This window comes from Spodoptera frugiperda, chromosome 29 (genome assembly GCF_023101765.2).
Source record: "Spodoptera frugiperda isolate SF20-4 chromosome 29, AGI-APGP_CSIRO_Sfru_2.0, whole genome shotgun sequence".
NCBI classification, from domain to species: Eukaryota; Metazoa; Arthropoda; class Insecta; order Lepidoptera; family Noctuidae; genus Spodoptera; species Spodoptera frugiperda.
This window is the reverse complement of record NC_064240.1, coordinates 4,217,014-4,361,192: the sequence shown is the minus strand read 5'-3', so window position 1 is coordinate 4,361,192 and position 144,179 is coordinate 4,217,014. Positions and strand designations below refer to the sequence as shown.

The 144,179-nt window shown below is 35.3% G+C and overlaps 6 protein-coding genes and 1 long non-coding RNA gene across 16 annotated transcripts; 6 read left to right on the top strand and 1 right to left on the bottom strand.

Annotated features, from left to right (window-relative positions):
- Positions 1-33,173: 33,173 nt before the first annotated feature.
- LOC118268523 (fatty-acid amide hydrolase 2-B) lies at positions 33,174-60,581 on the top strand. Of its 3 annotated transcripts, none has more exons than XM_050706271.1 (9): positions 33,174-33,290; positions 53,948-54,130; positions 55,322-55,541; positions 56,122-56,339; positions 58,153-58,282; positions 58,569-58,708; positions 58,879-59,019; positions 59,156-59,425; positions 59,538-60,581. In XM_050706271.1, the coding sequence occupies exons 2-9, from the start codon at positions 53,954-53,956 to the stop codon at positions 59,838-59,840; spliced, it is 1,599 nt and encodes a 532-aa protein (XP_050562228.1). In that variant the 5' UTR covers positions 33,174-33,290; positions 53,948-53,953; the 3' UTR covers positions 59,841-60,581. The 3 variants fall into 3 exon arrangements, with proteins under 3 accessions (XP_050562228.1, XP_050562227.1, XP_050562226.1); XM_050706270.1 differs by lacking the exon at positions 33,174-33,290 and adding an exon at positions 39,373-39,526; XM_050706269.1 differs by lacking the exon at positions 33,174-33,290 and adding an exon at positions 51,299-51,666.
- A 1,891-nt stretch (positions 60,582-62,472) lies between these two features.
- LOC118268154 (guanine nucleotide-binding protein G(q) subunit alpha) lies at positions 62,473-80,980 on the top strand. Of its 7 annotated transcripts, XM_050706279.1 has the most exons (10): positions 62,475-62,778; positions 63,247-63,453; positions 69,631-69,815; positions 70,312-70,466; positions 71,116-71,244; positions 71,421-71,549; positions 73,223-73,352; positions 74,729-74,882; positions 76,298-76,405; positions 78,618-80,980. In XM_050706279.1, the coding sequence occupies exons 2-10, from the start codon at positions 63,336-63,338 to the stop codon at positions 78,698-78,700; spliced, it is 1,191 nt and encodes a 396-aa protein (XP_050562236.1). In that variant the 5' UTR covers positions 62,475-62,778; positions 63,247-63,335; the 3' UTR covers positions 78,701-80,980. The 7 variants fall into 7 exon arrangements, with proteins under 7 accessions (XP_035438368.1, XP_050562236.1, XP_035438371.1 ...); XM_035582475.2 differs by lacking the exon at positions 71,421-71,549 and having other exon boundaries at positions 62,473-62,778; XM_035582478.2 differs by lacking the exons at positions 71,116-71,244; positions 76,298-76,405; positions 78,618-80,980 and adding exons at positions 75,729-75,836; positions 77,975-78,129.
- An 81-nt stretch (positions 80,981-81,061) lies between these two features.
- LOC118268705 (uncharacterized) lies at positions 81,062-83,041 on the top strand. The gene has a single exon (XM_035583301.2). It carries the CDS (start codon positions 81,248-81,250, stop codon positions 83,039-83,041), a length of 1,794 nt encoding a protein of 597 aa, XP_035439194.2. The 5' UTR covers positions 81,062-81,247.
- Positions 83,042-83,334: 293 nt separating this feature from the next.
- LOC118268704 (uncharacterized) lies at positions 83,335-85,233 on the top strand. The gene has a single exon (XM_035583300.2). It carries the CDS (start codon positions 83,347-83,349, stop codon positions 85,144-85,146), a length of 1,800 nt encoding a protein of 599 aa, XP_035439193.2. The 5' UTR covers positions 83,335-83,346; the 3' UTR covers positions 85,147-85,233.
- A 3,722-nt stretch (positions 85,234-88,955) lies between these two features.
- Positions 88,956-121,325, top strand: LOC118268579 (lachesin-like). Its single transcript, XM_050706276.1, has 10 exons — positions 88,956-89,150; positions 97,526-97,623; positions 101,874-102,078; positions 104,356-104,511; positions 104,858-104,986; positions 106,473-106,610; positions 108,330-108,479; positions 109,881-109,955; positions 111,697-111,795; positions 119,558-121,325. Exons 1-10 carry the CDS (start codon positions 89,093-89,095, stop codon positions 119,575-119,577), a joined length of 1,128 nt encoding a protein of 375 aa, XP_050562233.1. The 5' UTR covers positions 88,956-89,092; the 3' UTR covers positions 119,578-121,325.
- A 2,027-nt stretch (positions 121,326-123,352) lies between these two features.
- LOC118278804 (uncharacterized) lies at positions 123,353-124,693 on the top strand. The gene is made up of 2 exons (XR_004783924.2): positions 123,353-123,548; positions 123,837-124,693. It is a non-coding gene; the product is annotated as an uncharacterized LOC118278804 (long non-coding RNA).
- An 8,607-nt stretch (positions 124,694-133,300) lies between these two features.
- Positions 133,301-139,490, bottom strand: LOC118268443 (uncharacterized). 2 transcript variants are annotated; one of them, XM_035582938.2, is made up of 3 exons: positions 139,363-139,490; positions 134,600-134,774; positions 133,301-133,659 (listed from the first exon to the last, which is right to left on the bottom strand). In XM_035582938.2, exons 1-3 carry the CDS (start codon positions 139,405-139,407, stop codon positions 133,469-133,471), a joined length of 411 nt encoding a protein of 136 aa, XP_035438831.2. In that variant the 5' UTR covers positions 139,408-139,490; the 3' UTR covers positions 133,301-133,468. The 2 variants fall into 2 exon arrangements, with proteins under 2 accessions (XP_035438831.2, XP_035438832.2); XM_035582939.2 differs by lacking the exon at positions 139,363-139,490 and adding an exon at positions 136,062-136,152.
- Between the last annotated feature and the right edge of the window lie 4,689 nt (positions 139,491-144,179).

Below are 144,179 nucleotides of genomic sequence, written 5' to 3'. Positions count from 1 at the left end.
TTTTTGTATTTTGATCATATTCTGCTGTTGAAAATGTTCTTTATTGCTTGTTTAAATCTGTTTGCTTTTTTTAGTTTAACTGTTTTATTTTGAACTAAGACGTTATAACGCTACAATATTAAAGACAAAAATGTATTAGGTACCTACCATCATAAATTAAATTATAAACAACTCTCCAAATAATTTGAAAACACTCCGATTCAATTTAATAAATAATTCCGCAACGAACAATGACTATCATATTTTGTAATTGAAATATTTTGCGTAACGGACCACTAACGCCATCTAGTAGCACAAGAGTGAGCTACCGGGACTTGCAGGACGCGGTAAAGCAAAGCTTTCTTTCTTTATTATTGTGTTCAATGTTGTTTAAAGCTCATTTTTTAATATTAAACCTTAATTAAATGCAATAAAATACTTTATTGTTTACTAAGTACCTAAATCATTTACATTCGTAAATGAAACTTGGTGATCCCTTTGTCTTTCTATCTCACTCTGGGTTTAGCAACTGGAATATGTAAAGGGTAATATATGCATGGCCCTTTACAACATTTAATTATACGTATAACAAGTAAATAAATCAACGATATCCAGTTTGCTTAGAAACGTAATGTAGGTACCTTTCTGTTTCATTTCTACATAGAATTACGAAAGTCCGACATCTATGTGAATAATTAATTGTAAAACAACGTTACACCTATTTATGGGCCCACTCTAAACACAAACTAATTGCTCATACAAAAATAAAACTTGAGATAACAATCAGTAAAGTCAACTATTATTTCGTAACGTAAACTGGTGTCGTACATGGCGTGAATACTCCATGGCATCGCATTAAACTTTCAGGGTGTTTACCTACAACGCTATACCTACGTGACAGCCGAAATTGGGTCCGAAATTACTCGACAGTAGAATAATGGCGTCTGTAACTAATATACGGTTATCCGGAAGTGGTCTGAGCGGCGGAATTCGTACCACAATATGTATGTAATTTATTCAGGACAATAGCATCGAATGTTGCCGCCACTCGTCGATAGATGGCGCTGAACTCAATTGCGCCGCGTAGTATTAATCCAGTGCAATCCAGTACGTTTATGTACAAATGCATTAGTGATTCCACTGCAGCTATGTTATTGTGTGCGATGATGTATTCATTAATGTTCTAGTAACGATATAGGGGTGTAAAATAATTAATGACGCGTATGAAGCGCTGCCACTATAGTTAATTGAGGTTATATTAATCATTCTTTACTAGGTTTGTTTATCAATTCATTACCTACTTAATGCTTAGAACTTATATTAACGAGTCATATATTAAGAATGTACTAACAAACTGTCTCATTAACAATTAAACATGTTTATAGTTATAGGTTATGTCATTTGGCGCCAAAACGTTTTCCCGCTTCAAAAACATAGCAAGTATACAATATCGTAGGAAAAGCTATTGATTTTACTGCATGTTACTGTGTGCCAGTTTTCCGCTTCCTAGATTTCTGCATAAAACCTATTGTGAGTATTTCCCGCGAAATACAGCGACCGTACCTTTCTCTCTAACAAAGTTGAAATCTAAAGTTAGTTTTGCTTCATGATTCCTGGGTAGGAGTCCTACACAGTTTTAATAAGTCGTCCCTATTGTGTAACTAACATTAATTTAACATCACATTACTTAAAAACAAAACCTAGTTGTTACACTTTATTTAGAAAACATAGTTGTTATTATTCGTACCGATTTATTTTGGTCATGAAATACCTATATTTTTTAATACCGGGCCTTATTAGCAGTCCGACATGCGTGACGGCAGTCTCGTGATCGGCTAAATTTAAGAAGATACGAAAGCATCACTAAATAAACAGTACATATTAACAAAATGTACCTAAGCAGAAGCACTATTACCTAATTAATACCTTATTATGAATCGATTACCGGTGATATGAGATTACTAGTTACGTACGAAACAAGGCCACAACTAAAAAGCTCTATACTTAGCCTAACAGCTAGGGCTGATGCCGACTCGGAGCTGCGGACTGTCTAGCGGGTTACCGGGGCTCCGGCTCGAAAAGCAGGAGTAGAAACGGGTGGTTAGTCAGTAAGAGTCTGACACTCCCTCTCGCCTCGCCTAAGGCGGGAGAAGTCAATGGATGATTTTCTCCCTTAAAAAAACCTTGATAGACGATACGTGATTGCGAGTCATGTACGAAACAAAGCCACAACTAAAAAACCCAATAATACTTTAACCAACACAAACCAAACCAGTGAACTAGATAAACAAGACACCGAAAATATCACCGAGACATCTAGTTAAGGTGAAGATGTCGTAATTTATAAGGCACTTAACCTCTTTGTTTATGACGAAGCTAATTCCGTATTGAGACAACGTGGTCGGAATTGGGATGTTGAAAATAAACACCAGAACACAGGAGAGGAAATTTTAATTATCCTAATGTTACTATAACAAACATTGTAACAGGAATCTTTGATAGTATTCGGATAACAGATGAAGACCATGCTGATTTTGAGGTGATGTGGGATGTAAAGATTAAAATTTGAAATTGTATCAAATAATGGTCTACGATTGTATTTTTTTACTCCTGGATGCAAAAAGGTAGTAGGCTGATATCCTTAGTCTGATAATTTTAATTTTCAAGAGTAGCCCTTTTGACCTCGATAACAGCAGAGATAAACAACAGGAACAACAATTAATAGACACTAGATTTTTGGCTGATTAATATAAGAAAAATCAAATTATACATATCTGTTTCACTAGATGTCTCGGATCTCAATAAAAGCAAACCATTTTCTATTTTCTTTCGCCTATTTAACAATACAATAAAATATCCACACTTACAATATTTACCGAAACAGTCCCTTTAATTTTCGAGCCAGGAGGGGCTTGCAAAACTGTTTGCCAAAGAACTCAATTAAAAAAGGCAACGCGAAAATGAATCTATAGGCAGAATGTGTCGCTTAGGAGTGGCGTGTAAACGTCAGCTTAGCCCTAACTGTTCGGTGGGCGTAGAAATTTACATATTATTAATTTACATGGTAACCCCGACGGTGCACAATCTGTGTAATTTGGGTGTTTAGCTATTGTCTCCCCGTTCCTCGTATCGTAATCACTCTATTTGGTGACACGGTTATGTAGACGGTCAACGACATAGGGATCAATAGTAAACGTGACGCATTATGAGTAATGTATTAAATGTAGGAAGTCACCTTGATTTGCTAATGTTCTTACATCGATCCACTTCATGGATAGCACATGACCAAAACTTATGAAGAGTATTAAATTGAATAAATATATTAAAACAGTAGATACTATTTACAAATCACAAAAACTACAGATTCTAACACCTCCCAAATAGCCATAATAGCATTACAATTTAAATTCCCTATCCACAGTTAACTACAGGTGTCTATATAAGTGATAACATAAACAAAAGTCTCGGCGCTGGCCCTATGGGAGTGTTGTTCAATCCATATTTTTTGACATCGTCATCACAGCTAGGGTCGCCCGGCACCCCATTGATACCTACTCCATCGAACCGGAATGAAAAGTAGTGGGTAATATCTTCCATTTGCATATTTTAATTGTTAAAAGACCAGACGCCCCTGCAGTGTGAATGTGGCATAAGCAACCGATTTGCATACATAGACTGTGCCGGGAACAAATTGTTATATAACTATAAATAAAGTTGAAGCACTTAATTGAAATGACTTGTGCAAGGGTACTGTAGCTTTATTAAATTAAATAGGTAATCTGATGATAATGATGAAGGTTTCAAGTTTGATCCAGTTTTGCTTCCAAAGTACACCTGTGTGTAAAACTTCTAAAAGTTTAGAAGTACAGTTGCAGTCACACATCCCAATAAGCTGGAGTAAAGCCAAGTACAAGAAAAATATTATTTTGTTTCTCTTTTGTCGTTTTATTAAGTTCATAGAGTTTTTGGAAGATATAAATCTTAGCGATTGTTTCACCACCTTTTTATACACATAAGTACTCGATAAACTTATGTGACAGATAGTTTAAATAAATTATGTTCTTAATTCTATTTTTCTGGCACATAACAGCTATCCAGACATTGTGAAATTAGCCCTTATTAGTTTTCCAGGTGGAAAAGTAATTAGGGCCTTCAAGAAAAGAGCATAACTACTCCTTTTTACATGACCGGCAATGCACCTGTAACTCCTCTAGTGTTGCGGGTATCCATGGGCGGCGCTAATCGCTTACCATCAGGTGACTCGTCTGCTCGTTTGCCACCTTTTCCATAAAAATAAAGGTAGAAATAATAATTGAGGACAAAAGTAATGAAGAATATTTCGAGCTACCGTCCACAGATCATCCCAAATCAATTATCATGTTATCGGCTTACTCACTTAACTGTTTGACGAGGAACTCGACTAGTTTCAAGCCATGCTAGAGGCTCATATTCATGAGCAGCATTCCGCGCGAAAAAAAAAACGAAAGTTACAATAAAATCATCCCAAATCATTGTTAAAAGAGGATGGTAATATGGTATGATCCAAACAGTGCGTCTATAGATAGACAATCGGTAATTTGCTCCGCTCCATACATTTCCAGACTCTGACGGGGATATAAATAAAGAATAGTTACTGAACAGTATTTTCGATTAGAGAGATGACGCGAGGGTGCGGGCCGGCGCAGCGTGGTACCGATGACGTCATTTCACTAGATACGTCGCTCTTTGTATACCTTGTTTGTATACTAATTGATTTTAACCCTTCGGAACGTAGAAAAAGTATTGCTAAAGAAGTGTTTTCTTACATTGTTTTTTTTTTAATTAGGTACATAATCATGTAGGTGTTAATTTCGCATGCATCACCCGGTGCTATGCACCAAAACAGATATTACATTATATTACAGGTACCTTGGGCGGCAAAAATTAGTTGCATCGCATTTTAATACATATGGACAATGTAAGGTTTCTTACAAAACAATAGAAAACTTAAAAACTAATAAAACAATTACTTGTGGGTTTACTTTAACAGAGAATGTAACATAACCAAAGGAATAGGCTTAGTGACAAATTGAATTGTGTAAACTCCCTACACTCAATACTAGGTAATACGAATATCAAAGGAACAAGAAAGAAATAAAATCCTCTATATTCTAAACTCTTCTCAACTTCATTAGAATTAAGTAATAGAGATTGCATAAAAAAATTTCATGTTTCACACTAAATTGTGTTTGTTAATTTCTCATTTATTAACAATTAACAATAGACACGTTTGTTAATGTTAACAACGTACTCATTTATGTACATTAGACATCCAATTAATATTTAACTTAATGTCTGTTGTAATCAATACATAACGCTGTAGCCGTTCGCTTAAGTAGTTAACAGTGGACGCGATAGATGGCGTTACTTGTACTCAGGAAGAGAAACTTCAAAGTTGCGTTTGGAAATTGAACCATATTTACGTTTTTACTTTCTGCGGTGTTAACAACAGTCAGTAATATATTTCTACATAGTATTTAATTTATTAATGATTTATATTATTGTTTTAAACGCATTTTTCTGTTTATTTTAGTGTATAGTGACCTCTTTATTGACCATGTTAGGTTTATGAATATTTTGAAACGGTATAATATGTAGTAAGTGTTGCTAAAAGTCCGTCGGTTTTCATGGGATTGTTTGTCAAGGAAACAATAAATGAAAGCTTCCAATTAATACGAAATTAAAACATTACAACATTTTCAATTAATTACAAAAATCAACGTTCAAAAAGTGATGATATCCGTTTATTTAAATAATCGTTTAATCCAAACGCAGTACTCGTGACGTCGACGCACCCCGAGGCGATCAATTACTGCAAATCAACTGCGAATCAACTTTCATGCGCCTCCCCTAGCAATGACATTGCGCACTTGGATGAGAATCGGAACACCCCACTTGCTAACTGCATGTAAATCTAGTGTAAATTATTCCGAATCGTGTTATGGAAACTTTTATGTTTTGACGAGTTTAATGGTCGTTTTGTTTTGAATAATGAATTGTAGTAAAAGTGATGTAGAACTAGAATTTACTTCAAAGTAAATTACAAAAAGAAATGAAAATATTACACACTCAAGCAAATAATATTGCAATTGAAGTTTTTTTATGGAATAAACCGGTAAACAAGCAGACAGATAACCAGCATAGATAATTTTAACGTAGCTATTAAAATATTCCCATAGATCTCATTATTTCTTTTTTGAACTCCAAAAATGTAGTAAAAATACCAAAATCAAAGTAACAGGAGTCAGCAACCTCCAGAAGGATCAACGTAACAAATTCTATAAACAAAACGAGCGGCTTCCCAATTTGGCAGGAGACAACGCTTAATTACTTTTGCCTGATACAGACAGGAAAGGGTAAGCTGTTATTATAAATAATTTAGCAAATAGGCCACCCGGGTAGCGGCCATGATTACACGACAAATCTATGTATTATAACACTTCATTTTTGGCTCTCGTAATGTGTTTTGCCTGGCAAGTTCGGACCTGTTGCCATGCGAATCTGTGTTGATTATTCATTGGATAGGGCTTCTAAGTTTTTTTTATTTTGTGCCTTATTAATAACAAAATATAGTTTAGTTTACAAACTGTACTATTTTCTTGGAAATTTTGATATCGTTCAGTTTTTTTATGGTATAGGAGGCAAACGAGCAGACAGGTCACCTGCTTGCCCATGGACATCCGCAACACCTAAGAAGGCACAGGTGAACTTTAAAAAGGAGTATCAGTTCAGTTGCTTCAATTTCAATTTCAGCCATGATCGTCCCACTGCAGGGCAAAGGCCTCCCTACCCTCCTTCCACTCTTCTCTGTTCAAAGTTCAGCTTAATTATTAAGAAAATAATCTGTCAATTGTGGCCGCCCATGGACTGAACAACACCAGAAAATTCACAGGTGCGATGCGGGCCTTTTAAAAAAAGAGCACAGATCAGTTGCTCCATCATTAAAAAAAGAATCTGTCAATTATAGTATTGATGTTGTTTATAGTCTATCTGACTTTGATGACTTCAATTACTTGGTAATGTTTAAAATTGGACCTTGTTGTATGTATAAACTGGTGTCAGAGTCCCGTCAGTAGCGTGCAAGTGTACCAAGGTCGCGTTATTTTCGAATAAAACGTTCCATGTTGCTATTGTGTGTGTTTACTGAACTGTCCTTGGTTTTAAATAGATTATACCCCTAAAGGTGACACTACCATTTTATGCTGTTACATTATTGTTTACGTATGGCAATTTTAAAGCTATAATTAGGAATCATTGTCCATTTCTTTCCATGCTAACTATGCTAGATAAGTATAGTTAAATATGGATGATGACGGGGTATGAAAATTAAGAATAAGCTACCTTACTAATATTATAAATGCAAATATTTGTGAGTTTGTGTATATTTTTGTTACTCAATCACGTCAAAACGGCTTTGAATGAAATTTGGGACAGGTATAGTCTAGGTCTAAAATAATACACAGAAGACTTTTTATCCCATAGGCGAAGCCGAAGACAAAGCTAGTATCTAAAACATTGAGACAAAAATACTTCACAATGCAAGGCTTTCAAAGATGCGTTGGGTGTTCATAAATTGATCCATAGTGAGGTCACTACACTGAGGGTTGGATGCAATATGTCTGGGGACGCGGCTCACGTGTCGAAGGGTCATAATCCGACGGAAAATATAGTGTGTCGTGTGTCCGTTTTAATTGAAAAAGTTAAACACATTGCGATATAATACCAAGTAAGTGTATTGCTTAGATTAATGACACTTGGCGCGCTTTAGTTCGATTGTGGGGGCGCTGGTGTAGAATTTGGTCTACTGTTATGATCGATTTTTTTCTATTATGAAGTAAGTGTTTGGAGAGCTTTGAAATGTATTTTTATGTTAAGTAATACTAGTATGATATTCCGTGAAAGGAAAGTACTTTTCAATCCATTTCCAGAACTTTGGAATGTAACTGATTAAAATCTAACTTAAATTTAAAGAGATCTATGAAGACTGTTTGCTTTTATATTAATTTTGCCTTTGCATTTATTAGTTTAGATTATGAAATAGATGCAAAATTTCAATTTCTCTTATTCTAAGTCAAATAAACTGATACATTTAAAATAGAAAACGCATTATCTTCCAGTTAATTAGAAAGCTCTTATAAATATCCTGGCTGCAAGATTTACTTCACAAGGGTTCCCTTTCGAAGTCAGAATAACATGAGGAAAGGATAAATGCAATTAGTATGTTAATATGCTAAGTGCGTCGTGCGATCTGCGTCTAGACGCTTGAGCCCTAACTGAGAGTCCAGAAAGGGGGAGATGTGGTCTTACAATACGTAAACTTAGGTATACACAATATTTATTGGAGTGTATGATACATATATTATGTTAGAAAATATATTCTTGGTGCATGTAGGCATTTAAGAAAAATTTAATATAATACTTGAACCCAAACCTATGAATCGACAGCAGAACAGAGTACATACAGAAATTACTTTGCGGCGGTGCATCTTCATAGCACAGCTACATAACTACGTATCAGTGGAAATGGACACATAGTTTTACAGCTTAGCTATTGTATCATAGCTATCGTAGCATAGCTTTTTTGAGAGGGCGAAAATCATCCAATGACTTCTCCCGCCTTGGGCGAGGCGAGATGGAGTGTCAGACTCTTACTGACTAAAAACCACCCCGTTCCTTCTCCTGCTTTTAGAGCCGGAGCCCCGGTAAACCTGCTAGGTAGTCCGCACACAGTTTCATCACTTATCTATTACATCTTCGCAGCATAGCTACGTTGCATATCTCTGGTAGAAAAGCACCATAACCATTGCTTTTTTAACATTTACACATACTCGTGCTTTACAGTTACATACGAAAATCTAGTACATTTTCTTAAAGAAAAACCAATCACGTTGTCCTATAAAAATACCACCACCCAAACCGCCATTCAACCACCAATAATCCATTAACGAACACACGCACGCGTAAAATGCCTGCATTAACCCAATGAGGTTCGATTGCAAGCATTAATTACCATTATTAATAACTGTAATTCACATTCCTATGGACGTTGCTACCATTTAGTAGTAAATGCAAAACAAACGCACAATCGATCTGCATGAATTGCTTTTTTATATTCAATTTTGATGTGTAAGAATACGTATTATGTTTACTGGAGACAAATCTAAGGAAGTTTAAAACAGTAGAGTTTTCGAGCCCCATTTGTTTCTACTCATCATTCATCACCATCAGCCTATAAGTGGCCACTGCTGGCTAAAGAAAAGAGTCGTTTGGTCACACGGAGAAGGTTTGAGCATTAATCACCACACTTGCTCAATGCGGATTTGTGTCTACTACTCCAATATAACTTAAGTCTATCCATTTTTGACAGTCCTTTCTTTTCTTTTTTTTTTTCTTCTTCTGATTTCCCGCTTGTGAAGTTGCTTACTGGAACTCATAATAGTTAATTAGACAAGGTCTCATAATTACTGACTAAAAACCACCCCATTCCTACTCCTGCTTTTCGAGCTGGAGCTCCGGTAACCTGCTAGGCTGTCCGCAGCTCCGGATAAGTATCAGGATATCAAGCCTATATTGCTATTCCCTGACGACGAAAATAAAGGAATTTTCTAAATCGGTTTAGTAGTTTTAGAGATTATTCGATACAAACGAAAAAACAAACAAGATTGTACTCTCGAATGGCTCTTTAAACCTTAAAGTATGGAAAAAAAGACAGTATAGCCAAAGTCATAGGGTCGGAAATCTATTACCAGAATAGTATATCATGATCTGCTGTTGCTATATTATGTACTAACGGTAGACTACTTGGGTAATCCGCAAACAATATTAGGGAAATCAGTATCGACCTGTGACGTATGCATGGTAATGGTCGCATGCCATTGGACAGACACTATGTTAGCTACGTGATCAAGGTAGTAATGGTTCGGTTTACTAAACTAAGTTATGATGATCGTCAATTAAGAATGAACTTTATTGTCTTGATTATTAGGTGTTGTATAGAGTTGATATTAATGTGCATAGAGTATGTTCTTTCTAGTGTTCTTGGATTTTGTTTGATGACTTTGAAATTTTTTGATTCCGTATGAGGAAGAGTCCCAAATTAATTTTCTGTGACCCGAAACTAGTAGAGCTTTTTCCAGCACAATTAAAATACGTGAGTAAATCGTACGTTTTATTTAATTTAGTAAGTTTTACGATAATTATTATAAAAAAAAACTATTTTCATATAGATTATTATCTTTCAATTCGTCGTACACTTTTCATGTCCCAATATAATTAGTGTGTAATGTTATTACCAATACCTATGTGCAACAATATAGTAGATAACAGATATTAGCAACAAAGATCCAATGAGTTGACACCGTAACAAATATAGATTAGTACTTCGTTTAACTATTTATCGAAGTTCCGTATTCCTAAATGGATATTACTATCAATTTATCTATACATAGCTAGTATCTAATCTGGTTGAATTGAAATATGGATGTCTGAAGATGTAAGTTAAATGGAAGTGCCTCTTTAGCCGTTTAAAAATTAACGTGGATCGTTGATTTGCTGTAATTAATAAAAAATACTGATTAAATAGAAATTAATAAAAGAAAGTAAGTAATGACAAAAATCTTCGAAATTGAGTCATATAACTCACGAACTACACCGCCAGTGATAAAAACTTTCAGGCACGATACTTAACTGAATTTCATCAGATGCACCGTAAGTGTGTTTTTCACGCAAACAATTTGTTGCCTAAACAAAGAATGGCCTGACCTTGACAAAAACATCTAGCAAGACTCATAGTGCACGGAAAAGTAGATGGTAAAAGGCCTCGATACGTTAGCAGCCAGATCCGCACCACACTGGATTCCAGTATCCACAACCCTCTGCACACCGCCAGAGATAGAATTGGATGAAAAAAGATCATACGTTAGAAGTTTATGCAGAAGAGTGGTCACAACCCTCACTCAGCATTTAGGAAACCGAAACAAGGAAGAGGAGGACCAAAGGATGACAAACTATACAAAAAATATGTACGAACAACGAAACACAACCCAAACTCAAACTAAGCTTTAGCTGTATCGTTGTTATTATTAATGCAACAATTAATGAAACCAGCCTGTGTCCTGCTTTCGAGCCGGAGTCCCGGTAAACCCGCTAAATAGTCCGCAGCTAGCCGTCCAGACCAGCCACATCTAGTTTCCCCACATCAACGTATCTTTCAATCCGCCGACAGACGGGGGCCAATCGAATTATGTTCCCATTATTATTTGGGGACGCTTTGCAACGTCATAACAGGGGTGACATGTGTAGTCAAATCTGCGAACAGTTTGTGTATTAATTAGGAAACCAATTTATACATTGGATACGTATTTTGGTACCTGCATAGGCCAGGATTGAACGTGTAGTTTGGAGTCCTAAGTAGTGTAGGTAATGTAGGGGTTAAATGTTCGTGTTTGTAGTTATAAAATGTCCATAGTTTGTTAATTGTTATTTATTGTTTGTTAAGACTAATTATATTTAAAAAGTAACTACATAAATAAAAAGTAAGATTTGCGTATGAATGTCCTCTGACTACAATGTCGTGTATAATTTCTAACGTGCTGATTATTTGACAATAATCAATCGATCAATAATGATTAAACATCAAGTGAAATTACTCGCGATTTAAAAACGCTACGAGAGAAACCGCGGGCGAATGCTATAGGGTATCAAGATAAATTCTACCTGTCCAAACTTGATAAACATTACTATTTACAGCATACCAGAAGAGTAGAATAAGCTATGATACCTTCTTACCAAAAAGTCATTCAAATAAATTTGATTTCACGTTAAAAATGTAAAAGTAATAAAATAAAACATAATGAAAATTTACTTATTATACTTTCATTACAAATAGATGGATTAACACAATATAAAGTTGTTTACCACTTCAACATTGTAACTAATACCTTAAGTCACCATGTAATACTAGCGAATTGGTGATTAAAGCAAAATGTCGCTAGAAACCAACTGGAGCCCACTACGCAATGTTTTTGCCACCCGACTGCCGCGCCAAAGAAGGGGGTAGCTTCCTCGGAACCGACCATACGCCCCCGTAAATAGGGACAGACCATGAGACATTTAATGCGTCATATTCTTTCCCTAACTTTGTTTTATTTGCCTTTGTTCGGTCAAGACTTTCGCAAATTCGCAAAGAAATCGATAAAATTTAATCAACATTTTATTATGCTTAACTCAATGAATAAGTAAACACCAAACCATCAAACATACCCACATAAGTCAGAACAAGTACGCAAGTGACATAAATCACCGTTCTACATAACTAAAACTCGCCCAAAGCGCCCTCAATTAGATTAGTCAATCGAGTAACGCGCAGTTGCGCGACTCTCACCGAAGTAATGAAGAAGTATACCCCGCATCGCGTGCCTACGAACACCACCGATACCGACGTCAATAAAAACAAATATATCACTAAACACAGCAGAAACACCCCCCACCACCCCCCACATATCGCCACTATACGCCCTAAATACCTTATATAATTACATATCACGCTTCATTGTCGTGATAAATACTTTCTCACAGTTATCATTTACCAAATCTACGCCACTGTCCATTTTAGATAATGGTGCGAGAGGGACGCAGCATACGCAGCGGCCGGGAGCAAGAATGGAGTGGATATAAAATAACATATATTATTATAGTGTCCACAAGCCAAGCGGATATTGATTATCTGCCACAGCTGAGAGCCACGGAGCCCCCCGCCTGCCCCTGCCGGCTTGGGCGCCCACAAAACTTATGTTCCCGCCGCCTAGACTACATTTTCCACCCTAAACCGGTGCGCAGATGGTGCATTTTCCTTCTGATCCTCTCCAGAACATACCTCGTTTTGGCAATCTGCGCGATATTCAATATTTGATCTCTGTCTAACCGACTGAACTGCGTGTGACTGCAATATCCCCGTCTCGTTCGAACACATTCCATAATAATTTTCGATGCATTCCCTCGCCATGATTTTCCAGCGAAACTCGGAATGCGATTTTACTAGTGAGTTCGGTTGAATTTATAAGAAATCGGTAAATACATACGCGATCGCTACACATTCGTAAGTAAATTATTGAGCTATGCTAGCTTTATGTGTAATTTTGTGACTTTTATTAATGTCTATCTATTTATTAGAGTTCTTGTTTGAAAGAACTTACTCGATAGCAAAATAAACAAACGATAACAAGGCAAACAGCACCTGAAACGCAATTTAGGTAATTGTTGTTTTTAGGCTCAATTTATGAATTTGTTTTTAACGGAAATAAGGTTTAATTTTATAATTTCTTAAAAACAAATATTTCTATTAGTTTCAAAATTATTAATAGTATTATGTAAAAGTATAATTACCACAAAAATAGCTTTTAAATTAATTTGCAAAGTAAATATTATTTGCATTAAGTTCGCCAAAGTCTGAAAAGATTCACCTTTGAGTTAAAAGCATGGCATGTCTAGACACTACTAGTGAACAAATTCTGTACTACAAAACTTTTCGTGGGGCAAGGGACTCCCTACATTCGTCTTACTGCGCCTGTGTGCGTCGGCGTAACCTGTGAAAAATTGCTTTTAACTATGTGTGCGCGTCACACAGATGGAGAAGTGGGTGAAAGGGGAGGGGGCTGTGTGTGTGTGTGCGGTGGGGGCAGGCGAGAAAGGGGTCCGAGTCGTGAACTAAATAGCTTAGTGTTAACACATATTGACATCAAATTTACCGCGATGTTATCATTTATTCAGGTAGCAATGCTCTCGTTGTTCTTTTTGTTAACTTTTCAATACTTTCACTTAGCTACGCAACATTTTTTTTATACTAATTTACCCCTTTTTTTGGAAGCATGTCAACGATTAATTATTTTTTCGGCGTTTGTTTAACTTTCGTTGACTTTTGTGTTTTATGAATTTAAATTGCTCATTCAAGCTTACGTATATTTTTCGCTGTCATTTTTATGGCCCGAAAAATGAGAACGACTGGCTGAGGTACTTGCTTTATTTTCTGTTTTGTTATACGTTTGGTAAATCAGTAAAATAATTTCTCATCAAAATTCAATTTATATATATTTCTTTGTATAAATTACATAATTTAGACAGCCTAAGTACCATTTTCTGGTATTATAAAACTAGACAAACTATTTTAACTACCTAACTGCATAACATTGCATTTTAATCAAATTGCCGCTTTTTTACCCTCACATCACATATGGACGATTAATGAATTCACTGTCCCCCTCTACAGTGGACAGTTAGTAATCAAAACTACGAAACTGCAGCACGTGACACGTCGCCCATTGACAGATTTTTCCTTTTTTCCACCACGCGTCACTAGTTGGCGCCACTGAGTTTATTTGCAACAACTGAACACTCTTAGTAAACTATTTTACTTTATTACTCCGGGAAATTGAATGGCTATTTTCTAAATGTTTATCAATTGGCTTCAAATCTAAATATTTTGCAGCCAAACTCAAACAAATCTGACTTTTATTGACAAATCGATTAATAATCACGTGAATTCCAATACTGTTAAAAATGTTTATAAAATAAATAGCAACCGAAGTTTTGTTCTAACATTTTTCTATTACATTAAGCAACAATATTTGCATAATGCAATGAAAATAAATAAAAGAACAATGACGTAATTTTGCAAATACTCCACCCATTACGAACTTCTCAACTGTGGCTGCAAACTTGCTGTCATAATCTCCCCTAAAATGCCATCGAGTAACTTGAATAGCAGCCACACAACGAAATTTATACCTTGCACTATCATAATAAAGTTGGTTTTCAATCATGGTTAGGATACACGGAAATGTATCGGTTCAGTCTGACATAAATATGAGTAAAGTAGTGACAAGAAAAGTTTTGATATGAGAGATTTGTTTAAAGTTGTGTTTGGATGACTTTGATACAATAATCTATTGGTTTTAAGTGAAAAATGTGGTTACATGGCATTTGTTTTCACGTAGGTAGCAGTATAAGTAAAGTTAGGTGAGGAGGCAAGTTAGTGCATCTGCATTTTAACAAAGTTGTGTGGAACGATGGTGGTGCAAGTACGTAATGTTAGTGGCGCGGTGTTTGTTCCAACGCTCGCCAGACTGGAAGTGTGCGAGTACATGATACATTTTATACCTTGTACAGATTCATAAAGACAATGGTGCTTACATCATTGTATATTTTTGGTTTAGATTGGAGATACATTACATCAATATATTATCTTCGTGTGTTAAAGACCTTACATGTAGCTGATCATAATTTCAAAAAAATTATAAAAAGTTTATTGCATACATAAAAATTACATTGTAATAGTAATCTGAGTTGAATGGGCGGTCTTATCACACAAGCGATTTCTTCCAGATAACCTTTGGATGGAATTTTTAAAATGAACTGGGAAATTGTTTTATTTGTTTAAAAATAGCCTTATAAATACTACTGATTATATCAGCCATATAAACATATAATTTTATTGGTACACCTGTGGTATCAATAAAACAAAAAGCTTTCAAAATATTCATCTGTCAATAGGATAAGTAGATGGCGCTACGATCTTTTTTTTCAACTCATAAGATTTGGCATCATAAAAAAGTGTGAAAGCTTTACAAATCGACTCGAATTCTATTTACATTTCAAGGTAAAAAATCAAAGTATCACATTTTGCTGTCATGTTGCTTCGTTTGTATATTGACCTAAATAGGTCGAGAACCAACTAGGGCGGCTGACTAAATTGTTTTGATGTATCGATGACGCAATAGCCCTTTCAGGTAGAACAGTGACAGCGTAGAGTGGACCTTCAGTTGTTATGAAGCAAAAAAATGGAGAAAATCCAATTAAGTCGAAGAAAATCAGGTCATGTGATGATTTTTTACGTAGTATTTTACCTTTCTGTTTTTCAAAACATCGTGAGGAAACCTGGGCTTATAATTTCTAATTATAAGTTTGAAATCGCAACCCGCATTGAGCAAGCGTGGTGATTAATGCTCAAACCTTTTCCGTGCGAGAAGAGGCTTTTGGTCAGCAGTGGCCACTTATGGGCTGTTGATGTGATTTGTTGTACCTTTTCTGTTCTGTTAAACACATTGTTCTAAATATTCTTTAATCAATGTTTTACGGCTTATAGATAAACGGATATCGTTGCCATAAAACTTTACTGAAGGCTAATAGTAATAGTTTTACAATACTTGGAGCACCGTTTGAGCTCTTTAGCATATTTTTGATTGAAAGATTCACTTCAACTAATAAAGTAAATAGGGAATGTTGAGTTGACGGCCGCAACGGGGTCTTAATGAACTTGTAATAAAATTATTGGCCACACACAGGGCAGCTCAGGCAACGCCCCAGGACGAGTTAACCTGTTTAGTGATGTGACACTCGCACGCCGATAGCTGATGCGGTATCGATGTTGCTGTATTTTTATCGAGACATTTTTTTAAAGTAGTCATGCTTAATTTCTATTCCATAATGAGCGGTATTATTAAGGTTTTGGTAAAATAATTTACCATGGAAGCTACGAAATACTCGTAATAAAGCTTTGAACGTAAAATTGATGATGCATAAAAGTCGAATTTGTTATCGATGGTGATAAAAATACCATCTTCAAAAGAACGTTTAACCCCATTTCGAGCACGAGTTTAACAACAATTTATAGTCGCCTTAAAATCAGTATTTACATTAAAAGTGTTCGATTTCAAAGCTAAACTTGAACTGTAAACATTCACTATTAAAACCAGCTATCCAATCCGTGCGTAGTACACACAACAGGAAAAATAACAGCGTCATTTACTGGCTTTATATCGACATCGATAAACCGACTCCACTCACAGTCAGTAGTATCTAGAGAGGCAAGCTACAATAAAATGTACCGAGCTAGCTACAAGCCTGAGCAGTTACTCGGGTCTCTCCCACCACCCCCCTGTGCCTCACACCATCACGCCATATGCGCAGTTCACTCACACATACACAACGCACTCAAACACATCACCTGCAAATCGTGTCCACACATTTGATTATCAATAGTGACGTATGCAACTGTCACTCTGTCGATAGATGCTAGTATTGCCCTGAGATTATTGGAATAATTATTTATTTTTTACGTCGTAATATTTTTTTTTATTGTGAAACAAAATAATAACATGTTTTTTTATATAGGCATCTATTTTTATTCATGATTTATTTCTCAATCCATGCTTAGGTGCTATATCATTAATTTAGTTAGCGAAATCCTATTGTGATTAAAATCAAGACGAAGTGCATTGACCTTGAAAATAAAAGGGATAGAAAAAATATCAGACTAAATAAAGACAGTGATAGTCCAGTCGATATTTCAACTCATCCATAATGAGCTTTGGGTACAAAGTTATATTTCTACAAGATTTTATTTCATGATATCCATTTTGACATTTCTGTATAAATGTGTTAAAATGAACACGTTAATCAGAGAGTTACACAGAAATTTATTTCAACAAAATAAAATTCCGAAATTCTCAAGCCTCAAATCCCGAACCCCCAAAGGGCCCGCAACGCACTTGTAATTCTTTTGGTGTGGCGGGTGTCCATGGGCGGCGCCGACCGCTTACCATCACGTGAATGTTCTGCTCGTCTGCCGCTCTATGCCATAAAAAAACTAAGTTTTTTTTGCAATGACATTGTCAATTACCCTTTCACAAGTCACGGAGTGTTATTAACGAAATACTTAGTAATGAGGCAAAACCTATAAGTACTTATTATTACAAAACTTTACAGTTCGTTTATTTGTTTATTTAAAAGCATTAATCTACGGAACTACTGGTTCAATTTAAATAATATATTGGATAGTCCAGTCCAGAAGACTATGGCCTTCATAGCCTATAAAACATTACACTACGATCAATAGAAGCCGAGCAGTAACTAGTATAGTACAAACACTCCAGTATAGAGCTGAACCTTTAAAGGAAAATGAGCAGCAGATAACTAAGTAAGCCCAAGTTTAAACGGAACCACGTAATGTTGTTGGAAACTACGAACAACAGTAACGTATTGAGTTTGGAATCGCGGCAGAACAGAGACAGGATGTCGGCCAATTACTTGGAGACTAACTAATTAATTTGTTTGCTTCTTTATTGTATACTTCTGAGATGAAATGAAAGTGATATGTTTCTTCTTGTCTTGTAATTAATACTAGATCTAAGCCCAATATCAAGAGGGGATCATTAAATGCTATCTCAGGGCGATCTTTCCGAGGCAGTGTCAGACTCCTACTGAATAAAAACCACCCCATTCCTACTCCTGCTTCAAGCCAGAGCCTGTAGGGCTACTCCGGTTCTTGAATGCGAAGTTTCGTTTAATCTTCGGCCGTAGGTTTTATTGATTTACTAATAAAATTACTTAAAATAACGTTTTATTTTTAATTTAATATCAAAACCTATTTATTTATCTTTCATTTTTGTTCACGAAATTTCGTAAGAAATGGAATTTTAGTAAGAAATCTGCGAAGTTTCGGACGAAACTTCGTTTTTCGTTGAATTGGAGTAGACTCCCTGATAACCCGCAAGGTCGTCCGCAGTCCCAGCATTAATACCTGGCCTGGAGTATCAAAAATATTTTTTTAGACAAAGAAGCTGTTTGCCTCCCCTTCTGAGCTTTAAATTAGTAGTCTGACATCATCATCAAGCAACCGACGTATCCACCTTAAGCAACAACAAAGAATATTTTGACGGCCCCGTCTAATCAAGGTTCATGGTAAATCGATACGAGATAGCTGAATTTACGAGCACTTACATCTTTTCTTATTAAGATTGAATGGATGTCAATAATCCCAAGTAAAGAAATTGCGACAATTTATTGACCACTTATTACCAACAAAAGAAAGGTCGCGCCTTCAGTTTATTTTCTACACCGAGTGGGTGGTACTCGATGACGTCACCGTTACGTGTCTGTACGGCTTATTGGGGAAGGTAGAAATGTTATTTTAATTGACTATAGGAGTTCTGTGTTCCGTCATCATCATTTTAAACGTCAATACTACATTGGTGAAACCACAAGCAAGCCAAATAGCAATAAGAATCCTAATGTTAGAAAGTAACTTCTAATGACCCCAACACACTCCAATCCAAAAGCACAGATTTCTGTAGTGAGGCATATTTACAGTTACAGTCAGTATTTACACCCACGTTTCCACAATTAAATGTTATGAGCCTCGTATAATAGGGGGCGAGCCAATTGCCGTTTACTAAACCTACTTCCAGACCGCTACTACTGAGACTGGAGAAATCTTAAAAGCTAATAATACATATTTTACTTAACCTGGAGATAGAGCCTAGGAACTCATTACTAAATACTTACGGTTATATAGGAAGGCTAGTCAATGCATAAAAGAAGTGAAAAGTCAATAGTATTTAGTGTGGGAGAGCCATGACGAATGGTCCGGCTCGACTGGAGTAATGCCACGGCCTAACAGAAAACCGATGTGAAACAACGCTGGCGTTATGTTTTGTTGTATGATTAAGGTTACAGAGCCCCAATTCCCCCCTTCGCAGTTTTTCCAATCCCCGATTTCCCAACAACCCTTAAATTCCTAACCACCAAAAGGCCGGCAACGCACTTGTAATGCCCCTGGTGTTTGAAGTGTCCATAGGCGGCGGCAATTGCTTACCATCAGGTGATCCGTCTTCTCGTTTACCGGTTTATTTCATAAAAAAAACAACCAATTTAAAGTAAAAAAAATATAATCCAACATCAGCTTCCAAATACATATATCTCCCTTCATAAAAACTCCGAACTGAGTATTCGGCAAATGAAGTTTCTCTACTTAATATTATTTGTTCGCGCTGTCTGCAAGCACCTCTCGTTCTGACTTTAATCCTGCAGCAAATAATATACAATGACATTGGTTGCTCGTCGCATTCTTTCTGTCTCGGGGTACCGAGGGTACACCCACCCCTAGTAGACGGTTCGCCGGCCGTCCGACGACTGCCATTCAACGATAAATCGATGGAGGTGACGAAGAACTGAATACTGTTTTGAACTTTCAGATCAATTAATGAAGTGGCTTTTAAATTTGATTTTATTCGATATCAGATTAAAGTTTAATTTTAGTACGGTACAGCTACAATTTTGGAAATTGATGCCTAAACATTTGGGTCAATATCTCCAAAATTGTTAACAGTGCAACGATGCCGATGTCGTCCAAAATCTTGAAATAAAAAAAAACTTGTCCAATAATATCCCGAAAGCTAAATCATACTATAATCTAAATACACCAGAGCCCTTTAAAATAATCCGTTCATCTTAATCATATCGCTTGTCTGCCACATCCATAATTTCAGCGTTCTTCAACAAAAGCTATTCGCGAGTCTGTAAGTGGTCAGCCCAAGGTGACATTATTATAATACAAGATGTTATTCACATAGAGGTGAACGTATACATCCATTCATTCACGATTGAAGATTCAAATTTTGGAAGAATTTAAAATCCCTTTTATCCAAGTCTGTTTAGTAATCGATTTCATGTTAAAAGGTGTTTTTATATTCCCAATATATATCTTTTTATTTTCATTATCAAGCGATAGATTTTTCTCCCGACCTTTCCCAACTTAGCGTCAGCGTTTTAGGCTGAAGGTTAGTATTTTATCTCCAGACGCCGTTTTTTGTCTCATCATCCACTAAAAATAGTAAAATTACTGCCAGTAATTTTTAAACATGGGCTTAAGGCGTTCAATTTATTTATTGTATTGTGGCTTTGACGGGAAATTGGTAAGAAATCTATTAGAAACAGGAGTATGTCTGTAAAAACCGGTACACTAGAGCTACGTAAGAGCTGTGGTAGAGAGTATTTTTAAATTTACAAAATAATTTACAAAATACTTTACTCTAATCAATAAATTTGAACATGTATCAACACTACAAAGTCAATCTTTACTCTAGTATTCTATGCATAATATTGTTCTCGTGAATTTAGCAACTCAGCAAAAGGGCCTCACCATTTTATGATGACGACAACAACGCCTTCGTCTCTCAGAGACCGAGAGCCTCGAAGTAGGTCAAATGAAAAATTAGGGAAACATTAAAATAAGGTGGATCCATTTCAAGGAAATTCTATGACATTGATTTTGTTAACTGGATCAGAGTATTTTTAAAAACATTTGGAAAGAGTACCTCGTCCATTTATTTTCCTCTGTCGTCATACATGCTGGTTTACAGCAACTATAAAGGGTTACACACAGCTTTGCAAGCGCGGCAGTTAACAACAACGCGAGCATCGCTTTCCACGCTACTGGTCTCCGAGTGTCTTCAATCAAACCACGTATTTTTGTCACAAGGTCTTCCATCTTCAGCTCCTTTCATCGTACGTCCTACCCATCATTTTGCGTTTTGCATCATTCCAAGTACCAAAGATGAAAGAAGTTGAAGCACTCTCGTAGAGGCCGCGTCCTTGGGGAGGAACGAAAGGGAAAGGGGAATCATCGGATTCCGTCCCGGAAAAATAACTTGAAACTGAGCGGGTGGGGCGGCCGCTTAATGATCAAAACGCCTTCAATATTGCGAAGGCAGGAGACTTATCATTATAATTTATTCACGGCAAGCAGCCGAGAAACGTCTTCCGTCGCACCTCCCCAAAGGACTGAAAATTTTCAGAGTCGAATTAATTTACTCTGAAAAAGTTTGATGTAAATAACAGATTATGCTTAAACACTTCTATCCACAGATTTTCGGTGCCATCTTGTTTCTCGAACATTTTTATTATGATTAAATCGTAGCGCCCTTTTCTTACTACATTCTCATGTACGGAATTAAGCTGATACATTGAGCAACACAACTCACAATCTACTCTTTACAACACAGATTCGACTTTGTTCATATCATAATATTGTCAAACTCGAAGGCATCTGACTATCTGTACCTATACTACGTCTGTGTGACAACCAGGGCCGACGGGTTTACGTGCTCCAAGGCTCGGAGACGTCTCGAGATGTTTAAGAATGGTCGCGCCTCTTTTTCGCACAGTCTTTCCCTTTCTTCAGATAAAGTAGTAAGACTTGGCTACAAATTGCTTCAAGCAGCCGTCGCAGTTGGGCTTATAAGGTGTGTTTTTTTAATATTGCTGCATACGATAATGATATTAATTACTATGCTGCGTTAGATTGAAAATCGATTGCAAGGTGTTGTTCTTGTTCCCCATACATTACAAAGTTAGCGTCAATAAATCAGTTGACTAGCACACACTCCTGGGAGGCTCTTCTCTAATAAAGGCTGTCCCGGTCTATAGATAGCCGCTTTGTCTACAGTGCCTCATCGGTCGAAACTTTCCTTTCCGCAGTCAAACTTAGATCAAGCCTGGAATCTTGGTTGAAAATTGTTGAAGTTACATCAAGTATGACAGCTATCATTTTGGTGTGTCACATTTTTAAAGAATTTTATTTCAGTGGAATACTACCTTTTTATTTTCCTACTTTATGTAGTTTTGAGTATTAATACAACATTTTTGTAAGGAAGCAACATTTCGTGACACTTTACAGACTTTTAAGAAGAAATCATCGCCTACTAAACTAAGCAAATAACAACACATTTCAACAGTTAATCCATTCAAAAATAATCCAACTATATCCATTGTATTTACGTAACAAAATCTAAATTACACTAAATTATTCCATTCTCATAAACAATGCAAGCTAAGAGAACAGAGAGGCGTCTTAATTAAACTTGCTCTATATATTTACGTACTCAATCTCACTCGTGGAAGTTAAGAAAGGTTAAAGGGGGGGTCCACCCACCCCCAAACATTCCCGAATTTTCCAAAGTATCGTTTAATGCAAGTTTATTATCTACCATCTTGGGGCGTTAATTAATTCTTATTTTTTTTTAGCTATGTTTTATTTCTCTGATTTTATTATGAAGGGTGTTTCAGTTTTTTGCTTTGTTTTTATTTTAATTTTTAAGTAAGGGGTGTTAAAATAGATCGTGCTATTAAAATTCCTATTTATGACTAAGTATGTCTGCCTAAAAATAAATCTAAAGAGAATGTTAAGTTGAAAATCAGCATATTTTTCAAACGGCCTAAGTGATAACATCTGAGCTTAATTCCTACATACAGTTAAGTCAAACAGAGAACAAGAGGTTGACCTTCATAATATTTTTTCTTTTTTAAAAACGTTGCCCACTCTTATATATTCTCCTGTGTCATGGTTGCATTTACAAACATATAAGTTCACATGCACATTGCACATGACACCCAGACCTGAAACAACAATTAGTGAATCAATAAAGAGTTTATCTGTTTGGAAAGCGAAACGCGCTACGCGTTGCACAGCAGTGCAGATTCTTAATGTTGCTTAGCCTCAATGGACAAATCTGTCATCTTCATAGCAGGCCCTAAATAGCATGACAATACAATCAACAAAATCAATGGCTAAGTTTAGAACTCAGTTTCAAGACCACTTAACATTAGATTATAAACTAGATAACAACAAATTAACAGCCCTTGGCCAACCAAACCCAATAACACACTAGACCGTAATAATTCAACATTCTATTTCGACAATAGTAATTTAATTTATTCACTTCACTCTAAACCGTTCGGCTAAACATTTGCCTATTAATGTTAATTACATAATATTCGACTGTATTGTCCCGAAAGATAAACATTAATGCATGAGTAAGTGGCGGTATACGATAATCTTGAATAACTAGTTAAGAACCAAGTTTTATGCAGCTTGGCTCCTTTTGATTGCAGTGTGATCTTTAAAAGAACGTCATCGTGATGGTCTGGCTTTGGTTGAAATTCCCGTTTCTAATGAATAAGAGTGTGGATCGAACAAGTACTAATGTGACTTTTCCGAATTATATGTACTTACTTTCTAAGATTATTTAGACACAACTTGCAAAAGGTGAAGGAAAACATCTGGAAGAAATATATTCATACGCCCATGTTATTTCTAATTGTAAATTTGAAATCGCCAAACCGCTGTGAACAAGCGCGGTGATTAATACTCAAACCTACTCCGTACGAAAGAGGACTTATGAGCTATATCTGCCACAGAAATAACTCTGTATCTCATTGCATTTTAAAGAAATACGAGGAAGCTTTACTTCTAATAAGAAAAGTAATTCACCTCTAGCTGACCATCGTCATCGACGTCTACGTAATTGTCATCTAAATTATTATAAGTCGCCCTTCTAATCTGAAATCGCGACCTCTTATGCCTCAAACCGCTACATAACCGACCTCTATTAATAACGGACGCCGGTCCTAATTATTATTAATACATCTATTGATGTCTACGATCGTCGATCAGGTCAATTTGTTTACTAATATCGCCATTCGGGGAAACCTGTAAACTGCAATGTTTGTAAACAGAGTTTATTTACAGTTTTAATTACTTTTCATTGATGGAATCTTTCTTGTTCCGATTTTTCTTGTTTAAATTGTCCAAATGAATTTAATTTGGGACTCGATTTTATAATAAGACATTTATCATCTTTATCAACATCGTACGGTGAAAGTCAGAAAAATAAATTGATCAAAACAATCGGATCCATTTCATTTAATTCTGGTACTTTTAATACCTTGCACACTAGATGCCACACAGAACCACTGATATTAGGTACCAAACTAGGTGTTTTAAGTCATTTAAATATTAGGCACATAACCAACGCACCTGTGACTCATCTGGTGTTACGGATTTCCACGGGCGGCGCTGATCGCTTACCATCAGGTAACCTGTCTGCACGTTTGCCCCTATTCCATAAAAATACCATTGAATGATATCAAAAAATAACCCTGGAAGGCTATAAAGATCTTGTGGAAGAAACTGAAATAACTCTCTCACAAAGACTAAAAATAAAGACTATAATTGTATACGAATGTTAAGCGAATAATTTATTAATAAGGATATATTTGTATTAAAAGAGATAACAAAAAGGTTCCACGTGAGAGCACCACACGTGTTACTTGTAGCACGTGTAATATCTACTGTCAGGATAAATTAGTCAACTTTAGAAATACTTTTATGTCTACTTTATTCATGTGAATTACAAATTCATGTTTTCCGAATAAAAGTGTATGAGAGAAAGCCTTTTAAAATGCGAGCAACGTACCTATGACTTCTCTGGTGTTGCGGGTGTCCATGATCGGTGCTGATCGTTTACGATCAGGTGATCCATCTGCCCTTTTGCCTACTATTCCATAGAAAAGAATTAGTTTAAAAATCTCCACAGCAGATTTATTACCATTTACTTGTTGTCGAAAAATGAAAATTACTTTTAAACGCTTAGCCAAAATCTATGCCTTGCAACTTCATCATCGACCGTTCCATTCCATCTTGCAAGAACGGGTCTTGCCTAAGGGGTCTCCAATGTCCGTCATATTGATCATAAATGCCCTCCAAGTTCCCCACTGCTCGCTACCACGAGTGTCCCCCAGGGAATCTGTAAACCCCACTTCACTAGAGGTTCGGGTTCTAATATTATTAGTAAGTATAAGTTTTGATTCCATTGCCCCTTGATATTTATCCTTTGTTAGTGTTATTTCGTGTTACGGTCAGCCATGATCATATTACATTTTAATAGTATTAGGTTGTGGCTACGGTCAGGGTAACGTGTGCTTTCAGCCTATACTTATATTCTTTTAGTAACTGTAAAGTAATATATAAACAAATGGACTGCCTCGTTGGTCGAATGGTCGCAAGTGCGATTGCCAGACAAGGGGTCTCGAATTCGATTCCCGGGTCGGGCAAAGTATTACTGGGCTTTTTTCAGTTTTTCGTAGTAACACGGAGTTTGCGAATTATACCCAGTATATGGCAATAGGCTCTACCCCTTTTACATGGGACTATTAACACAATATTATATAGCAGCATAACGTGCGGTAATGTGCATCTCTGCCTTCCCCTTCGGGGATAAATGACGTTGCATAAATTATTGATAAAAATATCCATTAATCGGACTAAATACATAATTATATACAATTAGAACTAGCTATAGCCTCGAAATAAATCAAACAAAAAAAAACTATGAATATAAAATAGGTTCTAAAATAAAATACTTTTCCAAAAAACTGCCTACCCAAAAGATTTCCAACCAATTCCAACCAGATTATTCACCAATCTCTTTAACATCAACATCATCTTTAATATCATTACCTTCAAGTTACAAAAAGGTATAAACACCGTAACATTCATCCCCAAACACAAATCACAACTAATCAAATTAATCGGAAGGTGGACCGATATCAACATTATTAATGCAAAACTCTCCAGCTACCTCCCGGCCCCTCCCACCGTCCTCAGCCATTCGCCATCTTTTAAGAAAGCCGACTACCTCTAAAACCCTTGTGTGAGAGACTAGGATTAACATTACAGCTTATTTACTTTTAGATTTGCTATGTGACATACGTTATGTATGTATCTACATCTCTGACCCGCATTACATGGGACTTATACCACAAATGGTGAAAAGTGGGTGTACATTGTATAGCGGCATTAGCCGTAATGTGCACCTCTGCCTACCCCTTCGGGGATAAAAGGCGTCACGTTGCACGTATGTGGCATACTACCGTACTCAGAGACATTTAATGATTACTTAAACCTATTCCTTTGTAACGATTTTGTTCCAAAAACAATTGCTCCGGTCTGGATTAAGTAACCACTAAATGACTCTGTCATAATATTGTGGATGTAATAACCGTTTTCAAGATTATCTGCTGAGGTTTTATTTATTTATTTACACTTTATGTACAATCCAAATCAAATACAATGGTGGACTTAATACCAATTTGACATTCTCTAACAGTCAATTACCCTTGGCAGGCCCAATTACCCGCCTTCCCAATCCCCGATTCCCCAACAACCCTTAAATTCCTAACCCCCAAAAGCCTCTGGTGTTTCAAGTGTCCATGGGTGGCGGCGATTGCTTACCATCAGGTGATCCGTCTGCTCGTTTACCGCCTTATTCCATAAAAATGTCTACTTTAGGGTGATTCAGAAAGACAAAGTAGGCGTAAAAGTTTAAGCTTTATATAATAATAATTTATACCCATACTTAACACAATACATACAATAAATATTATTATATAATAATAATTTACTTAAAAAATTTCTTTACAAAATTACATATAGTCTTAAATATTAAACTTAAATCCGTGTTTCAAAAAGCTAAAATAATTTAAAATTAACAAATAATCAAAACACAAATCTGTGGTGGTTAAAATTCTTAGCTATACTTATACTTCATGGTCACTCTCTTCGTGAGAGAGAGACAAAAAATATTGCTTTGATCCTTGCATAATTAGTTCAATGACTTCTCCCTTATTCATCAGTCCACTTGGTGGTTCTATCCATAGTGTGCCCAACGCTCTATATAAGTATTCCTTCTCCAAATAAATACGAAAATTTCCCAATATTATATTATTATGACATAAAAAGGTCAGACAACGAAAATAGATACAATGTTCACACTCCCGTATCTAATAATACCAGCTTCATTCAATCATGGAGATTTCCTAACATTACGTTACGTAACACTACGTTTATTCTTCTCCGAACTTGTAGACAGGGTTTCGGTTCACCCACCTTTTTTACTAGTTACATTATTAGTTTGTTTTAACAGGGTTGCTTCTAGCAAAAGCTAGAAATTTCCTTTGTACTGCTCAGAATTTCACCAAATAATTCTTTGATCCTAGTCCGCAATCGATGAAGAGCTAGGGTAGGCAAGCTATACTGCCACGCTTATCAATATAAAACGAAAGCAGTAAAAGATTTCCTTACCGCAAAAATGTCATCCTGACAATATTAATTATATGGAGCGAAAGTAACATAATAATTAACTACGACAAATCATCTAAAAACTTAAACATTAAGATTAACAAACCGTGACAAAAGTTTACTCTACTCCTGTTGCGTGAGCGACGAAATCCATTCCTTCTTCATTGCAGTTCTTCTCTTTACCAATTAACTTCATCTGCCCTTCTTCCAACATATTAAGGGTGTTTATTGTAGAGAAATGTGTTTCCAAACAGCAAATCTAACGTTGGCTGCATGCCACGGTCCTCTGTGCCAATTTTATCGTCCGTGTCTATTGTGATGTCCTTATTGTCAAGTAGGAAGGTTGATTCTTCAATGTCTTTTGTTTCTTTGGTGGCATGTAGTCGTGGTTTCCCAGGCGGGGACTGGCCGCCCGCGCCCCTTACCCCAAACTCCACATGTTATTTACGTGTGAACACAACGCCGTGGAGGGTTCAATTTATCTGACCTACTGGGCCTCCCACTAATATAACGCTCGGAATTGCTTGTACCCCTTTTCGCCTATTTTTTATTTTATTTTACGTTCTTTATTTACTTCACAAGATTTGCCTTTGTTTTACCCTCAGCATATTTTCAAGATTTATTAAAATTACCAATCTGTTTGTAAAGTGAAGTTTAAGAAAATAGCAAAAATTATAAAGAAACCTTTTTGTAGAATCTTCTAGATCTTCGATTAACTTATATGTAATAATGATACCTAAAGTTAACAATAATTACAAATTAAAAAAAATATGAAAATTCACATACGGTATTTTTCCGCAGCTCCATTAATATCACAGAACAAAATAAAGTGAAAGTAGCGACAATGTAACGACAAAAATGAAAATTCCATTATGCATAACAAAGAAATAATCCCGACACAAAAATATTGAGTTGACATCGAAAGTGAAGGGGGCAACGCGACACTTCCATCCATAGTAGAGCGGCCAAGTGGCGGGGCAGATTCACGATTACAGCCATTTGAGGGGACGCGCCCCGAACTGTATGATGGACTGGAAATATTCCATAATATCTAAAGCGTCGTTACAATGCCTTAGCAGAATATTTTTCTTGGGCAGAAAGCCGATATTCCCCCAAGAGTTACGACATTTCAATTTGCCAAGGCGGGCGGAAAATGGAATTACGATTGAAGCGAGAACACCCGAATGTCGACGAGGGCGTCCCGCTCTTCACCGATCTCGCCCGAGTGGCCCCGAAGCGAAACGAGTGAACAACGCGCCCGTCGCGCCGCACCGCGCCGTGTATTGATTAGATGCGGGACGTCCGATGCCATATAAATTAGGCCGCACAGAAAAACAGACTTAGTAAGTACATATTTACTTAAATACTAATCTTAAGCAAAAAGTCCACTGCAACGTATTCCTGAAATAATAAATTCAATTTTCAATATGTCATTTAAAACTATTAAACTCCATTTTTAACGAACAAAAGATATTCATGCGTAGATGTTAGTTTCAAAAGTTTTGACGGAAGCTGTTTTCCGCTGTGCGCTGGAAAAAGCGCGGCAAAATCATTTTCAACCGAAATGAATCGCAATGAAGTTACTTAATGAAGTAATTGTGGTGAATATTTTATTTGTCTGTTAATTTAAGGAACCTCTTTTTGTATACAATGGAATTTATAAACTCATTACGAAGTGTCAGTTAAAAAGGACAATAATAATGGTTTCATTTTCAGCCGTAATTAATATAAAAGCGATCCTATTTGATGCAAGCCGACATCGGGGCCAAAATAATGTAGACGAATAAATATACATTACATTATTAACGAATGTTGGCCTCGTTTCTCGCTCTCTTTGTTCGTTTCACGATTTTCCGTGAGAATTAATTGAAAATAAGTTTTCCTCATTGCGGTTTCAAGGTTCAAAATAATTTGTTGGGTGGAACATTTTGTTCCCGGCGATCGAGCGTTGCTTGTTTACCTGATAATCGACCTTAGTGAACTGAACGTTGGGTACAGTATTGTCTGTAGCATATACGATGGCGCTTTTCATGATTTGTGAGTTTATAGCAACGGTGAAGTGTCGGTGGTTAATGGTGGCAGCGCGTGGCTCTCGCCAGCCGCCATATTGAAAAAGTTTGGCGCGAAAAAAGGGCGGTAAAAATATAAATCGATGATGACAATATGAATCGGATTCTTTGGATTGTTATCGCTTATTCACTTCCGTACGAGTGTGGTGATATGATTTCGTAATTTCCGCGTAAACAGAAGCTTTTTGTTCGTTTAATTTTATGATATGAAGTCTTAAAGTGTTGTTTATATTTGCAGCTGCTTACGAATAATAACAGAACAAATACATTTGGGAAAACATGGAAGAGTTTGTCTCGTCCCGAACATCTTTTCGGTAATTCACCTCAGAATCCCTCGTTCGGGAGATTTAGATGGAATACCGCCGCCCTCCTCTCCCCAGGGTGACCCAGAGGTAAACCCGTTGTTTCTTGGAGAAGTTCCACTTGAGCCAACGTTTTCTCTGGTTAGCAACATGTTGTGTTAATAAGAAACGAGACTTTATAGAGATGGCGTAAGGTTTATTTTGTAATGAGAAGTGAAGGCATTTAGTACCTTTTACGGTGTATTATTTATTGGCACCTTTTCAGGTACTTAAGGTCGGATCGCCACGTAGGGTTCGCTGAAGATTCGTTCTCGCATATTCGTCAACAGGACCTTTACTATGTGTTTGATACACTTGGGGACTTGTTAAAACCACTTTAATAAGAAATCTCGAGACGATATCATTGACTTCTCAATAAGCTGGGGTTGGTTTGGTTTTGCTACTGCTTCAAATAAGTAGATGACCTTGTAATATAATAAGGATATTTGGTTTAACTATTCATAGATAAAAAGCTATTGGATGAAGTAAAACACGTAAAATATAGTTTTAGTCTAATTTGAAAATATTTAAAGTCATGATTGATATTAGTACATCAGCAGCAGACAATAATATTTTTATAACCAACGTGATTTAAAATAAAATAAAAAGAAGGAGTCCTATTTTCTTACTAGCTTCTGCCAGCGGCTTCGCTCGCGTTTCCGTGTGATAAAAGTAACCTACTCTTGTTCCAAATTACAACCCGATTCTTTTAGACCATTTGATGTGATTGAGTAACAAATATTCACAGAAACTAAGCCGAGCAGACGGATCACATGACGGTAAGCAATCGCCACTCTTCATAGACCCCGGAACACCAAAGGCGTTACAAGAGAGTTGCCGGCTTTTTAAGGGTACGGTAAGGAATTTAAGGGTTGCTGGGGAATCTGGGATTGGGAAGATTGGGAAGGGCGGCAAGTAAAATAAGATACCAGATCAAAGATCAAAGTCACTAAAATAAAAATATTTCTACTACAGATTAATATTTAATATCTCAGTTTTACTCAATTAAAAATCTGAAACAAACCTCCCAGGGCCCAGGTAACTTAAACCAGAAAACAAAACAATTCCGCCTTTCATTGGCTTGTAAAAGTAAGAAGGAATCAATTTTCGTGATTTCTTCGAATTGGGCGGCGCAATCGTATTTCTCTGACTAGTACTCGCAAATCTCGAAGTATCGAGTCGGACTCATAGTAAGGGCAACGATAGTGTACCTACTAAAGACTTTTGTCTGTAATAAGTTAATGAAACCAACGGAAGGATCTTCTACAAGTCTGTTGGTAAACTTTTACTAACTTGATTTGGCTATATTTAGAATAGAATAGGATAATTAGAAAGGTTGTTGTTTGTACGTAGGTGTCTACTTTGTATTTGAATGTGAATAGTCTAGTCAGTCAATGAATATCTATTGTGGAAATAACTTTTAATGTCTTTTTTTATGACAGAAATTTTATTTCGTATTGTTCAAAATGTTAAGCTTAAAAAAACTAATAATTTATAAGACCATTTTCAACAGAAAACCAGATCATAAAATTCTTACACAACGAAAATTAATTACGACTTTTGGGGCTCTCAAATAAAAAATAATAAACTAAATCGAAAATACCTTCATTACAAGAGAATCTATTACATTTTTAAACAACAATATTGTACTAAATTGGCCTACATTCGGTGCTTTTTGCGGAGAATTAGTTCAGTGCGACGGTGCTGCCATCTGTGTGTTGACACCGGAGTTACATGTAATGGGCGGGCGGCGCCACGCAACAGCGTCGATAAAACGAACCAGCGTGTTTACTCTGTGCTAGTATTCAACGAAACTTAGGGTGCGTACACATGGGGAAGTTTTGGTCACACTTTTATTAGCGAAGCTTGAGTTGTGTGCGCACCCTTGGTCAAAATAAAATGTGTTTATAGATAAAGATTGTTGTAGTCAAAGTTTGTAGTATTTTAAATTAGAATGAAGACCACCAACGAGTTTTACGCGGCGATTCAAGACAAAGGATTGGAGTAAGTATGTTATTATAAGTAGTTTCTGTTTTATAATTTCATTTTATAAAATAATATATGACAAAATCTTTAAAGAATTCGCCATAAAATTTAGCATTAAAAACTTATTCCATTAAAGCCCTACTTCAACCAACTTTTCAAAATAAATCTTCGATGTCGTGGATAATTTTGTAAGAAATTACGAAACGCAACAACAACACACCTAAACACGGCAATATTGCGTCGAAAAAACACACGGATGTTGGTCGTTATAAAAATGTAGGATCTAGGGAAAGATCATCCTTACCGCCGTGTGGGAGAGGGTGGCGACCCCTTCTGATTTATGGTAACATGTCGCGGAGCAACCGCGCCCGTACGCGAAACCCGCTTTTTGTCATTAACTGATTTTTATTCTATTCCCACTCTTTTTTTAATCTACAAGTCCTCACAAAACTCGAAATAATAACTGGAAATCTAATTCCACACACGCCTGTGTAATATTAGTCTGTATTACGCAAGTCAATATGTATCTTTGTGTATTTTCATATACGCTAAACATACAGATAAGTTTGTGTAGTTATGTAAACTAGCGTAAAACTTTCAGTTAGTTGCGATAAACAAGACAAGCGACACGCAGCGCCATCTTGTAACGAGTAGCCAAAACCAAAAGTTGAAATAGTTTAAAATTATTATTGTAATCTTAAAATCAACCGATAGCACCTTATAATGAAACGTATTCTATTAAACAATATGTAAATTACTAACAATTTTAGTATATTCTTAAAACTCTTCAAAACTGTATTAGAAAAGAATACAAAGACAACAACTACTAACGCCATCTATCGACCAACAAAAAGACTACTGAGAGAAATGAATTACATAGATGTTGCTAACATCTACTAACAGATGTCACTAATAATAAAAAATAATAATTGTGGTTTTAAAATGAACATCAGAAAGCTACAAATTACAACAAGGTAATTAAAGGAAAAATAATTAAATCCACAGGTGCAAGTTAGAAGAAAGAACAAGTTAGCAGTGATCTATTTATATGTGCGTGTCTGTCCGAGAAATGTGTGAAGCTTGTTCGGGTCAATGAACTCGCGGCGTAATGGAGGTGAGCAATAAGTAAGTATCGAGTTGAAATTACTACTTATCCGGTACCAGCTGCCTATTTGATTGTATTAGAAATACCAAACCCGTAAAAACGGGTTTGTTCTAGGTATATACTCGTAAATATTTTGTTTCAGCTTCAATATATAAAAAAGAAAAGTTCATAGTTAATGATCTAATGAGTGTATGATTTATTTGTGTTTTACGTTATGTCTAAGAACTTATAAGTCATGCGCATTGCGACTAGGTTCGATTCTTGAGAAGCGCAAAATAAAATTATGGTTTTAATTTCAACCCTTTTCTTGGAGCAGATAGGTATATACCTAATAGTTTTTTTTAATTAATTTTATTTATTTTTATTTTATGTTTAGCCGTGACCGTCCCACTGGACGGCAAACGGGCTCCCTTCCCTCCTTCCATTCCTTTCTGTGCAGACCTTTCTGCGGCCAATCCTTATCGTGTCAATTTCGTCCCGCCATCTCCTTCTGGGCCTGCCGCGACGTCTGATGACGTTGAGTGACCTCCACTCAAATGAATAATGTAATTTTATTAGTTTCATAAATCAAAAGAACCCCTCGAAACATTCTGTAATTATGTACCTATTTTTTATAGTAAACAGAAGCATAGTCACGTACCTAACTGTTGGACGAGTGACTCTACTAGTTTCAAGCCATGCTAGAAGCTCATATTCATGAGCAGACATTCCTCGACACAAGATGCGGCGATTGTCGCGCTTCTACATAATAATAATTAATTTAATAACATAAGTTTATATAATATAATAATTAATCTACACTAATATTATAAAGAGGAAAACTTTGCTTGTTTGGTTGTAATGAATAGGCTCAAAAACTACTGGACCGATTTTAAAAATTCTTTCACCATTCGAAAGCTACATTATCCACGAGTAACATAGGCTATATTTCACACAACCACGCGGACGAAGTCGCGGGCAAAAGCTAGTTTTGTATATTTCACGAAAGTTATAATAAAAAGAATACAGAAGCATTTTTATTGAGTAGGTACACTATGATATTTGTAAAACATAAAACCCGTGGATATACCATAATATAATATTATACATACGTACCTATAACATGTAGGTAGAGCTATGTACGCGCGTACAGGGTTACACATCAACCTATACAAATCCAGTATAAACTGACCGTCATATATGCGGAAAGATCATACAAAGGGGGACCATGATAAACTGGTTTTTATAGCTTGTACTAGTGTGTACTGAGAAACCGTTTAACTGCCCAAGTTGGCCGGCATGCAATCACCGAGGCCGCTTGTGCAATTCAGGTACAGACAGTATTTAAACTCATTGCTGCAAGGATTCCAATCGACTGGCTCTAGTTATCCTACAATTAGATACTAGGTACACAGTAAGCTTTGTTTTAGAGCTATTTGAATGCTTAGGTATTACAACATCAAGGGCTTATAACAATGAGTTGACATGAGTCCTCTACACAAGGGGTTTTCCACTGTCTCTACACTGGGTTGAACTTGAAGATATGTAATTATAAGCCTCAGTTTCTAAATTTCTCTCAAATGTGTAGTCCCTTAGATAGTAGATCTAAGGGACTGCATACATTCATCAAAAATAATAGGTAGACACTTCATTGTTTGTAAGCATTTTTCATTTGTAGGCCGCCTATTTTGTGACGAATGCGTGCGTTCGTCAAATGTCGCAACATGGACAGTAGGCCTTAGTCGGCTCCGACGGTAAAAATATAATTCCTAGTAAAGGCATGGAAATAAAATAGGGAATCCCTTACAAGAGGTGCAGTTACTTTTTACTAATATTATTTGAACTTATTTCACCCATTGTACTGGAAGACAACATAATGTTAACATTGACTGCACGTTTAGCGTGGGGGCTAGGTTCTCGTACAACGTGTAGCGGGTTCGATTCCCGCACGGAGCAACACTTGTATGGTCCACAAATTGTTGTTTTGGATTTGGGGGACATGTGTATGTGAAATAGTAGAAATTAAATAATAATTAGTAAACGCAAACTACTACACAGGAGAAAATCCTAGTAAAAAAAGACATAAAATTTTTCATGCATATAATATATTTACATGCATAGAATTATTATTGATGCCATCCTCAATAAAATTAATGTTAGTAAGTTTAGTAAGCAGCCTATTCGAGTCTCAGAGAAAAGCACTAACGTACCACACTTGGCCTCATTCAAGAGTTTCGCCTAAGATGATTGCTTTACCTCGATATTAGAAAGACATATTCTACTGAGTTGTTTACATACATAAGTTGTTTACAAATATTTAAAGCTTAGAATATGGTTGATGTAATCAGAATAAAGTACCTATATGATATCGGTGCTGAAGATCAAGTCCATTTTTTGAGAGGAAAATCATCTAATAACTTCTCCCGCCTTGGGCGACGCCAGAAGGAGTGTCAGACTCTTACTGACTCAAAACCACCCGGTTCCTACTCCTGCTATTCGAGGCGGAGCCTCATTAAGTTGCCTTTGGCAGAAAGTATAATATTTTTTAGACTTTCAGGGATATTAAAAAATGGTGGTGAAAAAAATTAAAGGCGATTAGCTTCCTTGTTTTTTTTTTTTTTTTGAAGTAAAAATAAGTGGTTGTGATTCTAGTGTCGGTACTTTTGGCTATGATCTGCGTCCAAACTGGCGAGGGTGGACATACTGCATTATACCGTATGAATGAATACACTTCCAACTAATTCACAACATATGCTGCTCACTTGTATATTTTCCACTTTCCACTATTTTCTAGTTCGAGGAAATTACAATTACTTAGTACATACCTATGGGTGTTCCAGGGATTCAGGGAATATGAAAGGTTTACGGGAAAGTCACTAATTACATGGAAATGGATTGGTTGGTGCTAAATGTACCCTTCTATTTACTTCAACAATAAAACATCCATATATTTCTGTCATGCTTTGAATTCGATATTACCTGATGGGGGATCCGAGTCATTTCTTATGCAACGTCAAAAAATAAAGCACCACATACATTAAAATCTATAATAAGTAGTAATTTTGATTCTTCCATTATTTATCATATCCTATGCCCACGACGCCAATATCAGTCTCTAAGAATGTCTAAAAAACGTAATAAAACTTCTAATGGTCCTCAACCAAAATAATGGCACAAAACGATTACATTCTTAACAATTGCGTAAAAAAACTCAATACTTTTTTACACAAAACAGAAGTCTGAAGTCACCATCCGCTTGCTTAACTTTCACTAACAATTTGTCAAAGTAAGCATAACGTTCATTCCAAATTCACTATAGCAAGACTGGTACTGAAATGTCCCCTTTTGAGAATTAGTTTCGCTAACAATTCGCGTAGAAAAGGTTATAAATGAAGTGCTATAGATATTGGTATGGGTTAAGATGATCATGATGAATGTTTCTTTAAGGTAAGCGTCCACAGGCCCGCATCGTACGCATCGCATGTAGGCATTGCTGATGATGCAGTCCGTACGATGCGGATTAGTGGACGCAGTTGTATGAGTTTCTATACAAGACAAACTAAAATCCGTTGCGTGCGGTGCGTACGATGCGTACGATGCCGCTTGTGGACGCATACCTTTAGGGGCTAATGAGTCAGTTCAAAAATCTTCTAAGGAATTAGCGCCACCAACCCCACTCACACATCGTTATTTAATTCCAGTTTTCTGTGATATTTTTATAACAACTATCGTGAGACATATTAAATTAACTAAAAATCACGGTTTACTCACGTAAATTAATGGAAAAAGCTCTACTAATTTAGAGTCACAGAGGGACTTGTCATCATGAGCAGCGTGCACAGACGCGGCGACATCGCACACCTACTCTCAGGTCTCATGTCCCTCTGTGACTCTAAACTAGTAGAGTTTCTCCATTGATTTACGTGAATAAACCGTGATTTTTAGTAAAATTTTGATTGTCTGTGACTTCTGTGAGGCTTTTTTCTTTATAAAAATAATGTTATTTAAAATACATATCTACTTAAAAATTTTGGAACCTCGACTAGTACCTACGTCACCACTTCATCAATTATACGTAGAATAATTAGTTATGTATAATGACCAGCTTCATCCAATTTTGCACTCTATAATGATAAGGCTAGTGCCACGAGGAACTGACGCATGCGCAACAAGTGACGCTTCGCATGTTCTGCAACGCTGCACAAGATCGTGCAACGAAGAGGTTGTGGAGTAGTGATTCTGTAAACAGAAAAAAAAAAGGAATAATGTACTGCATCATGATACGTGTCTATTGTTGCCAACCGGAGATAAGGCTTCACTAGCTTCTGCCAGCGGCTTCAATCGCTTTCCTGTGAAGTAGGTAATAAGTATCCTATCACCCAAGTCAGCTCATACCCTATCTGTATACCAAACTTCATCCGAATCCGTCCAGTAGTTTCAGCGTGATTGACGAACAAACAAACTTTTGCATTTTTAATATTGGTGTGATGCTTACATCACACCAATATTAATCTGTGATAATATTTGATTAATTTTACTTTTTTTAGACAATCCTAAATGTAAAATATATGTAAAACTTAACTAATATTCTTTTGGTGAGGCATCAGTCATTGCTTGATTGGATCGGCTTCCTTCAGAAGAATGGACTGATGGAACGCTGGACACTGTCAGATTTTCTGATTAACTCAAGTCCCATTCACATATCACTCGTTTTTATAAACCTGTAAGGCATACCATGATATCTAAATCCTTATTCGTCCACCTTTTTTAAGGAGAGATAATCATCCATCATAACTTCTCCCGCCTAGGTCGAGGCGAGAGTGTCAGACTCTTGCTGGCTATAAACCACTCTATTCCTATTCCTGGTTCTCGATCTGGAGCCCCGATAAACAACTAGGTAGTCCGCACCTTCGGATACGTCCTTACCTAAACTTATAAATTCAAAAATTAACTTTATCTTACCAAAAAAAAGTAAAGACTATAGAGTAAACATAATGTGAAAGAATTAAATGCCCAATCTGACGAATTCCTAAAGGGTCAAGAGTAACAAAGGGCTTGGGGTCGAGAACATTCGACCAAATATGATGTTGGTGACCTCATAACTATACATCGACGTGCGGAACTCGGAACTACTTACAGTAAAGGTGAACCCTATCCGAGAAAGGCGAGAATCAATTATTTTGACAATTCTTTAGCATGCATTGTATTGGTGTAAATGGAGAAACATTTTATGTTCATAAATATTTATGCCGTTTAAAGATTTATTTATTAGTTCCGATGTGCCGAAATATGAGATAAAATATGGAACATAAGCCAAAGGGAAGGTTTTATGTGATTTGGATAAGAAAATATAATAACTAGCTTCATAAATCTATCATAATAGATAGACCTCAATGCACAGATCACATCAACAACCTATAAGCGGCCACTACTGACCAAAAGCTTCTTCTCACACGAAGAAGGTTTGAGCGTTAATCACCACGGTTGCCCAATGCGACTTGTCGAGTTCAAACTTTTTTTGGAAATTATAAGCCCAGGTTTCCTCAAGATATTTCCTTTCACTATTTGTCAGTGGTGTCTAAACAATCTTAGAAAATACTTAGGTACATATAACTCAGACAATGTCATATTGGTACTTACCGTTGGTAGGTTAAGAACACGCGTTCCCATGCGTCAGAAGCTGGCGTCTGAAACCTACGGGCCACCACGACCTCACTTATCTCATGCATAGATACTTGTTACAGATGCTTGTATGATCATATTTCATAGGAAATGCATAGAGACTATACCATATAGCCAATTATTTATATAAAATAGTACTAACTTAGAAAACTATGCTATCATCTAAAAAATCCCTTCCATTTAAAAATGCATACCTTTTTATATGATTGTCATTCTCAAAATCCCAACAACCTTAAAAATAACTGCAAATCAAAAATCAACCCTAATTATAAATTAATAAGGTTTTGTTAATCTTAACACAACTGTCAACCACCTGTTCGATGCACCACAAGGTCATAATAATCAAAATAACGGTCATTAATTGCATCGGAAGTATCGGAAGTAATGTTTTTGTCGTCCATAAATGTTATGGACAATAGCGAGAGGTCTACTTACAGACTTTCTGCGCGCACGCCGCAGTAGATCGTGAGTCGGTTGCGCGCGCCTAAACGGTGCGCACGCGAATACGATTCGAAAAAAAAAAGTTAACTTCAGTGTGCATACTATTCTACTGTTTTTACAGCTTGTATTAAAACTGACGTGATCTTTATAAATTGTAAGTATTTGTGGCGGTTTTTTTAAGTGTGTTTAAGTAATAATAGACCTTAAGTTGTATAGAGTATCATCAATAAATTGGCGCAGTTTTCTCTGGCAAACGGTTCTTAGATCTCACTATCGTTTAAATCTAACTGCACCTCACTTACTGATGGTAGTGAAACTTTATAAATAGACCTAGAAAATGTGAATTGATGTGAACCTACAATAATGTTACTAGAGTTAGTCCGTGTGCATTTTTTGGTCGACGTAATTAGAAAAATTAATGAAGTATTTAATGATTATATTAAATATAACAGGTATTTTTACGTGAAGAATTACTGTACTTAATTAATTCAGGAAAAAACTTAGTTAAAATATGTAGAACAGATCACCTGATACCGAATCACTGCTATGCATGCTTAATTTTATTGATTGGTTCAATATAATTTATAACCGTCCCACAACGCCTTTTAAGTGCGCAAGCGCATTTGATTGCTCCACTGGTGCATTCTCTTGCACATCATGTTCCATTAATTGTTATTACCCTTTAACTGCATCTATTTATTAGTTATTAATTATTGAGCAAAGAGTCTTGATGTAGGTAACCTTTTTTGCCTAATCATTACTTTTTTCTTGAAAAATAGTTTAGTGAAAATTAATTTCTGCGAATGACCTAGCGATACACTGGGCTCCAGCTCGAAGAAGTAGGAAGGGGGTGGTTTTTAGTCAGAAAGAGTCTGACACTCTCTCTCGTCTCACCCTAGATAGGAGAAGTCATTGGATGATGTTCCCAAGTGGAAATTACTCTAAAATGTCTTTCTGGCATTAGACTTAACTTTAGAGCCAAAGTGTTCAGCATACATTTTATCAAACACTGCTTTTGTTTCTTCAGCATCTTCATCAAGGTTGACATCATTATCAGTATTGTTTGTATTCTCTTTATTGTTTGCATTTAATAAATTCTCTAATTTTACTACACATTTCTACCTACTTCTTAATATACAATTTATTAATTTTAACTTTAGTCTTATTCTAAATGTGTTTCCTTATTACACATCTATTCTTTCCATCAAGCAAATATAAAGAGGAATTGTCATAAGTGGATTTTCCTTAAGGGAAGCATGGGACGTTATGAACTACACCCCTTTTTATTTTCCATCTAGGTGTCCCATGCTTCAAAAACGCTGCCAATTTATCTATATTTTAATGTGCCACTATCTGAGCGCTTCTAACTAATTATGAATAAATTCTACACCTTTTTACTTATAATATCATTGGACAGGACCCATCTGTTTTGTCACAGTGCACAATCACAATATGGCATCTCCTCTTTGTACTAGCTTCGTGATTCATTCTCATAATTTGACCTCTCTCGCTGCACTTTCTTTGGTTCAAACTTTCTTTGACAATGACTTGCCAGTGGATGTTTCTCAGCAATAGATTTCTCTGTTATAATCTTCACTAATCATCATGTTATCAAAAGCGTCAAAAATTACAATGTCACTCGTTTCTATTTCTGTTGTAAATCTTTAATTCGACTGCACGATTGGTGCACTGGCTGCCGTGCAACGTGTAGCCGGTTCGTTTCCTGCACGGAGCGGCTCTTCGTGTGATCCATAAATTGTTGTTTCGGGTCTGGGTGTCATGTGTATGTGAACTTGTATGTTTGTAAACGCACCCACGACACAGGAGAAAATCCTAATGTGGAGAGCGTTTTTTTAAAAGAGAACATTTTGGCAACTTTTGAAGTTATTAATACGGTGAAGATTAATTATTAACAAAATTATTTTAGAAAATCAAGTATCTGGTGATACTTGTTTTTCTAAAATAATTTTGAAAAACACGGTCTCTGTCATGTCTACTATTATTACCTTATTTTTATCAAAGTAGTCCATTACCGTGTCCTTGAGCGATCAATACTAGTGACGGGGAAGTGTTACGCATAGCACGCCGCAGTTTAGAAAGTCAAGTCGATACAGTGCACCGACTCATTGTTTTGTTCCTTCCGTCGGTTACTTCACTAGTTCGACGGTCCGTTCATAAAATTAGTATACTGAATGTAGGACAGACTGTAACAATGGCTATAGAAATATATGTAATACTAGATTTTAATGATTCGTCTCAGCTTTGCCCACAGCGGATGCAACTTCTATCAGTTTCATCCGCTGAGTTAATCTTAAGATGAACTGCATCAATTTTGCTCCAGTTATTTCAAAACTCATATAAAACTCACAATTACATTGGCATTCACGCAATAGATATTTCATAGGCATAATTGGAACCTAGAAAGCACACTTGGAACTGCGGACTACCTAGCGGGTTTACCGGGGCTCTGGTTCACAGGCAAAAGCAGGAGTAGGAACGGAGTGGTTGTTAGTCAGTAAGAGTCTGATACTCCCTCTCGTCTCGCCAAGGCCGGAGAAGTCATTGGATGATTTTCGCCACACAAAAAAAATGTAGGCATACTTACTTAATATCTACTAAAAATAATTAAAAACCACTTAACCAAAGTACTTATTTAGTTAATAACTCATAATTAATTAGCATTAAACCACAAAGGTTTGCTTTGATGACACAATCCTTGGCCAAAGATTGGTTTATAAATAGTTTCCACTCCTGTAAAATGCATCTCTTGTCAGACCTATATTTTAAAACTGTGTATAACACAATCATAGTCTTTAACAGCAACTTCTTTGGTGCTATTTTCATCATACAGATTTAACCATATAAAAATAGTACGTATTTAAATACATTATCATTTTTGTCCCATACATCATAATGCAATTGTACAATGACATATTTCTTACATACGAGTAGTTACATAGGATTTACATGTATAATTTAGTTGAGGAGCTGTCACAATCTTACAAAACATGGATAGTAAATACTGATGACGTTATATTGCAACGAAAATAAGTATTAATGATTACAAAATACGTGAAAATTTAGCACCTATAAGAGGGTTTCGGATAGCATCTAGAAAGACCTTCAGTGAGAGCCATGCTTCGGCACGAATGGGCCGGCTGAACAAAGAAAATAAGTATTAATGATTACAAAATACGTGAAAATTTAGCACCTATAAGAGGGTTTCGGATAGCATCTAGAAAGACCTACTCATGTAACACTACCAGCTGGATTGCATAGTCACCTTACTTAGTGTACCAGGGTAGACCATTTAAACAAATGCTGAATCCAGTAGAACCTTTTTGTTTTTGAAGGGGGGAAAATCCTTTAATGACTTCTTCCGCCATGGGCGAGGGAGTGACAGACTCTTACTGACTAAACAGCACCCCGTCCCTACTCCTGCCCTCCGAGCCGGAGCCCCGGTAAACCTGCTAGGTAGTCCGCAGCTCCGGAATCCAGTACAACCTAGTCTTGATCTAATTAATAAAACGCCTAAACCACTTAGTGAAGTATGGTTACTTGTTGTTTAATGACAACTATTATAATAATTATTTTTAAAACCTGTTTGCCAAGTATGCTCCCTGATCTTTTGTGACCGTAATAAAACTCACGTGGAATACTTCAACTTTGTCTGTAACAGAGCAAGTAAGCACGTATACATTTGTGTATAAGCCTGTACATACAATAATGCCTGTGACGGTCCAATGCAAGAGTAATTTCCAAGCCTCAGGCGGGTTGGTAATCGCAGTTCAGAAGATGCAGGTTATCAGAAAGCACTGCTAGCTACTTAGGCAAAAACGAAAACGGCAGATTTTTTAAATACCGGAAACGCACCTGTGACTTCTCTGGAGTTGCAGGTGTCCATTGGCGACGCTGATCGTTTACTATCAAGTGACCCGTCAGGTCGTTAGCTCCCTATACTATAAAAAAGAAAAATATAATAATGTGAAATCCACGAAACCTACAAAAAAAGTCAGATGCTGTTTTTATTAGAATTCTCTTATAATGTGAAATAAAATAAATGAAAAGTTTCTATTAAATATTTTGTGTTGTCATAGGCTCCTACTAAATCCACGAAAATAGTAGAGGATGTAACAAATGTATACTTTGTCAGCATTTGGCAAATCTGTGTACCTATTTGGTAGTCTATGGATTAGTTTATTATGTGTATTTTAAACCAGCTAAAATGTAGTAGAGATGACTTTCAATAAATATACGGAAACCAGCTCAGTGCTGACTTTGCAAAATTTTGTGTAAAATAACCTAAAAATAGACGACCTTGGAATAGAACTAGGTATCTAAACGACTTCGAGACCATTGTGAGACATACTAAATTAACTAAAAATCATGAGCAGCATGCGCAGACGCGGTGACGTCGCGCTAAAGCCCACTTCGATGAAAAGTCCCCCTGTGACTCGAACCTACCCATTAGAGCTTTCCTCTATTAATGTACGTGAGTAAACCGTGTTTTTTTAGTTAATTGACTTTAAGATCAATGAGGCAGTCTAAGAATTAGATCATTGAGCAAATATGCAAATAGGTAAATTCGAAAAGAACTCAAAAACAGCTTAGTTTAGTACAATGCAAATATTTGACAAACTCAAAGAAGAATACCTACCTAATTATAATTATTATAATTTTAATTTGCATTAGTGGGAAGCATAAAAACGGACAAGTATAAGCTGACCGTTGAGCGTACGACAAGAATATATAAAGCGAGACCACAATAAACTGATCTGTATAGTTTGATGTGTCGTCCTGTAATGTGACGAATATCCTTGAATTTTTGGTTTAATGTCTTTTTTGAGCGTTAAATAATATTTTTGGATATTATATTTCTATATAACTATAGTGGTATTATTCATCTCATCAAATAGTTTTATTATTATTTTAAACAATGCTCTTAAAAATAATGCAAAATTATGACTGATATGCACGTAGAGTTGAGCTATCCTTGCTTTGCAAATTAGTTTTTGTCGTAAAGATTTTTATATGTTCACATTCTCATAGCAAATATTATTATATTATTAATCACTTAGTCGCTTAATTAGTTTAAAGAGATAACTCAACTGGTTTCAAGCCTCGTTAGGGGCTCATATTCATGAGAAGCATTGGCGACATATGACGCAGTGAACTTCGTAGCGATTTCTTTATCTAAACGATTATACTTGGTACAGGTACTTGTCGTATGACTTGAAACCGATAATACATCTGTACCCTTAGTATGAGTTCAGCACTCTGATTGGCCGGCTCGTGTAAACCAACCAATCAGACCGCCGAACGCGCTCTCATTTCGATCACTTTAAACGTAAATCAAACTCATACTAAGGTTACTAATGCTACATTGAAAATGTTCACCTCTACCAATTTTCGGATTAAAAGGCATGATGATGATGATGATGATATCACACACTAATGTTCTCCACATGTCCACATACACTGTTGATCCAAATGACGCAAAAACGTCATCAACAAACAAACCCACTGTTGGTCTATCCAGTATGTAATTGAGAAAACACAGCCGTGTCGCAACGAGCCTAGCCTTACTTTAGCTTGACCAACTTGCTTAGCAATTCGATTGCTTCACAGACCCTACGATACTGCGTAACTTAGTTCGCCAAAGATTTATCTCCTGTGTTAGGATGTGTGAATTGGAACCTTGTCGGTTTAACGCTGTTTTTTACTTGATGAATGTGTATGTAATGAAGCTGTATATGATCTGATACTCAAGAAATGTGTTGATATTGTATGAATGTTCTCTCAAAAGATGGATTGATCTTTTAAGTCTTTGACTGTCAATAGAAAACTGTTGAAGGCAAATCCTCCGCTAACTTCGGTCACCTGTGAACACCCCGGCATTAAATGTGGCGTTGTGTAAGTTAGTAAAAATGTAAAAATCATAAATGGTGTATTCATTGTAGTTTTATTACATCCTGTGACTAAATTTTTTGGTTCCTATGCTACAATTTGAATGAGTTTTAGCAATTATTCTAGAACCAAAACAATGGATTTTAATATTACAGATTTAAATAGCCTTCGATTTAGTATTAATTTTTGTAAAATTCTAAGTTAAACTTTAGACATCATTGAAGAATTTACTAGGTATTAATAAATATTGCGTTAGAACTAAGGCCTTTGAACGGTAAATGCCAATAAGTAAATATCTTTGATTACAAATCTAAAAGCGGATTTATTTGTATACCTACTTCTGAATAAACAAGGCTTTTAAACTTAACTACTTAAGAAGACTTCGTTTAGTAAAAAGAAGACTTAAAATCTTCTTATTAAGTTTTAAAGTTGAGTTACCAGTTCATATTGTCCAAGAAGCCCAAAAAAGAGAGATCATCTTCCTCATCATTGAGATAAAATAAATCATTGAGTAAATACATAGGTACAGAAGAAAATCGTATTGGGCGACGTTTTTTCTTCTTTCTGTTTATTTAATAAACATCAATACATCGATAGGAACCGTGACGCTAACTACAGTTTTTTCAGTTGGTACTAGCTTTAACAAAAAGAAAGTAAACACGCAAATGCTACATATATTTCCCTTTTCTAACAATCACGTAAGAATACTAATTGAAAGGAAAAGTTAAATATCTCTTGGCAACGAGCCACATAATTTTCACTAATTTCTCAATACTGAAGAAAGACCTATGTATGTGACAATACCTAAGTATATACATAATTATTTATGTAAGATATTATAAAGGATTTGTTTTTGTATTTTAATATTTTCACCACATTTCTTGTTCTCCGTCGATGTTTAAATGTATTGATGTAAGATTATTTTTTTGTTATTAGGTATATAATAGCTTTTATTCATACACGTTTTTTAGGGTGAAATCTTCCAATCCCGTCTTGGGCTAGGCGAGAGGTAGTTTCAGACTGACTAAAAAACTACCTCGTTCCTACTCCTGCTTTTTGAGCCGGAGCCACCCGGAGCTCTGGTAACCCGCTAGGTAGTCCGCAGCTCCAGATATCCATATCCTATGCATTTTTTGAAAATTTAACAATTTTGAAAATCTATACACCCCGTGAATTGCACTTGAAGCCAATAGACAAAACTGGACATATTTCATGTCTCTAGTCTACGCGAACCATAGTGAAAGTACCTAACATCACTTTCCCAAGTAGGTAACTTACTTCAATAACTGCGATTATTTTAATGTTCATAGTTGTCTTCTCGTGTTTTCTAATGACTTTAAACTTGACACTGTGGCTGATCAGCTGTAAGTAGCACTTTCAAAGACTAGACTAAAACAGTTTATATGTGTAGTTTAGTATAGGTACATATTTTTTGTTAAAAAACTAGGATTTTCTCCTGTGTCGTAGATACGTTTTCAAACATACAATGGTATGTAACATTGTATTGTACATTGTACAAGACACCCAGACCCGAAACAACAATTTGTGGATCATACAAAGTGTTGCTCCGTGCAGGAACCGAACCCGTTACACGTTGCTCGGTAGCTAGCTGGCTGGTTGGTGTTATGGCTGACCAACTGGTCAGCCATAACACCAACCGTGCAGTCGAATTACTTTAATACTATAAACTACCAAAAAATATTAAGTTAATTATTATTTTAATACCTATAATATTGCTTGTTGAAGAAAGTGGTTGCAATATGCGACTTGTAGTATCAATGTCCTAGACTTGATCAGTTCAGGTGTAGTACCTGAACTGACTGAACTAGTAAATATGCTAAAGAATCCGTTATGTGCCCAAATGCCCCAGCCGCATTTCAGCGGAACCGCGGCGGTTTCTAACCGCGTGATATTTCCTTGTATTAAAACCAAATGGAAAAACATTTTCTGCCCTTGAACACATAGCGAGCTCTACGTTTCACCTAAGTAAGGTCACAATACTCATGCAATAATGTCCTTGGAAATATGTAGTCACTTAATTACCACTTATATGTACTTATTGATAACTATAGTTACTATTGCGTAACTGCGGTTATCTTATGGTTACGGATCATGAGCATCTTGTACATAACTTCCCTTTAATGTCGTAAGCAGTTTAATTACTAGTTAGGGACTTGGTGGAAAACGTGAAATTAGTTGTTAAAAACAAACTGTGTTGTGACCAGAGATTATACCTACATATGTATGCAACGCTACTCTTTTCGCGGGTATTGTATGAGCTGACGATGGAACTACTTACATAACTCCAAACTACAATATCTAACACACATGTCAAGCCTGGTGATTAGATATTTGGAAACCGATACGACCTCCAAACCTTTAAGAAAAGGGCATACATCTTTTTAAAAGGCCTGCACGCACCTGTTACTTCACTGGTGATGCGGGTGTCCATGGACGGCGCTGATTGCTTACCATCAGGTAACCCAAGGAAAATAAATATAACAAGCCCTCAGAAGACGGTCATAATCAGGCAGTAAATTGTTACTGGCAGTTGGTATTCATATATCCTATTATTTATTCTATTGTATTGGTCGAATGACTGCAAGTCCCTATCACTGAAAAATATGTATAACGATTCGGTTCTCGAGTCAGAATAAAAAACACGAAAAAACGTCTGCAGCTTCGACTTATTTGGTATTTTTAGTTTTGTGACTTTTAAAAATTACAATTTTAGTTGTATTCAGTTTCATTTGAATATAAAAATTGTGTGCATAACTGGTTGGTATTATTCTAGACTTCTAGGTAGGTATGTAGGTACAGTAGTTAATATCATAAGTGCCTGATTTAGTATTCATATATATATCACGCAACGTAGGTACATAATAATATATCATACTATCGCGTGGCTCCCGCAATTAAAATGCATGAATAGTAAAACAAGATTATCTTAATCTGCTATTGTATATTACCTACACAGTACACAGTTCAAGTTCCTATTGAATAACATAACAACCGATGCCGCAAGTGTCGCCCATAATGCTAATGATTACGGCCCCCTGTTGTGGTCTGAAACTAATCGAGCAATCTGGTCACACACGAACTTGTAGGACTTATAAATACGAAAAGGGCATTAAATGTACAATGTTCAGATTTTTATGGGTATTATTACTTGTACTTACTTAAACATTAAGATAACGCTAAATACCCACAGCAGTACCCCTAGTACGAGTTTGATTTACGTTGAAAGTAATTGAAACGAGAGCGCGTTCGGCGGTCCGAGTGGTTGGTTTATTCGATACGGCCAATCAAAACGGCAAGCGCGCTGTCGTTTTGTTTTCATTCAATGTAAAGCAAACTTATGAATCAGTATATTACAAAGTATATAATGTTTATGTTTACATACAATCTGCACGTGCACCGAAATCTCTTTGTTCAAAATTAGATATCGTTCAAAATCGATTTATTTTGACCTTCATGATTGCATTTTGTCGAACACAATAATCGGTATATTACAATTGTCACATTCTTCTTGAAAGGCCATTCACCCTTACAACAATACTCAAATTAGTATAAGATTTTAATCCGTTTTATCTTTATTATAATTAGGTACTTACACATGCCTGATAAATTACCTAGTAACAAAACTAATTATTAATTAATTATCTTCTCACGTCTAGTGGGTACTTAATGCAATCTTCAGTATTGAATAAAATTAATATCCGTAATACTTTAATATAAACCACTTATGTTCATTATGACTTTTGTAGTGACCTACCTATAATACTAAATATATGAAGGTGAAATGTAAAAACGGAAAGTAAGGCAGGTGCTACTAGATTTATTAATATATAAAAATTATTATTTATGTTAGACGATTGTAATGAGCTTATATTGTATGTTCATCAAGATTAAGACTGTGGGTTACCAAATATCAGATCAATCGGACAACAAGAAGGCGATTAAACGCCTATTATTAAATTGGACCAAAAAAACAGGTCAAGCTAAACAAAACCGTTTAACAACAAAATTTAACTAGACCAAGAAGGCACATTTGAATGTCAAACAAAATAAAAGGTATCAATGTCCTCTACTACATAGGTAGTAGTAGTAGATTTCTATGGAAAAGAACGAGCAAGCAACTCCATGGTTATGCACACATGATGCAAGTTAAAGCCACTGTTACCCTTAATACATAAATGGCTGACTATACAGGACACGACTAAGTACTTAGTGACGTAACACGATAATCACAAGCTAATCGTAAGGAAATCAAACCTTGAGGTTCATCGTCCGCTGTGGAAGCGATTGCTTCACTAGATATAACGAATTTCTTACCTATACTGTAAAGAAAAGTTAGTATAAAAAAGAATCAAGTAAACATTCTTTCTGGTTAAGCGCAATAAAGTTACCGTTGGCCTTACTCGGAACAGGAGTTGGAAAGGGGTTGTTTTTAGTCAGTAAGAGTATGTTACCCTATCGCCTCAGCGAGGGTGTGAAAATTCATTCGATTATTTTCCCATCTCAAAAAATAAAGACTTAAATAGGCTGATAGATAACAAAGGTGTAAAGAAATTGTGTTCCACTGGCATAGGTATCTAGGTAAGTAGGTAGTAGCCCTTTGAATTATTACTACGTAAGCTAGTTGCATACCTATTTAAATTATATACTTTAATGATACAATGTTAAATAAATATTTATTGCAATATAAAATAGAGTACCGTTTCCCGTCAATTTCATAAGAGGTGATAAGGTGAATTTGGCTTTCATCCGGCACTTGATTGCACTATGATAATTATGTCAAAAGTACCTACCAGTACCAGTTTGCTTTTCGGTTAAAATAACCGAAACGAATGCGCGATCGACGCTCTGATTGGTTAGTTGAATCGAGCCGGCCAATCAGAGCGCCGAATGCGTACTAAGAGTAAGTCTTTTTAAAGCACACAGCCTATTAGACATCACTTTTTTTCATTTAAGTAGGTACATCACTTTACAAAACATACTTTTATAATAAAGTAACCATGCTTACCATAAATATGTATAAACAATATTAACCAACATGGTTTCCGTTCAAATGTTTGATAGTTAGAAAGATAAGTATAGAAATGAAATACACCATACAAATATTACAATATTGCCCACAATAATCAGTGCATATTATTGTATTTATTAATAGTAAATATGTTTTACAAAAGGAGAAAAATTAACTATCTGCAGAAGTACCTACAGATAATTGCAACAAAATTTTTTGGTAGTTTAGGTATTTATTTTTGTAAAGTTTACCCCTCTTCCCAATCTCCTTAATCCCGATTCTTAAGCAATTCCTTACCATCGGATCACGTAACGGTGAGCAATCGCCGTCTGCTCGTTTACCGGCTTATACTATAAAAAAAGTGGCACCCACCCTTGAATTTTCCAGAACCGGATCAATGTATTAATCACACAAAGAAATAATTTATAAGTGCGAGAAATGAACCTGTTACATGTTGCACAGCCAGTTCTCTAATCACTGCACTAACTGCACAAACCGCGTACTCAGTCTTTGTTTACAAACTAATGATATAACATTGTCTAGTTTATCAGTCCGAGATTTATCATCACGCGTATTGCACAAGGACGTAAAGAATATATTTTTTAAACATTACATCCAATTACTTGATAATTAATAATGCAATAATTGTAAACTATTCCGTTAGATAACGAAACTACTGATAGTAGTTTACTTCCTATAGTAAACTATTGATAAAAAATATAAATCGAAAAATAAAAAATTAAAATCTACAGTTAAGCATAAAAAAAAAAAAAATATATCTAAAATGACTATGGTTTTACGCGCGAAAAGAGCTGTCAATGCACATCGAAATTCTATTTTCGAAAATCGAACATGGCAGATACGTTTATTTTGCGGAAAAGAAGAAAATAATCGAATAGAAACTTCAATGCATCAACAGACTGTAGAGCGCACATGTTTATAGAGAAAGTTATCATACATTTTCAATACTCAATAGCCAATCAGTTGAACTTTGAACACACTCACAGACGGTAGTTCGTTAGATTTATAATAAGACGCGTGTAATATCTTTTAAATGATAAAATATATCGTAATATTAACGTAACTCAGTATATTATCGTTTGCACGTAGAGTGACAATATAAAATGATAGCGTCAATTATTTCTCTTTACATTTCGTCTTTTAATGCAGCCGTAAATTTCTTTACGCGTCTTGTGTTGATATTGTTGACTGCGTGTGTTTATCATGGTTTTGTATTGGCTGAAGTTTTTTTAAACCACTATTCAGTGTTTTCGCCGTACTTGGCTAAGCCCGCTGGTGGTGTTTTGTGTGTAGTTACGGATGTGTTAAGTTATTTTGTGAGGATCTGTGCAGTGCAGGTAATTTGATTAGATATCTATCTACCCATAGCATGCAAGAAGAAAACATTATGCCTAATTTTGCTATTCATTTCTCCTGTCGTATTAAAAATCCCTGCCACGATCAAACTGTGATGGAATAATTAAAAATCACAAAACCGATTCGAGAATCGGATCCAGCGTCTTCTGTTCGATATAAACACTTTAAAAAAAAAAAAGATTAAATACTTATGAGATACTATAGAGTACATGAACAAATACATCCAGTACGCGGTCAACACATCTAGTACGCATTCACTTTATATGTTATTGTTTGTTCCATTGTTTAAAACAAAACAAATGACGTAACGTCAACAGCTGATCGACGTAGACAGTACCGTACCAAACTAATAAAGTTCCAAAGTGCATTACCGGAATTATGACCGATTATATTATTAAGCGATTCCAAAATCTCTAGATCGATCTAAATTTTGACAGAAATTTTGACAAAAGTCGATCTGTATCAAACATTTTGAGCTACGGACTACCTAATGGTTTAACGGGGCTCCGACTCGAAGAGCAAGAGTAGGAACGGGGTGGTTTTTAGTCAGTAAGAGTCTGACGACCCCTCTCACCTCAGCGGGAGAAGTTATTGGATGATTTGCCCCCATATTGATTGAGATCATTTAATTTCGACCAGTAGTTAAAATTAATTGAAGCATTGCAGTTATTAAAGAACTTAAATTAAATATTATTCATTTTTAAGTAAGTATATGTATTATTGTAAGTGCTAGTTTTTTAGTTGGTTGAATTCGAAGTAATATTTACATAAGTGCCTAATCTTGGTATCTTAATTTTGTTTTTTCTTAAAAATACTTTTAATAGGTGCAAATCTCTTTGCTAAAACACTAAACTAAACCTGTTAGTGTTTTATAAAGATTCCCACAAAACTATAAAAATTCTCGTCGAGATGTTACAAGGTTTTATTCAAGACTCAATTACACATGGTGTTACAATATTTGGCAAACCGTTTTTTGTTCTGAAACCAGTGATCCGCGCATCCGTGACGAAACTTGCACTTAGGTATAGCACTAAGTAACGTTACCGCTGTGGTAGCTTCAATATCAATGTTGGTCAATCTATAGTCAATTAAAATGTGCATTTATGTAAGTAGTTTCTTTTATGCAATTTGCAGTAAACTCGTTAAACGCGACTTTTGGAAATGTTGCCATTAGATCCGACGAAGAATTAGGGAATAACATTAGAACTTAAGACTGAATATTTAGGTACCATGTTTATTTATGTCTATGAGTTTCCGATATTTCGGCACTGTTGCAAGTGCCATAATCACGGATGAATCGTCTGAATAGACATAAATAAACATGGTAAATATCCCGTCTTAACTTCTTATATTAGTGTTAGTGACCATGTCAGTTTAATAAAAAGAATTAGGTACTGTTATTATGCTTTCAACTGTACTTTTTTCATTATAATATTAAAATACAGAATTAAAATAAATACCCTTAAAAACTATTGACGAGAAGTACCTACTGCCAACCCCTTTGTGATCTAACAGACGTGATTATGTAACATAACATTATGTTATATATTTTAAATGCACCTTATTCAACATCATGCAGTGAAGCACGTGCAATAACGACATCAACTCGGATTGCAAAACTGAGATAAAAATTGTAGATCTTTGAGATAAGTGCAAGCACTCGTGGTTTGAAATAAACAGTCAGTCGTCAGAGTTGCAATAAGACAAAATATGTTATGTACAAAATGTTGTTATGTAGGTAATTTTAACATGTTTGCCTAACTACTGGTATAGCAATAACGATGCTTTAAAATAGTAGATACACGTTTATCACGTTTTAATTAGAAACTGTCTATTACTAAGTTCATTATTAAGTTCCAAGTAACAGACACTAGCTTTTTTGCAAATACGTACAATGTAGGTACTTACTACAACTGCAGACCTTGTTGTAACTGGTACAATATATAACCATACTGTAAAACTACCATTGTGAAACTGTGTGTTGTGATATGATGATTGTCTTCACAAAAAAGAAAGAAATAAATAGATACCTTCTTCGAATTATGTAACTAATGCATTAAATAAAATTCAAACTGAGACGTCATTACTTAATATATCTAAATACATAGACATAACTAAAAATAGTGTATAACAAAACATAAGTACCCGTTCCGCCGCTTTATTCTGAATAATACCCTCAAAAGTAAAGCCGTTTTATTCACAAAAATCCCTTAAAAGAAGTTAATATTCAAGCACTGATCTCCCTTAACCTCCTTTTTCCAGACAATCATGATGAACGCGTTCATGCGAAGGTTCCTCCGCTTCATGGTGTCACTGCTGGCGATTATAGTCGTGCCTCTGACATTCCTGCTGAACCTGAGGAGGAACAAGAAATGTCCGCCACCCATGAACCCTCTGCTCTTCAAGTCCGCTACTCAGTTAGCAGAAATGATAAGGACTAGACAGGTAATATTTTACTCTATTTACGTCGTTAATAGTGAAAATTCGCGCGTCTAGCTTTGAATAAATTAAAAATTGTTTGTCAGCAGTTTTATAGAAACTATATAATTATGTTTGTAACTTTATGTTTTCCTGGTAGTACAAAAACAACGTCACGCCTTTTTATCCATGAATGGGTAGGCACTTTTCACCATTGGTGTATTAAATCCCTTGTAATTGGGGGTGAGCCTATGGCCATATACAGGAATTTTCGAAAAACAGATAAAAGCCTAGTAATACTTTGCCCGACCCGGGGTTCGAACCCGAGCCCCCTTATCCGGTAGTCGCGCTTGCGACATCTCGACCTCGTAAGAATGTTCTCTTCACATGACAAGGCTTTTACATTCTGTTAGTAATTCACAAAGTCCTAGCATCAATATTCAATTTGAATAATCTCATTATCTGAACCGATTAAACAACTTTCAATCAACTGGCAATTAACTTTAAAGTTCAAATTAAAACGAATAACAACAATCCTATAACTTCCGAATACATTACTTACATATCAGGAAACTATAACATTCATATTAAATATCATTTAATTGTTCTGAATGTCACACAATAACTATAGTTAAAAGAAAGGTGAAACTTGCACCAAAAAGGTTGCACTGTTGCACTAACCTTTAGAACAGCCGTGACCCAGTCATCTTGTACCATGCCTATGAAGTCAATGACCGAAGGCATGGGACTTGGAGCTCATGGAAGCAGGTTGCAATGCCGTCCGCATTCCAGCATCGCATAATGATGTTATTTAGTGTGAAGATTAAGGTGACATCTAACTTGGTATTGTTTGATCCACTTTCTGAACCAGTTGGCAATGTTTATAGAGCGACAAAATGTTTCGGTTAAGCACATGTGCTTTTACAAAAAATATTGCTCAATGGTCTACCCAACGGTCCTTAATAAAACTATTTTTAAAAGTAAGAAGACAACGCCTTAACTAAATATCACGGTTTACTCACGTTTAGGAATTAATTAAATCACGGTTTACTAGTTTATTAACAGAGAAACTCTATTTATCATGAGTAAACCGTGATTTTTAGTTAATTTAGTATATCTCACGATAGTTATAATAAAAATAAAGACAAGGTCTGATACTTGCCAAACCAAAAGAAATAATAATAACAAAAACCTAAAGTTCAAAATTACTTCTTTCAGGTCACGTCAGAGCAAGTTGTAGAAGCTTACATAGAGAGATGCAAGGAAGCCAATCCCTATTTGAATGCTATCGTCGAACCAAGATACGATGCCGCGCTGCGAGAAGCTAGGGGCATTGATAAGATGATAACGTCGACGGATAGGACGCCTGAAGATCTGGAGAAAGAATACCCGCTGTTAGGCGTTCCTATGACTGTGAAGGAAAGCATAGCTGTAGAAGGTAAGCATTCGTGTAGTATTTGGTTGAGTTATCGGTATTGTATTACTACTGGTTAGTGGTGTATAAGTAAAATCAATGATAGTCATCGTTACTTATTATACTAACTGATGCCCGAGGCGCGGATATGGGCTTAGTGGCTAATAAAACTAAAGCCTCAGTTACACTTTAGTAAATCAGCTACCTCCCAATAAAAGTTTCGTCAAAAACGATCCAACCATTCCAGAGATTAGCCAGAACAAAGACAGGCAGACAAATACGTATCGTATTCATAGACATGTAGCAAAAAGCGGTTATATCAATATTACATAAAAATACTCCAATTTTATTTATTAGTCATTAGGTATTATAATCATAAATGTTTTTGTAAACAAATCACTGAAATCGTATTTTTCCCAGTTAATTTCTTGTATTCCACTCCTGTTTTTGCAAAGCTTCCCTTAAATAATTCATTTTACTCACACATTACTACGACACCCAATTCATTCACAACTCCCAATACATAAATAGGCACGAGAAAAGCCACACACATTAAGAATGCTAATTAAACATGGCCCTAATAAATTAACTATTAAAATTCCAGGCATGAGCAACGATTGTGGTACAGTGTACCCATATAGGAACCCAGCGAAGAGAGACGCGGCTGTTATAAGGTTAGCAAGAGCTGCTGGGGCTATTCCCATCGCTGTCACCAACACACCACAACTCTGCATGAATTGGGAAACCTATAACAACGTGATTGGTATCACCACGAACCCGTATGATCAGAAGAGGACCACTGGTGGATCTTCGGGTGGAGAAGTAAGTTTGGTTTGATATAGAAGATAGGGAATATATGGCTCAGTTTGAGGAAGATAGAAATTTCACTGTCTATGAACTGGAAAAGAGCTGATAGAAAGTCGTACGTTTTACTAATATCTATTGTGGTCTAATTAATTTTCAAGACAGGCGTTTGGTACCATGGTGTACTACAAATATATTATGATTAAGTACATTTACTTAGATACATAAAACATTTGCCAATGTACACTTTCTTCAAAAAATGGAAACTACTTTTCTGGTACTCGTAAATAGGCTTCTACCTAATGTTCTTTTTGTGTCCTTTCATCACAACAATCCACAACAGCATCAAGCAAGTCAGTAGCACTGCTATTGTTACCTGGTTACCAGTAACAAGCATTACCCATTAGATTGAGCAACAGCTTAGCTCTGCAAACTGCTGGTCAAAACCAACTTAACGCAATGGTCACAACTTTTACGTAATAAACTCACTCAAGTGTGCAGTTTAATTTAGGTAATATTTCATAAGAGGTAAGGTAGTAATTTCAATGACATCTAAGTGTTTTAAACACCAAAAAGTGTAATAAAAGTACAATGCATGTGTATTACGTGACTTGCATTAAGCTTAAGAAATATAATAAAATAAAAAATCTGTTATGAGATAACACGAATTATTTCAAGTGGTTTTCAGACTGCGGTCATGATACAGTAAAAATAGACTTATTTTTACTAGTAGACTTACTAAACATATCGCAAAAACTGCAGCTCACAATGCTTAATTACATTAATAGAATAAAAAGAGACCAGAAAGTTGAGATAAGTGCAAATAATCAGCTACAATAGCGATGATGACCAATTTTTATTTTTATGTCCGTCTTGTAGAAAAATATTAGACACGTATTTTTAATTTTTTTACGGAAACAAATACTTTCGAAAATATATCGATTTGAAATATCGCGTGACGTCACTTTTGAGTACATTTTATACTCAATAGTGACCTAGTTAGCTCCCACTCCCAAACGTTGATTTTTTTATCTAAGTATTGTTATCTTATATGACAAAATTTTAAAAATACGTGTCTAATATTTTTTCATTACCCAACTGACGGACTAGATTAAAATTTTATATCCCGTCATCACCCCTATTATAATAAATACGTACCTGAGTTGGCCTAACTACACCCAATATAATGGTGACGATGTAATAATTCCAATTTAAACCACAATTAATAATTACTACAATGCAACCTACCTACTCAAATCTGGTAAAACCCATACCAGTCATAACGAACTAAATGTAGGTGCGAAGAATTAGAAGAAGCTTTTGACTACTTAACAATAATAACAACTGACTCATTTAAGATTACAACTGTGTCAAGGTTTTGGGTAGGTATATTTTATTCCAGTATATTTTGATCTGTCATTCTAAGGATATCTAGAAGAAATTGCAGTAGAAGGTGGATTTTGTGCGTATTCTGAACGAATAGTGCTTATTTACCATAGGACAGTTTGTTTTACGTTCATCAAGATCCAAGATCGAAACGAGAACACGTTCGGCGCTCCGATTGGTTGGTTAATTCGTAACGGCTAATCGGCGAACGCGCTCTCGTATCGTTTTGTTCAACGAAAAGCAAACTCGTACTAAGGATACAGACAATAAGTGAGATTGTTGATTTTCGAAATTTCTCTCCCATTTTCATAGCATTTCTAGTAACGTGCTCCGCTATTGATTAAAAGTGGGTACAAAAATTAAATCAAAATCTTACTAGGTCCATTTATCTGTCTATGACCATCTAGCTGCATCATTTACATCATCAATTTCTTCTTTTTTTCAGTCGGCGTTGATCTCAGCAGCAGGATCTGTGATCGGTGTTGGATCAGACATTGCTGGATCTCTCCGACTGCCGCCCATGTTCACTGGAATATTTGGACACAAACCTACCCCCAGACTCCTCTCCGTTGAAGGTAAATGATAACTTTCATATTAACTATAGGTAGCTACAAAATTCAAGATTCGAACTACGAAGGGAACTTATAATTCAGGTATTCAGTCGCAGACTTAATGATTGTGGCAAGCATACCTACTTATTAAGCTTATATCAGTCCAATTTCATTTAATCCTAATTTTCAAAGAGCCATTCTAAAATAACGCGTATGACACTTATTGTTAATATTTTATAATTTTCGCTAGCCGATTACCCTGTTGTTATTATTAGTAGATAATGGCTACCACCTGTTTCTTTAATTCCAGGTCACATACCAGACTGCTTAGATCCTGACTTCGAAGAATACTTTACACTTGGACCTATCGCGCGCTACGCAGAAGACCTAACTTTACTCTTAAAGGTGTTGAGGCAACCTGGTGGACCGGAGGTGCCCTTCGACAAACCGGTAAGTTTCGTATATTTTTAAGAAATATACTATCTAAAAAAAAGCAGTTGCAAAAGTAATAAATGCCATATACGGGTACTGCCGTGCATGCTCCTTTCACCTGAAACTCACAGTGAATGTTCCGTCATAATATAGTTTTTATAAAAAATCCAATTCCACTTTTTCCCCAGGTTGATATTTCAAAACTGAAGTTCTACTACATGGATGGTGATGGCAGCAATGTGACCGATCCCATCGGTCCTGATGTCAGACAAGCAATGGAGAAAGCCAAAGATCATATTAAGAAAACCTATAACATTGAAGTTAAACCGGTATGTATTGATAATCGAACCAAGTTGAATATTTAAAAAGTATATCCAAACCAGACTTACGACGATGTGGCTCAACAAACCATTTACTTATTTTAAGGTAGCTTTCAATTCTGATAACTTCTTATTGTACTTACAGCTGAAAATCAAACACATAGAACACATGTGGGAAACGAGCATCAGAATTCTATTGAACATCAAGCACGTTCGCAACATCTACACGGACCCAGAGAAACGCGACCAATGGGTCTCAGTATGGCCCGAAGTCCTGAAGACATTAATAGGCATGTCCAACCACAATTTCATATGCGTATGCTACGGACCACTAACAAAATTCTTCGACGCACTACCAAAGAGTTACTACAAGAAACTGCTCTCCATTTTTGACGAAATCAAGGCTGAGTTTGAGGTAAGTTGACACTCTAACATAAAACGAAAGAAGACTTACAAGTTTACCACCGTTAATGGTGAGGATTAACTTTTACTACCTGTTACTTACGTTTGAATTGATTTGATTACAGAAAGTACTATCCGATGACGTAGTACTCCTGCACCCGACGTTCCCAACTCCAGCACATCTGCACTACAGGATCTACTACAAATTCCTCAACTGTGGATATCTCACGATGTTCAATGCACTTGGGTTGCCTGTTACTCAGTGCCCGATTGGGCTTTCAAGGAAAGGTCTGCCCGTTGGCATTCAGATCGCCGCCAACAAATGCAATGATCATCTAACTATCGCTGTTGCTAAGGAATTTGAGAAGGCGTTTGGAGGCTGGGTACCCCCGAACAAAGAACTAGCCAACAGTATAAAGACTGCGTAAACATTAGCTTTTTAAGGATTATTCGGATTGAAATTTTCGCCTGTAGATACCAAAAAACATTTTTTTGTGAAACTTCTAATGGATGATCGTAGCACAGGGTTTTACAGGGTCAAAATGTTATGCCTTCAAGTTAGAGAGGTCTATTTGGTGAGAAGGGTCTTAACTGCACCATTTTCCTTTGAGATCAATGTATCCCCTCTTCTAATAGGTATACCTGAAATGTTGCAGCTGTTTATTTATTTCATTTGTTATTCCATCTTAGATTGTTATCTTTAAACTTTAGATTCCTAGTAACGGGACTGACATTTTCTAAGATACTTCAACAGGTATTGACTATATTCTACTCTATCACAATTTCTACCTTCCTGAGGATGTTGCCTTCACTAAAGTATTACCTAATGTTGGTGTTAATTATAAGACTTTGTTTCGTAATACTTAGGCCGTAAGACTTAAAACATGTTGTTGTTACACATATATTTCTGTCCTTCTCTTGCACTTATCAAAAATAATTAAGTAGAAAGAAGACAGGAATATTGCTTAGCCAAAGCAAGTGACAAACGAATGTATATTTATCTCGATCTTAGTTCTAAGGTACGTTTAGGTATACAACACAAATATTTTGTATATTTTTACGCTATTTAGTTAAGCTATGAGGTAAGATACAATGTAAATGTGATATTAAGACATCTGCCTATTATTCGAATGTAACTTATTTACCTAAATAAATATTTTCGTTTATAACTTTGTGTGTTTTCTTTCGCATCCATTGAAATCCGCAACTGCTGACAGTTTCATCAGAACCAATAATACCTACACTAATTACTACAAATAAGTAAAGTACCTCTAAAATTATCACTACAGATCGAGAAATCACTTCGTATGCGGGTCACAGAAAGTATATACTGGGCACACTGTCATAACATATTGCATTCTATCGTCAACGGCTATTCATTTTGTCATGGTGATGCGGCCAATGAAATAAATAGACCCGAAAATGGTAAATCATATTTCGATATTCGAGACTAAATTAAAGTATAGGTATCTAAGCCCGTTTTTTTGCCAATTTAAGGTCCTACGCATGAGTTTTATAGGAATTTTACTATCCGCCGAGTGCTTGGGTTTGGAGTGTAAAAAAAAACTAAAGAGACTGAGAATTAAGACAACTTCGTCACAGGTCAACGTCTTTTGTTAACATACTTAGATTCTTATAAACTATCCAATCACTATCTAAGGCGATTAAGAGCACCTACCTACTCCACGATGCCGCTGAGTTACGAAACTTAGTCGAAGTCGGACTGAAATGTTTCTCGTTTGCGAGAGCGTAAAAACAGTCAGACAGGCTACTACACAACATGATGAAGGAATGACAGTCAGAGAAGTGACCAATGATGGCCGACTGAGTGCTTAATGATGATATCATCAGCATCATTAGGATCGCGGGAAGGAGGTGGATGATAATGGTAAAAAATCGCCAAACATGGCTCAATCTGAAGAAAACTTTAATCAGCAGTAAATGAATTTAAGTGAAGAAGAAGGATATGGTAGGCCAATATTTTTTTATATACTATTACCTTAGTTATAATATTTTAATATTTTAACGTTATAATATTTTATAATAACAGCTACTTTAAAAATACGACAAATAACATTTCTTACCTAAATATTTTTAAACTACTCAGTTTTAAACTGTAGTTGCCTACAGCCGCGGTAAGTATAACGTGTAAACTTCCCTTTTCAAGGTTAATCTCTATGTCTAGGACAAGCACACGACATTGTGCGGTAGCCGTGTAGGTTGTTGGTATTACGTTAGGTTTGTAAGGCTTCTCCGTGCACCATTACTAGAAATCGTGCTATTTGCTCATTATGCCATAATATAAATGCTTAAGCAATCAGCTATAGGAAAAAAAATTAAGTATCCAGGTACCTACTTATTCGATTTTAATTGGTAAATATGTAATAATCAATCAATATTGCTGCCCACTGTCTGTATTTAATTAAAATTAAAGTACATTTAAATAAAATCGAATGAAAACTACATTATTCACTTTAAAACTGCAATATCGATTCAAAACGATTATGAATCGATTCAAAAACCGCGGCCTTGACATGGCTCGACACTGGAAGCAGAAAGTGTTGCTACGTTATCACAATAAGAATAACTTATTTCACAGTAATACACATTACACTACATCTTTCAATACTATTCATATTTTATTATGTTTATGTTAAATATCTACAGAAGTTACAGATTTTTTATAAACCTAAACAACGAATCTAAATATAAATTTTAATTACTATGAAAAATTGATCCAGTTACAACAAATACAAGATTGAAAATTGTACTAATACCATTTTTTTTGTAGCAAATTCTCCTTCTTCGACGTCTTATTTTGTCCTGGCAACTACAGCATAACATCACGTTACAAAATTCTATGGCAGAAATCAAAGACAAAATATATTTTTTTAAATCTCCGCTTTGCTAATTTACAAATTTAGTCTCACTTGAAATTTGTAAAAAATCTAGAAAAATATTAATATAAAGAAGAAAAAATAGGGAATTAATTTTATTTGATTTTAATTAAATTTAAACACATTAGTCACTAAAGGAAATAAATTATGTGACAATTGAGTTGACAGAATCTGTCAACTAGTTTGACGAATATGAAATTTAGATTGATTTTCATTTTCAATAAATAAAATTTATCGAGACTTGATAAAAAATTACAACTTTACAAATTTTTGCAACGTTCCATCCAATTTTAGTCTATTATTTTTTATTTGCTAATACACGAACAACGCACGCGCAGAACACCCATCGCCCAAAAATCTCCGAGCGCCATATTGAGAGGCAGACGTTGTATGACTTGAGTGATTAATCGTGGTTAGTGCAATAATTTGAAGTGGATTATTTGATCGTGCCCTATGGATATACTCTCGGGTACGTAATAAGTGGAAAAGTGTATCTTCAAGATGTTAATACTCACCCAGTGAGCCCTGGCAAATCACATCGTAACCTAGACATAGGCCGTTCTAGTTATCAGTAGATTACCTAGGTATCATCAATCCACTGTTTGCTCACAGTTTTAATCTTATTAATAACACGTGTGTGGAATAGCCATAGGTTTCTTGAATCTAGTTACATTAACAAGATTATGCGATCGCTTCGCAAGGTTCCACGCTCGTATATAAACGGATTTCGATGTGTTTATGTCGGCAGTTGACAGAAGCGTTTATGTATATGACCGATCATAAGTCACCACACCCAGTGACCGGATTGTCGGTTTTAGTATTTGATCGTTTTTATTTCGAATGATTGTTCGCGCGTTGTCGCGTCGGTGCGTGTTTTGTGATATTAGTGTCGTGCGTTAATGTGATACAGTGAGTGTAATAATAATGTAATTTCTAGGAGTGGTGTGCCTCGGTTGAAAGGCCTGCCGGAAGGAAAAGGCTCCACACAAGAGGAAGAAGGACTGCGGCACTCCGCTCTTGGGCATCATGGAGTGCTGCATGTCGGAGGAGGCGAAGGAGCAAAAACGAATAAATCAAGAAATCGAGAGGCAGTTGCGAAAGGACAAACGAGATGCTCGTCGCGAACTCAAATTGCTTCTGCTTGGTGAGTGCTCAATGTGATTCTAACTGGAAACTAGTGTGTGTCCCATTAGAAAAACCCATAATTAGAACCTATGGAACCTATACCACATAAATCAATCTGAGTGTTCCGCTTAACTAAATCATAACCCTGCATGACCAATTGTCCAATAATTTGACTACTCATTTTAGATGGCCCACATTAGTATGAGGTCAATCAGTACTTGTGGAGTATGACTTTAAAATAGATAATGATGCTATTAGTTTAAAGAAGTGAGGTGAGTCAGATGGCTCCGTACTAAAGTTCACACCTGATCTGTGAACTTGTTGAGCAATATTAGCAGAATACAGTGCAAAGGTTCTCTGTGGTCTAGACATATATACCTATACCTATTTACTCATTAATATTTCAAGTTACCATAGCATGCAAGCACTGGTTCATGGGATACTTAGCACAAAAATGCAATCTGTTTTCAATACTCAAGCAAGTGTTTGCCCCAATAACAGCCCTTGATTGTTTTGTCACACAGTTCCTAAGGCTTTTTTGTTAATAAAATTAGCCAGTAATAGCAATAACCTAAGTGACAGAAGAAGCATGTTTTAACAATAGTAACATGTTAACACTGACCTTAAAACTCTTTGTATAACAAAAATCACATCAAAACTTCATATAAATTCAGCAATTTTGTTATCAGTGCCTATCAAATTAACATAATTTATTAAGATTAATAAAGTAATTATGTAAATAAACCTTGATTAGGAATGTCATACCAATGCATGTGTTTTACAAATAAGTAGGTATTTAATTAAAACAAATAATAGTTAAATATTTTATTGTTATAAGAATCTGGATCATAAAAAGTGAACCTTAGAAATGTGCTCTTGTCAATATCAATATTACTGTACATAGATACTTGTTTCCATGTGAAAATAGCTCATAGCAACACGAGAATATCTTATAGTTAGGTAGCAGCTAGGTTTCTTAACAAAGCTATTTTTAATAAATCATTAACCTCATGCATTGTTGAATATTTTCACCATTTTAGCAGCTAAGACACATCAACTACTGAATATAGGTATCATCTAATGATGAACCCATGGGCGTAGCCAGCCATTGGCCAAGGTTGGGGCAAGATTCTAAAAATATGTAACTGGCAAACTATATGTGCATTCTTACCCCAGTTACCTAATTTTGTCTAACAAAAGTTAATACAAGTACTTAGTACTGTAGTTTGTATCAAAGTAAATGATTATATTTTTTAATATTGGTTAGGCAGGTACATTACAGGTCTCAGCTACCGTGGGGCCCCACTATGCCCCACTGTGGCTACCAATGGATGAACCAGAATTCTTATCAGATTGCATGAGAAAATTCTACCTTAAAGTATTCATAGTTTGTATTGTAAGGTTAGGATTCACTTTGAGGACATTCACTCACCTACATGATCAAATTGATCAACACTAGTTAGTAATGTGATATCCCCTGAATAATTATAGGAAATGCCACAATTAATTACTGGTTTTATAGGAAGCAGACTTACCTATGTGGTCATACTAGCATACTTCTGTTCTTATATTTGTTTTCATTTTCCTGTACTTATTGTAGTAAGTAACTCATGCATTTGAGTATAAAAAGAGTAATTTAGCATTTTTTTTCTCATTTATAAAATAGTCATTTATGTCAGTGTTATGATATGTTGCACCTGCCTTATTATCATAGATACACACATAGTTAAAACTAGTTTTATCCTTGTGTATGTTAGTACTTGTGCATGCTAGGATAAATTATTATATCACTATGAATGTTCAGGTTGAGCATTATTTTGTTTTCATCCTTATGTCCTATTGGTTCCAATAGGATACTGTAGTAATATCAAGAATGAATTTAGATGTAGATACTACATATATGATAAAATATTAGTATTCTTATCATCATGAATCATATTTTAGCAATGTAGTTCCTTAACATTGTTGTTTGAGTTTTTTGTTTATATAATTTCAAGAAATTTTCTTGAGTGTGGTCAGAAGAATAAATGATTAAGAAGAGACAGTCGTATCTTCTTCATCATTTCTAAACTAAATGGTTTTACAGTCAACATTGTACTTTCCAAACCTTACCCCTTAAATAGTTGAATTACTTACCAATCTTCCTTCATTAAAAATTACCTAATAAAATTACACCTAATCTTCCATGTTATCATTGGTTTGATCTCTCTTCTTCAAACCAGCAACAAATTGCCATCAAATTATCAAATATAATCTTAAGACCAATCTAAATGTCAATGCAATTTCAATCCAATAAAATCACAATAATTATTCAATGTTAAAACTATAGAACCCCAATCATGGCTGTTAAAATATAAGACCAAACTCAATACCATTTAGTTCATTCAATATCCATGGATGCAATGGGCGCTGGTGTTGCAACTCAAGAGTACAATATTTCACAATATCATTGTCAATCAATCAGAATTGGTTTTAAGAGTAACCTCCCAGGTGGGTTATGATATGGCAACTACTCCACCAATGACAACAGATTTATTCTCTGTCATATAAATTATCAAGGTCCTTCATTATGACAATAGGGCCCAATAGGATCCATAGCTAGAGAACTCACTCATCCAAAAAAAATATTAGTAGAATTATTCTCTGATACTGGTGTCCACACTAGTTCTAGATTTGTGACAATTAGAATAAAATTACCTTGACCTTTATAATTTATTATTGTTGCTTACCTACTTATGATACTGGTTCCATTCTTGGTTTTGGTTCCAGTTTCCAGCATTTTTTTTAGAAGATACATACATTAGTTATAATATTAAATCCAAATAAAAAGCAGAAGAAGGGTTTGTTAAAATAGTAAACTATTTTATTTCTTTTTTCTTTTATTAGTAAACTATTCTAATCTTTATTTACTTACCAACATACTTGTACTACATAACTTGACAGCGTGGACATGTCAGCACGAGATACAACGAGATAGTTAGTTCTATTCAATTGCTTCATACAATGCATTTCTACTCTTATTACTGATAAAGTAAAAAATCTAAAGATTTTTGGTACAAAAACCAATTACACTACTCAATACTTTATAAAAATTAAAAATAATTACAAACTTAAGACAATAAAGATATATTTCATAGATCAGAGTAACTTGATCTGCAATTGCCGGGTTGTTCATCATTAAAATATGTATGTAATAATTACATGGGGTTTCCTCTACATTATTGCTCAGGCCTATATTTATATTGCTTTAACATACTATATGTATGATGTCAACATACAATAATTATGGTCATAGTAATATACCTATTGATGAATATTTAATTATAATAATAACTAACTAGTTTCTATGAAATTATTGTCTTTGTATTAGGAAGATAATTCTGATTCAACACATATTTTAGGTATTTGCTACTGAAATAAAACAGTTAAAAAGCAATGTTATAAAACATTAAAAAACATTGTTACAAAAAAGTGTTTATTACTTAAATATCATAAAGAGTTTCATTCTTTATTAAAGTACTTATTCTATTAAACAAAAAACTTAACTATTTATTACAGTTTAGAATTTATTAAGGTAATTAAGTCTTTAAAATAATATAACATAATATTATTGTTATATATAACTACATATTTTGTCTTCATGATTCAGAATGTTATAAGTAGTTAATTCCATAAAATTAACTATTGGGTATATCAAGCTCTCTATATGACCATGATACACATAAAATACCTAACACATTTGTAAATTAAAATCAATATTAATACTTAGGTTCATGTCCTGCTATATCACAAAATTCTAAAGACTAATATAAAATTCAAATTAAAGTAAAAAAAATATATATGACTGATTAAGTTTCGATCAACCTAGATCTAGAAAAACATAAATTTTTCTAACAAAGTAACAGTATTCATAAATTTTGTCTAATGTAGTTGTTACTATGGACCTAGTTGTAAAATATATGATCACAATACAAGGTAAAAGGCTATTAATTATTTATTTGTCCAAAATAGACGAAACATGGAATTTCCTCTTGACCAGGTGTAGTTTTCATTATGATTATCTCTATGATACAATACAGCTTTTACCTACATGAGGTTGATCCACATAGACAAAAACTCTCTAAAAATATTAAATGAGAATTTGACTAACTTATTCCAAAAGCTACCACTTTGAAGGTTCCCTGAATTACAAAAAATATCATTGGTCTACTAGTTGTGTACAGGGCTGTTTTATTTCCTTCAATGAATTTTCAACATTATCTTATCTTCTTAGTTATAAAATGTAATAATAACTATCTCTGTAAAAAATAACAGTTTGGGTAGCGTTGACTTGCTGCTTTCTGTACCATTGTGATGATGATAAACTGTTAGCATTAATCTCCACGTTCTATACAGGAGTGTAAATAAGTTCATTTAAAATGTTAAAATAATTATCTGTAGCATTAAATCCACCCACTTACATTTTGTTGCATAAGTTTAAATAGGAAGAACAATTAGGTACCATGGTACAAAGACAAATATTAAAACTTATATGTGATTATAAAAAAATCGCATTAAAACAAATGTATTCTATTTATAAGTAACAAACTCTCATTATGGTCATTCTTTATTTTCCTCATTGAAAGTACCAATACTAGGTTCATACATCGATGGCGCTACATCTCCTACATTAAATTATTTTCCAATAACTACAATAATAATACAATTAGACAACTGTATACTATGTAGGAGGTGTGGCACAGGATACTTCTGGATTAAAGAAGGGGTTCCGGGTAAAGCGCCGGTAAGGCTTGGTTTAAGAATTTAAATGGAGTGTGGTGTTTAGCCAGAGTCAGACACTCCCTCTCGCCTTTCCTAGGGCAGTAGGAGACATTTCATGATTCTCCTTTCTCTAAAGAAAAGATCTAAGGATTGAACTCAAAAGCTTAGTAGTTGAGTAGGCAATCAGCTACTGCACATAAACCACTCGACTAAAGAGTCGTGTCTAAAGTAAAATCGTTATTGAAATTGGCCATAAAACATAGATATACTAGGAATCCAGTAAATCAGGGCGCGTTTTAATTTTCGGGGTCGACTGTGCCCAAACTAGCACGCCGACTGTCATGTGACACCCATAATTCTGCACGCGATTACCACCAACGCGGACAGCTGCTTTGGGCCTTAATAAAATAATCTAATTAGGTACAAAGTCGAATACTCCACCTATAAGTACCTACCAATAATATCCTCGTACACATTACAAGGAAGCTACAAAAATGTTATTTTAAATTGAACAATTACTTCAATAGAATATGAGTCATTTTGATACTTGCCTATCGCTACCGGCCATCAGTATTAGTCCGTTTGGGGCTAGACAGATTTTCTCACTGTTTAACTTTACATGAACAATAATTATAGGTGCATAATAATTGTTGTACCTAATTCAATTTTAATTCATGAATAACTAATCGTAGTCTGAATTTAATTTGTAATCTGAATATACTGTAATGGCGAGCAGTCTTATAAATGTGTAGGTAATATAATCAGCCTACTTTAGTCTGCATAGCAACCACACGATCGCATTGCACTAGGTTATGAATCTAAAAGTACAGTTATGGTAATTGTCACAGGTCACAGATTGTCTCAAATGGTCATAATAGTGGTCATCTGTTCCCCCTTAGGGTATTAAGATTCTCTATTCTGCTTGGTGGAACACCACGTGATATTTCTCTGACCACGCCTCCGTGATAGGTCGTCATTGTCATACGCCTTGTACTAGAGTAGTCCAATTGTAACTTATGACTTCTCATTGCTTGTGTTATGCGTCATATGTGCAACCTGTGTCTGTCCATAGCAGACACACTGTCGCCACAATATGTTAACGTTTATTTAGTTTTATTAAGTTTAGTCTTTGTCTAGTTTTTGTTTATTAATTAGGTCAAACGAAATACATGCCTAATTACCTATAGTAATTTTGTATTTCTGCGATCATCAGAGGGCGACGTTGTTAATTTATCAGATTAAAGTCACCTATAGTCATCTAAAATGTCTCTCGACCTTCAAAAATGAAACAAACAGATCAGAAGAAGAGTCAATTTAAGGATAGTTGTGTTAACCGAAATGTAGAAAGCTAAATTTTAATTCTCTTTTCTCTTTTAAGTACTACACTGCTTGACCTGTTCGCTAAATTAACACGTATTTGTCCATTCCTCCTCAGGTACTGGAGAGTCAGGCAAGTCGACGTTCATCAAGCAGATGAGAATTATCCATGGCTCCGGCTACAGCGACGATGATAAAAGGGGATTTATCAAACTCGTCTACCAAAATATATTCATGGCAATGCAGAGTATGATACGCGCTATGGAACTACTATCTATACAATATGGAAATCCGTCCAACTCAGTGAGTATTTATTTTTAAATACAGAACTTTTAAATTGATAGAAATAAAGGCGGTCGTAAAAATGGCGGACCGAATATCAAAATATTTATGTGCCGACCTTTGTCTGTAAAGACCTAGCTACTAGCTACCATTTCATTACTTTACGATATACCTACGCTAGCCGGATGGAATCGAGTGCTGTAATATGCTTTCCTAAATAATTGGTGACCAGTTCTGTCCAACGAAAAATATGCTTTTGTCACGTAAACATTACTGTATTTGTGAATATCTAATTTTAGAAACAGCGCCATGTTATGGTATGCTATAAAACTATTATTGAATAATTAACTTATCATATACTCTGTAGGTATTTCGAACATTATAAGAATTTATAGAAAACAATCCTTTTTGTCCTGATGACGAATGTAATATATGGGAATTCAGAATTTAAACGTTTACTGCACAAACAGACTGCTAAGTAGTATCCCATACTGAAAATATTATTGTATAATTCCAGGAAAAGGCGGAGTTGATATCATTGATCGACTTTGAGAGTGTGACAACGTTTGAGAGTCCCTACGTCGAAGCCATCAAGGCTTTGTGGGCTGATGCCGGCATCCAGGAGTGTTATGATCGTAGGCGAGAATATCAGCTTACCGACTCCGCCAAATAGTAAGTTATGTTACAATAAATACCACCATACAAAACCAAACAAAAGAATCTTTAAATATCATAATTGTGTGATCTAGTTTATAAAAAGGAACTTAACAATCTGACATTATTATTAGTAATTGTATACTGTATTCATGTATTCGTATTGTGATGATCCTTTTATTAATAGCATCGCAATGAATAATCAGGTAATTATCTCAAATAATTTCATACAAAGCCGGCGACATATTGACTCATCGCCATATCTGCAATCCCAGTTACAGGAAACTAAATAATGGCCGGGAATGTCGACTAAAACCGCGAAAGATTGCCCGAGTACAATATGATGTCATAATCCAAATTAGTAATAATTCAATAAGCAGAGTGCTTCAGCACATTCACCTTAACCTATTGAGCCTTTGCCGTGTTTCTTGGGAACACTATGAAACAAGTTAATGGCAATGAAAGTAGTAGAACAGTCCTGTATGAATATAATATAATTTGTAAAATGTAATAATTATACCCATGGATGGTATTGCATTGTTATAAAATCAGGATGTTCAGTGCATTGGTTACAAAAACGAATCATCAATCAATACTTGTTTTAAGTCCATTTAAATTGTGTAAAACATTAAATTAGATCCACACTGAGAAAAAAATGTTTCTATAGCTACTTGCAGGAGATTGACCGCGTGGCGGCACCAAATTACTTACCAACCGAACAAGACATACTGCGCGTAAGAGTCCCAACAACGGGCATTATAGAATACCCATTTGACCTGGAAGAAATACGATTTAGGTAAAATATTGAACATGTAAAGGCTGTGCATGTCTCGCTTCACAGGTGCATGGTGTCATGGGACTATACTCTCTATTTCTTGTTGCAACTTTACATCTAAGTGTACGTGTGTAACAGGTTCTATATGTGCATGTGTCTGCATACTGGCTGTTAGCGCTGCATGATATATATTTCAGCTATTTAAGTGACTTGGCAAGAATCGAAAAAGACGATTACCTCCCGACCGAGCAGGATATCCTGCGGGCGCGTCAGCCGACCACCGGCATCCTTGAGTATCCTTTCGATCTTGACGGAATCGTGTTTAGGTATGTTCAAAACCACAGGATTGTTGGGTGCGATTGAACAACGCTAGTAGTACCCGAAGAGCTATTTGTCCTCTGATTTTACTATAAAGTGTATTCCATATTAACTTTAAATAAAACAATGAGTATACCTCAGTGCTGTAAAGCTGATTTAGAAAAACCCGTATTGTTTGAAGTTGTTCCCTTTAAAGCTAAAGGTGTGGTTTTGATATACTAATTGTCCGTCGGTCGTGCTGCTATTTGCTTGTATAGTGGAACTATGCATTCACTTCATACACTATATCATAGTTCACAAGTTATTCTAGCTTTTGGGCAGTGCTTTGCTTATTGCTTGGGGTTTTCGGTGATGGTTACATAGTCTATTTACTCTCGAAATTAATATCATTCCTTGTTGATAATATGGTTTGAAATCACTTAATCTCTTGGCTGATAGTTATCAATATACTAGTCTTTACGAGCCAGACAGATAAATATAAGGATTTAGATATTAATTTTGAGTGTTATGTGACAATGCTCATCTTAGGAAGCAGCCTTGATGTGTGTTGTCTGTTTACATAAAATAATGAAGCTACAAACCTCTTTGTTAGCTAATTTGCGAACATATCCACGTGAATTGTCACGTGTCTATTATCTTTACTTATTGGGTAATGAGATTATGACCTATTTCTATTTTAGTACCAAAGCAGCATTCGTTCGCTGCTCTACCATATTTTAGATGATGATGTTTCCCATTGTTAGTTTTACCTTGTATTGTTTTGATAATAGATATTATGATCGAATCATACTATAATATAATAATATACCTCATTACAATCATCGTAAGATAGATTATTATTTCAACATTGTAAAATAGTTTATGCTAATACGTAAGAAATTCTTCATCAGTTACCATTTACAGCAGTTGGGCTAAAATCATCATAAAAGCTGCAGCCATTAATTCACTGCCCATCATAAAGCAGTCACTATATCACATTGCACACTTCGTATGTCTGTTTACACTTTTCATAGTATTAAATCATCTAATCATTGAATTCTAGCATGTTTGGTGTGTCGAAGATACCAGTTTTGATTAGGTTAGAGTTTTTTGCAATTTCACAACTAACATACCTTTTTGATACTTTTATTATTGCTATTTATTGTTGCTTTACATAACATTCTATGTATGTGTATTAATTACCACCTGATTTCATCTTAACATTGTTTTCTATGTCTGGGATTCGTGTGTTTGGTCATTGGCTTCATTATTTTAAATTTTTGTGTGTATATTTTTCAAAATTTCGTTCTATATTTTCGTGAAAAGCATGTAAGTTCAGTCAGTTTGTGGCAATGACAGTACTATAAGCAATCGTCAAAACTTGAAAGGTAATTGGCGGCCATTTTGCTATGAAGATCCCATTCCATTATATCAAAGCGTGCTGCGATCATGAGAATTCTATCCAATTGGCTGTAACAGTCGGTATTTTGGTGAAAAGTAAGTAAGATAAGTCACAAAAGAAAGAATGTGACTTAAGACAGAACTAAAGTCTAACTGTAGGTACTTTCAAACCACGAATAGCAGAGTTTAACATCATATTTACGAAATAACATGTCCTGCACTTAACAAAGTTTTTACTCCGGCTTCTTCTTCAGCCATCTTGTTTCTATATAATTAATAATGTTTATATGTGTCCAAACAGAATGGTCGACGTCGGCGGACAAAGATCCGAGCGAAGGAAGTGGATTCATTGTTTCGAAAATGTGACCTCAATCATATTCTTAGTAGCTCTTAGTGAATATGATCAAATTCTGTTCGAATCGGAAAACGAGGTGAGTGACATTACTGTTTTATTTTTTATATTACTAATATTGTAAAAGCGAAAGTTTGTGTGTAAGTATGTTTGTTAGTCAATCACGTCACAACGGCTAAAGGGATTGGGGTGATATTTGGATCAAAGGTAGATTATGATCTGGTACGCGGGCGACGTCGCTGGAAGTAGCAGAAGCTAGTGCGTCATACAAACGTCATTGGGAATGTACAGTTTGTTTGCCTTGATAACGTAAAAATAAATTGCATACCAAAGGCCAATGACGGCATTAATTTAACTTTACACCGTCATCGTCATGACGTAAACGGTAAATGAACAATTCAAAATTTTCTAGGTATCGCTTTTCCTTATTTCCTTTCTGAATTAAAGTGTTTTTAACGTTAACATATAAATTAATTCCCCCTTAGCACAAGAATGTTAACATTGGCTGACCTTTATCTAAAAAATAGTAAATATCAATACAGGCAGCTTATGCCGTTAGCTCAATGAAATTTAAATAACGTTCCCATGCTAGCTGACTACAGATTTAGGATATAATTAGGCCGTGACAGTCCACTGCTGGAGTATGGGCCTCTGTGGTATAAGAGGTTTTGCCATAATCTCCTTGCTTTAGAATACACTCGAGTTAGATAGAATGTTTCTATATAAATAAACATTAAACCAAACTAGCAATATAAATACAGTTAACCTATTATCTGTATTTATGTATGTATGATGTCATACATATTTCTTAACATACATTCCTTTAAAGTATACATTTTCCTTGCTTTCACACTGGCAATCGGAGTTACCAGATACGTCACTGTATCTATTTATCAATACAACTATTTTTGCAATGTAAGATAAAGCTTAAAATAGGAATAAATAAACAGGAATAGGAACGGGGTGGTTTATAGTTAGTAAGAGTCTGACACTCCCTCTCGCCGCGCCCAAGGTGGGAAAAGTCATTAGATAATATTCTGACCTCAAAAAAAAAAGTGACCTCGAAGTTTTGAGAACATGCGTCCTTTACAGGTGTTATTCTGAGTAGACCTAGGGGCTACGGTTAAAGCGCCAATAGCTAGTAAGGATAGCTTGCCTCCCGACCAGAACTAGACCCGAACGTACCACACGTTGCGTTCCGTACGCACCTCAAAGAACCATCAAATAACCATAGATGGGACCCGAAGTTATAGCTAATAAGATTTACCATGGCCCCAGCTCTGAGCAGGAGTTTAAAGGTGGTGGTTTTTGGTCAGTAAAGAATGTAGACGCCCCTCACCATTGCGAGAAAAGTCATATTTTAATGATTTTCACCTTAAAAGAAAAATCAATCATGATATGAATAACCAGCTGCATATTACAGTTTATTACAATATTCTCATTATATCGTTACAGAATCGAATGGAGGAGTCTAAGGCACTGTTCAAGACGATTATCACGTATCCATGGTTCCAGCATTCATCTGTAATTCTCTTCCTGAACAAGAAGGATTTGCTTGAAGAGAAGATCATGTATTCGCATCTCGTCGACTACTTCCCCGAATACGACGGTATGTACACGACCTTATATTAGTATTAAGAACAGGGGGGCTACTCTAATTCAACGAACGAACGAAAAAACTTTGCAGATTGCATCCTACAATATTCTATTTATTGCGAACTTTCGTGAAAAAAATGAACGAATGAAATGAAGATAATAAATAGGTTTTGATTTGAAATTAAAAATAAAACGTTATTTCAAGTAATTCTATTAGTAAATCAATAAAACCTACAGCCGAAGATTAAACGAAACTTCGCATTCGAAAACCGGAGTAGCCCTACATAAATTGTAACAAATGGTGATAAAACCGGTTTTTATAATATATCAAGATATAAAAATATAGATTAATTGTATAAGTATCGTAAATTGAGAATGACCGATTTATTCACTGTATCCTATTTGTATTAAATAGTTGAGTAAAATTTGATAACTCGATTAAATCAGTAATTAATACTTAATTATAAATGATTACTACTCGGAATGATATGAATGATAATAATCAGATAAATATGTAATAAGCCGTTTAGGTTATTGAAATAACCTTTCCAAAAATATCATTTATTTATTTACAAATACACATATACAACATTACGGCTTACGCCAATATTGTTTAACAAAAGAAATTAATAGTAAAAATTATAACATACCATTTACTTCAAACTACTAAACGTAATGTGATTTGGTGCAGTACTTGGATGTACCATCGGCTAAGTGTACATCGTATCGCGGGTTCGAATCCCGCACAGAATCACTGTCTGATTCACAAATTGTTCACTGTTAATCATGACACAGGACTGAATTTAAACTACAAAAAAGTCTAAATAAAGATAAAATAACAATTTTATTAAACAACTAGGTCCGAAGATGCAAGCCCCGCCAGCATTAGATTTCATTCTCCAAAAATATTTGAAAGAAAACCCGGATCCCGAGCGATCGTGTTACTCTCACTTCACCACCGCCACAGGTTGACATTAATGTCCTGTGTGGTATATCGCTAGTTTTAAAATAATAACTATTGTGTGAGATGTACCAAATTAATTGAAAATAACGTCGAAACGCCTAGTTTCAAGTTATGGACCGTTATTTTCAATTACTATAGCTAGTTCGCTAGGCACCGTGTGATATGCTAGATCTTGTGATAAAGGTAGTCTTCATTGGTTTTGGTGATATTCGTAAATGTAATACCCAGTTTTGTTTACAGATATTTTTTTTAAGTCTGTCTAAAATTGTTCGAAAGTAGTATTTTACCTTGGATTACAAATATTTGCATGGGTACATACATGACCTAAATAATGGTTTTCTCTCTACTACATAATCAAATAAGTATTTTATTCTCAAATACAACAAAACCGAACCAATGAAGATTACCACTACATATATAAATGCGTAGTTTTGCTAGATATGTGTATGTTGTCCCGAGCACAGGTCCGCAACGCGACGCCAACACTGCGCGTGAGTTCATACTGCGAATGTTCGTGGATCTCAACCCGGACGCTGAGAAGATCATCTACTCACACTTTACGTGCGCGACAGGTCAGTTCATTAGTTACATCTACACAAACGGATGAAGTAATATTACAGAGTAACTTTTGGTTTTTAGATCAAGTCTGTGTTACAGAAGAGTGTCAAAGAGTCTTCTATTCTCTTCTGTATTATTAATTTTATAATTATATACACGAGTAAGTTACACTGTGATTTTACCTATGTTTATGGAATCAAAACCAGCTAAATTGATCTTACGTGAGGTTTAAATGAATATTAATAAATACTCGTATATGAATTTTAAAGCTATTGTTAACTTCAATTTTCGGTAAGAGATTTTGCTGATTTTTGTTTCTACATAACTTCAGCGGAGATGTTAAAACTATTCATTTGGTCTTGTAAATACATTTGATTTGATCAAAAAAGAAAAAAATACTCTAGGAATGTACTTTATCAAAGGTTTCTATGAACCAGAGTTAAAGTTAATTTGGTTTCAAAGTTTCTGCACTTGAATAATACAATTTTCTCATGGCATCAAAATATATCACGATTATATTCCAAGAACAACTTTATCAGGATTTTAAGGTAAGGTGTAGCCAACTAGCTATTTTGAGTCTTAATTTTAAGTGTACATAACTACTCCATTGGCTCAGCGACCCAAAGCCTTTTGGCCTACGATACGCGACTACCACGGGTCAAACTATGTGTTGAGTTAAAAAAATCTTTATTTGAACCAGACGACAATCAAATTACCCTAACATTTTACAACGCACTTGCAACTCTGCAACTATTGCAGCAGGTGTCTATGGCCGGCGCTTATTACTTACTGTCTGGTAAATCAATACTATGACAGGAAAATATAACAGAAATCTGATAGGCAGGAGCGCTCCATCGTAGGCCTCATTATCGCTTACCATCAGGCGAGATAGTAGCCAAACCTACCTACCAATAAATAAATCTGAACAGTACAACTGTTCAAAATTAAATTATTTAACTTATAATAAAATTCCAAATCTACTACAATAGGTTTGGAATTTTCTGTCGTCTGTTTGCTGTCGTCCACATTTCCAAGTTTATTTACTCTGTTTGCTGGGTTGATGTCCTGTTTTGCTTTTGTATGCCTTTTTGTGTTGCTTGTTTGTCGTAGAAATTGTATTTTAGTAGATAGTTTATTAATTACAATTATGCTTATCATTTTGTATGTTTGAAGTTATTGTTTGATATTTATTTTGATTTTACTAACCAACTACTGTATATGTTGATGTTTATATGTTAATTAATGTTCCTAAATGGGTAAAATATGTAATATCTTCCAAGTCAAAGAAGTTCATATGATTAATCAACTTATTAATAATTGACAAATAACTGCTTAATCTGAATATTCTAAAACATACATTTTATTTTTATTTAATTCTTTAAAAAGCTTTATGCACTTTATTAATATACATGGGTGGCCATAATGCCGTTAGCATTTTCTGCCTGTCTAACCCTTGGGTGGTGCATTAAACACTTCCTTTTTATAAACCTTTTTTTAACTGCATGTTTTATTTTGTAGCTGTTTGCAACTTACACTTTTATTTATGTTGTTCATTTTGCATGCTGCCTTGGATATTTTTAAAGACACGGAAAACATTAAGCTTGTGTTCTGCGCTGTCAAAGATACCATCATGCAGTCTGCTCTCAAGGAGTTCAATTTGGCATAACTTAACCTGACACCTTAATCATAATTATATCTTATACTCTATTGACTAATTAAACATTTATTTTTAATAGTACCTTGCATGTTTTATTTATTTGTCCTGTCTGTCGTGCTTTGTGCATTTGCATGTTATTTGTGCCTTTTTAACGCTTTCATTGTAATACGTTATAGGTCTCCAAGTTTAAATGATTCGTGGAAATAATGACCTAATTAATTACATAGGAATAATTGCAAATGCAACCACTCAACACATTTTCTTGGAAATAAATATGTATAAGTTCTATATGAGTAGAATTACTTTGTAGATATTTTTCTAGTAGCGTAGGAAACAATGTCGATTTTATAGATATGTCAGTTACTTATTACCATAAAGAACTATGATCAAACAATTTATGAAGATAAAAGTGCAGTTATTTTGCAAACCAAAGTTACCGTTACTATGTAACACAGTGATCTGATGCATGTAGTAACAACTGATAAGTATAACGTTTAAAAATGTACTAATTTCGTAGGTATTTTGTCTTGAGGACAGTGTATAACTTAGAACAATATGCTTAATTCCAGACACTGAAAACATCCGGTTCGTGTTCGCTGCGGTCAAAGATACAATCCTACAATCCAACTTGAAGGAGTACAACCTCGTCTAAGCGAAACCAACAAGGTCCCTGACACAAATCTGTGATTGTGTAAAACACATAATTTAAACATCATCACTCGACGTCAGAATGTGTATGTAAATTCGCGAACTGAGATCGGATGGACGAACTAATTTCAACTTAAAATGTTTAATGAGAAAATAAGGATAGATTGTAAGTCATTTAACCCAAAAAATAGAGTCGGGAGTGCGGCGTCGAGAGCCCTTGCGACCGCACTCCCTTCGACAACATTCGTTCTCGATCCGTACGGATCGTTTCACGACGCGTCAGGTTTTTTGACATGTTTTTTTATGATGAAGTTATTCACAATTTATGTATGTGTCTGTATTGGTGAATATTAAATTGTGCATTTTAAAAGTTATGGTGAGTCTTGGCCTTACCATGAGCTGCTTTTAGTCATTGTTTTAGGGTTTTTTTTTTTTGTAAAGTTTGTTGCCATAATATCTTTCTACATTAGTATACATTTTATTATGTCCAGACGGATGGATTTGAACAAACTAGTCCAATGAAACGCGTGTTTAGTATCATCCTCGTGGGTCGAGACAGGACTTCCTATTAAGGTATTGATCGGGATGCTTCTGTTATTATTACGTATTTATTTTAGCTATGGTAAGTTGTCTGGTATAGCTGCGATCGACCCAGAGTAGCGCGTGTCGGGCGTTCGCCTTGCCGGCACTCTCTCTACCTACCGATTAAATTCACTAGAGGTAATTATAAATCGGTACCCTATTTTCTGTTAAATTGAAAGATTATAACTTTATAACTGTATTTAATATTTCGTTACTTTTGTACATTGGATTTTTTGTTACTTGAATATATGTTAATATTTAAGCTGTTTATATTTAAATATGGTGTTTTTCTACACGAATTGACTTCACGCAAAATGTTTTATGTTAACTGTAGGCTTTGTGTACGCTGTGGTCTGGTGTATTGGTTTCTTCCTAACGTTATCCATGTACAATGTTCATTAATAAAACATAAATAATGAAAATATAGGAAGTTACTATGTTAGTTGTTTAAGGAATTTTTGATGCATTTGATATAAACTTTTTTTACTAGAGAAACCCTCGGAATAAATCAAAGCGAAACGTGGATTGTAAAAACCGAAACCGAAGTTTTTTGCACGAACGCTTTTACCAGTATGTAATATATTGTACATTTGGTCTAAATGAGCTGAGTGAATTGAGCTGACAGTTCAGTGCCAAGTTTTGCTATTGGCATACTTTTTTATCGTAACGTGAAGCACAAAGTATATACCTACATTTTATAATTGTTTTCCATATTTTAGAATATTTTATTGTACCATGCTTAATTAAGAGTGTTGCTTCGTGTTATTATTTAGTTTTATTAATGTATAAGAAACCAAGTTTCGTTTTAAAGATATATAATTATTTGTATTATTTGTTGTTGTGTCTTAATTTCTCTTCTATTTCGACTTTCTACTCTTATCTATGGACCGCTAAGCACAAGTGACACTGTCAATAGCAAAACTCCATGCTTTAATTAATATACAGCTGTCTGATGCTCAAAGTAATGTGACGTTGTTGAAACATAGCGCACAATATTGGAAATTTCTATTTGATGTTACCCACTGATGTGCAATCTGTGTATGCCGTGTACATAGAAACTGTATTTGTTTTGTGCATTTGTACAGCAATAGTGTGAGTTAATTTGACGGGACGCGGTTCTGTGCACCCCGTGCAGGCAGTGCAGGCAGGCACGAGTGAGCCAACTGTCATGTACTGTACACGACTACTTCCATGCCGTACCAAGTTGTCGCTACTCCGCGCTCCACCGACGCTCGTCTTCGTATAAATACGTTTTATACGTTCGGATGTAACATTTACAATAATAGATACAACAGTATTCTATTACTGGTTCACATTGACATTCAATGCATGAGCTTGAATTTATATTTATTTGCAGTAGTCTCAAAACGAAACAAAGCACAATGAAATTATACATTGGTGATTAGTTCGATACAAGACGAGCGTCGAGCGGTCGTGACCGGTGTCGTCCGACTTTAAGTGCCGACAATTCGTATCTTCCTTACGAATGGACTGAATATCGTGTACTGGTGTGTGGTTCTTACTTATTTGTTTCTACGGTTGGGCTACACAAATATTGCTAAAACTATATTATAGTCTAACGTTGCTTTACCTTTTGCGTGAGATTGTGAGAATTTTAGCTTAAGTTCCGACTGAAGATGGATGCCTGAATGAAATATTGTAAATTATAATTTCTCATAAAATATAATTTTTTTCAGCTAAACGAGTCGTTTTATTTTTTCACAATACCTTACTTTTATTCAATAATACCTGATACAATGGCCCTCTTTGGTTGTGGCGTTCCTGTCAACACGCAAATGTGTTCTCATTGGCGTGATTTCGACGTGATATTAGTGGAAATGCCATTATAAAACTATTACCTACTACATAGTAGATAATAACTGGTGATACAAACCATTACGTGTAAACGTACATTACATTGAAACATGAATGTAGCACTGAACGTGTTTACGGTTATTTAACATCTAACATGGAGATAAGCGAGTTAAGCTTCGTGTCATATTTGAATTCCACAACCACAGCCGACAGTAAATTAGGTGACATGGCCGCTAAAGTTGCGGTGCAGAACTTTGAATTAAGCTATGCGACATTACTATTTTTTAATTCAACTTTAAGCCTCGGCGTTGAAGTGTTTTTGAATATATTTAAATACAGTGTTGTCATAAACAGAGGTACTGTGCAACAAAGTTTACTGCACAATACAACCCAACAGTTTGTGCTATTTGCAACTGACGTCGCTGATGTAGAAGTAATACTCGACGCCATGATAGACTTCGAAATTGACAATACCGGGAAATTTATTATCGTTTGCGAGTCACCAGTATCAAATGAATGTGACGAACAGGACATTATGGACCTGTGTTGGAATTACAGGATCGTGAACATTGTTTTCATTAGACTAGAAGGCAATGAAGCTATCGGCTTCACGTACTACCCAGTAGCAGATGGAATATGTAACAATTTAAAACCAATCAAACTAGACTACCACAATAAATATACACATACAAGTTACGGGGAAGTATTCAGGAACAAGTTTCGAAATCTAAATTTGTGTCCACTGACCGTCTCAACCTTTATACAGCCACCTTATTTGATGAACATAACGAATGATTTTCCAACAGGCTCTGATGGGGATTTACTTAGACTGTTAATGTACGGTCTGAACGCAAGTCTTAAAATGATGACACCAAGTCGCGGCACTGGATGGGGATGGCGAGAAAAGAATGGTACCTGGATGGGGTCTCTTGCAGACGTAAAGGACGAATTGGCAAATTTTTCAATGACTTCAGCAGCCCTAACGTTGTCCAGGGTCTCTGACTTTCAAATATCTTCTAGTTACTTGGTGACAAAAGTGGTGTGGGTCACACATCCTGCACAAATTCAAAACATGGCTTTAAAATTGTTGCATCCTTTTGAAGAAGACGCTCGAATAGCTTTACTGGTGAGTTTTTTCCTTGTCGTCCTTTGTGCTTTTCTTATCAAAAGCTACTTCTGGTCATCAATTTGTGGCGTGAATGAAGAAGCTGAATTGAGCAAGAGTATGGTGTTCTATGCTTGGATGCTATGTATGGGTCAATCAATCATAAAACTGCCCACAAAAATTTCGTTTTTACAAATAGTTTTTATCTGGATATGGTACTGTTTTCTCATTAGAACAGTATATCAAGTATACCTTATCAGTTCGTTGAAAGGAAAGTTTTACGAAGAACAATTTCAATCAATAGAAGATGCGATTCATGCACAATATCCTTTTGGTGGCGGTCCAGCACTAAAAGACTATTACATTGACAATCCAGTGGTTCATGATAACTGGGTAGATGTCGACACTCCCAAAATAATGCCGACTGCTATGAAATTGGTGGATGGTATGAAATTTGTTCTAGCGATGAACATGGATGCAGCTTACATAGCAATTAAAAATAGTAAGGTCAGTTTACATATTTTGCCACAAAAAATTATTTCTAGTCCGACAGTTATGTTTTTCAAAAAATATTCTCCTTTATTGGAACCGATCGATTTGGTCATGGGTCGTCTGACTGCTGCTGGATTTCCACATAAGTTGAAACAACTATATATCAGTATATTACAATTGAAAAATGAAGATACAGCTACAGAAGAGGAGACCCTGACGATTCAACACTTTACTGCTTGTTACGCAGTGTTAATACTGGGCTGGATTGTATCAGCCATATTCTTTTCTTTAGAAGTTTATTTTGGTAGAGTGTACCGACATCCTTCGCACTCATTATTGCAAATTATATAACACGTGAAACAAAGAAACTAATACGACGAAAAACGATAATTGATGAATACCTACCTAATTTACTTGGAATGAAAATATAAATCTGATCATATCGTATAAAAAATCAATGATGCATTACAGTAAAAGCAATCATAATTACATAGTAGATGCATATCCATACAACACCGTAACATGTTATTTAGCCATCAGTACGTACATGTAGGTACCTTCATTTGCAATTACAGTAAATAACATACGGGCGTGCGCTTGCAATTTTACGACGAATCATTAGTAGACAACAGAATTTCTTTCGAACACCAACGAAAATGGAGGTTTGTGACAAACAAATACGGAACCATACATTTGAGCACTTTCTTATGGCAGAAGAGCCAACTTCGGAACTTGGGTTACTGGCCGCTAAGATCGCTTTATACAGTTTCGAATGGCGCTATCTGACTGTTATAATATTCAATACAGTAGAAGTAATTGGCCTCAAGACATTTTTAAAGACGTATCGGCAACCGGCCGTTGTGAGGCTGGGTAAATCTACCCCAACAAGTTCACGTCGATCCTATGTAAAGCAGATGGTCATATTTGGTGAAGATTCTTCTGAAATATCTAGTACACTCCGGTGGGTCGTTAGATCTAAATATGACAGTAATGGAAAATTCATAATAATTTGTGCATTTCTCAATCAAGAATGTGATGAAATTAAAATTTTTAAGACGCTTCATGATTTATACATGACGAATGTGCTGCTTTTGAAACCGTCACAATCGTCTAACAGAACCTCAGCCTATTCATATAGAATAGCTACTATGGAAAGATGTAACAATTATATTCCATATAAATTGAACATATCCTTGAATTGCAGAAATGATGAGTGTCTGAAAGGTCTTTTCAAAGAAAACTTGTCGAATTTCCATCGATGTTCCCTCTATGTTTCAACTATAAACCAACCACCTTTCATGTATTTGCACAATAATACGGAAAATACAACGGGCATTGATGCAGAAATTATGCAACTGGCAGCAGACATGTTGAATGCAAATCTAAAGTTTATAAAACCATCTGATAGTTTGGACCCCGGTCACTATACTAAGAATAACTGGACAGGATCCTTGGGTGACATATACAATAAACGCATACACATTTCTGCGTGCTCAGCACCACTGACGTCCAATAAATATGGCAATTTTCAAATATCTTTTACATATTATTCTATGGATATAGTGTGGGCTGCTAGGCTTCCATCGCAGAAGTCCTCGTGGGAAAAACTTTTAAGCCCCTTAACTATTCTCCTTCGGGTTTTATTAGTACTCATGTTTTTTAGTATTGGGTTTGGAAATACACTTTGCAATACAACTATTGGTCGTAAACTAAGAACAGTTTTTCAAATACCCACACCAAAATATAGTTTGTTGTTTTATTCGTGGATACTATTTCTTGGTATGCCAATATTAAGATCACCAACGAGAAAAAGTTTTCTTGTATTAGTTTATACTTGGATATGGTTTTGCTTTGTAATAAGGAGCGTTTACCAAGCAGCTCTTATTAATTCCCTGAAAAATCCAGCTTATTTACCAAATCTTAAATCATTTCAAGATGTTATCAAAGACGGATATCCTTTCGGTGGGTTAGCGACCTTGAGGGATTATTACTCTGATGATCGTGCTATTTACGATAGATGGATAGTTTTAGACCTACCTCAATTACCCGAGACTCTAAATAGCATTTTAGATGGAACCACGGATTTTGTTCTAGCTTCTAATAAAGAGGTAATAAAACATTATCTGATGCAGAATAACGGCCTCAAAAAGCTGCAAATAATACCAGAGAAAATTGTGAACAGCCCTACGGTGTTGTATTACAAAAAGTTTTCTCCAGTGACGACGCCATTGAATGCTGTTTTACGTACTGCTACTGAAGCGGGTTTCATACAGCGTACATTTGATCGGTATTTAGACAGAGATAGAAAACTGCTTCGACTACACAGGAATCAACCTAAAGAATCTCTGAAGATGGAACATTTTACTGGCTGCTTTGTATTAATTGTACTCGGCTGGGCCGTAGCTGTTACTTACTTTGTAGTAGAATACATATGTGGTAACCTAAGAGACGAGTGACTATTTATATTGTTACCGATCAAATATAAATGTGTGGATATGTTACACTCAAGCTTTCTAAAATAAATACGCACTTTGTTTGAAACTGTTTATTATTTAGAACAAGCGTAATACTTGATTTTCCTCTTTCATATTGTGTACTGCATACAGTTTATACAAAAATAGGCCAGGAATAGTATTACACATTTTTTCATTCGTAATTGCATGGTATCGGTGCCAAGCCGCGTTATTGCTGTACCGTGCCGTACGATCACAATGACCGATTGAGCTATATTCCTGTTAGGAAGTCAGCCAAATGCATTATTTTTATGTGACGAAGCCCATTAAGTTGCTTCCTTTTTCAACGCCTCGCTTGCGTAAGAGGTATTTGTCAAAATGCGACTCTATCTATCAAATCTCATGGTTTCTCTATTTACCATAGAAAAAATATATAAGAGAGTAGAATATTGTGTCATAGAAGGCCTTATCGGTGCAAGGAAGATTTTTCTTGTTTTTCTGTTCTGATTCATACGTAACAAAATAATACCGGTATAATTATAGGTATATACCTAAACAGGTGCCTATAAACGTACTTACGTTCATTCTTATCTATAGGTACTTGGTAACAAAAACGTTAGTGGGTTGATTTCCTAAGAAAAGTTCAACAATACTCGCTAACCTTTGAGTGGGAGTGTTATGATATCTTTACCCGATATCTATTTTCGCTTAAATCGTACCAAATATATGTAAGTATTATATTGTCCTTTAGTGTATAGTTAAATATTTTTCTTGAATGACTGGTCCACGGGTAACCATTGTGATTATGTGGATATTATGAAGTCTTTTAAATTGTCTACATATGGAATTAATGAACGTGAAACTTTTGTTAGGAACATTAGGTAGTATTGAATTAATGAAGGTGAAACATTGTTAGGAACATTAGGTAGTAAATCAAATATGTATATTTAAGTGTCATCTTCATAATCAATCACATAAGGCTTAATGGGCTTCCATTGTATGAGTGAGATCGTACTATGTAGATTAGCTACAATAGGGGTGATGACGGGATATGAAAATTAAAAATCTATTTAGTCCGTCAGTTAGATAAGGAAAAAATATTAGACACGTATTTTTTTATTTTGTCATATAAGATAACAATGCTTACTTATTTCAAATCGATATATCTTCGAAAGTATTTGTTTCCGTAATTCTGTAAATCCGGACATTAAAATAAAAAATGTCATTTACCCTATTACTAGCTTCTAATATTTTTAATAAACAATATACGAAGACACGCTTGTTTTCAAGACTAGTATTGTCTAAACCAAACCGACCTAGGTATTTTTTGCTTAGAGTAAGAAATAATTTAGGTAGGTAACTTCTGGAACTGTTACCTAATTCACCGAGTACACGTATCACACTAACAAATAATTAATCAGCAGTTAATTGATGTTATTAATAAATAAGGCTATAAATCGGCTTTGTCCACAAGCTTTCGGCAACTTATCTGGTAAATAAACTCGTAATATTAATTATAATTAATTATTCAGCATGACGTAAGAAACTACGATTAGTCTTAGTAGCTACCTATAATAGGAGCCGACCAGTAGCGCTAACATGGTCCAGGCTACCGGTGGTTAGGGATCCAGAAATAGGAACCTCCTCTCAATGCGTGCCATTACCAAGAGAACGGTCTTCTGTATCAAGCCCTTCATTATAGATCTATAACCTAAAGTATTTTTTATATTCTTACGAAAACAAATACTTTCGAAGATGTATCGACTTGAAATATCGTCACTTTAGGTACATTTTATACGTAGAAATGACGTATTTTCTCCCACTCTAAAACTGATTCGTTTTATCTAAGTAACAATACTTAAGATAACAATATCTTTTATGACAAAAAATACGTGTCTAATGTTTTTTGATTACCTAACTGACGGACTAACTAGATTTTTAGTTTTTATAATTCGTCATAATTCCTATTAGCCCATTGGCCGAATTATGGTATTTACCAAATTATTATGGTACCTATATAGGTTTGTTCATTGCATATTCAATTACTTAGGTACATAATATACTAGGTAAGTACACCAAAACCCATATAAAATTCCTTTCAATGTAGAAACTTTGCAAGGATAGAATTTCAATTTTGTAAAGCTAAGCCGCTGTAATCCCGAAGCGTCGACAAAGTTAAACTGCATTAAATAATTCAAACTCACCTTTGCACCAGCTCAATTGTAGAGGTTGACCCAAAAGAGGTTTAGTATTAGGAAGTAGGTGGTTAAGTGAAAGATTTAGTAGGTACCTAGTCTTGGTACTAAGATTGTTAAGCTACAAGGTAGGTATAGAAATTTTGGAGCTGAAATGCGAACTAAAATGGCTGCTTTTGACTTAAGACCTGAATAATGAATAGCAGCAACGAAGCATGTCTTGATTTCGATCAGGTTCAATGCTATGATCATGATAAGAAATTCACAAAGTCAAAAGCTACGTAGGTAATAGAAGGCCCCTACAATATACACCTACACGAAAACCTTTCTGACATCTATTATTTGTTTAGAAAAATTGGGACCCTGGCCTTAATTGATACCTTTAATTAACCAGGATTTAGGAATGGTTCCAAAAATAGGAATAGATTGGCGTACCTATTGTGCGAGTCAATATAACCTTAATTAATATTAAGAGCCTAAAAATATTTTTCTTTTTACCTAATATTTCGGTCAGTATCACCATCAGAACGATCTATTTAAATATTGATAAATGAGCCTCAAAAAGAATATGAATGTTCCTCGGTTCGTAGAAGAAGTGTAACTTAAAGAAACGAAAGAATACCATTTCCAAGAAATAAGGTATCGTGTCAGGCTTAGGTCCCAGGTCCCAGGTCCCGGCAAACGAAGGCAAATGTTTCCGAGTAAACTAATCACCTTGTAAAATACAGTTTCAACGACGAACTCATTTATATTTCAAGAAAACGTTACAGTGCCTAAGTAAATAGGTACGTGATCGTTTTAATTAGTACGTTTTTTAACTAGGTAGGTAATTTTATTTAGACATAGTCTAAAAGTGTGTTTATATTAATTGTAGCAAGACGAAGCTATGTCGTAAATAAATAAATAGGTTGGGAGTTATTAAAATGTAATGCTTAATTGATCATGAAATAATTCTAAATTATAGGTAAGTAAGTAGGTAGTTATGACTAGAAGTTTTGCTTATAGAAGCTGTAAAGTTTACGTATGTACTTATGCATAAAAGTCAAATATTGTTTATCGTCATTACCTATAAGAGATATTTGAGACCCTCTGTAAGTTTCGAAACATTTTGAATTTATTGAGTACTTCAAAATAACAAAGCATTTTGTTGTACGTATTTCTCTTTGAAATGTAGACGAAACAGCAATTTGTTTTATGTAAAGTTAATACTATAAGCGTCAGAATATTTCTTAAAATTTTGTCAGCATACTTATGTACCTATACACATAGAAATATTCAAATATAATATGGTAAAACCTTTTAAGTTTAGACGGTTTATTCGTTCCAAGAAAATGGTATTTTGTGCCTATGTACTAACGAAAAAAAAAACCTAAAAATGTAGTAACAAAGCTACGACTAACCGATAGAAAGCCAATAAAAATCTCTCGTTTGAAAAAGCTTCTATGCACACAAAGGTACGTACCATACATAGATGCAGTTTCAATTATTTTTAAAGGTAGGTACAGGTACGAACAGTGATAGTTTTTATTCAAGTGAAGTTGGCGCCTGCGCTGTTCTTGATTTCAGTTCCCATCCTGGTCTGGAATTTTGGGACCGCCACCGTCAGTGACGGTTTTGACTCCAAAGCTCTCTGTCGTTCACTGTACGGGAGCGCTCGAAGTAAAGTTTACGTAGTTCGGCACTCGATTAATGCTAATGTTTGTGAATATTTAATAATTATTTTTGTGTGCAAGTGTACTTTTAAAGTTAAAAAAATGAAAGTAGTGTGTTTGATTGTTCCTGTTTTGTTGTTTTGTATTGTTTATGCGAAAGGTAAGTTGAATATTTCTTGTGTATTTCTTACTTATTTATAGTTTCTTGGATGATTAGGTACTGATAGACAAATAATTAAGTCTTGTTTATTGATTGAGCGAAAGTAAAGGTAGGTAGGTGCAAGTCTGGTATCCCATCTAGCAATGACACGAAACCAACTTAAAAGTAAATAATGTACACACGCAAAAGATTGCCTGTGCTTATCTAACAAATAACTTAATTCAACACCATAAATATGCAGATACATTCTTATACAATATTTAGAACGTTGTAGGTATAATTTAAGATTACAATTATAAACCCTACCTCTCAAACTAGGTAGGTATAACTTGTACTTTGAGAAAACAGTGTTAAACAATTAATTATCAAGAGTCCTCAAATACTAGATTTTTTTAAACTTCCTCATTATTAATCAATATTGCATAAAACTATCTACCAACCTTCATAAACAGTTAAGTTTGAAACTAATACACTTTTGAAATTGAACCAGAATTTATACTTATAATCAAATTTTGTGAGACCGAAAAAATCGACTGACCCTATTTCGTTTATTGAACCTCCTCGAGATTTTATACAGTAACTTAGATTTAATAGGTCCTTAAATCGAACTTTCTTTCATCTGAATTCTCTCTAATATAAACCTTTACTTTGAGGATATAAAAAGTAGACGGTAAAAAGTACCTACTTAACTCTAAGGTCACAATTTATCTCTGAGATTGTTTGAAAAAGCCTAATTAGGTAAACGGCTTTAAAAATTAATTATGTTTATAAAATATGTCAACTTATTCGTCTGATAGGCTAATCGAAACTTAATCAACATCATCATCAGCCGGAAGACATCCGATGCTGAATAAAGGCTTCGACATTAAACGACAGCTTGCCACTTACATCCAATACATGGCTCCCCGCGACTCTTGACTATTAATATAATGGGCCGTTAGGATCACAGTAGGAGAAGGAACGGCGTGGTTTTTAGTCAGTAAGTAAGAGTCTGACACTCCTTCTCGCCTTACCCAAGGCGGGAGAAGTTATTGGATGATTTCCCTTCCTCCAAAAAAGGATCACGCCTATTACTTTTCAATAATATCGGAGGTATGAAGTTTTGAGCTACGAAGAGGTTAATTCTAATCATGGCTTTGAGACATGGTTAAGTATTTTAAAACAGATTAACATTATGTAATTTAACTATTAGCATTTATAACATCACACCTTTTTCTCCAATACCTAATATTCTTATTATTTCTACCATTCTACGCGAAACTAAAACTGACTGCAGTCAACTTTTAAAATAATTTCGCTAGTGTTGGCAATCTATTTTGCACGTGACAAAATAATTGAAATGTCACACGTATGAACTTCGTAGCTCGTAGCCCGTAGCTTTCGTAGTAGTTCGTAGCACTTGGAGAAATTGCTGTTTTAACATTTTATTAACTGACTTTCGAAAAAAGGAGTTTCTCAGTTCGACCTGTATGTATGATTGTGCGCGATTATCTTGCGTTTGGTTGAGCCGATTGTAATGTGGTTTACAGCAATTTTGTTTAGGAGGAGACTTAGGATAAAGTTTTAGGGATATTTTGAAATGATAAGTATATTAAAATGCAAACCCTTCATTTTTATGTGTTTTAAAACGCTGTTATTACTTTCATCTGTATGTTTACTTAATAATAAAACACAGTAGGTAGAATATGTGGGATCCTAAAATCATACATTGCATAGAATTCCAGGTACAGTGACGCTGACGAGCATATTGCAATATTTACTGAAAATGTGTGATATAGATAGATACTTTGGCTACACTCGTGTTCATATTTACAGTGGGTACCAAATAGTAGCTACCTACGAGTGAGTGTAACGATCGAAGCAGTGTGTAAAATATGGTTTCCTATTCGAGGCGCAAAATAGATATTTAAAAGACGTTTATACCTCTGTCTGTTTTTTTAATACCTGCCATTTTTTTCTGAGCCATAGGTACCTATCATTCAATTTAAAATAAAAAAATCCTTTTACAAAAAAATAACCCGTTTTGATTCTTTTAATGTTTTTAACCGTAATGTTTTAGGCAATGTTTGAATGATACCTAATTCTAAAAAAAAAAAACGCAGATGTTAAAAAACAGGCTGTATTGAACAACATTTAAGCCAACGCAAACAACCACTACCTACAATATTGTCCCGCAGAAACAAAACCTGATATAAAATAGAATAAAAAGAATGATTTCAAAGTGAAAAGGAATTCCTCAACACCTCAAAGACAAAGAAGAAATATTTGTTCAATGTCTCCTCGATTTTCCACATTACAACCTTGGGAAAAAGGTCGTGTTTTGTGGCATACCTTCACCAGTTACCCCTGAGTTTTGCCGCATATGTTCAGATCCTTTTACAACATTACTATGTCGGTTTTTACTTACTTTTATCAGTTCAGTTTAGATTCGATATTATGATTGCATTGAACAGTAGTTTTTGGTAAATGTAGCCTAAACTATGTTATTTAAGCTAGCTGAATAAAACTAGTCACTGAGCTGATTAATTACCTATTATCATTCGTCTAGTCGTTTGCCAGTGTCATCTTACTAAAATTATAATTAATGCAAATGTTTGTTACTTTATTACTCAATCGCATCAAAATGGCTGAAGGGATCGGGATGGAATTTGGAACAGGATTAGATTCTGGTTTGAAATAACAAACAAGACACTTTTTATCTCACGAGACCGCGGGCGAAGCCGCTGGCAGATGCTAATATGCCATAAAAATTTAAGTAAACAAGACATCTTCCATCAGTTTCAATAAGTAGGTACTTAGATCATGTAATACTAAATAGATCCTTTCCAAAGCAAACATAATAAAGCATGTCCTACAAATCCAATATTTAAGAAAAATATCAAGACGATTCATAACATCACAACGTTAATAGCAGAAACTATTTATTCAATGTTATACTAACAGGCATAAATATCATATTTATTGGAAAAATCATACCTTTATTCTATTAGCCACGAAAGCGGATCCTTTTGTAATAAGATCTTGAGGTCACGAGAAAAATAAGAAGGAATAAAAGTTAATGCAGTATGGATCTTATGCTAGTTACGATATGGTGTATTTTGTTTATGTAAGTGCTTATAAATATCGTTCCGAATATAATGGAGATCTTTGCTTTCTCTGATTGCCTGGTTGTCGATTTTTGATAGCTGTGTTTTGTCAAATGCGTATTGTGATGCGATATCTATTTCGCTGAAGATTAAATTCTTATTGAATTATTTCTCGGAAGGTCTCAAGTTTATCTACTTATTTATTTGGGATCGTTTGAAAGAAGGGCCCTTGAAAACAAGGGATTTGGATTGAAATTTCCATACATAGGTGAACACAGCTCCGTAGCTCGTAGCTCGTAGCCAGAGTTGTAGCAGTCGTAGCAGTTCGTAGCCCTTGAAAAAGCTATATTTTTTAGTAATACATTATACCCTTGCCATTAAATTTTTAAGGAAAATCTAACTAAGCTGGATCAAAATACTTATTGCTTCTGATAAGTAGGACCAATGTTTCTGATTTTAGATTTCGAGGAAATATTGTTATCTTTCGATTAACGATAAAACCAAGGATGACTAAGAAACGCCAAGTGGTTAGCCACTTTCGTCCTCGTGGCTTAAATAATAATTAAGTACCTATCTATTCTAAAAAGCCTTACCAATTTTTACCTACTTACTTAAAAAAATTAAAAACAAAGAAATTCCTCATGAGGTGAGCACTTTTGCTTTAGTACATTCTACTTTAAGAAGAAATATAATTAATAATCTCATTTTAAATGCTTACTAGTCTTACTTTACACGTCAATCAATGCACTTCATCCTATAAAGATTTGCTCGAACCTTTTTGAAAAGATTCTTTATTATAAAAACAATAGTAGGACTGTACTTAAAATGAATGCTACATATTGTATAACGTATTCCCTTAAGTTTACTTGATCAATATGCTTTATGTGCTCTTGAGGATGTTTAAAATTCATAACTTGATAATATTATTTTTGAGGCAAGACGAAATCTCCCGATGCTCAGAATAGTCTTTTTTAAAAAGGGAAAATCATCCGATGACTTCTCCAGCCTTGGGTGAGGCGTGAGGGAGTGTCTTACGGAAAAAACCCACCCTGTCCCTACTCCTCTTCAAACCGGAGCCCCGATAAACCCGCTAGGTAGTCCGCAGCTCTGGATTAGGCATCAGCCTTACTAGACCCCATCTGTGGTGGTCTGATGGCTCTATGAGGCCCGCATTACTTACGGTCGAGTCTGGTTCTGGTCGGGTAGTGAGCGCGACGCGCCGTTTTCTTAATATGTCTTCTTCAAGATAATGTCTCCTTAATATATCTAGATTATTAAATACCTACAAATAGTTTTACTCATACCTATAAAACTAATTGATAATAGTCCAAAGGGGTAATTGTTGAAGTAAGTATAATGGCCTTAGTTATGCGATACTTAGTTCGGTTTATGATAGTTTGTAAGTTGAGGCCGCGAATGCTAAGTTGGGAACAGTTCGGAAGGAAACAATTTAAAGTATCTATAATACTTCGCAACAGATAGGGCACACTGCAGCCGAGGTAAAATCATTTTTATAAAGTTTACAAACTTTCAAAGTGGTACTTCGATGTTCTTGTGATTTCTTCTCGCCTCGGGCATTTTTACTTTACCTAGAAGCCTAGAGGTAGACACTGAGTTTTGAATATCAACTCTTTTCTGATTAAAGTTGATTTGATGTCAATGACTACTTGCTTCCCAGAAAGTTATTAAGACAATGAAGTTTTATAAATGAAGTATTCACACCTGATTCCAATTAAAATTATTTATTGCTTTCCTTAATGTGATATATATAGTTCTTATATATTATGTGGGTAACAATTATTAACCCTGCCGGCCACGCAACTTAAGGACTGATTTATCAATTATGTCTAAAGGATAGATACATTCGTGTCTATAATTTTATTCTTTCAGATTAAATATCTATAGAGAGACGTTACAGAAAGAATGAAGGTACTAAATAATTTGCTAATTTCATAAGATTTCAAAGATTAGTTTTTCATACATATGTACCTAACTACCCCATGAATGTCTTGTACTTGAACCACATAGAAAACCAAGCTCACCAGCTCAAAACACAAAAGAAAAACAAAACTACCATCTTTACAACCTTAGGCTTGAACTCAAAACTTAGTGCTCCACTCTAGTAGGTACTAGGCTTACAAAGCGGTCCAATATAATTAACTTTCATAAGAAAGATGCCAAACTATCTCGTTCTACTTTGTAAGAAAGCATAAAATTCATTCTTTTTCATGTCCCATGAACATTGGAGTGACACTTGTAGATGTAAAAATGTTATTCGTTGAATTTCTCATCTCAAGCGAATGTTAAAAGAAATTTTATTTTAATTTCGAACTCGTAAGGTTGATTTTTAAGTTTATTTATTCATCTATCACTTCATTCCAGTGGTTTAGGTACTTCAGAGATATATAAATTAATTAAGTAATTATATTGATCTACTTAACAGATGACGTTCAAAAGAAATCATATTAAGTGAAACAAGCCATAATAGTTCTTGTTCTACCTATGCTAAGATACAATTCAGTCTGTACAGTACCTAGTTTTGAGAGAGTGTACTTTATCATTTATCAAGACAGTATTATTTTGGGGCAATAAGGCATCCAATAACCAATAGCAACCTATAACAATTTATCTTTATTTGTTTCTAATATTTCTCTATACTGTCTCTACTGTCGGGCAAAGTATTACTAAACTTCTTTCGGTTTTTCCAAAAATTTCTCAGTTGTAACACGAACTCCGGAATTATGCCTAGAATATGGCAATAGACTCACCTCCTATAACAGAAATGGTGAAAAGTAGGTGTACATTGTATAGCGGTATTACGTGCGGTAATGAACACCTCTGCCTGCCCTTTCGGGGATAAAAGGCGTGACGTTGTGTAGTTCTCTATACTTATATTTCTAACTTCAAAATAAATAGCTGGCTATTACGAAGTACCTATCAATAGTCGTATTGAATATTTTAAAAGTAAGAAATTACATGTTTCAACATTTCATTCCTCGTTTTATTCTCCTACGCAATTGTTTGGTATTCCAAAAATAAGGAGCTTACAGTATTACGAAAATTATTACAATTTGTGCTCAAATTGTACGATCGAAGACATTGAAATTGCTGAGCAAAGAATCGCAATTCTCTTTATAACAAGCAAATGAGATACCAGTTACGTCGTATATTGTAAATACATACATACCTATGTACTTTGTCTGTATTATTGTATTATAGCCTGAGCCTACGGAGACGCTTGCGTGAACAATATTTGAGCGCAAAAACGCCTTGTTACTTGTTCTAGATAAAATGTAGAATTAAAACGCCACATCAGTCATGTCCTAAAAGTCATCATTGTCACTTCATCACGTCATTTCAGACTCTGATGGCTTCATAAGTAATACAGTAATTAAATATTTAGGGACAACTATTAGGTACATGTGCAATCATTTATCTCGTAAAAGTATTTCTATATTTCAGACTCAATTTATAAGTAATACAATAATTAAATATTCAGGTAGACTTTTTTTCCTGCATCTCATCCACTTATCTCTCGCTTTTCATTTTAAAAGATATCTTTCAGTAACTTTTAAGCCGTCAAACAAACGAACAAGACATTTTCTTTGCATAAGATTTCGTTACATGTACGTGTGTATCCACTTGAGATACCTACTTACCTACCTACGTATATGACAGTCTGTGCCAGGTTGTATAATTGCCAGCAGTACAGCAAAGGCATGATAATAAATCACCTCGTTTGTGACGTGAGAGTTGCTAATTTAGCTATTTTATCGGCTTATGTAGGCATATTTTATTTTTATCTAACTTATTACATGGCTTACTTTACTAAACAAGTTGGCATTTTCCTATTATTGCTTTTTACATGTAGCCGATGTTTTCCATTTGTCTATATTGTTAAAGCTACTTCCGCGCGGTTTCACTCGCTCTGCTTGGCTCCTATTGGTCATAGCGTGATGTTTTATAGCTTATAGCCTCCCTCGATATATGCAATATTCAACACATAAAGAATTATTCAAATCGGACCAGAAGTTCTGGAGATTAGCGCGTTCAAACAATCAAACTTTTCAGCTTTACCTATAATATTAGTAAGTATAGATTACCACTCAATATTTCGGAATCTGACTTTTTGGATTAATATCTAAAATGTCTGTCAGTTAACTGTTTATCTTGCTATATAATAGCACGACTAATCCCAAGAATCTTAGTAGGTGTAACATCAAAATGAAGTACGTAGAGCAATCACTTAGTCTTAATTACTAAAATGTTTATTAGTAGGTACAGGTACAATCAGCTAATTACTCGTACCTATCATATACACTATCTATATAAATATAAATCAATCGCTGTTCGCTAGTCTCGCTAAAAGTAAAAAACGTCTGGACCGATTTGGCAAATATTGGTCTTGTATTAGGTATTTGTGGAAGTCCAAGGAAGGGTTAAAAGGTGAGAAAATAATTTTTGAGGCGGCATGAAGTTTGTCGAGTTTGCTAGTAATATAAAAAAAGATTAATTGGTTGGCAACCGATCAATAGTTACAGATGATAATTATGGTTTCGTCAATAAATATGTAACATACCTAACAATTTTCAATGTCTCTCTCTGTTTCGAGACCATTTTTATTTTCTTCATACAACTTCATAGGTACCTACTAAATAATTTGGCTGTGACACATGTGACATATTCACGTTCTAAATTCCTAAGTCACCAGGTTAAACAAAGCCGTCACAAAGATGACAGGAGCGCTTATCTCCAAGCTCAGTTTCTCTTGAAGCGTTCAAACACCACTCTGGATTGCCTGTTGTTAGTTAGCCACAGTGACTCTGGCGGAGTGGAAGATTAGACCTGTACCGTAGGGGATCTAAGTCAATCAGGAGTGTTGAGCCCACAGTCTTTGTAAGCGGCAGGCCTGTGAATTAGGTGTGAGCTTGCATAAGGTCGCAAGATACATTACATGCAATTGAAGATTTGGCCGATTTTATGCATCATTGAAAATATGGCTACTTTCCTACTAGTCAAATTCAATATTTACTTTTTATCAAAACGTCAAAAACTACATTTTTATGAATTTTGTATGAAATAGGTACACACAACATTTTTAGACGACCAATATTCTGTACGCTCAATTAAATTGATTGAATTATTTTTTTTGTAGCAAATTCATTTATATAAAGTCAAAAAAATAACGTACGAGAATTTTTAAGACGTTCCTACCTAATGATTTCGTTGAATCTGTGATTTAATAATACTCGTACATAAGTAGGTACTTATGTTTCATATTTTTTGCAGATGGACCAACATTCGTCGGGCGGGAATCGAACGTCACAGTCGTGTTGGGCAGAGATGCAACACTCACTTGTAAAGTGGAGAATTTACAGAGTTACAAGGTAAATGTCATACTTAGCTATGTAGTTGAGGTTCTAGTAATAGATAATAATGACCCTTTTTTGAGGTGGGAAAATCATCCAATGACTTCTCCCGCCTTAGATGAGGCGAGAGAGAGTGTTAGACTCTTACTGACTAAATACCACCTCGTTCCTACTTCTGCTTTGAGCCGGAGCCCCGGTCACCTGTGACGTTGTCCGCTGCTCCGGATAGATAGATAATAATGACTTAGGTACCTATTTTATAGGAGCCTGCTTATACTATTTACATTATATTATTCGTGGTAGTAAACTGTTTATGGAATAAAATGGACTATTTCACTCGATTTACATGTAATAATCTGATTATTAACTGAATTTATGTGCTGAATAATAATATAATGTCCCTATCGGTATCGATTAGGTATATTTGTTTATTTGTGTGCTATTGGTACGTTGTGAATTTAGTTCGTGTTTTGTTAACTCATTTCAGTGGTAGGTACTAATATATGTGTACTGAATTTGTAAGATGATCTTACAAGAATTAAAAATATACATTAATCACTATTTATTTTCTCTAAAACTCGATAAATATCATAATCGCCTTTTAGCGTGTTCAAAAGCTACACATTAGAAGTTTAAACATATAAAACGATTTATTTATTAAATCTTATCTATCGAAATACAGTAGAATCGACGACTAGACATATTTTTTTATTAAAAACGTTGCGCCACACTAGGATTTTCTCCCATGTCATGGGTTTGTTTACAAACATACAAGTTCACATACATATGACACCCAGACCCAAAACAACAATTTGTGGATCACACAAGAAGATGCTCCGTGCGGGAATTTAAGTCTTTGACTGCCAACAGAAAACTCTTGAAGGCAAATCCTCCGCTAACGTCGGTCACCGGTGACCACCACGGTGTTCAATGTGTTAATCCGCTACACGTTATGCGGCAGCCGGTTGCCCAGCCACCGCGCCAACTGTCAGTCATACATTACATTACAAAATCCTGTCTAACCAATCAAATGGACAGGAAAGCAGGAGATACCGTTGATGATCCAATATTACACCTTTGAGGCCATTCGGTCAGGCCGCCCCATTAGTTAGGCTAATAGTATCCATTAGTCATTTCCCTCTGTAATGCGTTACCATTCAACTGGCAACGCCTGCTTCGAAAGGATCTGTCTCTAAACTATGCACTAGTGAACCAGGTAACTATGACGTAATATCTTCCTCATTGGTCTCAAGGTTACTAACATTACCTACTAAGCATTTGGTCAATAAATTAGTAAAAAATACATTTTTTGTAAGGCAACGTCACCCCTTTTATCCCCAGTAGCGGTAGGTTACCGCTATACAATGTACCATCCACTTTTCACCTTTTGTGCTGCATAAGTCACATGTAATAATGCGGGTGAGCCTATTGCCATATACTGAGCACAATTAGACACTCCAAGCTATTACTGAAATCAGATTACACGAATAATACTCGATTCCGCAAACATTGAAATTACGAGTAATTTCACCCGTGTTTTCTTGTCGGACAAATACAATTGACTGCACGGTTGGCACGATGGCTGGGCAACTGATTGCCGTGCAACGTGTAGCGGGTTTGGAAGCAAGTATAACAGCTCACACATAGGACCCACTTAGTTTTAAGTCAAATTTCCGTGGTGCTTGGCGACTGGGCTTCTCCCAGTTGTGGAGTCTCTTTGTGCCTTAAGGCTTAAGTCATTCTGTCTCCTGCATTAAATTCACCGAGGGAAGTGGAAACTATCGTTTTCTTTTCTTCTCCTCTAATAATATCTTCTGATTTATTTCGTTGCGGGATCCAAGACAGTCATTCATGTCCCTGGGACGCGCCGGACTTCAATGTTCCGGTGTTTTCATGGTTGTATCTACTGTAGATCCTGGCTTACAGGAGTTGCAGCGGTATGGGAGGTTGTGGCGGGCTTGTCCCAAAAAAAAAAAAAAAAAAGCTCTGATATCAAAATTCTCAGTAGCATAAAGTTTCGAATTGTGACTGATGTTATGACGTCAATTGGTAATCTCGCCTAAAAGAAAATACAGAACTAAAAGGAATTGTCTTATTCTTTATTTATATCAAACTTCTAGTAATTATGAGCGTGTCATGTTATCTAGGTAAAGCATTAATAAATACCAGGGAACGTATTTATGTCGTGTAGTATTTTATTAATAAGGCTCCTTAGTTCTCGGAACATAGTAATTGGATGTTGATTCTATTCTAATACTCGGATAAATACAGAAAGTATTAGGGTGCTTTTACAACAGAGATGTAGTTCAGTTGTAGCTAAGTTGTGAAACTATGTGACAGTTGCCACGGATACTAACCACTACTACCACGGATGCTTTGTAGCTTTTCGATGTTGTATGCGATGTATCGATAGTAGGGTAACCATCCATAGCACGCATCTTTCTAAAAAACATAGCTTAGCTGAATCCGTTTCCACCAGTGCTAAACTAAAAACTGTGTACCAATGAATATGATTGGTGAAAGCCAAACGCATCCACAGCAACGCAGCACAGCACGTTTCTGGAGGTAAATCACCCTTAGATTCCTTCCTGGAAGATGGATCAACGACCCTACGAATGCGGAAACCCTAATACGAAGACGGAAACGGAGATATGATTATTTTTGACTAATAAATAATAGATGAGGATATTTTCGGAAGTTATCCTATGTTAAACTGTCAGGATTCCAGGCAGAATTTTGAATGCTTAGCCAGTTTGGTCGTTAAGATGATGAAGATGTCTATTAATCGCCTAGGTGTGAGAACCAAGGCCTATTTCATATTCTGTAAACGTCATTGTAACATTGAAGGCATTCATTTTTCTAGTACTTAAGAAGTATCATTATCAAATTAACGAAATTCACTGGTGGCAGTAGGCCTTACCTACCTAATGACTTCCGTGTCAGATTCTTACTGACCAAAAACCACCCTGTTTCTGCCCTTCGAGCCGGAGCCCCGGTAAAGACGCTAGTCCGCAGGACCAGGCATCAGCCCTTCTGAGCGTCATCTGATCCAGTTGGTCCTAGCGACCTTTATCAAGTCCTCTGACAAACATACTTTGTCCAGTTACTTATTGGCTCTTGAATTTTGACATCTCGAAATACGACCAAAGATTCTATTACTTTCGAAATCAACTTGATAGAAACAGCCACAAGTTCCAAAAATAATGTTAGTCTTCATTCCCTTTATTAGATTTATTGAACCTTAGTACAGTTCGATTTTCTTCTGTAAATAAAACTTATTTGTAATTCGTTGCTGGAGATATTTCTCGGAAACCGATGATTGAATAATATTCTATATTTAGAACGCTTCAAAAGGTAATGTTCGTTGTGAGTGTGCGTTTTTAAGCAGTAGCCTTTTCAATGCGTAGGTAAGTTTTTTTTCTTATCTACCTACATTTCTTCGCAGACAGACAATAGACTCATTCAAGTTCGTAAAAATTAATGATGTTTTATATAACCTGCCTGTTTTAAATATTCTCACGTCTGGAAATATTTTCACAAAAATCTTTGTACGTAGGTAGAGGTCTAGAGATATATTTTCGAACATTCACTTTTCTCCAGTTATGCTTTTGGCAGAGGCGAGCCTTTGTTATTCAAAATTCCAGATTACGTGCTATTACTAAGAATTATTTCGGTTGAGATTAAATTAATTTTAACTCTGAACTACCAAGAATTTCAAAATCAGAAATTCCAATAATAAGATTTGATTTACCTATTAACTTAAGCTGGGTTTCGGTTAATTTAAGATTAGCAACGCGAACCATATCTTACTGTTACAGACGTCCAGAGGCACGGTAATTAAATTAAAATAGTTTTTCTATAGGATTAGAGAGCAACCCTAAGGGTGCTATGAGTTGTGCTATGTTTACCAATGAATATGATTGGTGGAAACCAAACGCATCCACAGCAACGTAGTATAGCACGTCTCTGATGGAAAAACACCTTAAGGATCACTAACCATCAGTGCCGTCCATAGACTGCGGACTACCTAGCGGGCTACCGGGGCTCTGGCTCGAAAAGCAGGAGTAGGAACGGGGTGATTTTAGCGAAAGTGTCACACTCCCTCTCGCCCAACGTAAGAGGATTTATCATGAGGATCGTTGGATGATTTTCTCCCCCTCAAAAAAAAAGACACCTGTAAATAGAACTTTTGGGGACGTGATATTTGTGGTAAAAAAGTCCTAAAGCTTGATACTTTATCTATTCACAAATCCTCTCTTGTTTCGTAGGTGGCCTGGCTTCGAGTGGACACCCAAACAATTCTCACGATAGGTCACCATGTGATCACAAAGAACCACAGGGTGGCCGTCTCCAGAAGGGACCAGAGCTGGTCTCTGACGCTACGTGACGTCAGACCTACAGACGGAGGGTACTACATGTGCCAGATCAATACTGAGCCTATGATCACACAGACTCATCATCTCCACGTTTCAGGTAAGGCTTTGAATTTCCATAATTAATTTATAATTGTGCCTTTTCATATTAACTAGCTCTATTCAAGAATTATAATATAATCTTTGAATGGTAGCGGAGGAATGCTCATAAAAAGTCATTGTAATAGGGATTTTATTGCCAAACACCACATAGCTACACTTTCCGTTCTGTTAATGATTTTACGACAAGGAAAGTAAAAAGTAAAGTACATATACACTTTAGTTTTTTTTTCTTTTATTCCTATCTTAATCAAAAGATGAAGCATGCATGAAGCTTCAGAACTCATATTCACAAATCATTTTTATGACGGATTTCGTTATTTTATCTATGTCTTGTATTTTTGTTTCTTTAATAACTCAAACAGGAGTTTTACTCATCTTAAAGTAATAAAAGCAAGACTATCGGCTTGTATTCCGTTGGTTGCTTCCGAAAGAACAATAACTTTGAATTATGGTCGCTCGGCGTCGGCACCTGACGTTTATTATTTTGAGTTTCATTAATTACTGCACACGGACTTAGCGCTTAAGGTAGCATTTTCATTGACAAACGGAGCGGATAGAACATAACTAGACATATCCGTACTCTTCAATGTTAGAATGTAATCAGGAATTTCACTATCAATCGTTTTCAGATAATTTATTACCTAATACGTAATATCATATTCAACCCACTAACTAGGGCATCGCTAGGATAAGCCAATTTCATCTTAGGGATAACCTGCGATCGGCCATTAGCCATTAATTCCATTCGTGTTACGTGTGACGTGTGCCTCAATAATAACCAATGGCAAATGTCTTCTGATTTATTTCGTTGCGGGATCCAAGACAGTCATTCATGTCCCTGGGACGCGCCGGACTTCAATGTTCCGGTGTTTTCATGGTTGTATTTACTGTAGATCCTGACTTACAGAAGTTGCAGCGGTGTGTGGTGTCCCATAAAAAAATAACCAATGGCTTCTTAATATCCGCCTTCGCTTATGAAAACGCAGTGTCCTAATCCGCCATTATGTCCCAAACAAAAGAATTGACAGTGCACCAGATAATTATTATTATTACTCTTTAGTCTCTCGTCGCTATTCAAATGTTCGACGTGCTTTTGTTTAATAGGTATTTAACGTAATGGCCTATCTAACTGGCCTTGTTTGTTATTGAAAACTGATTGGATGTTATTTATGCAACTAAAATAGGTCTATCATTTACTATAATTGTGTAACTTCAACGGTTTAGTGGGCAAAACTTCACTCCTAATCATATGATTAAATAGTATTGAATACTAGCTACAAGTCGTCCACTGCTGAACATAGGCCTCCTCCAATGACTTCCAGATTGGCCGGTTGGAAGCGACCTCCACACAGCGTTTCCCTGTGACCTTAATCAGGTCGTCTGGCCGCCTTGTGCTGGACGTCCTAAGATGTGCTTGCCAGTACGTGGCCTCCACTCGAGAACCTTTTTGTCCTACCGGCTGGTTCAATAGGTCTCGGTTAATGCACCATGGATACATATTGAAGACCACATTATAATTTACCAGTTCTCAGATTATATTAGACATTTTTTTACAACCAATATTGAAAAAAATAATGTACCAATCTTGAAACAACAAAAACGCTGTCGACATCAGCTCTATAAAATTTTCTAGCAGAAATTCCTCTAATTTCATAGCCTTTCTTGCACGTTTACCTACCTAGAAATTTTGATGAAACATCGTATATACGGCAAAAGAAAGTTACATATTGTCTGCGAAATTTATAGTATTTTTCGCTTGAGTAAAGAGTGGATACCTGTAACCTGTAATATAAATGATTTCGCTTCTCGAGAACGTGCCCTTGAAATAAATTTGCTAACGTCGCTGTTAAACAGTGGCAACTACGACTAAGGTTTTTCGATATGCGAAATTATCAGTAATAGGCAGTAGGTACTGAGTTACAGTAAGAAGTGGGGCAAAAATGGGCCGGCTCGACCGGCATTTATACCACAGCCTAACAGAAAACCGACAAGACACAACACTTGCGTTATGTTTCGTTGTGTGTGTGTAAGGTTACCGGAGCCTCAGTTACCCTCCTTCCCAATCTTCCCCCCCAATACAACCCTTACCATCAGGTGATCCGTCTGCTCGTTTACCGGCTTATATCATAAAAAAGTAATGGTTTTTGGCATTGGACTAACCATTCCTTCTTAACATAGCGAAAATTACTAATTGCACCTGCGTTCAGGGTAATGAACTACTAGTACTAGTAGGTAATGCTTTTTTGACCCAGACCTCTTTATTTTTTTCACCCAGTGCCACCAGATATCGTGGACTCCGACAGCAGTGGTGAGGTCTTAGTTTGGGAAGGAGACAACGTGACTCTTCACTGCGCTGCTTCAGGGACTCCACAACCAGTCATTTTGTGGAGAAGAGAGGACTCTGCTGCTTTCAACATTGGGACGGAATCTGGTAGGTAAGAGGGAGTCAATCTCTTATCTGAAAGAAAAGAAATTATTCCTACTTCTTATTCTGTTTTTAGAAATGTCTTCTTGGTAGATATTCTTCAAAGACAAGATCTTTCTCTAAGGTGACTAAATTCACACCATATTTTAGTATCAAAAATGTGTCAACAATGCACACATGAAATACTTTCAACAAAAATTTTATAAATTCTTTTCCAAACGGTACAAGAGTAAAGTTACACGACTTATTGTTTCCTATCCTGCTTTTGTCACTTCGCCAATAATAAATGTGTAGCATTGTTGTTCGTCCGCATCGTCGCACAACACTTTGGGAGCCAAACACATTTTTGCAGTCACTAAATGGAACGGACCTTGGCTGAATCTGACATCAGTGTCGCGAGACATGAATGGCGCTTTCCTCTGCATAGCTTCGAATGGAGTACCACCTTCTGTCAGCAAAAGGATCCTTCTCCACGTACTATGTAAGTGACTATTAATACTCCATGCTGCTGCAATCTCTCACGGACCAGAATATACGATGAGCATGTTTCCATTCACGAGCGGGAATCTAGTTTCGGGATGAAATATTATGTTGTACCTGTCTGGAGCGTTTGGGATCTAAATATTATATTTATTACATCCTTTTAACATTTTCGAGCGTCAAAATGTGTGGCGCTCTTCCTTATATGCTTTATTCCGTAATTGATTATAATTGTGTCATATAAAAATAGTTTTTCTCTATGGGTTTACACAATATTTGCCTTCATTAATGGTTGGTAACCTAACCATAAGTAAAATCCAAAATGAAATACGAACAAAATAACAAAAATCACGAATGTATTCATGCAAATTTTATCAATGCATTTATCAAAATTGTTTCGATTAGACTAATTACGAAATTACGCCCACTTTCCTAGAAATAGTTTTGTAGTAGGTCAGGTATGTACCTATGTGTGTGTGTGTGTGCAAAGTCAATTCAGTAAATAATGTGGATAGGCGGTTGTGGCTAACCAGTGGATTGCCAAAAAGCCTCGGCTGGCTATTCATGACGATGTTGTGCCGATACTAATGTATGAAAAGGTTACCTAGGTAGGTAACCTTTAAAATAAGTAGTTTATGAGAGATAAGGAATTCACGTAGTTACTTTAGTCCTTACTTTTCCAAATAAAACCTACACCATCATCAACACTCAATTGGCAACGTGTTTATAGTATGGGACTGCATGTTGGAAACTAGAGAGGGGCGTGGTTTCTAACGTCCTGCGCTCCTCGTAAAGTGTAAAGCATTATGTTAAAAAGAACTCCAGTTATGACATCTCTTTGTATTTGCTTCAGTAACAATCAATCTCTTAAAACTTTATCAAACTTAAGTTTTACTTACATGCATTTAGTGAAAATTTATTTAAATAGTTAAACTCTTACGTACAAAGAATGTAAATATTTGTTCTAGCTAGAAGCATCCATTAATCAAAGCTTTGAACTAGGTATTTCAATTAGAATGTAATGTGTGGAAACTTTGGAATTTTGAGACTTGTTCCCTTGTGAAACGGTGCTCTGTAATCGAAGTTTCTCATGTGTTTTGTTTTCAAACTTGGCTTTGTTTATGGGTAAAAATAAATTACAAGGTAAGTCATGTTAAATATAATGATGCGTGTTAATGCCGTTGATAATTCAGGAAGGATAGAATTAATTGTAGAATCAATTTTCTCTCTTTATGTTCTTAGTGCAACTACCAAGTAGCAGGCACTATCTCTGGTTAGACCAATCCGAATGGTAAGCGTGGATATTATGGCAAAATCTCTTATGTAGAGGAAGGACATCTACAACAGTGGATGTTGCGGGTTGTGAAGTTGGTGTCTTACGTATGAAAATATTTTATTACTTATACGTATTATATTCTAATTCTATATTCTTTTTAATTCTGAATTCCTTACTGCTTCTTTAAATATGAGTTTTATCGTTCTACCAGGTAAACCAACGGCTAGGATTACACAGAAAATGCTTGGCGTCTACGTGGGCGACACGATGCAACTGAAGTGCAAGATCGAAGCGAACCCTACGCCTAATGTGTACTGGACACATATAGACTTTAATAAACTTTATAATGGTGAGTTTTTTCACATGTATTTTATACTTAGCGCTATATTTTTTAACCGCGACAGGGCTATATATACCAAAACTAGCTACTTTCGGCGGTTTCACCAGCTCGGCTCCTATTGATCATAGCGTGATATTTTATAGCCTAAAGCCTTCCTCGATAAATGGTCTAGTCAACACAAATATTTTTTCAATTCGAACCAGTAGTTCCGGAGATTAGCGCGTTCAAACAAACAAACAATCAAACAAACAATTAAACAAACAAACTCTTCAGCTTTATAATATTAGTATAGATAGACACCAGAGTCCGTACATCACACCGCAACAGTATCAAAATGGAACTCTAAGTACTGGCGTCCGAGCTGGTCGCGCCGCCAACCGGACACCAGTGTGAATAACTCTCCATAGAGCTGTAAACTTACATTTGGTTGGTAACGGCGACCAGTCGCGTCACTGTGGTTTCCCGGTGAAATATATAGCCCTTAAAGCCTTTGACTACCAATTAGAAAACTGTTACAAGGCAAATCCTTCGTTGACGTCGGTCACCCGTTACTCCCCTGACTGGCGATTTTGATAACATTAATAAGATTTGTAAATCTCTACTTCTGATAGACGGACAAATTGTTCACAAAATGGCTAACTGACGGACAATTGTATTTTGACTATTAAAGAACCTCATTCTTCTCAAAGAAGTCATTCTTTAAAAAAGTTAGGTAGGTAATCAGATTTAAATCGGTTTCGATTTCAATTTCCATAACGATGCCATCATCGTTGTTTTTATATTTTTTTACTAAATTGTCAAACGATAAAAACCATTCTAAACTTACTAAACATTGCTTTTTTACACCTTTTATTGATCCAATTCTGTCTATAAGCGTAGTGATCCTAAACACCCCGGGATCGCTAATATGTTAAAAATAGATACGTACCAGTGCCAATACTCAATAAAACTGTATAAAATTTTATTTTTGTTCCAATAATAAAATAAAAATAAATAAAAATGTTAGGACCAAAATACTTATAGGGCAATTTACATCTGAAAATTGCTACATGAGTAAAAATAACCCAATATAAGTAGATATCTAATGTATATCTCTATATTAAAATTTATTTTTATGAGTTAGCTATTTCTTTTTTGCATATTAGATACATCTAATGTCAAAGATAAAACGAGAATAGGTTTTTATTACATTGTACTTACTTATCGTTCGTTTTGTTTCAAATATTATCAAAATATGTAAAAGTAATATAATATAAAGTTACGATTTTATCTCTATGTCTATTTAGCTTTGAAATTTTATATGAGTGTTTACAATTCTACTTAGTACTTACTTTACAAATAAATATTTGACGGAGACGACAAGTGTGGGCGTTATATTGGTAGAAGTAAAACAATAGTTTGTTCATAATAAAATAATTGTTTATTCTCGTAAACTGCACTGTTACTTAATTTGCCGGAGTCTGTGTTTCCTGATGTGTATTACCTGGGTATCTTCAAAGCCCGAGTGAATAGGTTGTTTATGGGCAGACGTGCTCCACCGTAGGCCACATCATCACTTGCCATCAGGCGAGATAGCGGCCAAACGTCGACCCATCAAAAGTAAAAAAAAAATTAAGCTACTGATAGACCCAGCATTTTCTACTACTCTGAGAAGAAATGCCGAAAAAATATGTCAAAAATTCACCGTACTTAAGCCCTTTGTTACCAACAAACTTTATTTTCAAACAGGCTCAAAACACCAAATGAGTATAACGTCACAAGGGTACAAGCATGTAGCTGTACTTCGAGTAAGGAACATGTCTCGAGATGACATCGGTTCCTACTACTGCTATGCTGAAAACTCTATGGGGTCCACAAGGGATGACGTCACTGTTTATAGTAAGTACCATAGTTTTGTAAGCTATAGGAAAACAATATGATTGCACAGTTGGTGCGGGGGCTGGGCAACCGGCTCCCGCATGGAACAACTCTTTGTATGATCCACAAATTGTTGTTTCGGGTCTGGGTGTCATGTGTATGTGAACTTATATGTTTGTAAATGCACTCACGACACAGGGGAAAATCCTAGTGTGGGCAACCTTTAAAAAAAGTATTCTATTGAAAAATGGTAATTTATGACAATGACAGATGTTATTTGAGGGGGAAAATCATCAAATGTCTCCTTCCACACTGGGTGAAGCGAGAGGGAGTGTCAGACTCTTACTGACTAAAAACCACCCCGTGCTCCTGCTCTGAGCTGGGGCTACGGTTACTTATGGCGCTTTTTTCAAATCTTAGTAGCAATATTATAAAAGCATATTATATTTTTGGTTTCTGGATGGTTCAATTTAAACTTCTGTTGAAAAGTGAGTGTAAAAATAGTACCTATGTACTTACCTCTACCTTTCGACTTTCAACAATAAAAGGTTACAAAAATAATGTATCTACCTAAGCATGAATACAAATTGTAACAAAACGCCTTACAAGATATGAAAAGAAAAAACTTACATCGCGAACTAGCGATAATATCAAATTTCAAATAGTGTCGGCGCTTGCCGCGTATATTGCTCTAATACCCGTTTTCAGAGTCCTAAATACATATTTTTCTATCAGTTGATCCAAGAATATGAGAGTAGCGTGTGTAGTACAGGTTTCATCTCAACAACTTTCGTTTGCTTTTACAAGGGAGAATAGTACTTATTGTTTGAGATTTAAGAGCTGATTTTCTATTACTTAGCGCTTTTGTATTTAATCCAATAAGGTTACATTTGCAATGGCCGAATCATTATGTTGAATTGAACGCGAATTTTTAAGAATAGTCCGGACATATTGTCTTTAATTGATTTGATGATATATTTTATTTTAAGAAATGATCATTCAACGACAATTTGGCTATTCTATAACTTTCAAATCGAAAGATTGAAGTGATCTCGATCGCCGTCCGCCATGTCATTGGTTGTGAGAATAATCTCGACCAATGATGGGCCAGAATACGAAAGAGCTCACTTTGAAAGGTTTTAATTCACAGTTACAGAATAGCTTTGCAAATCTATTTGACGCATAAAAATGACGTCACAATTTTATATAAAAATCTATAAATATTGAATTTGACTGATTGAAATCTAGTGTCCTATCCGATGAATATTAAATTTGACTGATTGGAATATTTATCTAGTGTCCTATTACCATATGAGATTTTACCAAGCCTGAACTGTACACGTCACGTTACACAGATAACGTAGGAAAGCTTTAAATATGTCTTACCTGAAGTTCCTGATGCATAATAAAACTGTTTTATAGCTTTAGCAACCACCACACCGACATCAACCGAGCTAACGACTGTTGCAGAAGATACCACGACGCCGGTGCACTACTGTGAGTATCCATTAATAAATATCTATGTATTTTTTTATTGATATGATGTATATTGTATAATATATAATGTTTTTATTTATATGGAACGAATTCAGCTAGCAAAAAGTGGATGTTGGGTAAATAAAAATGTCTCAAGCGAAAAACGAGCTGTCAGATTATCTGATGGTAAGCAATCGGCGTATCGAATGGATACCCGCAACACCAGAAAAGTCACTTTGCTGGCTTTTTGGGGATTGATTATGATTTGTGATTTAGGAATATTTGTGATAAATTGCTGCTACTCCAGTAAAATTCGCATAATACAGATAATTAATAATCTAATTATTTCTTTCTAAGTACAGTTTAATTAGATTTTCACAAAAATATTAATTTAAATAGCTTCGTTCTCCAAAAACCTCGATAAACAAAATCTTTTTTCAAATAAATTCATGAACAAAGAAAGAAAATGTGTACTAAAGTATTTAATTTAATAAAATGTATCCAATATGGCGCGAGCTGCTTCGTAATTTTGCAATATCTCAATATGTCGACGCCATGTCGCGTTCTTTAGTTCACTCACAGCTGGCTCTTTAGTGAAACAACGTTTTTACTTTCAAAAATGTCAGAAAGTTATTATAATTATATTCTAAGCTTACTCTATTTCCGTGACTTAGCTTTAAACTGAATATTTTTTTATAAAAAGATAATTAAGTCATGAGAAGTCTCCCCATGCGGTATAAAAATTAAGAGTAACATAACATCATTACTTTTAATTTGTTATTAAAAAGCTTTTTACGTGTTAGATAGATGAGAAAGCAACTTAGTATTTATACGGAAAATCTCGAACTCATTATTTTTTCTTATTTGCTAGTCTATTGTTAGATATGAGTGGTCAGTATTCGCCAGCAATAGTTACACTGAAGGGAAAATTTATCTCTTCGTTAAAACAAATAATAATAATAGAAAAGAAATGCCACCTACAAGATGACTATTTTTGGCCATCCAACAGACTCGAATAATAGGGTTTACCCACACATATGTCGAAAAACTCTACAAAAGAGTTTAAATATAACTTCTAAACGTTGAAAGGATCTCAAAATTTTTGTGTTTAACCAACACAAATGATCAAGAGATATCCATTTTGTGAATGAAAAGGGTATTTATATGATTGAAAGGTCGGATAATCCTCTTTTGTTGGAAGGTAAAGTCGTGGCAACTTGTACAGTTGGAAATAACTGAGACACCCACATTGTTTGTTCCATAATTGTACTTGAAGACTGTAATAAAATATTTCAGTTTGTACCTAGAATTTAATTTAATAGAAGGACTTAGGTCTTTGGGAATTAAATATAGGAATCTATCTGAGTGTTTTAACCTTTGTATTCAATGGGTTTTCAAAAACCTTACATCTATTCTTTCAATAAAACAAAAGTACATACCTATTATCATAAAACTTATGTAGTTACTTACAAATTGGTGTCATTTACTTTTTACCTAAAAAGGATCAAAATTCTTCAACCGCCGTTTACAGTCATTTAATGATTACTTAACCCAGTCTTTAGTCATTGTTTTCTATACAAAATCGTAACTAAGTAAGAGTTTAAGTAATGTTTTTGAGTACACAATAATGGCATTTTATAATAAAACAAACTAACAACAACAACTAGGTATATAGTTTTATTGGATTGTACACTAGTTTATAAGTTTTTAAGATGTACCTTTTAATAAATAAAACAAACGTCCGAATACCATTTCCAAACAGATGCAGAATTAGAAGTAAAGGACCATGATCCTGATCTCCACTTCCCGGACGAGGATGGCATCGTGGTGGTGCTGAGCCAGCATCAAATGCAGAACTTGGGTATGTGATCATCATCACTACATAGTATAAAACAAAGTCACTCTTTTTGTCTGTTTGTCTGTATGCTTAAATCTTTTAAATTACGCAACGGATATTGATGCGGTTTGTAATAGGTAGAGTGATTCAAGAGAAAGGTTTATATGTATAATTGGTTTTAACCACATAGTTCCCGATCTCGCGGGATCTCTTCAAAAATGAGATGTGGAAGATATTCCAGGGAACTCTTCAAAAATCAACATAATGAGCTCTGCGTTTGAATTTAATAGATGTATACTCACTTAGGGCATTGAAAAAATAGTTTAAAAACGGACTTAAACTAACTTAAAACTAAAGAAAGCTACGAATTACGAATTTATAACAATTAAAAAAGAAACTATATTACAACCTATCCTCTATGCTATAATAACCAAGCTTAAACTAAATAATTTAAAAGAAACGACTTAAATCTAATCTAATTAATTTATAAATTAGACTTACAATTTTATTAAAAAAACTAACTACAGTAACTACTAATAATCGATATCAAACTAAACCTACGTTAAATAGTTTAACCAAAAAACCAGGAAAACCCAACAAATAAACTTATTAATTGACAAATACAACGAAACCAATTTAGAATATACGAAACAGCAGGACCACTACAGACAAATAATCATACGACTGATAATACACTTTTTCTACGATAGTACCGAAGCGCTCGGCCGATACCCAACCAAATGAATGTAACGAAACCATAGCGCGATCTATTTCGATCCCAACGCCATCTATCGAGGATAAAGACAACTTGGATTATTTATTTATACTCCGTTCGGGCATTTTCTTTGTACTAAAAGTTTAATTATATTGATATTATTTTTTTCATACCTTTTTACTATTTATTTACTTTTTTTCGATGAATTAAAACAATAACATGAACCGAAGTCGTGTAACGATCGACATAGAATTATTTATAAATAATTTATTTCTTATTTTTATTTTTTGATTTTTGAAATAAAAATATATCTATGTCCTTTCTAAGGTTCTAAACTATAACTGTACCAAATTTCAACCAAATCCGTCAAATAGTTGCGGAGATTAATGGTATAAGCATAGAATGTTCGACGTGATTCTTTAATTTGACATAACTTTTTTATTTATGAACCGATTGACATGAAACAAACACTAAATGTAAATTTAAGCATCCCACAATATATTTGTGAAAACCGCATCCAACTCGGATCAGCCGTTTCTGAGATTAGCGCGCACAGACGAACAGACAAACAGACAAACAGACAAACAGACAAACAGACAAAAAAAAAGTTAATTACATTTTTGGGTTCGATATCGACATAACAATAACCCCTGCTATTTTTTTTATTTTTATTTTCAATGTACAGACAGCACTTTTCTACGATTTTATTATATGTATAGATACATGCCTAATATATAACTAATGCGCCCATGCGAAGCTGGGGCGGGTCGCTAGTTAGCGTAACCCATCTCTCTCTATCTCTCTCTCCATCTCATTAACTAATAGTCAATATTCTTCTCCATAGGAATCTATACTTTGGAACGAACAAATAACTTGACTAGAGGACTGACCGACAGACAGATATTTTGTTTTTTTTTTCTTAATGTTGTTATATTTGCTTTAACGTTCAAAAGTGCCTTCTCGGTTTATTTGAAAAAATAAACCTTGACTTTAACCTTTTGAACGCCAATGGCATGAATAGATGTCATGCGCAAGCGTGCCCTGTGCGCCACCGACATCTATAGATGCCAAGAAACAGATCACAGAGAAAAACAAAATAAACACATTCGATAACATTTTAGAATCCCTAATATTTTCAGGGTTATTTCGTTGAATTTGTGGCTTAGCGTGGAGGGCACAGCGAAGCGTTTATGCTCTGGCGGTCAAAAGGTTAAAGCCCCGTTTTAACATATTCATAATATATTTGACTGCACAATAATTGATCATGTGGTTATCGCGAAACAACCATTTGTTTGATCCACAAATTGTTATAGTGATATTGAAAGTCAAAGTCAAATCCTCTATTCAAATTAAGCCATAAATAGGTACTTTTGAAAAGTCTACGTACGAAAAATGCTCACATAACCTCACGCCTATCTCCCATTGGGGTAGGCAGAAGACAATGGAACACCAATTTCTTAACACCTACTTAAATAAGCACATAACTCTCTATTTAAGCGTATTCCAGTCTTCTTTAATAAAGGTCAAATTGATTTATCACATAAACTTAGGCTACCTGCCTCCCCCATGGAATATTACTGTCGTAAACTTGTAACTTCGTTCTCATTCACGATCGGCTGAATATTCTTACGTTATGAAAATGTTCAAGGGTTTTTGATTCTTTTTTTACATCATATTGTCAAAGGCTTTTCACAAAGGACGGTGGAAGAATCGATTTGTTCTGCCTCTTTACGTTTTTCATTTTTCGCTTTTTATTTGTTTGAGTTTTATGTCCAATACTTAATTGAAGTACGTCGTTATCATTGTAACATCTCGCCTGTGTTTCCTAAGGGTAGACAGTGAAGAACCCAATTTGGTTGGTTTATGATCTTAATTACAAGGTGATGCTGATTTTGATAGCGGAAAATTTTGGAATAAGAAACATCTGAGAAATAAAACTAAAATACTTTTATGTGGTATTGATTTTAAGGTCTGTTGAAACAAAATTATTCCAAACGTTTCGAGAAACAGTATCCAGGAATCCCTTAAGTACTTAATGCTATACTCAAAGTCATGGTTACTTAACCCAGTGCTTAGCAATAGGGATGACGACGGGGTATGAAAATTTAAAATCTGTTTATTTAGTCCGTCAGGTAATGAAAAGACGTACCTTGAAGTGACGTTGTGCGAATATACATATTTTCAAAAGTATTTGTTTGCGTAAGAAAATAAAAAATACGTGTCTAATATTTTAAAATAATTTACCAGACGGACATTAAAATTTAATTTAGTCATCTACATTCCCTATTGTTTTTGGAACAAAATCTTTCCAAAGAAATAGTTTAAGTAATTATTTATCATTCATTTATTTCTTTTACTTGTTTGTTACATTTTTAAATATTAAATTAAAAAGAAAAAAAAAACACATTTAAAAATATAAAAAGCAGTAGCCCACCAGTAACGGGATAAATCCAAGCTACCGGTGGTCAGGGCTCAAGAAAGAGAATTTCCGGACAATACGCGCTGTGTTCAAAAGTACTGCCTTCTGCATCAGGCCCTTGACCCAACCATCTAACGCTAGCCTACTCCGGTGTTGGTCGAGGCCTTTGGCCATAAGACAATTGGCACAATGATTGCTGAATCTACATCCCACATGTCGACAATCTCATGAGCTAAATCAAGATATTTACTGGCTTTATCTTTTTCAGCTTTCACAAGATTCTCGACATGTGGGATTGTTATATCAATTATCATTGTGCGACGGCTTGGTCGATCTATCACCACAATGTCAGGTTTGTTAGCAACAATTGTCCTGTCTGTGATGATAGTTCGATCCCAATACAGTGTGACATCTCCATTTTCAAGAACTGGGTCAGGGCAGATACTTATAATACGGCACTTCAGATTCAACAAGTTTGTATTTTAAAGCAAGTTGTTGATGAATAATCCTGGCTACAAGATTGTGTCTGTGCAAGTACTCTCCGTTAGCTAAATGAGAACAACCCGAAATTATATGTCGAATGGATTCCCCTGGGCGATGACATGCCCGACAAATGTCAGCCGTTCCATCCTTTATATATACTTTCGGTAGTTGTTCGTCAACATAACTTCGTCCATAATTGCACAGACAAAACCTTCCGTTTCTCCAAATAAGTTACCAAAACGTAGCCAGGATACGGACGCTAAGAAATCTGTATCTGGCCCATGTAGGGCCCGATAGTAGCGTCCGTGCAACTCCTTACTTTGCCATACATTCTTGCGATCCTTAGTGCTTAGTATTATAGGTTCTCTCCAGTCCTTATTAGCCAAGGAGAGCGGAGTAAGTCCTTTGTCCACTGAGACAACATCTCGATGTATCCCCACCTCCATTTTGAAAAAATATTTTCGGAGACTGCACACTTCACTATTGTGTAGGGTTTTGGCATTTAAAAAGCCTCGCCCCCACATTTACGTGGTATGTACAGTCTCATTACTGATGATCGTGGGTGATGCATCCGATGCTCAGTCAACAATGAACGGACTTTTCTGTCCAGGGCGTCCAGTTCCGTTTGAGTCCACTTGAGTATGCCAAAAGAGTACATCAGTACTGGCATGACCCAACCGTTGTAAGCGCGCACTTTGTTACCACCTGATAAAAGACTATTGAGAACTTTCTTCAGGCGGCCAAAGAAGCGCTCCCGCAACGATTGCTTCATGACAGCTACATCAATGCCTAACGCTTCTGACATACCCAAGTATTTATAGGTTTCGGTTGAAGAGAGAAGTCTAAAGTTTGTGGTATCAGAGTTTCGTGTTTCATCTGATTCCACAATTTCCCCCCTCTTTACATGCATGATTGCACATTTATCCACACCAAATTCCATCCTAATGGCATTACTGAACGTTTCAGTGACATTTAGTAATTTCATTAGATGCGAGTTGTTTGGAGCAAATCATCCATGTAAAGTAGGTGGGATATAATTTCTCCCCCTCTTCTCAACCTGTAACCTAACCCGGAATCCTCAAGCAAAGTGCTTAGAGGATTCAGAGCTAAGCAAAACCATAATGGACTCAAACTATCACCCTGGAATATACCACGCTCTATCCTAATGGGTTCATCGTTCTCACAAATTTGTCGACATCCTGGATAGCAAAGAACTGTTCTCCATTGTCTCATACATGACATCAGGAAAGCACGCAGAGCTGTATCGACTTTGTACAGCTCCAGTACCCTCATGAGCCATGTATGTGGCACGGAGTCGTAGGCCTTCTTATAATCTATCCAGCATGTGGACAAATTCTTGTGAGATCTACGAACCTGTTGGCAAATGGACATGTCAATGAGGAGAAGCTCCTTAGTACCACGGGACCTATTCCTACATCCATTTTGAGAGGTAGACATGATATTATTGTCTTCAATATGCTTATTAAGTTTTTCTCTCAAAATGGATGTTAGGAGTTTATAAATTGTCGGTAGGCACGTAATCGGCCGATAATTTTTGGGTTCCGCAGTTAAGTACTTAATCATTAAATGTCTCTGAGTACAGCAGTTAGATAACCAAGATTATCATAGTTTAAGTTTACGTTATTTTAACTATACGACATTTACTATGTACAATACAATATTTCAAACACGAACAAGTTCACGGTAACTTAAGACACAGCAAAAATAGCACTTAACTTTATGGAATAGAGATGGTTTTACCTTACATTTGGATCACGTATCAATCATTTTTATGATCCCTATGTTTTACACTACTCTTTGCTAGACAAACTTCAATAGTCAATATCTCGTACATAGCTACTCGTACTATGTCAGCCATATTGCCTCTTTGAAGTTTGAACTGTACAAAAACACACAAAAACGAACAAAATTGGTAGTTCTGTACCCTTAGTATGAGTTTGCTTTACGTTGAACGAAAACTAAACGAGAGCTGCCGTGCAACGTGTAGCAGGTTCCGCACGGAGCAAGTCTTTCTGTGATTTACAATTTGTTGTTTCGGGTCTGGATGTCATGTGCATGTGAACTTTTATGTTTGTAAACGCACCTACGATACAGGAGAAAATCGAACGTTCTTTTTTTAAAAAAAGGTTTTTAATTCTGAACGCTCGCACTCGTTACCTTACGTGTATTGTGCAATGGTATACATATATTGTTGATTGTTTTTTTGTTTTTGTTTTACCTATTTTATTGTGATGTCTTTTTTTATGTTTTTCTTCGTTTTATTTCAATTTTATTTTTCTAACTAGCTTCCGCCCGCGACTCCGTCTGCGTGGATGTCGGTCTTCGCGTGGATGTTTTATTTCTCCCATCTATTGGACCCAAATACGGCGAGGCCCATAATAATTAAGGAGATCCTCTATTGAGCTACTGCTGTTGAGCTCGCGTTCTGTAGAATAAAACTGAAAAATAAAGATTTTTTTTCTACGTATTTTTCCAGGATAATAAGTATCCTATTTTATGCCCAGGATAATAAGGTATAAATTTACCAAGTTTCATCGAAATCGACCAGTTAGTTTTCACGTGATGCCTGAAAATACAGACAGACAGACAAAAAAAAATCACATATTTGGGTCGATAATCATAATAATAATAAGTCCGCAAGGCAGCTTGTGGGTCCGCAAGGCAGCTTGTGGCGAGCTGTTGGGCAGTGGCGACCCCACGGACCTGACTCCCGGGAGAGGCCCTACTTTTTAACTCCGGTTAGTACTCGTGACTATCCTCTCCTACCTCACTCTTGCCTTAATCGGCTGGTTTGAGTGGAGATTCGCAAAAGTGGAGTTACCTTCAGCTCCACTTGGGGGAAGGATGTATCCCAGTAAGATGCTGGTAGGGGTCTTGACCGTACTTCCAGGATTGCTCTGATAGCCGTGGGATGCCCTCCCTTACTCAAGCAGCTCAACGGATGTTGCTTCCCTTGTCGCTACATGCTAGCGGCTGTTTCCAGGGGCCCATTATTGAGTTTGCGAGTCACCCCCTGCCTGTTTATCCGTATTTTTCAATATTGGTCAGGGGCAGGGGCCATAGTCCCCATAGTTAACCGGTTAACTATTCCACAGCCACCCACACCCATATCCCTATAATTTCCTTTTACCATATCTCACAATAGTCCTGCATCAACCGGGGATTGTCCTTTGGTGTACTTCCATAGTGCATACAGGGATAATCGCCGGCTGATGTCTCATTACATTTAGATTAAAATTGTTCAACGGGCCTCTGCGAGTTGGCTTCGGCCCCTCGTACGCCTTCCAAAGGTCCGGGACCCTGTGGTCCCGTGATTATGTAAAGATAATAATAATCATTTTTATCGATCCAGTAACACCCCCTGCTATTTATTCTTTCAATATTTTCAATGTACAGAATTGACCGTTCTACAGATTTATTATAATATGAATGAATGAATGAATGATAGTGTTATAAACGTAAAAGTAGACAAATATAATCAGAAAGCTCCGAACTGCTAAGCTATCGGGAGTTATACGTGTTATTGTGAGTCAACCATAAAAGATAGACATTTGCTGTCGTGGAATATTTTTTAAACAATTTTAAGGAGAACATTTCCGTCATACATGATTTCTGTGTAGCTTTAACCATTAAGGCTGCACACGCGACGAAAGCTTAAAAAATTGAGTAAGTTCCCCTGTTTTCCCAACATTTCCCTTCACTGCTCTGCTCCTTTTAATCCTAGCGTGATGAAAAGTATACTATAACCTGCCCAGGAGTATGAAGAACAATTGTACCAAGTTTCGTTGAAATCTGTCGAGTGGTTTTTATTTCTATAAAGAACATACAGACAGACAGACAGACAGACAGACAGACAGACAGACAGACAGACAGACAGACAGACAGACAGACAGACAAAAAATTTTCTGATTGCATTTTTGGCGTCAGTATCGATCACTAATCACCCGCTGATAGTTATTTTGGAAATATATTTCATGTACAGAATTGACCTCTCTACAGATTTATTATAAGTATAGATTTTATATTTTGTGTGTGTTAATGTATGTAATTGGTTTGTCAAGCCATGTTAACATATTAATAATAAATAAATAAATAAACTGTATTTACTGATTTTTTTGCAAATGTTTTACCTACCGTGACCTTTCCAGATTTCTCACCAAGTTCGTGACCGGAGGACAGTTCCAACCCGTCTTCGATGTGGTCCACCGCGCCCAACGTAAGGCCTACGGTCGCACTGCCGTTCGTAATCCTCACGCTATTGTGCCAAAGTGTATAGAACATGGACTGCCTTAGATAAGTAAGTTAATGGAACTACGAAATTGTGTTCAACAATTTACATGACATTTTTTTTGTAATATTTAAGAGCTTATTAGTTGTTAAAATGTTTGAAAATTGATTTAGTTTATTTGTTTAGTGAATTTCAAAGTTGGGTATAATCGGAGCAGATAGACCACGACTATCAACTGTTTTGATTAAACTCCATTTAATTTTTCTTGGCCGTAGCTGACTGTTCTTTTATAAAAATTTTGTTCCTATTAACATCCAATCGAGTAAAAATAACAAAAACCTCTGAACTTCTATGTGTAACCCATTCACCGCCTTTTCCGTGTCCCTGCCGCTCATGTCGTATTGCTGCGACAGAGAACATGTATGATTTTTTCGTTCTATTCACGCGATTTCTCCTCCTTATCCATAATATAAAAAATAAGTCGGGTTTCCTCACTGACGCTATAACTCCAGAACGCACAAACCGATTTCCACGGTTTTGCATTCGTTGGAAAGGTCTCGGGCTCCGTGAGATGTATACATAAAGAAAATTCAGGGAAAAAAACAAGAGAAGCGGGAAAACAGGGAAAATCATTGGTGGCGAAACGGGGTTCGCCGGGTTTGCTAGTTTAGTGTAGATACAATTTTTTCGATTTGTAGCTGCGCGATAGAGGCACGGTAATTGATATTTAATTGGACGCCTAAAGAGTTAAAGCAGGAAATATCAACAATAAAACATTTAATTCTGTATAATTTGTAACAATACCTTTATGTACCGTAAAGACTATAATCGCTTCTCTCGATTTCGATATTTATTTCATTTTCAATGTAAATAATTAAAATAAGTAAATAGGTAGGTAGGTACTGTTAAATCATCGAAACTGTTTATCGTGTATTATATTACAATATTATACATATAAAACGAATAAGTTAATTGTTTATTTTACACCCGAATACAGAAACGTTACTCAATGTTAAGTTGTACTTTAATATCGTGCTATCTCTGTCGTTTTATAAAGAATTTGTAGAAACAGAACTATTTTTAAGAGCTTCTCAAAATCGAGTTGCGTTTGAGTATTTGAACATACTTAAGTCATCCAATTGAATTACGTGAAATAAATTAAATATTTTATTTTTAAGTAGTTTTTGTAAGGCCTATGTCACACTTTTGGCAATGACAAATGACAATCAACAAAGCTCTAGTATACACATTATAGCGACTATGACAAATGGTTCGTATAATCTAGGGCTTAGGTACTTTAGAAACTTGTCATTTTATAATTTTCCAACACTAGAATTAAGTTGTGTTCTTCTTTAATTTGACATTTCACAACCGATTTCACCGTGGAAACACAAAAAATAAGAAAATTAACGAATTCACTGCCGCACTCAGAGACATTTAAAAGTTACTTAACCCAATCCTAAGCAATTGTTTTCGGTAACAAAATCGTTACAAAAGAAATAGTTTAAGTAATAATTAAATGTCTCGGAGTGTGGCAATAAGTGTTGGTAGATAAAATAAAAGTTCAATAAAAACATGTAACATAACAGTTTTCTTTCAATATTATGTTGGCAAACTATTATTTCACTTATATATAACTCAATTATGTACTAACTACAAGGATATTATGTTTATCATACAATCCAATAAATAGACAATATAAGAGATCGTTTGAGTTTTATTGTTTTATTCGATTGTGTAGGTAATCGTATTGCGAACATCTGTTCAAATCCTAGCAATATTGGATTTGAAATTAAGAAAAGGAGAGCAGTTTTCTTTCTCTTTTACACGGTAATGTAATAGCGGATGGCCAAGACTAACTATAGGTAAGTATACCTTTAGATGTTTAGGTATACATATAAGGTGTCCTAAAATTATCTGCCACGGTTTTAATGGGAGGTAGTGTTGTGTTTGAAGATTAAAATAGTGAAGAAATTTCGTACCCCAGACTAGCTAATTCAATTTGAGAAAATAAGGAAGTTAAATTATGTTAATTATAAAAACATACATAACAAATTCATAACACTGATTCTTTTGATTGCAATCACTGAACACCTATCGACCGACAGTATTTCCAGTAAGTATGAAGTCCCGTACTAATGATCTTTTTGACATATAGGAACATTATTTTACCATCAATAACATTCTAAGATGACTTCAGGAGCTCTTCAAGTGTCGACATCTAAGTAAGTACCTACCTACCTATCCATTGATTAATTTATAGGTAGATACATTTGCATAAATTTTCTAACTAGCGAACATTCTGGAAACTTACCTTGTTACATTGTTAACATAACATAAAGTTGGTCTTACATTTTAACCAAGAAACCCTTACCTGGTGTAAGTGATTTCATATTCAGCCAAACTATTAATATCTGGCAACTATCTAGACTAGACTATCTCCTTAGACAGTCATGAATAATAAAATCTTTAAAGTCCTGGGATCCATGTTTCGGCACGAATGGGCCGAATTGTCCGGAGTGATACCAAGGCGTCACAGAAAACCAACGGTAAAACAACGCCTGTATTGTGTTTCGCCTTATGCGAGGTTGTGTGAGGTTACTGTGCGTATACCCAATTACCCTTCTTCCCAATTTCCCAATCCCCGATTTCCCAACAACCCTTAGATTCCTAACCCCCAAAGGCCGGCAACGCACTTGTAACGCCTTTGCTGTTTCGAGTGTTCATGGGCGGCAGCGATTGCTTACCATCAGGTGATCCGTCTGTTCGTTTACCGGCTTATAACATAAAAAAAAAAACAAATGCCTAATCCTAACTAATTTGTTAAAAAGGCGTAAAAGAAAGTGAATATTACCTTTACCTATGATGTGGATGAAGCTTACAGCTTTTTACTTATAAAGATGATTTTCGCAAACGCAATACCAAGAATTACCAAGATAAATACGCACTATATACAAAATGTTTGCTATCTCTTGTATATAATAAAATTGTAATATTACTTACCTATCAGTTTACAAGCTTGTTGCTTGTATCTTCATAAATTAATACAGCATGGTACCAGATTTCAGAGAAAATTAAATTCTTGGAAATTTTTAATATCCGGGCATACTCTTTCATCGTCATTTATTTGCTTTACGGAACATAATTTTATTGGGATGCCTCATTCATTGGTGTCTTGACTTGTGTTGTACACAAGACTGCGATCGATACGATGCTAAAAATTATCAAGTTTTAGGATGATTCATCATCATCATCAACAGCCTATAAGTGGCCACTGCTGACTAAAGGCCTCTTCTCGCACGAAGAAGGTTTGAACATTAATCACCACGCTCCATTCCTAAACCTCCCTGTGCTCAAATCCGTAAACCCTAAAAGGACGGTAATGCACTTGTTATACCTCTGCTGATGCATGGCTGGCGCCGATTGCTTACCGTCAGCAGGTGAACCTCCTGCTCGTTTGCCAACCAATCCCATAGTAAAATTAGATTTTTGTTCCATTTTAAATAATATGGGATCATTTTTAAACCTCAACCAAATCATCATTATATTGGCAATATTGCGCCGTTTTGAGGCAAAGAGCTGCCACTCCACACAACCAATATCCCACACAAGAAACGCTCGCCACGATAAATATGCTATATCGATGCAAACTCAACTGTCTGTGGAACGGGTAAGTTTTAAATTGGCTTGCTTTGAAGCTTTTGACGAGTTTATGTAGGGGAGACCGGGTACAAAAGTAACGGCGGGTCGAAAGTAACAAATCTTCTGTAGGTATATCCAACCGTCAAACACCGCGTCGATGTCGTAAGTTCACAGCGGGGCGGTACCCCCCTCGCTTGCGTTCAGTTGGCACCCGCGCCTCGCGCTGTTAGGTTGTGTGAGAAGACGTTTTGTGATTTCACAAACCAAACGTAAGTATTTTATCGTTTTCTTAATTAGTGTTTTCGTAGTCTTTTAAAGATGATACCAATATGAATGTTTGCATGTTAATTCTTGATTAGATTGATTACACAGTATTTTAATTCATTTTTGTCTAGCACGTTTCTTTTTAAGGTTATCTTTGATATTTTAACAGAAATGTGGTCGGGTACAAAAGTAACATAGCCCTATGGGTACACAAGTAACATGTTACTTTTGTCCCCATTCTGATTTGTTAACTTTTTTTGCTTATCATTGTTATGTGTGTATTTATTTAACAGGATGCCGCGACAGCGCATCAGAACTACCACAAATGAACAGTGAAATTTTATCTCATGACGTATGTAGCTTTGATGCAACGACCACCACCCAAGTTGATCCAGATACCGCAGTAGATAATCTTCCAGCGTCGAGTGACCAAACTGTCGAGTATACAGTTAGTAATGATTTGTCAAATCTATTATCATTTAATCAAGGATCCCATTCGCCTACACCAGGACCTAGCGGGTTACAGCAAGCAAAGGCTTCTCAGCCATTTGATTTAACACCTAAAGATCTGAGACCCTTACCACAAGCAGGCCCGAGGACTGTATCAAGTAGAGGACGTAAAAAACGTAAGACAGCAATATTGACAGACACGCCTGAAAAAACGCAATTGAGGAAGAATACCTAGAAAGAAATAAAGCTAAGAGATCGGTTTTACCACCTGATACTGGAAATGGCAAGAAAAAGTTGATATCTACGAAAGGAAAGAGAAAAGGAAAAAGAACAAAGAAGGCAGCTGAAGAAAAGGAAAACATATCAGATGACGATGATTGCTATTGCCTCGTTTGTTTAGAAACCTTTGTCAATAGCCGGCCAAATGAACAGTGGGTTCAATGCCTCTCGTGCAAAATGTGGTCACATGCCGAATGTGTCCATGATGATGCCAATTATATATGTCACAATTGTGAGTCTGATTAAAATAAGGCTGATTATAAAAATGATTGCTTAAAGTTTAAAAAATACTGATCTCATTACTAGAAGAAGAAATTATAAGTTGTTTTGTTTTCTTAAAATATTTTTTTTAAGTTTTTGAGCATTTTAAATGCAAGTTCTTTGAATACAAAGTCCTAAAATAAATAATATGTTAATTTAATATGTTATATTGTTTCCTTTACGAACCCTTTTGGCCTGTTACTTTTGACCCACAATGTGTTACTTTCGACCTGCCTACGTGGTCGGAAGTAACAACTTCCCATTTTTTTTCGAGTCTCTGTGATTCATATCAAATGAACAATAAAAAGCAAAATTGAGATACCGATGTAAAGACCATAAATGGAATATTTAAATGCTTATATTCATTTCTATAAAATAATCACACCTAACAAGAAACCAAAGTAAAAGTACAAAATGTTACTTTTGTACCCGGTCTCCCCTACCGATACGCGAGCTTGTCGAAAAAGTCAGAGATTTGCTAACTTTTAGGAGTTTTACGGATTTAATGTGACTGGTGAATAGGCACAGAATAACATGGTAATCAGTACCCTTAGTACGAGCCTGCTTTACGTTTAAAGTAATCGAAACGAGAGCATGTTCGTGGCTCTGATTGGTTGGTTTTTTTCAGCCGGCCAATCGGAGCGCCGAACGCACTCTCGTTTCGATTACTTTAAACGTCAAGCAAACTTATACTAAGGGTACTGTTATTAAGTTTAATACCAAATACAAACTACTTAATAGGTAGAATATTTAACTACCAAAAAAATCAGGTGCACACTCTGAACCGATCGTTTCAATAGCCAGACACAAATTCTCATTTCAAACAATGTTAGTCGAATCTGAAGGGGGAATCGAAATCCAATTTGGCAATAGGCTCACTCTCTATTGCAAGAGGAGTAATAACATTACAGGCTAAATCTATGCACAGATGCCAAACCTACTTACTTAATCTGTTAAAATTGTAACTCAATTGCTTAGGTAAGGAAATAGACGACTTTAATTGTTTTAAGTGAATAGGGATGATAACGGGATATGAAAATTAAAAAACTATTTTATCCGTCAGTTAGGTAATGAAAAAATATTAGGCACGTATTTTTTTATTTATTCATATAAGACAACAATACTTAGATAAAACGAATCAAAGTTTAGGAGTGGCAGCAAATACGTAATTTCTGCGTATAAAATGTGCCTAGAAGTGACGTGACGCGATATTTCAAATCGATATCGATATTTTAATCATCGAAAGTATTTGTTTCCGTAAGAAAATAAAAAATACGTGTCACCTCTGCCTATCCTTTCGGGGATAGAAAGCGTGACGATACTAGTCAGATAAGTCTTATATTATTATCTTCTAGTAAATATGAAAACTGAAAATATAACATCACTCGCTCTTTCAGGATTAAGTTTAATTATATTTAATGAGACTGGTAAACGAGACTCTAATGAAATATGTTGGTAACGTCGGTATTTTTAGTGGATTACACTAAAGTAAATTATTTGCTTTATTATTTTTAATTAAAGTTGTAAATTGTGTTAGAAAACTTAGCTCAGTAATATTGGTTTTTCTAAATGAACACTAGAAACTAGAATGAATGAAACTAGAAGAATACTTACTTTTTTTAAGGGGGAAAATCATCCAATATCTTCTCCCGCTTTGGGCAAGAGGTGAGAGGGAGTGTCAGACTCTTACTGACTAAAAACCACCACCCCGTTCCTTCTCCCGCTTTTCGAGCCGGAGCCCCGTTAAACCCGCTACTATCAACCCTACTGAGCCCCATCTGTGGTGGTCTGATGACTCTTTGAAGCCGTAGACAAATCATTGTTCCTAGATACCGGTTTAGTACTCAAATTTTAAATAGCTACATATTGTGTGTTTATATGCTGTCAATCTTTCTTATTTCGGAAGGTTTGATTAGATACATGAAATGATTGGGTAATGACATCGAAAAAAATTGTGAGTCTATGCAGCAATTTTAAAATTAGACATGAACAATGTATTCAAAAATACATTCTTAATTTGAATTTTTCTTTTATTTTTATTTCAAATTTCCACGAAAAAGTATCTATATATAAAAGATGGTTATCCGAAAATACGAATGGCTTACAACAAAAAAAAAATCCTTCCAAAAAACATTTTTCAATTTTTATCTGTGCTTCTTCATTGTAACTGGCTGCATAAAAAAAGTTTGCCTATAGCAAACAGGTTGTATACCGACCGACATATTTATTAATATTGATATTTCTCTATTCAAACAATGGCCATTTTTCCGCCGTCCGGAAAATAACAAAAGCTTGTTTTTATACCTATCGTTATTCTCCTGATTTGTATTCCCCTCCCACACAGATTGAAAATTAAAAAACGTAAAATGTACACTAATTTACATCGCCATTGAAACCCTCATTCCATTTTCATTAGGTAAATTTCATTACACATCTTTCATTGTAAATTAAAAATTAAATGTTTGTATTTTTTATAGAAAAACACTCTTTTCAGTCGTTTATTAAGTTTATAGTATAAAATATACAATTATTTATGTGGACTGGTTACGTAACTAGCTTACATCTAAATAAATACATAAGCGTTCAGAATGAAATGACTCCATCTTGCTTTAAGTCTAAAGTTACCACGAGATTTCCGATAACTTTCTTGCGTTAGAAAATTTACAATTTCATTCTGATTTTCTTTGGCTTAAGGTTGATTTTCGTTTAGCAGTAGTTGAGGATGACGTCAGTAGTGCAGGGTTTGAGGCAGCACTCGTCGACCAGTCCATCTCTCTTGTATCGTGACCAGTTGGCACTCAAGGATCCTCGGCGCCCGCTCCACGGCCAATCGATTTCATTCGTTTTTTCGCCAGGCATGAACTCTGGAACTGTGATTAGTTTTCGTTATGTTATACTGTTACTGACAAGTACTTACGGCTCTGAAATAAGTGTTATTTTTAAAAGTAACACAAAACAAAAGTAAACCAATGCAATTATTGCTAATACATATAACGTGGTAATCCGTTTAATTTTATCCATGCTGGTCGGTAATTTATGAAATACCTATTTTTATGGTATTAGCCGGTAAACAAGCAAATGGATCACTTGATGGCAAGCAATCGCGTTAAATACAAGTACGTTACCGACCTTTTGGAAGTTAGGAATTGAAGTTTTGTGTGTTAATGGGGGATTGGTAAAGGAGGTAATTGAAACTCACTTACACAACGCAAGCGTTGTTTGACGTCGGTTTTCTGTGAGGCCGTGGTATCACTCCGGTCGAGCCGACCCATTCCGGCCCCCACACTTAACCTATACTTAGTTTTGGTAGGTATAGATAATATAATAAACTATTTTTATCTACAAGTTTAATTTCTAGATGTCTAGAAGTGTCCTTTTGAACTTCTTTTTGTCATAAGAAGGTCTGTACGATAAATCTAAAAGACTGTCACAAAGGACCGTGACGATGAATATTCTTTCATCGTGATGTCTAGTTGAATAAACATGGCCTGTCCGAAAATTACAAAGTACAATACGGTCAAATAGAAATAGGAGAAGACTTTAATTTATTTAAAGTTAAAATCTTGATACTATACGTAGATAATCAGAATAATCACATATCCCCGACACTGCTTTTGAGAGATTTTTCGTTCAATTTATATTTAGGAGTGATATTCATCTTTGGTTCAGGCCATGGTGCGGAGCGAGGGGGACTGGGATGCCGTCTCCTCCTTCTGCGAAGCAGTTATGCTAGTTAAGGAGGAGGCGGGACGCGTGAGGGAACGAACTTCCTCACGCCCCAGCCGACGCGAAAGACACTCCGGGCGTCGGGGATCGCGTGACGATCTCCGGCCACCGTAAGTGCGGGTCTGCGGACGGCGAGCAAGGGTAGCTCGCCGCCCGACCAGAACCAGACCCGTGCGTGCGGCGCGTTGCGTTCCGCGCGCGCCTCAAAGAGCCATCAGACCACAGAGATAATCCCAGTAGGGCTTGATGACTTACTCCGGAGCTGCGGATAACACTAGCGGGTACTCTAGCGGGCCAGCTCCGGCTTCGACAAGCAGGATAGGAACGGGGTGGTTTTTAGTCAGTAAGAGTCTGACAGCCCTACGACAGGGCCAGGAGACAGGATACCAGGATCAGCTTCATGTTTTACTGGCGTCAGGTATCATCAGTTGAATTATAAGTGACGATTTTACAGGTCCCTAACTAGTAAAATAAGCTTTTGATTAGGTACGATGTTATTGATAGTTTTTATTTAAATGTCATAAAATATGATCGTACGACACAGATTACAGAAATCAATTACTGTTCGTTCAGTGGCGTAAAACTTGTAGAAGCTGCTTTCTGGCCTTAATTTGCATTTAACACGAACATAGGTTTAAAGTTGACTGCCTCTTTGGCCGAGTGATCGCAAGTTTGCGAAGTGCCGGGCAATTCCTGTGCCAGGCAAAGTAATGCTGGCTATTTTTTCGGTTTTCCGAAAAAAAGCTTAGTAACACGAAGTCTGGAATATGTTTACGAGTATATGGCGACTTAGGCTCAGCCCATAAATTGTGAAAAGTCGATGTATTGTACAATAGTTTGTTGCAGTAATATGCACCTCTGCTCTGCTCCCTTGGGGTAAAGAAGGCGTGACGATATTTATTTATTATTATTATTACATAGGCAAGTGATTACTTATCATCAAGTATCTTTGTATAATAACTTAAAGTAAAAGACTTGAAATAGTAGAGCTTTTCTCAGTCATTTACGTGAGTAAAATTATTTCAATTAATTTATTAAATTGTAGGTTCATTTTATACAGACAATCAATAAAGGCTTTGAAACCAGTATTTGGACATTTCAATATTGGTAGTTTAATTTACATTACAATTGATGTCCTATCTACCAACTTAAAATTCAAATTCTTTATTAATTGCTTTCCTTTCTGTCGCACTCAGACAAATTTAGTAATTACTCAAACTATTCCTTAGATTTTGTATCAAAAAGCAATTGCTAAGGACTGGATTAAGTAATCATTAAATGACTCTGAGTATTACGGTTAATGTAATATAATTCTTGCCTAGGTATACAATGTGATAGGGGTGAGACTTCTAACCCGTTAAGGTGAGTACTACATCCTCAATTGAAATATTGAAAAATAGCGATTTTTTCGCTAAAGATAATTCAGAAATGTTTTTTTTTCTCACCAAAATATTATCAAACATATGAAAAGAGTAATGGATTAGTTAGCCAAGGTTATTAGCTACCGTTTGTCGTTTTTTTGTTTCTACGACGCATACAACCTTTGATATCACATAAAGTAAAAAAAATATTAAAATAGCCATAATTTTTAGAGGGAGGGGGTCAGCCCCCATAATCGATAAAATTAGATGTAGTACTCCGCCTTAACGGGTTAGAAGTCTCACCCCTATCACATTGTATATGCTATAATATGTGAGAAACAATTAAGGATCCTGTCGGGCACGCAACTTAAAGGACTAATGGGTTAATGAGTAATGATAAATATTATTGTTAATTAGTTTTTAGTCAATAGAATATTATTTTAATAGATTTAAATATATCCAAGCTTTTAAACACATGTAGGTAATTATTAGATTTAATGTTATTAATGAAATAGGGATCTATTTTGGTCTCTGAAAATTTAATATTAAAACGTAGGTAACAGTATACATGTATTTAATATTTACGACTGAAAATTTACTTACCGTTTCAGCTGTGGTGTGGTTTTAGGGAATGTTTATAGATGTATGTAAATTCCCAGAAAATTCGTCTTATATACTCACTATTGAAAACTTAGGCTATGTTTACATTAAAGGAGAGTGCGATATTTACTTGTAAACTGATTAAAACGGCGCCCTCTATCGCGACTTTGCCTGTGTTGTACATGACTAATAAACTAATATCTTATGAACTTAGTGAGCTGCAGAGAAAATTTTATAAACGCACATTACATTAATTAAAGTACTTGCGTTTTATGTTTTCATCGGCACATAGATGAGAAATTAATTACCAAAATGTCTACCTGCTTGAAAAAAATCCTTTGGCAAAAATTACCACTACCTTTACTATTGTAGATAGTTAATTACCTGTAATATGGAAAACATTAAATATATCCTAGGTAACCTAGGATAACTGTAATTTTTAGCAAGTAACCTCTCGTCTTTAGCTGCATGACAGAATTAAAAACGGTTTTAGTCTTGCGTAGATCTGCACTCCCACATAACACTTGTTAATCGACAATAAATTAAAATTAAAGTCATGGAACGATTAATCGAATACTTACTCTAACAATAATGAATAGTGCTATCTCGCTATTCTCACCAATGTGTCCTCACCTTTACACTCATCTAAATGCTTACCCACCGTTGAATTTGAAAGCTTTTTACCTGAATGACTTTTGATCTTAATTTAATATGTCATTAATGAATTTCATTACTCATGGATTTGATAAATATAAAGCGTGTGACGTCACTCGTGATACGTGTTATGTCCTATTTGGCAGATATTCGGAGATTATAATAATATTATCTCAATATAACTTAGCTTATTTGTTCCTTGTTAGAGGTTTATAGCTTTAAAAACCATACCTTTAATATGGTGTTTGTGTTTTAAACGTACTAAGACTTTTAAGGTTATTGTCGTTTTTAATTAAAATTGTGAAGAGAACTGTGACCAGTATTCCTATTGAAATATCAGCAATATTGAGATCAAAGTGAGGATAGATGTGAATATCGTTCATTTGTGATGTCACTAAACTATCGTCAGTAATTTTGACTATACTGACACCTGACGTACGAGAAGACTAAAAGTAGGTAAGTAATTTTTATAACAATTATACTACGTATCTTATAATACTTTGGGATGACTCTATCAAGGATTATGTATTGAGTCAACAAAATCGACGATCCTCCGTACAATAGTATATTAATTTAATCACGGTAAATTGAACCTAAATACATTTATTATTAGTAATCTATTATATAAAAATAAGTTGACTTTTCCTTCCTGACGCTATAACTCCAGAACGCACGAACCTATTTCCACGGTTTTGCATTCGTTGGAAAGGTCTCGGGCTCCGTGAGGTTTATAGCAAAGAAAATTCCAGGAAAACAGGAAAAACATTGGTGGCGAAACAGGGTTCGCCGGGTTTGCTAGTAGTTCATAATTATCTCAATCGTACCTACAAGTTTAGTAAAGCTACTCAGTATAAAATCTGTACCTACAATCTTCAAAGAAGTAAACATTCCTAGATGAAACATAACCTATCATACTACTTATTGCTAACGAGATGTTTGAAAGAAACGGATACTTTGGCGTCAGCAAAAAAGCAACCAGGAAACCGCTCACTTTGTATTCTGGAGTGGTTCGACATAAATAACGGGTAAATTAATTTCGGCTTCGGACTCCTACACGAAATTGCTGACCACTGCAAGAGAAAATGTTATTTTTTTACGTACAGAAAGTAAAATATCATATAAAGTACGTAGATAGTAGATTAATTCTTTTAGATACCTAATCTTAGGAAAGCTTAATCCCTGAAGGGGTAGGTAGAGGTGCACAGTATTAATTTTGTATAGGTAACACTTTTTTGTTCAACCATAATAAAGGCAAGCTTAATGCCGAGTGGAATTTTCTACCAGCTAACCACAGGGTGATGCAGGGAAGTGTTACAGCAGATTTTAAAATAAGTAGGTAATGAAAAGCAATAACCTACAACATCACACCAATAATGTTATAAGCCCTATGTAGTAAATAAGGAGTGTATCAGAAAATTAGGTACTTCGATTTCCTACATGGGAATAGATAGCAAGTTCCCTTAGGTTGTGGTTAAAGGCAGAGAGGTAGCACGTACAGAGGTGTAACGTCCTAATACTATTTTGCTACAAGTCTGGCACTGTTCCTAACTAGTTTAGTATCAGCTTTCAGCCCATATGCAAGGAAATTCCATACGAAATTGAACTCGACTAATCCAGATGCTCCAAGTCTAAGATTAGTCAATAGATTTTGGCAAGATTTATACGTATACTGAATTGTGTAGTGTCGAAGGATAACCAGAATTGAGAATTTCTGTTAAGCTAGGTACAGAGAGCGTTTTAAAGTAATACTACTGTTTTTGGTTTTTGAAAATATTTTTATAACAACTATCGTGAAACGCTTGTCATGATGAAGAGTACCTCTGTGACTCGAAACTAATAGAGCTTTTCTCCATTAATTTAAGTAAACTGTGAAAATGTTCAGTTTTATTTGTACAAAGTTCGGGAATGCACTCGATATATGACAATAAAGTCACTCTCTTTTGTAATTATGGGTCACATAACATACCTAACTGGTAAAACTAATAAGACTAGTAACAGAAAGTTCGGTATTCACCCCATTGGCTCGGAAAACACGTAAAGCCATTGGTCCTGCGTCTCACCTCTCTCACGTCGTGTCGGTCAGCCATCCAGAGAGTGAGAAAACAGAGAGAACACTGCTGTGCACTCTGTTCTCTGCACAAACACAGTTGTGTGAGCACACACTAGTGCACTATAATATCTCCTGCATAGTAGGGTAGTTTAGTTAGACAGACTAGCCACCATGATCGAAATCGAGGCCTATAACTGGTGAACAGCGGTCGTTGCATTGTATATTTTGTAAACTGCTGCCCACTCCGTCAGTGACCAAAATGTGTGACGTAATGTGTAGTACATTCTATGGTTACTTCATTTGATACCATGGTTCTTAAAAAGGTTTTTCGGAACCATGATTGTTTAGGTTCAAGGAGTTAAATGAAAAATCATACTTAATATACTATTCTTTATTGGATTCCTTTATCAATGGCATCTCATTAAACACAAACAGTCTTTGAACCAATTACACTATGATTTGACTTTGTACTTAGGTAAAAATACATTATATAAATAATAATACTCTGCTATGAAAAATTTACTAGATTTTTTTATGCTTTTTTTCATTCAAATATTTCAGGATTTTCTTGTACGAGTTTGGCATCGTTTGGGCAGTAAGTGATGATGTCTGCCACGGTACATGCTCTGTCACAGCACTGTGTTGCCACCTGCCTGCGCACGCGCCGCCATTGGCCCTCGTCAACTAATTGCAGTCTTGCTGTCTCTTTCTGTAAGGCTTTTGGTGCCATTTTTTCTGTAACAATTGAAAATTTTATAAATGTGCTACATATTTCTAATCTATGGTTAAGCATTAATAAGCAAAAATCTTAATAATATAGATTATAAAACTAATTCATCTAAGCTTTGACATCGTTATCATGTTCATGGCAATATCATTTAAAGACTACACAATGAATGAAATTCAGATTATGCAGGTATTTGTATAATCTGTAACCTTAATTTTGTTATTTTATAAGAAAATCTCAAGCACTTCTTATTCGATTTGAGATCAAACAATTTAAATATTACCAAAAGATGATATTGAAAACTCCGGAGTGCCTACAATGAATATTAAAACAATATCTTTACATAATTTTATAATAAGTTTCGCGTAAACTTGGAAAATAAAAACCGTTTTAATTTTAAAACAAAATACAAAAGTAGATTTTAATATATGAAAAGAAAGTCGTGTTAGTAACATTATTTGTAATTCAAGAATGGCTAAATCGATTTGACGGAAAATGAATAACAAGGTAGCTTAGAGCCAAGAGGACATATGATACTTCCATTCCATTCGATCCAATGATTTCTCGAAAATCCTACGGGAATGGCAAAAACTAGATTGCACGTACGAAGACGCGGGCCGAAGCTAGTAGTAAATTTTTCGTGGAAAATCATAATTATTGGAATATGAAGGCGCTTAATTAACCTGATACTCAAAATTCTATCTTGTAGCCATTTTAATAAATAAAATTACATGTATTTTCACAATTTTATACATGAAAGGTTTAAAATTAAACTAATTAAAGCAGTTCTTTGTTATAAGTCATATTTTGTAAAGTATAACAATACTATTACAGCCCATTTTAATTAAAAAATACAATAAGTAGCTCGATAATCAAAACAAAATTACATCCAATCATAATAAAACCTAACTGTATATATGATTATTATCAATTCAGTAAAATTCTTACCTATCATAAGAGAAGTATCCCTCTTCACTATTTTATAAGTGTTATTGCAAATATTAAATATTATGTTAGATAGCCACCCGCTACAGCTTAATACTGGGTCATTTAAGTTATATATCCTAACTTGATCAGCATATACTGAATTTTCATTGCTAAATAGAAGCAACACGATGTATACCTGCAACAAAGAAAAGATTCATTATTTATCTTCAAGATTTGAAAGGTTTCTTTTATAGTTATGGAACTTTGCTAAAGCCTTTGATAATGTAAACATTTTCTAAATGTCATTAACAAAGACTGTATCAATCTAAACTATTATAGAAACTATTTTTCCATAATAAATCAAAATAATGTAGTCGCCCACATAAATAAATCTATTAATCATTTTAAAAGCATCAATTATTTGAATCACCTACTAAAGGTGTACCTCAAGGTAGCATTTTCGGTCCCTTACGAAATAACTTAATGCCTGTACCGAGACAATGCTTACTTAATAGCAATACCAATATTTACGACTCAAATAAACAATAACAGGATTACAATTATTGTCAATATGAAATTGATAATTATGAGAGACAGTGTAATTAATAATGACAATAACAATTTGCAGATAAGTTTAAAAATAAACAAATACTTTAATTCAATTATTTGTTGTGAGAAAGCAGTGGAAATACACGGATCTTTGATTAATGGTGTAAAAACATATTTTTTTAATGAAGAGTCAATGTCTTCTGTAGTTAAGACGGAAGTTATTGATGCAAGTCTTTATACATTGTATTACAATTGTGTATATCAGAAAGTGTTGTCTCGATTTGGAATTTGATTTGTAGGTCAGCTTTCTCACTTTCAATATTTACATGTATATGAATGAAATGGACATAATATGATTTAGAAACTAGAAGATAAAGAAAAATAAACTGTGACTAGGAAAATCACGACTTTTAAACATAATTGAAAAATTTCTACTTATTTATAAATGTTTTACAACTATGTAATCTGTACTAAAATAAATATACTACGAAATAAATTAGTTTCAGTCGACTATCAAAATGTATGGTACACCTGGAATGTTCCTAATTACAAATTAATTTCGTAATATTCTATTATTTACAAACCGTGAATGAGTAACGTTCAGTAGTTAATTAATAAATCTGTATTTGCCAAACTTAGGTTCTATAAATAGTTAATTTATCTACGATTGAAATAACTATGTTTATTAATTTATTTTTGGAAATTAATGAAATATATCAGAAACATATGTTTAAAATGCCAAACATTTCACTACATTAAAAAAATGCCAAACTTTAACGAAAAAATAAAATAAAACTGAAATGTAAAGTAACATTTTAGTAATTAAAAAATCAATTGATAACAATAACGGCACACAAAAATGAACGAATAAAAACCATATTACAAATGACAAACAATATTAACAAAAACAAAATTAAAAAAAAATACTACATACAGAATATTTCAAGTTCATCCTTGGTTCGAAATTTAAACACAGGCACTGCACTATAATATAATTGTTTGCTCGCTCACTGTAACCTGTTGAATGGGACCGTCACAACATTGCAGCTCTAAAAATAGCCCTCTCTGGTCCATAGTACGGAATTACTTAAAACTTATTTACTGAGATAAAAGCGTTTACAAAACATTGTCATGGCAATAAGATAAGATACTCCTCTAAACAACACGTGATTACGAGAGTTACATAGTGATTAGGGGTGGTAGGGCATCGAAAGTTTTATTGATTTATTTTATATGAGTAGCTATCTTTTTAAAATTTGTTTTTATAGGATAGGGCGGGAAATGAACAGATGAATCATCTGACGATAAGTGATCGCCAATGGATACCGAGGTGATCCTCAGGTGCTGCAGGTAGGCAGTGCACTTGTAATTTGTTAAATAAAAGATTTGAGAGTTGGGGATTTGAGAAAAAATATTTACATTATGATTAGACTTTTGATTTATTGGCTTAGCAACTGGAATGCTTCGCAACGTAACTATGTTTTTATACGAAACAACTACACATCAACAGCCTATAATTTGGCCACTGATGATTAAAGGTATCTTCTCACACAGAGAAGGTTTGCAATAATAACCACGCTTGCACAATGCGGGTTGGTAATTTTAGACTTAAAAATTATAAACCCAGATTTTCTAGCGAGGTTTTCTTTCACCGTTTCTCAGTGGTTTCTAAGTAATTTTAGACAATGTGTATGTAGCTTGGATAAAGTCACATTGGTATTTGCCGTTGGTAGGTTCCGAAGCCGCGCGCTATATGAGAAGCGGGCGTTTTAAACTCCGGGCCACCGTGAATAGTACTATAAACAAGTACGTATATATTTATTTTGTGTAATTCACAAACTGCATTTTTTCTTCTTCCAGTTAATAAAAGACCCATGACACAAGTGAAACTCCTGTATGAGTGTACGAGTAGGCTTATGCTATTTTTAAATAGCTATCAAAAGGTCCGCCCACAGTAACCGACCAAAACTTCACAGAATTTTATCAATCTCTGTAACGTTTGGTAACATTATATGCGTAACAATCAACAAAAAGTGAAAACAAATGTTCTATTTATAACATTGCTGTTTCTCCACGAAAAAACCCGGATCAAACAAACAATGATTCATGTCAATGGTATTTTATTATGTTCATATTTAATACATCTATCTATATAAATAAAATCAATTGCTGTTCGTTAGTCTCGCTTTTAACTCGAGAACGGCTGGACCGATTCAGCAAATTTTTGTCTTGAATTATTTGTGGACGTCCAGGGAAGGTTTAAAAGATGACAAAAATAATGTTTTAGGCCATACAAAGTTTGTCAGATTAGCATGGGGGTGCTTTTCCACCAGATATGTGCTATGCTACTCGCCCGTTGTTGTGGATGCGTTTGGCTTGCACCAATCAAATTAGCATTGGTGGAAGCGGACTTAGCTATACTTTGTTTTTATAAGGAAAGACGCGTGCTATGGATTGCTTCCCTACTATCGATACATCTTATACTTGAGCTGCGCATCTTTCTCGCACAGCTACATAGCTTAGTATTAGTGAAAATGATCACCTAGTTCCACATTATTATAACTTTGTAGTACAGCTACATAGCACTTCTCTGGTGTAGAAGCACCTTAAATGTCGTTTACAAAAAGCTCACTGGCGGTTTCAAACTTACTTAAAAATACAAGTCCAATTTTTTGTCACAATATTTTCTATCTAAACAAAACGCATTAATTAAGATTTTTTACTGATTGTACTTAATCCGATAATCGTTAGATTGACAACCATAATTACTCATTTTTCTTGCCTCTAATTTGAATACTTTTTATCAAGCATTAATATCTTTTTTTTGTTTTACCTAGAAATACTTTATTTTACCTAGAGGTCACCTGGTGGGCGTTTGACCGCACGGTGACCGCAAAAAAGAAAATATTTGACAAACAACTGAGAAAATGTTACAAGAAAGTTTTACCAATTTATCTAGAGATGGAATCGGTATTTGTAAATACTAACAGATGTCTGAGTACCTACAGATGTAATAGGTAATTTAATAATAAATGCTTATTACGGGACAGGCTTCGTACTTGAATTGATCCTCCTCTCTAATTAATATCCAAATATATAATATCTTTGATGGAAATGTCGTGGTGGCCCGGAGGTTTTAGACGCCCGCTTTTCATGCGTGAGGGTACGGGTTTGATACCTACCAACGGCAAGTACCAATGTGACTTTTTCCGAGTTATATGTTCCATACATTCCATACTTTCTAAGATCATTTAGAACCACTGACGGTGAAGGAAAACATCGTGAGGAAACATGGTCTTATTATTTCTAATTATAAGTTTGTTGTCAACCCGCATTCAGCAAGCGTGGTGATTAATACTCAAACTTTCTCCACGCGAGAAGAGTGTCCACAAGCAGTGGCCACTTATAAGCTGTTGATGATGATGATTCTTCAATGGAATCCGTCTCTACAAATCCACTAACCACACATTTAACCACCAAACCAGCTTTTATCACTCACCAATATTTGTAGATAGTAACCGAAATGATGTTATTTTCGTCTGTAAACTCTCCAGACCTTATCTAAGTACATTCGTCGTGCACATAGCAACAAGCTCCGTATAGATACGGGCAGGAAGTAAGCGGTACACATATTAACTAAAAATAACGAACCCGGGTCACAGATCACTATTTACTCACAACTCTGGCCATATCTACCTATCTATTATGTTTATATTGTTTGTATATGTCCCACATACACAAGGATACTGTTCCACTCGCTTGCTAGTGTATTTCGTTTTGTTTATTTATTTTAGGTATTTATTTTGGGGGTGAATTTTGTACGTATGTATAGCCATCAGATAAAACGTTAGACACTTGACAACTAGGCTCTTTAGTTCAAAACTTTAGTCAAGTTTTAGTTTTGTAAGCAGTACCTTCGATCGAATTTACATGCTACTTATTACTAAGCATAGCTTTTAATCTCTGCAGAAGATAATATGGCTGTGTGATCATGACATTACCACCTACTTACAGCGTTATATTTAATAAAGCACAAAATATTATCTAGACTTTCATATCAAACTAGCCTTTAACATGACGACGTATCTATTATTTACTAAAACGGTAGAGAGGAGCACACATTAAAACGATCACTTTTCGCCAATTAACAACACCTAATTACAAGATGTGTACAAACAATCCCAGTGCAACAAACACACAATATTTATTTATGAATAATAAGTAAATTGACTAACCTTAATTTGTTGTTGTTGTTGCTTTGGTGATAACGAGTGAGACATCCCCAGCAAACGACGCCTGATAACGCGACATAAACAAGTTACAATCGGTACGCCGGCAGCGCGCGCGCCGACTTGATATACGAATAAATTAAGGATCGATTGACATACTTCTCTTAACAAATTATTATTCTCAGCGCCACCCGATCTGCCGTGACCCTAATGATAAAGCTGATATTGACTCATTTGCGAAACATCCTTGTTGTTTTTTTTTTTATTATCACTTGTATAATTATGTCATGATTGCATGAAGTGTTTGTGTTAGTGATTTTGAACTTAGTGCTTGGCTACTGGGCTGTCATTCTAGACTAGCCACCTGTACAGGGAATGTTAGTACACAGCTTCAGGTGTATCTTGTATTCACACTCTTATAATTCCAAAGAACTCAGCATTTTTTAATCAACCCAAGTAATTTTTAAATATAGCTACAGAATCATATTAGGCTAGCTCATACCTAGCTTTTTTTTGAGGAAGGAAAATCATCAAATGTCTTCTCCCCCGCGGCGAAAGGTAGTTACAGACTTATGGACTAAAAACCACACCGTTCCTATTTCAGCTTTTCGAGCCGGAGCCCCGGTAAACCCGCTAGGTAGTCCGCAGCTCCGGATCAGGCATCAGCCCTACTGGGCCCCATCTGTGGTGGTCTGATAGCTCTTTGAGCAGCATTTAAAAGTTGTATAGTGTATAGACCGGAAAAAATATAACCGCTTTACAAAAAAGAAACCATTTTATGAAAAAGTGTTCTTGTTCATGCCATATAATTTGTCCGATATTTTTCTATTTCCAAGTATTTCCAATATCAGCTTGTAAAGTGTCCCCCTGCTTGGCTAAAGCCCTACATAAATAGACTTCCGAGAACTAAAACGAGACCAAATACTGAGCTTTCAATTAAAAATTTGCTCTCATACATACATAGGTATTTTCGCTTTGTACTTTTCTTTATTTAGAACTTCTTTCATAATAGGTATTATGTTTGTTTTTCTTTGAAAGAGATTTTCTACTTCAATTTCGATGCACGACACAAATCTAATTAAATGTTTGGGAGATTTTGTCTGAACAATACAATTTATTGATCGATTCGTCATGATAATAGTGGAACACATTCATGAAACTTATTATTAGAAATTATAAACCCAGGTTTTCCTTTACCGTTTGTCAGAACTGGCTAACAATAATCTTGGAAAGTACAAATACATACATACATACATATCGTCATGCCTTTAATCCCCGAAGGGGTAGGCAGAGGTGAACACCCACTTTTCACAATTTGTGTTATAAGTCCCATGTTATAGGTGGTGAGCCTATTGCCATATACCGGGCACATTTCCAGACTCCGTGCTACAAAGTATAAATAACTTTAAAAAAGTCATATTGGTACTTTCCCTTGATAGGTTTTAAACCCGCACTCTCATGCATCTGAAATTATGATGAAAAATGTTTAATATCCTTTATTTTTTTATTTGTTTGGCCAAATAATCCTGCAATTATAAAAGTAAAGTGATAGGCAAATCTCATCTCTGTTCACACTTCGCTGCCATCCTTATTTCGGTTACAAAGCCGTAAAAGTTATATGCAATAAATGTTCATATTGCAAGTTTTGTGAACAAAAACTATAAGAACGAAAGAATACCAGCTACTTCTCGATTGTAGACAATATTGTTTTTATATCTTTTCTGTTTCTACACGAAGGAGTTTTAATTTATTCTGCTTGTGTCCGTTGGTTTATTTCTCTTATTTTCTTACTATTTACCGATAGCAATGGTAGATTTGAAAAGTTTATCTGATTATATTGCATTGCTTGCTAGTCAGATGGAGTTAATTAAGTTAAGAAGTGTAAAATAATATGATTTCTATCAATGACCTCGTTTATCAAGTTCCATTACCTGATAGGGCAAAAATCTCTGTACGAGTAATATAGCACGGAACTAACTATGACATACACATTTTCGCGGCTATAGAGATGACAACCCATTTTTGGGACTGAGCATTACTAGAGAAAAGTGGATTGATGAAATGTGGAAACTACCACTTTCCAACCTGATACCTAATCTATACATATCTATACATATAATAAAATTATAACAACTCCATGTCTGTACATTACAGATATTTAAGAAAAAATAAGATGGGGGATCTTTATTCAACCAATAGAAGCGAAAAACATGATTTAAAAAATTTTTGTCTGTCTGTCTGTCTGTCTGTCTGTTTGTTGTTCGCTTTTCACGCAAAAACTACTGGACGGATTTTGATGAAACTTTTTTTGTTATATAGCTATTAGTCCTCGCTAACATATAGGCTATCCTTTGTTTGGAAATTCGCCCTTTAAGGGGGTAAAAAGGGGAGGAGTAAGTTTGTATGAAACTCCGTCAGTTTTGAAGCTAATTCGATTAAAATTAATATTCGGCTATTTGGTTACAAATTAAGAATGATGCAATGAGGATTTTTGGAAAATATGCCTAATAGGGGCTGAAAAAGGGGGGGTAAGTTTCCATGAAACTCCGTTAATTTTGAAGCTAAATCGATGAAAATTAACGCTTTTTACGTGAATTGCCCTTCGTTTTGTGACATTTACCTGTTTAAAGAATCATATCATAAAAATAAAAATAAAAAAAATAGCAGGGGTTATTGTTATGTCGATGTCGAACCCAAAAATGTAATTAACTTTTTTTTGTCTGTTTATCTGTTTGTCTGTGTGTCTATGCGCGCTAATCTCAGAAACGGCTGATCCGAGTTGGATGCGGTTTTCACGAATATATTGTGGTATGCTTCAATTTACATTTAGTGTTTGTTTCATGTCAATCGGTTCATAAATAAAAAAGTTATGTCAAATTAAAAAATCACGTCGAACACTATTCTATGCTTATACCATTAATCTCCGCCACTATTTGACGGATTTGGTTGAAATTTGGTACAGATATAGTTTAGAACCTTAGAAAGGACATAGGATAGTTTTATTTCAAAAACCAAAAAATAGAAATAGAAATAGATCGCGCTATGGTTTCGTTACATTCATTTGGTTGGGTATCGGCCGAGCGCTTCGGTACTATTGTAGAAAAAGTGTATTATCAGTCGTATGATTATTTGTCTGTAGTGGTCCTGCTGTTTATTCTAAATAAATTGGTTTCGTTGTATTTGTCAATTAATAAGTTAATTGGTTGGGTTTTTCTGGTTTTCTGGTTAAATTATTTAACGTAGGTTTAGTTTGATATCGATTATTAGCCGATTAGTAGTTACTGTAGTTAGTTTTTTAATAAAATTGTAAGTCTAATTTATTAATTAATTAGATAGATTAGATTTAAGTAGTTTCTTTTAAATTATTTAGTTTGAGCTTGGTTATTATAGAGGATAGGTTGTAATATAATTTCTTTTTTAAATGTTATAAATTCGTAATTCGTAGCTTTCTTTAGTTTTAAGTTAGTTTTCATCTTAAGTTAGGAAAGATTATAATATTTCTTTAGTTTAAGTTCGTTTTTAAACTATTTTTTCAATGCCCTAGGTGAGTATACATCTATTAACTTCAAACGCAGAGCTCATTATGTTGATTTTTGAAGAGTTCCCTGGAATATCTTCTACGTCTCATTTTTGAAGAGATTCCGCGAGATTGGGAACTATGTGGTTAAAACCAAAAATTTGCCGGAAGTCACTATTCCACGCGAACGAAGTCGCGGGCAAAAGCTAGTGCTTGATGTAACATTATTTTATGCATATTTTACACAAGGTTTATTCATTTGGACTGAACTCACATTCAATTTTGGTAAACTGAAATCTGGTACTATGCTTTGATTGTGTTTAGATCACAAACATATGGTAATTAAAAGTGACCTATTTCCTATATATACGCTATAATATCTCTAGAACAGTCTAGAACAATTGGTTGCTCTAAATAACTGATACTTACTCATGATAACATCGATCAAGAACACATTATTTGTCTTCATTTCTTTTACTTTCCATCAATAAATCCTACGATTTAATCAAAGAACTTATCCGCCATTAATATTTAGGCCGATACACGTGGAAGATCGCTACTTGCCTACTTCGCTAGTGATCGAGTATTTTCGTCACTAGTCCGACTTGCAAGTTCCCAGTGATTAATGTGAAATGTCACGATGTACTCTCGTACCGTCTCGGACGATTAACTTAAGCTACGAGTATCCACGCCTGAAAGTGATGTCACCATCTCTTGGTTAATCGTATTCTGTAGTTTTTGGCACGTTCGGAACAAGTTTATGTTAAAATTGGCCCTGTTTCTTTTTACTTGTCGGTATAAAGTTTAAGTTGGGAGGTACTTGGGACAGATAGGACAAGGGACCTGTTGGAGATACACAATTGCCTATACAACATAACATACAGTTTTCACCGATCATGTTATGAATAACATGTAATAGGAAGCGAGCCTATTGAGGCTAGCAGTATACAAAATAATTTCAGGCTCGGTGTTAAGGCCCCGGTCCCACTTGTCGGTTGCGCTGCGTTGCGTCGCGACAAAGCAACGGGCAAATGGAGCAAGTCATAAAACATATTATATGGAAATCAACGCTGCGACAACGCAACGTCGATTGACGACGTGGTAAGTCTAATGGCTCCCATACATAAACGTGCATCGAATGCGAATCTAATGATTATTTGACTACGTCACATGAACCAATACCATTATGGCAATCGTTTTACGACTTTTCCTAAAAAAAGGAAACCAACGGTGTAGTGGTGATTTAATATTATGTTGAAGTTGATTGAATATCTGTTAATTTGAGGTGAAGTGACGTCGTATCATG

Bases quoted from the DNA above. Each gene is read 5' to 3' on its own strand.
- LOC118268523 (XM_050706269.1), top strand. From the start codon at position 51,433: ATGATAGCGTCAATTATTTCTCTTTACATTTCGTCTTTTAATGCAGCC. The intron at 56,340-58,152 runs GTAAGTTTGGTT...TCTTTTTTTCAG, and splicing joins GTGGATCTTCGGGTGGAGAA to TCGGCGTTGATCTCAGCAGC. The intron at 59,020-59,155 runs GTATGTATTGAT...TTGTACTTACAG, and splicing joins ATAACATTGAAGTTAAACCG to CTGAAAATCAAACACATAGA.
- LOC118268154 (XM_050706279.1), top strand. From the start codon at position 63,336: ATGGAGTGCTGCATGTCGGAGGAGGCGAAGGAGCAAAAACGAATAAAT. The intron at 71,550-73,222 runs GTATGTTCAAAA...GTGTCCAAACAG, and splicing joins CTTGACGGAATCGTGTTTAG to AATGGTCGACGTCGGCGGAC. The intron at 73,353-74,728 runs GTGAGTGACATT...ATATCGTTACAG, and splicing joins TGTTCGAATCGGAAAACGAG to AATCGAATGGAGGAGTCTAA.
- LOC118268705 (XM_035583301.2), top strand. From the start codon at position 81,248: ATGGAGATAAGCGAGTTAAGCTTCGTGTCATATTTGAATTCCACAACC.
- LOC118268704 (XM_035583300.2), top strand. From the start codon at position 83,347: ATGGAGGTTTGTGACAAACAAATACGGAACCATACATTTGAGCACTTT.
- LOC118268579 (XM_050706276.1), top strand. From the start codon at position 89,093: ATGAAAGTAGTGTGTTTGATTGTTCCTGTTTTGTTGTTTTGTATTGTT. The intron at 102,079-104,355 runs GTAAGGCTTTGA...TTTTTCACCCAG, and splicing joins TCATCATCTCCACGTTTCAG to TGCCACCAGATATCGTGGAC. The intron at 106,611-108,329 runs GTGAGTTTTTTC...ATTTTCAAACAG, and splicing joins CTTTAATAAACTTTATAATG to GCTCAAAACACCAAATGAGT.
- LOC118268443 (XM_035582938.2), bottom strand. From the start codon at position 139,407: ATGTCTCACTCGTTATCACCAAAGCAACAACAACAACAAATTAAG. The intron at 134,775-139,362 runs GTTAGTCAATTT...TCTTTGTTGCAG, and splicing joins AACAACAACAACAAATTAAG to GTATACATCGTGTTGCTTCT. The intron at 133,660-134,599 runs GTAAGAATTTTA...CAATTGTTACAG, and splicing joins GGATACTTCTCTTATGATAG to AAAAAATGGCACCAAAAGCC.